Source organism: Dendropsophus ebraccatus, chromosome 5, assembly GCF_027789765.1.
Source record: "Dendropsophus ebraccatus isolate aDenEbr1 chromosome 5, aDenEbr1.pat, whole genome shotgun sequence".
Classification (NCBI taxonomy): domain Eukaryota; kingdom Metazoa; phylum Chordata; class Amphibia; order Anura; family Hylidae; genus Dendropsophus; species Dendropsophus ebraccatus.
In genome coordinates, this window is record NC_091458.1 from 36,363,854 (window position 1) to 36,508,032 (window position 144,179).

Genomic DNA, 144,179 nt, shown 5'->3' on the forward strand with positions numbered 1-144,179 from the left:
ACTCTTAAACCAAAGCAGATTTTCCCATAAGAAATCATAGAAATGCAGACAATTGGTTCCACACCCCAAAAATAATGATTTATTATTCTGATTAACATGTAAAACTAATGAAACAAACATTCAGAAACAGCAGAATATGTGATATTATAAGTTACTGTACAGTAATGGAGAGGATAGGAAACACAAGGGCTGACAGAGACTGCAGGGAGCATGAAGGAATAAGCAGGACATATGTGGGCACATACATGCAGCACTCTCTGTCCGGGGAGAGAGGGGTTACAGCAATGCAAGCCCCAGCTTGAAGTGGATTTGCTATGATTTGGAAGGTGAGGGAGACTTCCTGGGTCATAGTACAGAGCTGTAGACCCTGCTATGCAGGCTATGCCCCTCCCCCCACTCCCCCTCCCACCCAGTACAGGGAGCTCTTAAACCAAAGCAGTGCTCTTAAACCAAGTCACAATTTTGAAAAACTGTGAGCTCTTAAACCAAAACGCTCTTAAACCAAGTTACTCTTAAACCAAGGTACCACTGTACTTGGCTTGTGCCCCCTCCCATCTAATCTATGTTCTTATATATTTACTGGAGACAGAATATCTATATCTGTTTGTCCATGGTTTAGCCCAAACCAGTAGGGTGCTAAGGGCGCTCCCTGTAGAATTATGTACCTGTGTGGGCCTAGAGCTGAAGGTCCGAGAGCTGTGCTTCTTATTAGAGATGAGCGAATTTACAGCAATAACAAAGTGAAGGACTGGATCCAGCTTTTCTCAGCACCCGGGAAGGAGCGGCAGTGACTGATAAAAGGCAGCCGGCTGATGAGCGCTGATAATGAAGCACTTTGCTTCGTTATTACTGTAAATTTGCTTATCTCTACTGCTAATCTTGTCCTGGCCATGGCTATAATTAGTAAAATCAATATAAATAATAAATCAAAGAGTTAAAAAAATGTTAAAACTTTGTTGGTGAATATTAAAATACAAAATTGTGAGATAAGAACATAGTTTTTATCCCCTCTGCTCCTGTCAGTTCAGCCTCTTTTTTTTTTACTTTATCCCCTGACCTCTAACCTGTGTGACACCTCTGCCTGTCAGTGCTGCTGCACAGACCTCCATATACTACTGAGCATTGGAGCTTAATCTTACTAGGTCAGACATAAGAAGTCAACCTTAAAGGGGTTATCCAGCGCTACAAAAACATGGCCACTTTCCCCCTACTGTTGTCTCCATTTTGGGCGGGGTTTTGAAACTCAGTTCCATTAAAGTAAATGGAGCTTAATTGCAAACTACACCTGAACTGGAGACAACAGTAGGGGGAAAAGTGGCCATGTTTTTGTAGCACTGGATAACCCCTTTAAGGGATCCCCACATTTATGGGCCCAGTCACAGCTGCAACCCCTATTATCTATGGCATTATATGTATTATAATGCACACTTAGGCACTATTCTCACTATGTGTATGTGACTGACTAACCCTCAACATCTGTCTCAGGGACACCAAACTATTTTAATGTCAAATCCCCATTTTTCCTATCTTCGCTATGGCTGCTTTTCAACATATCATATTTACCTGTTATTTATATGGCCAATTTTATATGCATTATAGGGGTACATTATAGGGGTACTTTGAGTTATTAGATATCAATGAGAAATATGTAATCCCTAATTTCCCCTGTGGGGGTGCTGCAGGGAAGCTGAACATTAGTTGCTGGCTTCTGTAACTGTTACAGCTGATTATCGTTGCCCCAGCAGTGGTAAATAAATACGTTAAAAAAACAGCTTCATCCCCCAAGTTGTCCTAAAGTTACGTCTTTAGAATAGTACGGGGGCCTAAATTAACACATATGGTGGGCCTTTCCATTAAATTCCCTACAATAGATAACAGCATATGACTAAACCCATAGATAAGCTGTCATGCTCTTTTATGCTGATAGTCAGTGTCCATCCAGGCCTGTGCTCTTCTTACCCCCGTACCCTCAATAACGCAACAGTCTTCCATGTAAATGGTGGCTTTATCCAAACTTCTTTGAAAGTTCCTAGGAACACTCCTAGGAATACACTGTCCCTAAGGGGTCTACATTGGAAAACTCCTTAAAGTTTCTCATCCTCTAAGATAGTTGAATAAGAACATTAAGCTTAGAAGAAACCTAACTGGATATGCTTAACAATACAAGATGCTTCCAACGTCTTAGTCCAAACATTCTTCTATCTATTCATTACCCACAGTTTAGTGGGAAGATCAAATAATGATTCCCACAAAGAGGAAGGCAACAAGATGAACACAGATGACATAATGGGAAACACACACACAGGATGAATTGGACATAGCAAGCCTACGAGACGCTGGCCACTGCCAGGGGTCAAGCCCGGAGTCTTGTGTGGTCGTTCTTTTTAATTGTGAATGTGATCAAACGTGAAATGTTAATGAAACCTCCTAGGCAGTGGAATTCAGCAGCGACCACATCACATACGACTTTCTCTTGAAAAAGTGGGGGGAATGTTTTTTTTTCAATTTTTTTTTTACATTAAGTAGAGGATTTAGAATTCTGGGTTAAAGTTAGAAAAGCATTGCCCCGTAAATATTGTTTTCTCTACAGAGTTATTTTAGCCCTGCGCCCATTCATTATGCACCATAAAAATAATGCATTGTTTTATCTATGGCACAGTAAAGACAAGGGGAAACGGAGAAGCAGACAGTTTCCTTCCTGGCGTAATTCTACAAGATTTCTTTTTCACATCTTATATGAAATGTCATGGTGCGGCAGACTGGCAAGTGGCAGGCGAGGCACACGTACAACAGTGTAGATGGGGCAACGTATAAACAAGCTGGTGAATAGCAGGAGACGTGAAGGATGCTTTGCTATGAATCCACATAACAGATAACACTTTGGAACAATGGTGGCCAGCAGTAAGTCATCCATCTATAATTTATGGGGTAACCCACCATCTATACAGAACATGTGTATAGTCACTTTTATCTGCATTGTAATTTCTTTTGTTATCGTGATATACACAGGATGTATCATCTATATAGTGTGCTAGGATATATGTGTATTATTGTATAAGAAATAGACCCTAGAGGCAAATGATTGACTCCAAAATCAGCTACTACTGGGTTGCTTTCTACTAGACCCTGGGGGCCCATTGTTTCAAAGCGTGAGTCCGCTAGAGACTCTAGTGTGACATTTTCCAGGGTTTAGAGACCAGAGCATGACTATATTGCTCTCCATAGTCAATATTCTGCTGTTGGATGAAGCATGGTTTTGCAGTGGGCCTTAGACAACCTCAACTTGACAATATGATGGTATGGCTACTACCTCTTTGGATAGTACACGTGACAGCATTATTATAAAATACTATCCATAAGCAAATATTTGCTGTGCATGTTAGGACTGGTCCTAGTATGCCATTGTGAGATGGTGAAACAACCAGAGAGATGTAACTGTGTATAGTAATAGGTATGATATATGGTTTTAAACTGACATTCTGCATTTGGCCACAAGATGTCGCTGTTTTGCAGTACACAGCCTGTGTTGTTAAGGGCTGGGCCACAGTAGCGTTTTTACATGAAACTGACGGATCCGTTCATTTTTTGTAAACGGATAGCTAAAGACGGATTTGCTTACGGATGTCAACGGATAGCCAAAAATGTTAGTGTATCCGTTTATTTTAGTAAAATTAGTGGAAGCTTGCCATCCGTTTGCTTCCATTGTCATCCGTTTGTAATTCCGTTCGCGTACGTTTTTCACTGTTTGTTTTTTTTCAGCCCCTCCCCTTCCTTCCCAGAAGAACTTCCTGTCTTCTCTCCCCTTCTGCGCATGCTCAAACTAGAAAACGAAATGGGACAGAAACTTGAACAAAGGACGCAAACGGATTAACCTTCTGTTTCCATCCGTCACCATTGACTATCATTATGAAAAAAAACAGATTGCATCGATCCGTTTGAGTTCCGTTTTTGAAAACGAAAAAAAAACACCGCAAACACAATTTTTTCGTCCGTTCAGTAAAATGAAACTTGAACGGATTGCATGCTAACGGAGCACTATTTGGTCAAACGGAGCACAATAAAATATAATGGAAACCTATGGGGATTATAACGGATCCGACAATTTCTGTTTCACTTTCTCTAAAACGGAAAAGGATGACTGAATGGTGCCGGAAGGACGAACGCTAATGTGAACATAGCCTAAGACTGTGCTGTTGTCAAGGGAGACAAAGCTGACAGAAGATGTGACCTGAGGGAAGAAGAAAGAGGAGCTGAGGTAAGTCTGGAGCAGCCATTTCGAAGAGAGAGCTGACTATAGCAGATGCAGATTGAGAATCCTGATGCCATCCACATGAAGTATCCTTCTTCTAAGACCCCATGACTGCTGAGGAGAGCAGCTATTGTCTGTGACTGGATCCTGTTCAGAGGGGAGAGATTTGCCAAGACAGCATAGGAGCTGTGTCAAATCCAGTTGTGAAGAGAAGCGACCGCCATCTTTACTACAGAACTGTGGCAAGAGGGGCCCCTCACTCAGTAACCGTCTAAAGGAGGCCCAGGTCAGTAAGCGTGCATGCCAAACTTTTGGGCCTGTAGATAGTTTAGTCAGGGCTATTGTGTGTGACAGGTCACATTATATTGTGTGTAAGTAACATCACAGCATACTCGGCCATTTGTCTTGTTATATTGTTATTTGTGGTTTAAGACACAATGTAAATAGTTTATAAGATTGTGAGCTGCTGCGCTACACCGCAAACGCCCCTGAGACGCACCCATACATACTGGTTCCTGTTTGTTCAGGGGATTAATAGGTATATGGCGGCCGGCCTATCTGAGCTTGCTAGCAGGTAAGGCTGGGTTCACACTGCGTTTTTGCAATCCGTTTAACGGATCCGTTTTTTTTAACGGACCAAAACATTGTCTCAGCAACATTTTTGTGTCCGTCAAAAAAAACTGATCTGTTTTGATCCGTTTTTTTTTATAATGGAAGTCAATGGAAAAACGGCTCAAACCGGATGCACAGAACTGCATCCGTTTTTGCAATCCGTTTAAAAAAAAAAAAAAAATGGATGAAAAAAACGGATTGCAAAAACGCAGTGTGAACCCAGCCTAAAGTTACTGGGAGAGATTTATCAAACATGGTGTAAAGTGAAACTGGCTCAGTTGCCCCTAGCAACCAATAAGATTCCACCTTTCATTTTCCAAAGAGTTTGTGAGGAATGAAAGGTGGAATCTGATTGGTTGCTAGGGGCAACTGAGCCAGTTTTACTTTACACCTTGTTTGAAAAATCTCCCTGTGTGTATTTATACAGCAAATTTCCGGGCGACATGTAGCACAGGGTCCTTGATAATTTCATGACCTTGCAATATCCTGGTACACGACTTACACCATCCATCTTCCCTAGTCTGTTAATATTTTGATGGTTGCTGGTAGTAGGGTATTATCCATGCTGGTATTTGTTGTGTCTGTGTTTTTTTTGTATAGGCTTTATTTGGCTCTGCTGCCATGTGCTGCCTGTCCAGTTTATGTTTTTTTTTTATTTTTTTTTATTTACTTTTTCATCTGATTTAGGAAGTTTTTCCAGATCTGGTGTTGTCAGATATTTCCTTCAAAAAAATAGTGGAAGCAGCGCCTATTATGGAGATACTGGTGCCCATTGCCCGCTGGGAAGGGGGGGGAGCTTGGGTCTTCTTACCCCAACAAAGAAGCTGCTGAACTAGATGAAAACAACCAAAGGCAAATGCACAGATAATGCAATGATGATTAGGTAACGTTGCCTCAGCCATGTATTTGTTTTTTCTTGTTTATTGCTTTGACTTATGACCCTGTCCACTGGGGGTGTGCATTGAATGGTGCACTTGTTCATGGCTTGGGTATGCATGACAAAGGCTATGCTGTTCAGCCTAAATCTTGTGAATTGTGAATCAAACATCATTAAAGGTATTCTGGAGTGGTGCAGTCATTGATCTACATCCAGTTCAGATATTTCCTCTGTGTTGTCCTGGTCAAGTGGTTTGCCAAGTTATTTTTACTTGTCCCCTATCCACAGGATTGGGGACAAATATGAGATCACAGGGGGTCTGACCTCTGAGCCCCTCAGGATCCCTAGAATGGTGCTCTGACACCTTTTTTTATGAATAGAGTAACCCGCAGCTCCATTAATTCTCTATGGACCATGGGGAGGGATAAGGAGCACTCTTTAATTTTTGGCCCCACACAAAAGAAAGACCACTTGCCCTCCCTTGTATGTGGGTTCATTCCTAGCGGTATCTAGTCCGCTTCAAATTTTAATTGTTTTGTTTTTCGACCTAACATCATGTTGTAATGATGTTAACAGCTTGATGTTGGTGTACTAATCCTTATCAGGAAGCAGCTAATAGTTTCTCGTTGTAAACAGTCATTACGTTACGAACATGAGTAAACGGGCAGAGATTAAGAGGACTTGAATCTCTGAAGAGCTTTGTGCTGGAGCCAAGTATTTGATGATTAAATGTGCATGTGCCAGATGAATGTATACAGTGTAATTATCACTGATGGTGGGTACGTGTCCTATCAAATGCGTCCCCGACAATGTGCCAAGTGTATCTGCCTTATGTAATAATCATTTATTATTTTAACTACCCTGCTGTATATGCTGCCAGCAGTAATACACAGTGTATGGGCTATATGCCACTCAGCTATGATCTTCAGGAATGTTAATATACAGGAACATACAGAGTGGGACTGGATACGCAGCACCTATAGATTAAAAAGGGTGCCACCACCACTGCCGTTTAAGATTAGTCGGGAAGTAAATGAGAAAGAATCTTTTAAAGGTGTTGTCCAAAAAGTTATGGAAAGAGTTGCAGGGACATTAGTATTCCTTTACTGAACAGTAGGCCAGGAATTTTTTAATAACCAGTCAAATACAAACCAGGCAGTAGCTGCCTAGTATTACCAGGATGGGACAGAGCATGGATTTTGACACTTCCCGCCCTAATAAAAACAGCCTATGGCCTTCCCAGACCCATAGCATCACTTTAGATGCGCCACTGCCCAGCATTAAATATTTAAGGGCTAACAGTAAGCCTCTGCTTAGTAATGGGACTCCATTTATCACATTAGGCAGATAAAAAGAGTTTGTGCTCACAAGATCCTGGTTCCAGTCATTGGGATGGACCTGATCTCTTTTCCCATGGATGGGAGGATCATTCTAGAGAATGTGAAGAGTCCATGTTATGATTTGCATTGGAGTGTTTGCATGAGAGGAAATAAATAATCCCTCGCAATGTTTGTAGACATAAAACAGAGCTGATTGGATGTGACAGCGCTGAGGAAATCTCAGAGTAGCTTGGGAGATGTGGGACCAAAACTTCTGAAAATAGACCACAAACCATTAATGTATTCTTAGTGTAAGGGCTTATACACGTGTCATAGATGAGTGCACGTAGGCCATAGAGTCACTTAGAGTTGTACTGCTGTATCGACTCTGCCGGGGGTCATATGGACAATGTTTTCTATGTGCCACATTTAATGGAATCTGAAAATAGAAAGAAAAGCCATATACCTTCCTATGATATTTGATATATAGAGGTACAGTCTCCTGCACCTCTATGACAATTCTGTATCCAATGGCTGTGTCCATGTTTTCCAGGCAGCCTTAGGGTTGCAGCCAACTTCCTCAGCCACAGATAATCAAATGCAGAGCGCTCAGGATTCATTCGTTTCTAATCCCAACCCATTGATAACCACTGGTCTTTCAAAGGGCTTATGCACTTTTATGGAGCCAGTAGACCTCTATGCCTTCTGCTATGGAAGCATGCAGACTTTTTTTTTAATGATATGGTTGATATTGCTGGCGCTGTAATACATGGAAATTTAGATTAATAAACAAACGTTTGACACCACTGCCATGTTATGAGGCCCTAGAGGACAAACCTCTTTTGACATTATGGCTGGAGGATTTTTTTCAATACAGCAGCAGATTTGGGGGATGGGTGACAAAGAGTAGCCATTGATATGTATTGATATAACTACAAGAAAAACAATATGTAGGTTTTATTTTTTTATACTTTTTTTTTATTTTTCTATCAATAGCCATGGCAGACCTTGTCAAACCCATCAAATCCCTGCATTCACTTTGTGGAGTGATAGGAAGCCTCCTTCTTCTGTAAAATGACCTAGATGCCACAGTTTCTTTTGACTGATGCATCTAAGAGGTTAAGGAGGATTGAGATGTATCCACAGCTATCCATAGGTCATCAGTCATTGATTGGCTTCGTACCTATACCCTGCACCCCTGCTGATCAGCTGTTCATTACCTTTATTACACAGTAAACAGGCCCAGGAGAAGCTGAATCTATCTATTCACTATGTAATGGCCAGAACTGGATACTGCAGCTTATCAACCATTCACTTAAACAGGAGCTCAGCTGCAATTCCATGTCATTAATGCTACACGGTGAACGGAGACAACTGCTTCCAGCCCCATTCACTGTTAAGTGCAGGCATACCATCTGTTTGGTTGGAAAAAAAACCTTTAAGGGGGTGTTGGATATATAAAAAGCTAGTACTCACTATGGACGGCACCAGTACAAATCCTGTGCCCGTGCCTCCATTGAATGTTACAGCATATTTCTTTGCCAGAATGCATTTTATTAAATAGACATACAGTTACATTCATGGTCAGGAAGCTAACAATATTACTATGTATGGTAAACAGGTGCATTGTCTTCATATTTCACCTACAGTAAGTTTCTCATGATCTGGAAAAAGTTCATAGTTTACAAAAGGAAACCACTGTATAAAGTTTGTGTAGAGTGCTAATAGCAATCATATGTTCATACATGACACCCTGCGGACACTGTCCAAACCAAGTTGAAAAAAAAATGTTCTGCTTTACATTTCTGTTAGAATTCTATTAAAATTCTTTGGATACTTTTACAGGGAAAACACAGTCTCCGGCCAGTTCTCATAGCCTGTGCCATGATGTAAGCTTCTGTGGCTCGATACGTGACCAGATGCAGTTACTTAGAATTTTTCTGGTTCCTAAAAATAGGAGACTATGTACACCCAATGTGTGGAGAGGACTGGGGGGGGTTCGTAAGGGTCCATTAATTCCCATACATCTATTATGATTTTTGTCTCTCAAGACGTTTGTTTATTGTAATGTTTTATTTAGAAAGTTATTAAAGTTATTTTTATCAGATAATGGTTTCCGTACCCGATTGGGAACTTGCCTAGCAGCACAAGTCTTGCTTGGTTATCTGTCAGGAATGTGCAGTAAGCCTGGTGTGAACTGGGCCTGTTTTTACTTTTTGTGTTACACACCTGCTTGCTTTTCAGCTTCCTGGCAATGCAGGAGTTACACTGTTCTCTGCTAGCCTTGATTGCTGCAGCTGAGCAGTGTGGTTTGATTGACACATGCCTCTGCCTGTCCGAAACCTTGGGATCAGAGCGCCGCTCCAATGGGGATCCAGACCGGGCTCTTGATCTTTATAAATGAAAGCAGAGCCAGTCTTTCCCTGGTTCATACCCTGATCCCAGCTCCCCCTGTCTACTCCTGCGATCCCCGTTGCTAAGACCTCTGCTTGCTGGACTTATTACATGACCTCCCGCCTGACCTTTGACTATCTGTTTGATCTCCGATTTTGTACTGAGTTGCCTGTTTGGTTCTGACTTCGCTGGTTGACTTCCCTTTATTGTGTTTGTCTGTCTGTCTTGTTCTGTGTTACACTTATTCTGTGTTACACGTGTTATTCTGTGTTATTCTGTGTTACACGTATAGGGAAAGTCTTTGTGGTTGTCCGCGGCTTCCTAGGGCTGACTAAGGCAAGTAGATAGGGACAGTGAGTGGGTTCAGGCTCAGGGTCCCACTGTCTCGTCTTGGCCCTGCCTCCCCGCCCTGACATTATCCTTTTGCATCACAAATTTTCTTAAAGGGAAGTTGTCATGACTTTCCTTCTGGCCGAACTACAAGCCATTGGTGAGGTCCCCAACAGTTTCTTCCTGTCCCACCAGCCTTCATTGATAGATGTCTTTGTTTAGGGGTTCCTACCTCTGGTTGTCTTGGGTGTACTTAAGAAGTAAAGAGGGGCACTTACATTTTGTGAACATTGGAATAGGGCAAAAGCATGCCCGCATGCAATGTCCAATAGCTGCCCAATGTCACTACGTCATTGCTAACATCACCCATAACATGCACCTGTCCCCCACTCATAGTTCCACTGAGGTTCTGCAATACCCAGTTGCAGGGTACAGGCAACACTTAACCAACCCAAAGCCCAACAAGTCCTGGAAAGAAGAAAGGCACATATACAGCTTCCCCTCGCTGACTACTAGATAATATGGCTCTATCAGCCACTGTCACTCCCTTAGGAGAAAAATTAAAAGACCACTTGGATAGAACTGGTGCTCTTGGGTTATCTGCAAGCTCTGCTGGACTGTGGTCTTTTGCAACCCAGGGTTGTTTCAGCAGGCTATGCCTAAGGAGGGAGACCTCCTCCTCCCAACTACTCTACACACCTCCTAGAAGCCTACAGTCGAAAGCCCTGTTCATACAGAGCTAGAATGGCGGAACTGTCCGCCGCAGAATGCCGCCAGCCTCCGTGTCATAATGACACTCTATGGGAGCCGCGCGCGCCGCATCGCTCAGGGTCTCTCCGCGCTGAAGAATAAACATGTTCATTCTTCAGCGCCAAGAGATGCCGTGCTCGCGCCTCCCATAGAGTGTCATTATGACATGGAGGCTGGCGGAATTCCGCTGTTCTTGCTCTGTGTGAACAGGGCCTTCAGGGAATGGAGACTGGACAAGGACTTCCCACTTTCTGGGGCTTTCTATTTGATTGTTGGTGTCTAACACATATTATCTCTTGCTCTAACCATGACACACAATGGCCATAAGATGGCAGCAGAAGATGCAGTGTACAATTGTAAGGCAAATGGGGCTGTAACATGCAAATATAATGAAATGCATTAGCAATGAAGTGCAATATGGAAGTTACTTGTCTGAGAACCATACTGCAGCTAGGTATGACCTAGGCAGCTTACCATGTATAACCTAGCTCTATTTCAACTTTGCTTTAATCCTGTGATTTTATACTTGGTATTTGCTTTTCAACACTCCAGATCCTGAACATAGAAGCCACACTTAGCTGCAGTATATACCCCTCCTCCCAACCCCTCCTTGCCCTGCATGATTGATGTACATGATTCTCTGCTGGAAGCCAAACAAGGAGGCGGAGGAGGAAGTATGCATGCTGCAGCTCAGCTCCATCTCTATGGCACATAGACACCATCTCAAAAGCACTTGAGCTTGAATGTTCATCATAAATTAATAGTGCCTGTGAGGAAGTATCCCTTTCTAGCTGTAGCGCAGGAAGGTGAGTGTGGGAGATATTATTAAAACACATTTTTCCTCTTGTGTTTATTTGGAAAACAGTCCTGAAATTCCACATCAAGGGGATCTACCCTGGTTGACTTTCTGTGATTGCGAATAGTGTACTAAAGTAGTACTCAAAATGGTTGAGCTGCAGTTTCCTTTCATAGGCTAAAGGTTTGAATTGAGATAGGACATTGTAGCCACTGGTCATTGTAGCCACTGGACATTGTAGTACTGGTCACAGGGCCATATTAAAAGCATTATGGGCCCTTGGGCAGAGCTGTAAACTGCCCCCCTGCTGACCAACCCCCCAACCTTGCAACCCCTCCCACCTTCCCATCCACATCTGAAGCCACACTACTCCTTCTCCACCCCCAGTCAATACAATGATTTACAGTAAAAAAAGTTGTCCCCCACCAATGTATATCCATAAACTATACCTTAGCAGGTACCCTTAATCGCATCACAGAGCCTCTTGTGTATGTATGGGGATCGCTGATGCTTAATTTTATTCAAAGCAACCCCCTCAACTGCCCCCAATAAAATACAACACCCCCTGATCACCAGGGGATCCCTAAAACTCAGTGCATCCCAATTCGACAACCCAAGTCCCCCCACTCCATAAGAGTAAGTGCCCCGGGTACCTCTCAGGTGCTCCTGGCTGGCCCTTACCCCGTACTTATCGTCCCCATGGGAAAAGGACATCTGCAGCAGATGGGGTGCACACATAGGCCAGCAAGAGCAGTAGGTGCCCGGGGCGACGCATCCTGGAGAGACAGGCAGTCACTTACCCTGCCCAATGGAAAAGATGGATCTGACTGGTCTCAGCCTGAAGGCCTTTCAGATGTCAGGTTAAAGCAAAGAGGTTTTTGCGTTGCTTCTCCTTTTTAACTGTACAATCACTCCCTCTCGTAGGCAGAAGGAATTACCACTTCTTGGAGATGGTAGAGTAGCTTCTATCCCCTTAGTAAGGACTAGAAGGAGTCCAAGAATTAACCCCATGCACTCCCATATTTTCTTGGGAACTAGCTATGATGAGCTTAGCTAGATTAACTACATGTTATCTGCTGGATGTGCTGGCAGGGACCTGTGCTCAGCCTATCGGCATGCTCTGCACTGGCTTTAATCTGCTCAGCAAGTTGTGATGACACTGAAACCATTTGATAACTAGTAACTGTATAACCTCTTTGTTTTTTCGTTTTTTTACCAGGATACAGCACATGCACAATCTAGGCCGAACTAATCAATCTGGTTCCATTAGTGCATCTCTAAATTAACATAAAGAAAGACTGACATTTTGTAGAAAATACAGGGATTGGATAGCAGGGGACTAGGGAAAGGTTATTTTCTCTGTTAAAGCCCCTTTCAGGCTGTTTGGGACATCTGGAAGAATGATTGTCTGGGGAAGAAAAGTTAAGCACTAAAGCTGAGTCATGCCAACAGTAAAGCTTGCGGAGACCATTCATGTGTGGGGTTGCTTTTCATCCAAGTAAGTGGGCCCACTTACAAGTATGCCTAAGAACATGGACATAAATAAGGAATAGTGATGAGCGAACATGCTCGTCCGAGCTTGGTACTCGTTTGAGTATTAGGGTACTCGATGGTACTCGTTACTCGGACAAGCATCTCGCGATACTCGAGAAAATGTCATCATCCATTTCCTGTAAGTTTGGGTGCTATTTTTCAGCCAATAAACATGCAGGAGACTCTTTGGTACATCCTGCGATGACGTGGGACCCATACATGTCGATAGCAGCGATTGGTTGGCCAGATCAGATGACCCTGCCATATAAAAATCGCGGGCGGTAGTGCTCGCTTCAGACGTATGCTGGAAGAGATTAGGGACAGAGCTGCTGCTGGTCAGGGAGAGCGTTAGGAAGGGAATTAGCGTTCCAGTAGGCGGGGAATACTAGCAAAACAACCAAACAGCCCTTGTAAGGGATTCAAATTGTTTTTAAATTGTATTACTACAGACCGCTGGCTGGGACTTGCAGTGCAGCTACCACGATTTTAGCAGCACACTGTGGTGATCGGCTGCGGGCAGAAAGGGGACATTAGGTGTTGCACACAGACCCCTAAGAAGTGCTCAGTACTATTTTATGGGGCCCTCTACTATATTTTCTGATTTCTGTATTTCTTACACAAGGCATATCTAAGTTCACTACTGCTTCCACAGTGTGAAGGGGGTGACACAGAGTGTATATAGGTGCAGCCACCAACAGATTGTATCTCACAGCCCCCAAAAACTATTGGGACCACTAGTATGTTTCCAGATTTCTGTATTTCTTACAGCCTCCTTCCCCACAGCCTGGTCCCTCCAAGGAAAGAAGGGATTCAGATCCACCACCCCCACCATGCTCCCAAGAACTGTTTTAAGGGACCCTTCCCTGAGTCAGAGCAACCGAAGCAGTCGATCTGTCCCGATGCCCAAACTATGCTGCTCACGCAGTCAGCGGGTGATGAGAGTGGGGACTTGCAAGCTGGTTTGGAAGAGATGTCTGATGATGACGATGAGACTCTGTTGTCAGACAGTGAAGTTGTTGTCATGGATGTAACTCAAAGTGGGGAGCAGAGTGAGGAAATGGAGGAAGAGCTGGTGGATGAGGACGAGGTGACTGACCCAAGCTGGGTGGATAAGCCTAGTGAAGACCGTGCTTCTGAAGGGGAGGCAAATTCACCCGCAGGACCGGTTGGAAGAGAAAGAGGGGTGGGCAGAGGGAGAAGCAGGGGCAGAGCGAGTAGATCAGCAACTGTTTCTAGGAGTAAAACTCTGTGTTCTCTGTGCCCTAAATGCCATGTTTTGTCTGGCCTAATTTTTAGGAGGCTTACTTGCTTCCTCACTCACTTTTAATGGTTCTCCGTGTCCTGACTGCCATGCTCTGAAGTCACGTCCCCGGCAACCAGCCAGCTGTGTTATCTTTTTTTTTTTTTGTGTAGCCACGGCCAGGGCCTCACCACCCCCGTTCGATCGGCATCAGGTGTACCCTTGATGGTGACTGACAGCTGGCCTAGCCAGTTAGCTGTCAGCCCCTAGGTTCGTGTCCACTATAAATCCCAGCCCCTGGCCTCACTCCAATTTTTTGTGAGGCTCACTTGCTTCCTCATTCACTTTTAATGGTTCTCTGTGTGCTCACTGCCATGCTGTGTCTGGCCTAATTTTTGGGAGGCTCACTGGCTACCGCTTCTACCTTAGTCACTCTGTCCTCACCCCCATGCTGTATCAGGCTAAATTTTGGGGTGGTTCATATGCTACTTCTGTTTTTAATGGTTCTCTGTGTATTCACAGCCATGCTGTGTCAGGCAAAGTTTTTGGGTGGTTCATCATATGCTACCTCTGTTTTAATGGTTCCCTGTGTTCTCATTGCCATGCTGTATCAGGCTGAATTTTTGGGTGGTTCATATGCCTACCTCTGTTTTAACCAGGCTGTTGCCCAGAATTTGGCATAATGGTGCGATTAGGCAGCCTCAGAGGCATCCATACATGCTGCCCTTGCTGTTTCCTGTACACTTCCGTTGTGTTTCCATCATTTTCTGAGATTGACAGGTTTTCACACGACCTTCCCTCTACCGAATTAGGGTCCCCTGCAAAAATGCTCCAGTTTCCCATTCAATGGGGTTCGTTACTCGAAACGAGCACTCGAGTATCGGGAGATATTCGTCTCAAGTAACGAGCACCCGAGCATTTTAGTACTCGCTCATCACTAATAAAGAATCACATCTAAACATCCTCCAAGAGCAACTTCTCACAACGATCCAGGAGCAACCTGGTGAAGAACAGGGCTTCAGGGAGCAATATGTCACAAGGCTAAGTGGTTTGGTGAACAAAATGACTGAAATTTCGGGTCCATAATTGGGAATTTAGGCAGATCTCAATTCAATAGAGAAAACACAGAAACTGTGATAAACTCTAAGCATTCATAGGCAAGAATAGGTTGCCATTAGTGTTGAACGGACATGCCAAACCAATTGGGTCTGGCAACGTTCACCAAACCTGATTATTCGGCATTTGGCTCCCCACAGCTGTAGAAGTTGGATGCAGCCTTAGGGTTCAGAGAACATTGCCGAACCCAAACCGTTCAGAATCTCTGCACAACAATAGTTGCTATCGGTCAGGATTTTGCCTAGGAACTGACATTTGGCTGCCAGAATGAATCGCAAAAGTCTTAAAAAATAAGAAGGTTCTTTGAGTCTTTGTATAAACTTGATGTTTTTGACAGTAAAAAAAAATGTAAAAACTTTTTATTCAAAAAGATTTTAAAAAATTATTTACAAGATTTCAAAATGCTAAACAACCAACAAACTTTGTGTCGTTCTCAAAACCTTTTAGTACCTACTATGTTGTAACATTCTACAATTCCCTATAGAAAAAAAAAAGCAGACAGCACTACAGGACATATTACTATATATCAATTGTTGAAATCTACCACATTATTGATTGTTTCCCAACAGATTTACAGAATTTAGAGGAAATGCCATTGTTTACTGGTTACACTTACAATGGCAATTCCCACGTGAAAAAATTAAAAAAAGTTCAGTCGTAGGACCCCAGCCTTGGATCGCGAGGGAGGAAACTGCTTTACAGGTTCCCAACCAGAAGTTGTTGGTCTCATATTGTTGTCTGTCCCTTCAAATACACATATGTTGTCGTGTTGTTACTATTCCTGCTGTGCTAAAAACCACCCGTGGGTACCGATCACTTACATTGTGGCAGACTGACCCCATTGTAGAACAGACAGGTCGCCTATTGTGTGCAGAATAATGGTGACTCAATACCAAAGTAAAACAGGAAAAACACAACTTTTCATAACAATCATTCAAATTTAATCTTTTTTCTTAAGAAATCCAGGTTACAAAAAAAAAAAATGTAAAAATAAAAAAAATAACATATCAAATCCACAGACACGTGCAAAAATAGGAATATTCTATAAATTGTTAATACAATCTTCAATATTAATTAAAATGGCATCTTAAAATATGAAAATATATACAATATACATAAAATAGGTTACCAATGAATAACAGGATATTGTATTGCAATAAAAGACCCTGAAATAAGTACATTTGATGTAGAACAATGTTAAGGTATATATCTTAAAGACGGTTATCGCTCTATAAATAAGTAATTTCTGACATCTGACATTAAATAAGTTATATATTGACCTATGAGTTTATATGGAATGAATATACACAACTGTATTAATTTAATGGAAATTTTCCTTCCAGTTCACAGTGTAAGCTTCCCGGGTCATTATTGTTGCCTTTGACGGTTCATTGTATATGAAAAAAAAAATGGTCACCTTCAATATCAATAGCGATGGAATTCACTGCTGAGAAAGATACTTCAAGTATTTTAAGGACAAAGCCAATATTTGGAAGCAGATCTGCAAAAAGAAGCCATGGTCTTTGACGTTGTTCACACTATCATCCAGGATTAGAAAACAAAACAGCTCTATTGGCTGTGTCTGGTATTGCAGCTCAACTCCATTCACTTAAATAGGCTATAATATCAGACATAGCCTATGGAAAAAGGTGGTGCTGTTTCTCGGAAAAGAGACGTTTTCTAATTCTGGACAATTCCAATGGACTTCCATTTCTTTTATTTCAGAATATTGAAAGAAAAACCTCAGAAACCTAACGGAGACCCTGATACAAGTCAACGGTAGAAATCAGGATCTATTGTACTATAGATGTAGTTATAACAAACTATGCCGTTAGTGTGTACAGAGACTTTAGAAGTTATCCAAGACTTAAAGATATTCCCTATTTATAGGATAGGGGATGACTACTGTTTGGTGGGAATCTGGCTACTTGGACCCCCTAGTGATCACAAGAATGAGGTCAATAGAGATGAATAGGGCAGCATTACAGATGTTCAGTGTGTGTTCCACTCATTGCCTAGTGGACTTCTGGACACAACCATCGAGTACTTGGCAATGTTCAATAGCTCCATAGAGAATGTGCTGCTGCTCCATTCACCCAAGGGACACCATAACCTCCATTGTAGTGATTGTTGGTGGCCCTTGATTGGATCCTAACAAAATCAGCTAGTAATCCTCTTATCTTGGAGATAGCTTTCAAGCTTGGGATATCCTCTTAAAACTACATCAGTTTAGCCCACTTGCGTTCCATCCCTTTAAATGAAACCATCAATATTCCTAGAACTCTTGTACCACTAATTTTTAGCTCCGTCTTGTGTATCAAACTTATGGCTTGACTGCAAGCAGTAATATTAGGCTGGCCAGGCATGAAAACTTAAGGCACTTTCTGCAATTTCACATATTGTAGTCAATCAAACTATCCAATCTTTATGTCTCCAACGACAATTGATAACAATAAAGAAAGCCATGACGTAAATAAAATCTGTTGTTCCATGGTAAACCAGTAAAACCACCAAAAGACTCTTATATCTGTTACAGACAGTCACTGGTCTAAGGACTTGTGGTCTGAAACATGTCAAATTGTACATATAATGTTATTATAATAAAAAAGTGGTTGTTTTTCTAAAATGCTGGACCCCTAGTCTTAGTAGTCATCCTGTCTCATGCAAATTCCTACAAATAACATTGCTGATTGTTACAGTATTTCTGATTATTTGCGCTTTAATTAGGTTTAAAAAAACTTTAAAAAGGTTCAAAAGAATTAGGGTCTCCCCCTATTCAGGACGCAAGGAGCCAAAAGCACCTTTTAAAAGGATCTCCATCTCTGGAGGACCCAACTGTGTAATGCCTTATTTGTCCTGTGGTGGTGCTACAGGCGATTGAAACATTAGCTATCTTGCTTTACCCCAAGTCGAGTGTGGAAGTCCTAATAACAGGACAACCCTGTGATAAGCTTTATAAGAGATAGTAGACAAGCCCTTTAGACATATTTGAAATGTTTACTGCCTGCAATGGACCCAATACATAATCATGTTTAGCCAGCCTAACTGTATTAAGAGTTCTAACATGCTATAGCACCCATCTCAAAAAATTACCAGGCTGTAGTTAAGCAATATCTAATAATATATACAGTACTTCCAATCTGAAAATGCCACAAAAAATTACAAAAAACATCTCTAACTCACCTTCATATACTATACTATCACTATGTTTAATATCCCAATGAGAGTCACCTAGACCTCTCCTTTGATACACCAGACCTCCAGTGTTAGTGGTACAAGCTTTATAAAGCCGTGAACTGCCCGACTCACAGTACAGGGTCTTTCACTCACAATACATACGTGCCCCATATTCCCATCTCCAGCCGATTCTGCACGTTCTCTTTCAGAGCTGGATGACAAAGTCATTTATTTTATTAAACTGGAAAAACATTAAGTCATGCCCCAAGTCTGCAGATTTCTGAAGAATTCATTCCATGGTGTGTGTCTACACTGTTTCTGTTTTCTGTCAATCCCATTCTTCCTGTCCTCTTTTCACAAATATTCTATTTAAGGACTTGTTTATTTTGGATCAGAGCCCTAACTAAATCAATCTGAAAACAAGCGGAGTACGAGGTATTTATAGACTCCCCACCATTCGGAGAGCTAGGAGCCGAAGCGCACTGATAGGAGATATTTCCGATGATATTGGTATAATGATGTCATCATCTTATTTGTTAATAAAAATAAAGAGAGGGAACTAGGGTTGCATGGTGACTGGCAACACTGATAGATCAGTGAATCAGCCTTTTTGTTCCTAAAAAAAAAAATAGCGCCACTCCCTGGGTTGAGAATGTTATTGCAAGTCAGCCCTATTTACATGAAGGGAGCTGAGCTGCAATACGGACACATCCCATGCACAAAAAAGGCAGTGTTTCTGGGATACTCTTTAACTGTATTGGATGGCCCTAGCCCCACTGTAAATGAGTTTACAGAGTTTATTACATGGCTCCATAATTGATGGCTGCACATATCCCCATGTAATAGTCAAATCATGGTAGCGAATGTTCTCCCCATGCTTTGAACAGCCCCTTTTATTCCACATTTGGAAATGGTATCTAATAGCGTGGAGCAAACTTGCCAAAAGTTCAGGTTTGTATAAATCTAAACAACTGATATTTAAATCCAGCAATAGAAGAAGACAATCCGGCACTGCTCGGTGTTTTTATAGGCTGATTCAGGTGTGCGTAAGGAGCCTGGAGAATCAGATCAGGCCAGTAGAAGCGCGTGAAGCACGAAACGGGCCGTCGCCTGTGGAATACCCCTGCTGCCACTGTTTGTACCCACGAATGTGTCGGTGATTTGCACAATAAATGGACTTGATTGCATCTATACGTGAGTGGTTTGTCTGCAAATACTTGATATTTAAAGTGTCACTGTCGTGATTTTTTTTTTTGCAGAAATCAATAGTCCAGGCGATTTTAAGAAACTTTGTAATTGGGTTTATTATCCGAAAAATGCATTTTTATCATGAAAAAGCAGTTTGAAGCTCTCCCCCCTGTCTTCATTGTTCTCCTATGGAGAGAGCTAAAGAAAAGACCAAAACAGGACAACAAAGAGTTAATCTACAAATCCCTCACCCGTTATCTGTTCTGACCATCACCAGTGACCTGTCTGAGCTCAGATTACAGCTGTCACCCAGCTCCGTGCCTGTAATCCTCTGTTATCTGCTTTCTGCTGCCGGCTAACTCCCTCCTTCCTCCTCCCCCCTCCCCTCTCCCTAGAACAGACAGGGGACGTCTCCTGCAACAAGTCACAATTTTCAGATTTTTCAGAGTGGATGAAAAAGAGGAAGGAGGGGGGGACCTGGGAAAAGGCTTTTTACATGCAGATAATGGCAGATTTGGCTAATAAACCCAATTACAAAGTTTCTTAAAATCGCCTGGACTATTGATTTCTGCAAAAAAAAAAAATACGACAGTGACTCTTTAAATCCAGCTGTCTGGAAAAGGTGGATCTAGCTCGAGGATTACCTGAAAAACATGGATACATCCTATGGCAATCCTCTGGCTGCATCCACCTTCTTCAGGCTATGTTCACACGTAGTAAGACACCGGCCGTTTTGTGACCCGGCTGGTGTCAGAAGATCATCCCGGCCAGTACTGCAGTACCAGCCAGTTGATCTTCACTGCTTCTAAATTTGGATGTGGGCGCATAGGTGTACGCTTGCATCTGAATTCCCCGCTGCCCACAATGGAGCGTGCGGCCAGAGCCAGAGACTTGTCAGTTTCTTACGGCGCCGCTAGGGATCCCGGCCGGAGTGTATACCGTGTGTATACACCCTGGCCAGGATTCCTTAGAAGGCAGCACTATGTAAGTTCCGCAGTAATCACGGCTGTTGTTACACTGGCCGTGATTATTACGGAACTAAGCAGCGGGATTTAAATGCTGTGCGAACCCTAACTTTCGTCAAGTTTGCTCATCTCTATTAGATACCGTTTCCACATGTGAAATAAAAGTGGGTGTTTAAAGGATTGAGAGAACATTCTTGGCATTTGAATACCGATGCTGAATACTGAAAAAGTTGGATGCAGCCCTAGGGAGTCCGGCTTATGGCTGTATCCATGTTTTCCTGAACTTCCTAGGGCTGCATCCAACTCCGTCTTGAGCATGCTCGAGATGCACTAATCTCTAGTCGTGCAAAAGGGCCTTTAAAGAGGATGTACAACCAGGTACATCCTGTTTAATCTGAACCCACGGATCGAACAGCGCCGTCACGGGGAAGCCGATGCCGTGGTCCGTTTTTCGGACCGCGGCCCGGTTCCCGTGCATGGTCGCCGTTCTATGCACCGGAACCGGCCGGTGCTCAAGCACTGGAGGTAGACCGGGCCGCCCCCAGTGGGAGGGAATTTCCTGCCCTGTATGACGTGGCTCCATTTATTCTAATGGAGCTGCGTCATACAGGGGAGGGAATTCCCTCCCACTAGGGGCGGCCCGGTCTACCTCCAGTGCTTGAGCACCGGCCGATTCCGGTGCATAGAACAGCGCCGTGCACGGGAACCGGGCCGCGGTCGGAAAAACGGCTTCCCCGTGACGACGCAGTTCGATCCGTGGGTTCAGATTAAAGAGGATGTACCTGGTGGTACATCCTCTTTAAATAGTAGGGATTAAAAAGTTTAGTCTTAAACTGTTCATGGTACAACCTAGTCTGGATGCCCCATAGAATTACATCCCACCACAGAACAGTAAACAGTGTAAATCACGCCTTCTCTTCAGCATATTTCCCAGTGCATTCCCATCCAAATATATATCTTTTTTTAATTAAATTTTATATTAAAATATTAAAGAAATTATGTACAATCATAAAAAAAACGTACAAAAGTATAGGTTATTTTTAAATATATTCTGGCTTTTTACAATATAATAGAGATTTGAGATTCGAGATACGGCTGCAGAGAATGCATATATGTACATTATAGACAAAGGCTTCAATCTGGAAATAACTATTGCTGATGAGGGTTATTAAAAAGTGGTTATCCTCAGGATTAGAAAAAGGACAGCTATTTTCTTGCAAAAACAGCGCCACTCTTTTTCTCAGGTAGTGAGTGGTATTACAATTTACCTCCAATCACTTTAATGGACCTGAGCTGCAAAACCCACACCCAAAGGACTAGAGTGGTGCCATTTCTGAAAGAAAGCAGCCATATTTTTCTAAGCCTGGATAACCCCTTTAAGTAATCTGTTCTACTAAGCAATATCCATCACAGAAACCAGAGAATTTTCATGAATTGATTTGTTCCCTAGACAGCCCAAAATATCCAAACTTCAGAAGAGACTTCACCAATAGCTTGACTAAGTTATTACTAAGCTATTTGGTTACATTGTTTCTTGTTGGCCATTGTTGACGATGGATACAATAAGTTAATACATTAAATAAACGTGGTTTATAGGAATATATCAGTTTCCCTACAACCTATTTACTATATAATTATTTCCAGTATTAAAAGAACTAAAGCTCTGCGAGTTCTACTGTGGAATGGTCTGAGAATAAGCACCATTGACCGAGAGAGAAGTTTTTTACATCAACACCATCCCAATCACTACGTTGCATACAACGAAAACAATGGTGTACCTCTGATGACCCGTAGCTACGTGTGGTCACCAAAAAAGTCACCTACGACCTTCTGATAAATAATCTAAGTTGTCTTCGTTGGTGCTCTTCTGAGTGATTGATCATGTGGCCAACACTCTGTATAGGGTCATAGTACAATGACGTTATAAACAGCTTGGTTAACCAACAACAGATCAATCTAGTGGTCTGGTGCTTCCCAAAGAAAACTCTTAACTTTTGAGGTCATAGAAATATATACTGTGCGGCCAATAATGAGTTATAGCTACATATCCTATATGTATTTGTAAAGAATCCAGAAAGACGACATGAAATATACCATTTATCCCCATACAATACAGTGATCACACCACAGTTCTATCCAGACCATTGCAGTAGGCTCTGATACAAGCCATCCCACCAAGATGTTAAGTGTCTGGACATACAGTATATGCTGCCTTATATTTTTTAAAGCATTAAATAACTTAATAAAATTGCTACAATTGCATAGAAATTTTGGCCAAATCTCTAAGTTAGTCACTGCAACCATTAAGACTCCAAAGAACCAAAGAAGGTGAGAACCAAGCAACCTGATCTCGTTCAGATAGGTATCTGCTCTCAGCTGGAAATGACTCTATAAAAAATATATATTTATATGAATACGTCTCATAGGAGTCTACAGAATTCTTGCAATGGCTTCTGTGAGTGGTTTATGTCACCCCCCAACCCGTCTCCTATACCCAACGCTCTTTATACATGGCAGATCCTCCTCGCTCTGACACCGTAACATATAGCAGCTCAATCAGTAAGGTGCATTATAGCTACCAAGAAAAATGCAAATGCAAATGCAAAAAACCTAAGAAAAGTTATCGGAATGTATATGTGATATCTTCTTATTTGTATATTGTCAATAAATGCACAATAGCAAATACAAATCCTTCCTAATTTTTCCAACCTGAGATCTGAATTCTCCATATATTTTTGACGAAACAGCCTAAAAGTAACCCTAACCCCTTACGAGATGTGCTACAGATCTTGCCTAATCTTCCCTCCATAGCACTATATCCATTATAGGCTTATGTATATTGTTAATACTGGAGAAAATCTGCAGAATAATCTCTGAACGTTATTTCTTCCATCATTGGACTGGTTTATTTCTGGAACATAAATGGCTTCCGATACAGTAAAGAATGATAAGGATGCGGTGTGCCACCACCGCTCCACACATTCGTAGCCATTTCTCCAGTCCTTCCAGGAAGTATATTCAGTACCTTTTGATTTTCAATCACAATCTTTGAGAACGATGCTTTGAGTCACTTCTATTGGCTTGTGCTACTTTCTGTTGTACAATTTTTTCTTCTCTGTTTAGAGGTCCGTGATAAGTGATTTTTTTTATTGCAATGTTCTCCCTTGATGGTAATGTCTTTGCTCTGAGACATGACGTCCCCGGTGAAGGTGTTAGTCGCTCTACACTCGTAGGTTCCTGAATCGGCATGGGTTGCATTCTGGATAACTGCAGTTAAAACGGTGGAATACTCGGTTGTGATTGCATTTCTTTGCTTACTGATGCTGTGGTTGATTGTTCGATTGCCAACTCTCCTGCGTAAAATCCAACTAATGTTTGTGTAAAGGTATTTGTTGATAGAACACGTTAGGGTCATGTTTTCACCTTCTTTCGCCAACCTGTCCATGCTTATGTGGAATCCACTGGGTACATCTGAAAGAGTTAAATAAATATATACATAAAGTGGTGGCCATGTCAATATATTCATCATGACGAGCAGAATATAACATCAGTAGGTATTTAGGAAAAGATGGGCAAATCTTAAAGGGGTTATCCAGCGCTAAAAAAACATGGCTACTTTCCCCCCTCTCTTGTCTCCAGTTCAGGTGCGGTTTTCAATTAAGCTCCATTTACTTCAATGGAAATTATTTCCAAACCCCACCCAATCTGAAGAGAAGAGCGGGTAAAAAGTGGCCATGTTTTTGTAGCACTGGATAACCCCTTTAAACCTATCATATTGTGTTTGATTGGGGTCATTTTTCATAAGTGAATATAGGCCATGGGGGTATTTATTAAATTAGGTTCAGACACCTTTTTTACCCAGCTGGATTCACTAAGAGGTGCACACCGTAAATCCGGCCGGCTGTGCACCTGACCCTGTGCAAAAAATCTACACCTGCTCCCTGCCTTGAAGCACCCCCCCCTTCCCGCCTGCCCATCGCCTGCCTATTAAAAAATATTTTTTAACATTGTGAGACAGTTAAAAAAAGGAATTAAATGTGTGGACATCCCCACGCATAAAGACTTTTTTATAAGATGAGGAATACATTTTTGGATCGTGGGGGAACCCTTGCCCCAATTTCAACAACAGGGCCTCATTCATTTTTATGAATGGAGTGGTAATGCTACTCCATTCATGGTTATGGAGCTGCTAAAGTTAGTCAAGGCCAATGTTTGACAACCTTCGGCAACTCCATTGACAATGAATGGAAGGGAGTCACACATAAGTGACTCACTGCTTCATTCATAACAATCACTCAGGGCCCCAGGGTTTAAAGAGCTCAAACTTCCAGTGATCTGACACTTATCCCCTATGCTAAGTTACTTTAACTCAGAATACCCCCCTTTCAGTGGGTGGCCCCATCATTATCCACACAATAAGGAATAAGTGCATCTCATGTTTGCCACTTCATTCTAATAAGAGTCTCAGGACCCTGTTCTCAACATAGTAGGAGTTCCCAGCAGTCAAAACCCCACAGTCATATACCTATCTCCTCTCCTTTAAACACACAATAGATTAGAACGTTACATAACTTTTCATTTTTATAGAGTTTAACCATTAGAAGACTCATTTAAACACAGTTTAGTTCCAGGGGAGAACTTTCTGGACTCAAGTCAAAGTACATAGAAAAAAGTCTATCTGCTCCAGCTTACTACACCTTAAGCCAGAGATCAATGTGATGCTTAGCTGCACGGCCGCCGCAGTGATATATAATGGTTTTATTTACTTAAGTGATTTGAAACTTCCTGTGGAAATAGCTCCCAGGTTTCCTGATGGAAGATGCTGTTTATCTTTGCCAAGCACCACCAGGAATCTCAAAATAAAATGCAGTTTAGTGACATTGGGAAGCCAAGGAGATAAGACCGCTCTGTTCCTGTTTCACCCTAGGTAATTGCAAACACACCCACAGTCCTGCTGTGTGCCAGCAAATGGACAAGAAAGGACCTTTCACAGGTTACTTCAGTTTGATGTACTTGGATTGCAGCAAATACTTCAGACGGGGAACAATTCGGGGCATGTTTAAAATCCCCGTCCTATTGTGAGTCTCCACTTACGCGACTGTCAGACAGCCTGTTACATGACCACCTACAAAGGCACGTCCTGTAGCACATGCTGAGGTGGAGAAGTGCAGTCAAAACATCAATATCCAGCGGAAAGCAGCAATTTACAGTCAAAGGGAAAACCTTCAACTATTGGTACCGAGTGGGAAAACATAGCAATGTGAGAGACGTGAGGCACGAGAGCAACTCCCTCATGTCCCTAAGCATACAAGTGAAGCATGAAATAACATGGAATGGTTTGATCTTCTATGAAGTTCATGATTTTTTGGGAAGTCTATTCTTAAACAAAAAAAATATATTTTTTTCATAATTTGTATTATTAAAAAGTTCTTACCAGTGACGTAAAAATGGATATCTCTTTTTTCAGTTCCTAATTTATTGGAGGCTGTGCAGGTATAGATACCGGAGACCGATGAATCATCTATGACCACTATCCCGGCGGTCTGAAAAAGAGATGAATTACATTAACATCTAGTTGTTAGATCATCTTGGATTTTTTTTTTGTAATTAATCTTCTACGTTAGAGTACCTGCAAGTCTTTAATTATACCGCACAGTGTAGACAGGGTATGTGCCCCCTAGGGGTATATATGACACAGCTTGAGAATCTAGGATCTACTCTACTATCTGGACTAAAAAATTCATTGTGAAGCCAACTTGAATTAAAAAACGGCTTTCTTAGAATTATTGAAAGGCAAGCCTATGCTGACTTTGGAGGAGCTATCATAAGACATTGTGAGGCAAAAGAGACTGAAGGCTAAAGCTTGTCATTAGTAGGACAAAACAAGATCAAGCAACACATTCCAGTGCCAATAACTTATCCAACTTATCCCCTAACCACAGGCACCCCCCAACCTCTGAGACCCCTATAATCTCCTGAACTGGGACCCAACCCTACTGGCTGAGTTAAGTGGCCAGGTGAGCATGCATACCAATATTGTCTATGGAGCCAGAAGAGATAGCCAAGGATGTCTCTAACAGCTTCATAAAGCATGAGTGGACTGGCATGCTCAAGTCTCTTGTGGAGTGGCAGATCTCATCGCCACATTCAGCCAAGTCAAGTCCCCATTTAGGGTTTGCTGGGGGCGAGGGGGGTCAGAGCTGAAATACCCGTTTAATTCTGTAGTTAAAATGACCTAGGTTCATATGAATATTAAAATGTATTGGATATATTGGATTTACTGATATTTATTCATGTTCTAAAAAAACTAAGAACTGAAATAGTAACAAATGGGCTCAGGGTTTCTATATCGCCTGTATTGGATGGTGTGAAAGCTTGGCATCAAAATTAATAATATTCTTTAAAACTGTTCTAGTGAAAGTAAAGTGACGATTACAAGTTTTCCACATTTCCAGTGACTTTCTTACATAACATTTGTTATTGCCAATATTTTAGATCACTATTTTAAGTAAGGTTTAAAAAAAATAAATAAATAAATAAAGTGGTGATTTGCTTGCAAATCAGGATTTGAATTAGATAATACATCATATGAATGATAATAACAATTATTATTATTGTTATTAATAGTACTACCAATTATTATTAAAAATGTATTATAATTATTATAGGAAATATATTATTATAGGAATTTAAAAGGGTTACTAAATATAAAAAATCTTAAGATAATTATATGTAGACAAACATGGGCCATGGGCTAGTGACATTGGTTGGAGAACAGATTGTGCTTCTCACTAGAGCTGTGACCCTACATCTGTATAGACAAACAATTTTAGTGCTATTTAATATAAAGTTAAACCCACAAAGAAAGTAAAGAATGAGGGGTAGTAGTTTGTCTGTATTACCAACTTTTACCTAAATAGAATAATAACCGACATCAATGTTATTTTTTTTCTACTGCTATTACACTGCCACACTAATAGCGGTAATCTAATAATGACATATGTATTGTATAGTTCATGTCTAAGACCGTGAAATACGTTCATGGATAGATTCCCTTTATGACCCTTCAGACCCCTGGACTCCACAGATGTGGAAGAGCAGAAGGGAAGTACATATGTTCATTCTATGAATGACACACAATACACTTCTCGTCACGTAACCACCGGACGCTAAAATTAGCTGAAGCTAAAAGTGAGAATGTACATCTAAGACGTGAGAATATAAGTGTTTATGGTGTGGGAACACCGTCATGAAAGAAAAGTGGAAGTTGGTATAATACAAGTAAGTACAGCACTTGGGTCATTGACAGTTTCAATGATACACTCCATTTCGCAATGCATGGCCAGAGTGTACTGAGAGGAAATCTCACTAGAACACTATAGATGTCATTCCTGTATGGCCGTAATGGGTTAGTCATAATAAGACACATTTCCTGTCCTGTACCGGTCCACATTTTATTTTGGCACGGTAAACACCAAAAAGGTCAGAAATTCAAAGTACAAATGAATGAGTAAAGTACAGTAGATGCTTTCATCATTCTGGAGGATAGCACCTAGAAAGAGGTCCTGTTTTGATAAATTCTTCTATTACCCCAATAAATAACATTTCTGGAGTCTGACACGGTGCTCTCTGCTGCCGCATGGGTCTATGTCAGGAACTGTCCAGCACAGTAGCAAATCCCCATAAAAAACCTCTCCGGCTCTGGACAGTCCCTGTCAGGTGGCAGCAGAGAGCACTGTATCAGACTAGAAAGAATACAACAATTCCTGTAGGACATACAGCAACTGTTAAGTACTGGAAGGCTTGAGGTTTTTTTTTTTTTTTTTTAAATAGTAGTAATTTACAAATCTGTATAACTTTCTGACATGAGTTGATTTGAAAACATTTTCTCCTCCAGAGTATCCCTTTAATTTTGAAACAATTACTTTAATCTTATTTTAATAACAAGAATCTCTTTATAGAGTTCTAGCATATAGTTTATTACCTTGTTCCTCCCCTCAATCAGACGTGTACGTTCTGTAATACTATAAATTTTATTTCCCATGCTGCTACTGTTTTTACCAACGATTAGAGAAACTGAGCTGTCAGAATGGAAATCGCACCTGGTAGAGAGAAGAAAGAATGGGTTGGAACAGAAGAGGTAATTGTTCACACATTTTTATAGAATAGCTGAGATGTGGATTTCAAAATATGACATAAAATTAAGCTGACGTGAATAAAAAAATGCATTAAACCTCTAATTCACAGAGTCACTTTTCAACAATAGAGGAAAAACCCACTGTGAAGGAAAACTCTAGGGAAGCATGGCTAAAAGATTGCCCTTTACTTGGGCTTAAAAGGGAATGTAACTTAAACATAAAACACTGTTTTCCAAAATATACACGTAAAGGATTTAGTTATAAATAAATCATTTGAAAAAGTATATGCATATAATAAAAAAAATTGCACAATAAAACAAGGTAAAGGTAAGCAGGAGACAAAAGCTTCTTCTATGGTACCTTTCATATATCTGTGCTTTTAGAACATGCAAGAGGCATTTCCCAAACTCCTGAACTGCTGTAGACTGGGATTCCCATCCCTATCCTTCTTAATTGACACTTAGGGTTCACCTTCTAGGTGACTGAAAATCAAGTAGAGAAAGGGATAGGAGGAGGAGTAAGGGGACTTTATAGTTCTTTGCAGTTTAGGGGATTGGAAACATCTATTTAACACTTTGTGGCAGGGATTAAAAGCATTTTTCTACGTTGCTTGCACAAATAGATATATGAAAGGTTCCGTATGGTCTAACAGCTATCTAACAGTGCCTGCAGCTAAAATATTCCCTTTAATTTTTTAAAGTCCACAAATAACTAACCTCAATACAATATAAAAGTCACAATTAAACCCTGAAAATTGTGTCATTTTCTATTAAGAATAACTCCTTAAATGTTATGCAGAATAAACAACATAGATTCAAAGATTTCTTAGTAACTAAATGTACAAAATCAGAGCACGGTAGCAATGGAATCAGAGTAAGTGCAAGCTTTGTGGAAATTTACCAAGTGCCCCCCCCCCAATCCGGTAGTCAGGTGGAAGCACAGTGCAGTTACCAGGAAGGGCTGGTCTGAGGCATGCTTCACGTATGAATGGAACAAGCTGTTCTTTCCAACACTACCACATGAAACCATTAGTCAGCAGTGATCAAACTCAGTTCATTAAGTCAACCACAGATTGCTACAGAAAGTCCTGAAAACTGCCAGATCCCAACACCGAAGAGTATCCAGCAACCCAGAATATTTATAGGCTGAGATCTGAAAAACCATCATATACTGGGGTTCATGATCATTATATATTCCTCACACAATATAGGTAAACAGAGCTCATGGCTTCCTAATGGATACCTTCTGCTATTGAAGTCCCATTTTTAGGGCCCATGTAGGGCTGACCCACAAACACCCATCAAAAGTGCTAGAAATGGGGAACATTTGCATAACATGTTGAGAAGGAACTTTATCTGCCCTGAACCCCTTACTGTATACCAGTTTGTAACAATTCCACTTATATGGCTACAGTTTCCCTCTGCTTGGGTACCCTAATTCACCTACTCATCATCCATGGCTAACACTACTTCATGAGAAGAAATCTTAAAATTCCATGAAGGAAAGTTCACACCTTCTTCTAAGGGCTAGGGGTGAAGAACTCACAGTCTCATTGACTCAAGTTCCAGGTTTAATCCTATGTCCAATAAAGTGCTGAGTGTTGAGTGAAGATGCCAAACTGTTTGGGTTCGGCAACATTCTAAGAAGCAGAACGTGCTGCATCCAACTGGAGCTGCATTCAACTTCTTCAGCTGCAGGAAGTCAAATGCCTTGAGTTTGAGTTTGGAGAATTTAGCCATACCCGAAAAGTTTGATACCTCTGCTTAACAATAATTATGGGTTCATATCATCACCAGGTTGCCTTGTGTCATACTCCCAAGCCTCCCATAAATTTGAATACTCGGTAAGTCTCTACATGCTTACTCCTTCTTTCCCTGAGTTGGGACACCCCCATACACCATATAGGAGGCTGTTCCCAAATAAATGAGTGGGTTAAGTAGATATTTTCCTGATATATATGGGCACCTTGAGATTCCACAATGTCTGGTGCCAAGTATGAAGAATAATTAGAAGAATCTTCCTTAGAGGGATTAATCAACACAGTCTTTATTTTCACATCCTAAACCAGGGAAACACAATAAAATGTTCATGAGAGTCATTGTTTCTCCACGTCCATTACTGCTTTCCCTTCAGAGAAGGTCAAGAAAGTCATAGACCTCATTATACTTACAAGGATGCCCAAGCCACTGAATTCCTTCCTTGCTGCAAAGTCTTTCTGGGTTAAGAGTACTTTGAAGAGGAGGAAAGCGGCTTGGGATTTGAATTATTTATTCTTGACTTTCCGACAGCCTGTCCTTGACCATAGTCTTGTGTTTTTCTTTCTCTTTGCCATGAATGAGGAGGGATAGACTTTAACAGAAGTCATCATTTCTATTTTAATATTATAAACCAAAAAGGAGGTGAGGAGGAGGAAGACAGCCATAAATCTGGCAGTACACAGTAGCAGGAAGCCGAGAGCCCCTGCAATTATTTTTTCAAAGTTCTTAAGAGCAATTCCACACTTCCACCAGGAATTCACGTGTTAACCCTTTGATGATAAGGGCATTGTGAATCTTCAATTATTTGTCCTTTTACCCAAACTATTCCATAAAAAGATGGTTTGGTACTATGAGTTGTATCACTGCACCGTGTTGAGTGCTTACCAAGGAGAGACACTTGACTTAAACTCATTGCATTTCATAGTTACTTCTACCTCTTTGTAGGGGTTAATGGAAGATTGGGGGATATAACGCGACCCTTAAGAATACATAAAGCTTTTAAGGAAGTAAATTGTGCCATGTTTGAAGATGCAAAGATAACAGCAGTGCTGGGAACGGTCTTGTATTGGGGAGGAAGCCAAACAAGAAGAGGAAAGCAGCATACGCTCCTGATTTCGCACAGGAAGCTTAGAACACCTCCTGCCAAAGGGAGATAAGACGGCTCCCATGGCCTATTCTGGACCGGGCCACTGTTATCAACCTTTAGCTGTAACGCTGTCCTCGAGATACTTCACTCAGCTCACTCCCCGTGTTCTCAACCAATTTTTTAAAAGCTACGGCTGCCATTTCTAGACAGCATGCCAAACACAATAGAATGATATAATTATAACTGCTGAATGAAAAGCGTTTCCGGGGCAAGCGTGTACTACATGACACTTGTATACAGGACTCGTGCACCATTATAAATGAGCGTAGTGATCGAGATGTGGCGAACAGTAAACAGTTGCACAATAAAAGGACACACTCAATGTGATCTCTTCTACCATAGGGCTGTTGGATATGACAAACGTTCCACTTATATAATAACTACCAGCGGCTCATAGGACCCAATGCAAAATCTATAATAGGTCCTTTATCGGTTTATATTTCCAGTAATAGCCTCCTCATATGTGGTGGAGGGACCTTGTGGTCTCCTCAGGTTGCAAGACATCTGCATAGCTTATAGTTCTCTCTAGTTCTCTGCTTTATATTTTTGAGAATAGTATATATGGAAAATTAGATATTAAAGAAAATTAAAGGGGCTATCCCAAGATTAAAAGTTATCTCATGATAGGGAATAACTAGTTGGTTGGTGCGGAACAAATCCCTGGGATCCCCATGATCACGTGAACTCGGGTCAAATGTCCCCTGAATGAGTGGAGCAGAAACATGCATGCCCAGCCACAGCTCCTTTTATTGTCTATGGGACTTCTGTAAACTTGGCGATGTTTCGAAGTCTCATAGATAGTGAAAGGAATGGTCGCCAAGTATATGGACTGCTGATTGCTTTATTCTTGTGACATTTGACCTCTGTTTTCTAGGTTGTGTTTGGTACCTTCACCAACTTTAGATAACGCCATTAAGCAACCCTGTTCCCAGAGCAGTATTAAATGTATACAAGAGTATGGGCAAGGTATGTGTCAAGGTAAAGGTGCCAACAAGCTAGTCTACCTTGTCTTAGTTATTTAGATACAGTGCTAGGGATCTATTAGTTAGGTATACACCTTTGCCAATGTATTTTTTATTTAACTCTTTCCTTGTAAACCCTTAAAGGGGAACTATCAGCAGGTGAGACAAATCTAACCTGCACATAGCTCCCTAGAGTACCGGGGACACTGAGGAGGAAGGTTTGTGTGATACCTTCCTCCTCGGCGCCAGTCCTGGGCTGTTAGTAAGGGTAAATTCCTCTCCGGAGCACCCTGTAGAAGCATTCTGGCATCATCTAGCCCAACCCTTCTAATAATAATCAATGGAGGTGGAGGGCCAGATGATGCAGCAGTGCTCGTAATTAAAGATGATCAAACATCGGGAAATCTTAGGTTCGATCAAACTCAAACCTTTCGCATTTGATTCCAGATGCCTTCCCGTTCTGTGGGGAAGGAGGAGACAGCCTGAGTACCGTCGGGAATACAGGGATACAGCCTATTACCTAGGCTGTATCCTTGTATTCCAGGCGGTACTCGGGCTGTCTCCTCCTTTCCCGCGGAACAGGAAGGCATCGGGAATCAAATGCAGAAGGTTTGAGTTCGATCAAACCTAAGATTTCCCGATGTTCGATCATCTCTACTCGTAAAACCCTGAATAGGAGTGCGGGATCGTTGCTGAGGAGGAAAGTAAGACACATCACAATTAGAGATGAGGGCCTACTTGATCGCTCGGTCATTGATTGCTTTAGTCTGCTTCCTGGAAGAGTCCAAGATGATGAGCGGGCAGGTTTGGGTTTGGCTGAACTTACTGTAAGTTTGTTCATCTCTAATCGCAATATGGCTAGAAATAAAAGTGCTATTTCTGAATGTACTTTTAGCACCGTAGACAGCCACCTGCTTTATGAGAATTTACTTCCTTGCTGAACAAAGCCTATCACCATTTGTTTAACATATTAAAATGACAGTAAGTTATTTTTTAGCTAGGAAGAAATGTAGTAATTCCCTACTAGAGCATCGTTACATGAAGATGTATTGTCCACCTCTGAACACCATTTTATTTTTATCTCTATTGATAACACATTCTGTGCTACTGAATGTCTTCTTAATATAACTCTATAGCATATTCTCTGCATAGACATAAAGTGATACCGTCACTCCCCTTACTCTCGCTTCATTTCCTCGGTTAAAAGTGTTGACTAGGTTAGGCTTCACGGCAGTTGGCCCCCATCTCCTGGCTGGGGAAAGGAACCAACTGTTATGAAGCCCCACCTAGGTGACACTGTCTATTTATTAAACAAAGATAATTGTCAGAATGTGGGTGGATCACCTGTGACCCCAAAATTTAATTGGAATAGAGAGGTCAGCCGCACATGTGTAATCTATTCCCCTATGAAGCTGCCAAGGATATCGAGGTGCAGCATTGAGTTATCTCCTTCTACTTCATGAGGTGCAACTGTGCTGCCCATTCCTGAAATCGTGTAGGGTTCCATTGATCAGACTCCCCCCGTGGGTAGAGATAAGTGTTAAGTTAGGGTACCTCTAACTTAAAGAGTTATTTGGTGTACACCAATTTTTTTTATATTGTATTCCGGGTAGAGTAAGATTAAAATATGAACCATACTTACTTGCCCTGATCTCCTGCAGCTAAAGATCAGATTAGACTGGGTCCCCAATGCTCTTTGCGACTTTTCGCTTCTGAGGGAACTGCCTGTTCAGACATCACTGGTTGCAGTAGGGATATGCCTCAACTAGTGATTTGCTAAGCAGGTATTTCTTGCAGGAATTATTAGTCACAGGAAGTGAGGAGTAGTGTGTGTTTGCGGGGGGATGAAAGCTGTTGGAATGGCAGCTGTGGTGAATCAGAGCAGGTGAGTACGGTTTATTTTTTTACAGCACTCAGAGTCCAGTATAAAAAAATGTTGTGCCTGTTCCATTTCAACTTCCTTATGGCATCTTGTATCTTATCTTGCCTATAACAGGCTCTATTACATATGTCCATTCATAGACTATATATTGCTATATGCAGCAGCCTCTTGTCTACTAATAGACTCTTCTGGCACTACATTTGTATTACTAGAATACGTAACACTTGGAAAATAAGCAGATCCAATAATACTACATTAGAGAACAACTATCTTGACTCAGGTTCACCCCCAGTGTAGTTAGGTTCCCTCTGAGGCCTCTGGAAAATTAAATAGCCTTTCCTGTTATTGTGATTTTTGTTTATAGAATATTGGAAAAATGAACAATTATATAATTGCTGGAGTTTAGTAAAAAAAAAAAAGAAAATGTTTTCTCAGTTGTACACATTGAAACCAGATGCTGAATCGTGTAAGGATGTTTTTTGCTTTTTACTCCAGCATTAAATTCCAGCCTGGACTTAAGGGCTTAATATTCCATTATAAGGCTTTGAATGTGAAATGAAAAAACAAACCACAGCGAGTCTCCATCGCAGTCATTTTCAGCATGGAACTGTACAAATATTTATTCAATGCTGCAATTTAATCAATATGTTTGTACGATGGCTAACCTTAAGGCTGGCCGTGCACAACTGATAGCTCTCAGAGCAAAACTCATTCAACTGACAGGTCTACCATCCAATCCCAATATAAATATGCTAGTTTGCTTGGGAAAAGAAAAGTAAGCCTCTGATAGGAGGCTCTGATGGTGGTTTGAATTGGGTAACTTAAATCCAAGTGTCTTACCTTTATCTTCCTGATGTCTGCTTCCAGAAGGAGTCAGAAGACCCCTATACACATTAAGGCTATGTTCACACAATTTTTGAACCAAAAAAATATACGTTGCCTTGTCTTCTATGGAATCCCGGCTGGAGCGTATACACATAGTATACACTCTGGCCGGGATCTCTCGCGGTGCCATCGAAAAATGACATGTCCCTGTCAGTGAACTGGAAACCCTATCAGTGCACACCATGGAGAGAGAGGCTCCGGCCGCACGCTCCATACTGTGCTGTGGGGAGTTCTGATGCGGGCGGGCATGGATGCGCCCGCATCAGAACTCTGCGGCCCTAAAGATCATTCGGCCGGTACTGATCAGAGACCGGTCATTCCGTGACGCGGCCGGGTCACAGAACAGCCGGTCTTATACTGTGCATGAACATCATTTTTTTTACATGAATAATCGGTACTGATGCCGCAGTCTTTTTTTTTTGACCCAGCACCTGGTTCCCGTGCACAGAGCTGATCTATTCCAGGGCACTAGCCAAGCATGAAGCATTGGAGGTCCAGTGCCCAGGAATAGACCAGTGTTGTGCTGGTCTATATGTTCTATGAAGGACTAAACATAGGAATGACGTAAAACAAACCGGTGGAAGTGGTGAAAATGTGAAGCTGTCAACCATAGCAGCTACTTTTATATTCCAATCTGCTCCACAAACATAAGTAGCCATAATGATAATAATCCATATGCTGCTCTTTGAAAAATTATATACCCTGATTAAGCGCAAGTAGCGCGAAACACGTTGGTTTGCTGCTCTCCCTATTGAAACATTTTAACATATAAAGAATCAACTTTTTTAACTTCTCACATATCTTTGAGTGCTGGATTTTCAAACACCTTTCAATTGCTCTTAGCAAAAGCCTACCTTGAGCCAAAGTGGTTTCTCGTGCATGGACGCCAGGTCCATGTTATTCTGGGCGGTGGAACGCCATATACTGTACACGTCAGGGTTTGCCTGCTGCCCAGCATGTATGGTTGTGGTTCTTGGATTGACATGGATTTCTCATAAATCTGGGGCTTCACTGTGGAATAGAAAGAAAAGTAAGATATACATGGTCAGACAAAGAGTGGCCAATAAAAAGAGTGGCACAACATAAGGAGCAACCAACATACCATTAACTGTAAGGGTCATGGTAACATTTTTGATCAGATTCCACTGTTTTAGTTTCAGGGACACAATGTATTCTCCTGCATCTTCTTCAGCCACGTCCTTAATAGTGAGGACACCATTGTGTATTATGTACCGTGCACATTTGTCTGCCGCCAATAAGTTATTTTTCCACCTATGACAGAAAATAATACATTGGATAAGTACAAAACATCTCATAACATTGTCTTCAGAGCAAGGTTGGGCTCTTGTTCCAAAAGACTTTTCTTCTCCGACCATCCTCATTGGACATACTTTCCTGACGTTTTTCAATGTCAAGGTTCACATAGCCTACAGTGCTAATCTTGCCATCACAAACATAGAAGGACCTTACTGGACCCCAATATAATTCTTCATGCTGTTCTACCACGCATCTAAGCCAGATGACTCGATGGATAATGAAATTCCATTGTAAAACATGATTTTTTTCACTGGTTATAAGTAGGCTGCACGTGAAGGTTATAAATTTCCTTATTTGTTTAGTCCTAACATAATGTTTCTCTGCTCCTCTACTAGAAAAAGCTTTATTTATACCAGAGTTCGACCCCTAAGACGACCTGCTGGTGGAACTTCCAATCTTTGAAAGAACATAAAAATAACTCTGGATATTTTTAGAACTTGGAATTTGGAACATTTATGGAAAATAAATTTCTTCTTTTCGCACAAATCCCCTTCCTAACCCCTAATATTATGACCCCTGCATTCATTGCATGGGAAATAACTCATGGGTACGATTATGTACGAGTACAAGTCTTTAGACGTCTATTTTCTTTGGTGGGATCTATATATAACCATATGTAACACATTTTGTTCCTCTGAAAATATCTCAAGGAACAGTTCAAGGAAAATTCAGTTTAAGCTTGGTGAAATTCAAAAATTAGGGTCGCTAACGCAAACCTTGGGAAAATATCCAATTTTCTTCAATAGGTTGTTTGGACAATACTGACAAAACAAGGTGAACAAAGGGCACCCCAATGTTGGAATACCCCATGATAGTCATAGTCTATGAAGGAAGCCAACACCATTATTTTCTTTGCACTGCCATCGCTGGTGAAACAAAGTATTACGTAATTCTTATTGTAATTAATGGGCTGTCCGTGTAAGGTATGGACACGCAAGGTCCTTTAGAATATATGAATATATGAATACACCAAATGTGAGACCCCCAATAATTTAGACTTGTCAGTAATACAGTATTTGGGATCATTGACATAGGACTGCCTAAGGATTCTCTGCTAAAAATAGGATTTTTTATGGCTCACGTGGGATGGATTTCCATGTGCGAAAAGGAAACTCTGTTTCCCAAAGGAACTCCAATTACAAGGACAACCATGGTGAAGGGAGTAGACAGGTAAGTATCAATGAACAAGGAAGTTATTTTACGAGATACTGATCCCCATAGACATCACACTGGGCACAAGAGGGAACTTGATATAAAGCCATTAAATTCCTATTATGAAAACAGCCAGGAAAAACATCATGAATTGTTCAGAGCTAATAGAATGATGAGAACTGGAATACCTTCACTGCGGCAGAACCTTCTGAGAAACACAAGTCCATGACCCTGGAGCACCATTAACAATTGATTGTCTTCCCTTACTATTTTAGGAACTGAAAGTATGGAGGCTATTCCCCTTCACTTTATTTGTTTTCCTAACTGGATCCGTCACGCAAACCTTTGTTTCAGGTTTTAATACATTAGGCCAGTGGCAGCGCTGCTAAGTTGCAGATCTGCCCCATAGATAGCATTGTTTATTAAAGGTGTTTTGCCACTTATTTTTTAATTTTAGAATATTCTGCATTACTGCCAAGAACTGACTACAATAGTTAATTTAGGTGAACCACAAAAAAAGAGCGGGTGCACAATACCAATGACGAAGGTTGAGACGCTATATATAGTAATCCTGATCAGCACTTTATTAATTGGTATCATATTCCAGGCTCCATGGTGTCGTGGGGTCATGTTTCAAATGTGACCTTAAAGTGGTGTTTATGATGTGACCTCAAAGTGGTGTTTCTAACTCAAAAAGGCATCAGATAGGGGGTCAAATCACTAGGATCCACACCGATTTTGAGATTGGAGCAACACTGTCCCCCCATATGCATGGAGACAGAGCGTGTGTGTCCACTCCTCACTAAATTCTGTATGGAGCGTTCAAATATTGCTTATGATTATTGGGAGTCCCAGCAGTTGGACCCCACAGATCAATTTATTTTCCCCTATCATAACTTTCTGAGTTTGAGATACCCCTTTAATTGTTCCCTGTGCAACTTTTGACGAGAATTTTTTTTTGCTATAGTTGCATGCAAACTTTTCTTCCATAGGTAACAACTGAAACGTTGCGTTGCAACCTTAACGTTAGTAGAGGTTTCATGGATGCTCCCACATTCCTCTTCATCACTATTGGCACCATGGTGTGCCCAGCATTTTCATACATTACAGCACCATCCCTTGGGTCCATGCTGCAAGTTTTTGTTTTGTTAGGGAATAAAAAGGAGGTGGGAATGGTGAGTTCTTCTTTGGAAACCCTCACTATTTTATTAGCAAAGACATAAATCAACTACTGATCATTTACTTCTGTTCAGTGCCTAGTTATTGATAGTTCGTCCCCCCAGTACTGCAGAAAAAATGTAATACACATGGACCCAGCATGCTGCCCAGTGATAATTTATCACAAAGCTTTTCCTCACTCCAGACATACACTCAGTTTCTCCTAGACTTTTAGTAAAATACTGCACTCAAATCAGAGTGGCTTATTGCCATCACCCAGGGTCCATCACCCACCCAGTATCTATATCTATGCTTACAACAAGCCTTGCTTAGGTCACACCCCTGCTTAGGACGTGCCCCTACTTAGGACACGCCCTTGCTTAGGACACGCCCCTGCTTAGAACCGTTATCCCTCACAAAATGCAAATTTTGTATATGTTACTGTCCCTTGTGTTGAGGTGCTGTATCCATACTCATAGGCTTTATCTATGTTTTCCAGGACTCCCTAGGGCTGCATCCAACTTTTGCCACTGCGGGGAGTCAAATGCAGAGTTTTTGGGTTTAAAGATTGTTGCCGAACCCCAACAATTTAGCTTCTCCGTTCAACGCTACCCCTCACATAATCAGTAATATCCACTGCTGTGATCACTCCTATGATCTGATTGGCTACTCTGTGCTCTGCCCCGCCTACTTCCCCACACACATCTATATAAGAGGTTGAATTTAGTCTTGTCAACTCTTATAGCAGTTCACAGTCTGATTCATAATAATTCTTCAGTCCCGACTGCCTTATCACGGACATTACATATAAGAATGTGAAAGATTAAATGTGATCCAGAAAAATGTCCGGACCAAACTGTTACTTTGCGTTTTGCAGCTAGAAATAGTTACTTGGCAAAGAAACGCTAGGAAAAATTGTTGAATCAGCATGTCCGACGGCAAAATAAAGGCTTAAGTGTAAATATAGCCTGGCAATCCCTGCTAAAGGACATGACTCATGGAAAGGAAAGCCCAGTGTGGTGACTATTCATAAGCTATACACACCAAATTGCTTAATATTACAGGGAAATAAGGGTAAACCACAATGCCAGTGAAATGATTAGCAAACACCACTTCTAAAGGGGTTATTCATATGAGTGGAGTCTGTATGGTGGGTTAGGGAGTCCTATATGGAGATGTAGACCCTCTATATAAGACATCATTCTGGGGACACATGAAGGTACAGTATGAGTACAAAATTGAAATTTAAGGGATTTTTAATTGATGGTCTCTGGGCCATCAATGTCTGATCTGATGGGTCCAAAACTCAACACACCCTCATCAATCAACTGTTCTCTCATAAAGAGAGAACAGAGCCAAAAGCAGACAGCTCCATACATTGTGTAGTGGCCATACTGGGTTACTGCAACTTATCTTCCTTTTGCCTCAATGGGAGCTGAGCTGTCCTAATACAGCATGGCCACTACACCATGTATGAGCCTTCTGCTTCTGTTCTCTGGAAAACAGCTGATCAGAAGGGTTGCTGGGTGAGAACTCCCATGATCAGATGAAGGGGATAGGCCATGGCTAAAAAAAAGTCTTGAAAAACCCCTTTAAGTAGTTAATTCTGCTCTGATTCAGGTTGTAAAATATAAGAAGGAACACATTGCTTACCATGTAATCTCTGGAGGAGGAAAGGCTCTCACTTTCACAGCGAGCCGATAATGTTTCTGACCAACCACAGCTTCTAATACACCTGTCTTGCGAGGTTTAACATTAATGTAAGGAGCAGCTGCAAAATACGTAAAGGAAAAATAATAATAAAAGTCATTAAATGAAATGTACCAAAAAAGTGACAATGTGACAAAGTAAAAGTAAACCATAAACCCAAGCCTATGGCTGTTTCCATATTTTTCTGAACTTTCTAGGGCTGCATCCAACTTCTTCACCGGTATTCAATTGCCAAATGATGGGACTCGAGCATGCTCGGGTTTTGCCTATCTCTACTACTAATCAGTGATTGACAACTATCTGTGTATAAGTGAAAGCTGTCAATCACTGGTTAGGAAAGCCCACTTGGCTACTTAGTCCAGAATTACCTCAATAGTGTATATATCTTGGAACTTTTCCCACAAAACTATATAGCAATCTGCCCTATAACATGCTGAATGGACAGCACTGTCAATATTACAGGTAAGAAACCCCACCGCTAAGGAGCATCTGTTATAGTTGTGTGTGCTATACATTTGTGGGTAACATATAGTAGTTAGAATTTGACATCCATTAGAAAAGCTTGCCCACCAGCGCAGGAGTCAATGACTATAGAACTTATAAGTATTATAGAAGATCCTACCATGAACATGAACTGTAGTATTGACGGATTTTGTTGATGGTCCATTCTTCGCGGTGCATGTATATAAGCCTTGATCGAAGGTCTTTACTTTGTGAATGAATAGCATACTGTACACCACGGCTTCTGAGTCCGATAAGACGACCCTCTTTATTATGGAGGCCAGTATACCAAATTGCTGTTAAGATATTAAAATTACAGTCATCATTATCATCACATGGATCTGCTTTCATAGGAATATGCCTGTTCCTATGTTACTGTGCCTAGGCTTCTTATGCATGGTAACGGTATACCTATATATATATATAAATATATATATATATATATATATATATATATATATATATATATATATAATTTTTTTTTTTTTTTTTTGGTATATTGCAAAAAAAATTGATGCATTGTTTTAGGAGGGAGGAAATGTCAACAATCCATCGGGTGCACAGTAGTTGGGCCATAGCACCCATGAGATTCTGACCATATTAAATCCAGGATTAGAAAAGAACAGCTACTTTCTTCCAAAGACAGCACAATCTCTGTCCTCAGGTTGTGTGTGGTATTATAATTCAGCTTCATTCACTTCAATGGAATTGAGCTGCAAAACTCACACCCAAACTGAGGGCAAGAGTGGTCCTGTTTCTGGAAGAAAGCGGACATGTTTTTCCAATGTAAGTGATAGATGGGATGCTAGGAACCTTCTTTGGTTAGTTCCAGTATATATCAATCTGCCCTGTTCTTAAGACGACAAAGCTTATTAGGGGCTTTTTACACAGGAAGATGTGTGGTCAATAAAGATACATTTTAAAGCAGGTTCTAAACAGATGATCAGTTAATAATCGAGTGTTTTCCTCGTCCTCGGTCAATCGGTGTCACTTTTACACAGGCCGATTATCGGGCAGGAGTGTCGATAGAAACACTCCTGCAGCTGATAATCAGCCTGTATAAGGGTACAAACACACACACCGTATACGCAGCAGATCTGCAGATTTGATGCTGTGTTCAGTTATTTAGAGCTAATCTTCTGCATATTTGTTGCGTATTCGCTGCATATTTGCTGTGTATCGCAGCAGTAAATAAGGTGCGTATACGGTGTGTGTGTTTATACCCTAAAAGTGACGCTGATCAGCTGATAATATATGTATTTATTGGTGATCCAGCATCTGGTTCTCCAGTCATAGCTGCGCAATGTGCCAGATACCATTCCAGAGGAGACAGACAGAGGAGGCGGAGCCTGAAAATACGACTGGTGGCCGGAAGACTGGAGAAGCGAGATGCTGGATCCCAAGTATAGTATATAGTAAGTATAGATTGCTTGTGATCTAAAAACTGACAGCACAGATATATACTATATTTTCTGGCATATAAGATAAATTTTTAACCCTGAAAAACCTTCTCGTTGTATACGGTGGGGAAGCTTAAAAATGGCCACATCTTCACCGTATGCGGCGACCGCTATAAAAAAACAAACAATTCAACCCACCTGAGACCTGTTCTCGGCAGCTGTGCATCTCCCGTCATGTTTCCAGCTCAGGCAGTGTGATGCAGAGACACTGCCTGTTCCGGAGGTTATCAAAGCTCTCCTGGCAGCCGAGAGTCTCATGGGAGACACTTGGCTGCCGGGAGAGCTTTGGGAGAATAACAGAGGCTCTGGAAGTCTCCGGAGCCTCTGTCATTCTCCCGAAGCTCTACCGGCAGCCAAGCATCTCAGAGCTTTTCCAATGAGACACTTGGCTAGCAGGAGAGATTTAGGGACCTCTGGCACAGGCAGTGCCGGAAACATGACGGGAGACGCGCATCGGCTGGGAAAGGGTGACAGGTGAGTTGATGTTGGTTTTTTTTCGTACTTCAGTTAATTCCTGTCTGACCACAGCAGGGCTCCAGCTAGTAAACCCTGCTGCGATGAGGCAGGGGTTAACATTTTCCAGCGTATAAGACAAACCCCTCAAAGTCTTCTTAAGAGTCAGGAGTCGTCTTATATGCCCAGTCGTCTTATACGCCGGAAAATGCAGTACATATCCTATATGTTCAATATATTCTATATACATATCTGTGCTGTCAGTTTCCTGGGCTGCATGGACAATACAAGGATTTGTGACATGTAAAGGCACGACAAAAAAGCAATGTTCTCGCTGATCGGCAATCGTTGGCACCCGCGGCTGACAAATGTTCATGTCCAAAGGTTTTGTCCTGTAAAGAGCCATGCACCTGTGTGTGCATCACACGACCTGAACAGATTATCTAGTGGAAGTTATCAATGAAGATTATTGCAAGTGAATACTATAACTTTTTAATATGCAGAGTGATTTTTATTTGCTGGAATGTCTGTTTCTTACCAGTCTGGGATAGGTCCACTGTATTTCAGCTCTGGAATTCAGATCCGTGGTGACAGTACAGTTTATGGCTAGGGTGGCATTACGCAGCAGCTTGATGGTATCTGGCACATTAAGCCACACATTATGGATTGCACTGGCTGCAAAAAATATTAAGAAGAGTGTAAAAAATAAGAAAAATTATGCAACAATTCTCCCCCCCCCCCCCCACATAGCATCAATAGCAAGTCCATGGTGCTACAACAGGGTATACATACACCACTGAAATAAAGAATAAGAAAGAAAACAACACCTATATATGTAACTTACATTGCCTGTTGGTGAAGTAGGTAGATGTGTACGTGACACCATTGACTTTAGCTTCACAGCTTAACAGGCCAAAAAACAGGTATGTTGGTTTTCGAATAATGAAGCCTTTCTTATTATCCCACATAACGTTCTTGTCACCGGGGTTGGATATTACGCTTCCATAGCTCTAATGGGAACAAAGAGAAAGATGATGATGTACTGTAAAATATCACATAATTACTCGTACAGTGAAGATCTGAAAGAAGGTTGTCGAGAGATCATCGTTGTATGAATAGCAGGTGTGCCAGTCCATGAAAATCCCATATTGTATGCCAAGCTCATGATTAATCATGGGTATCCAAACATTACTTCAACCCCTACTCCTGGCATCTTAATCAATGCTTTTCTAAAGGAAGCATTGTTTGGAAACTCCAGTCATATTACCGCATACGGTTTAAAGGGGTAGTATGGCATTAGAAAAATATGGCTGTCATTGCTGATTCTGTTAATACAACTTCATTGATTTGAATAAAAATGAACCACAATCTCATCGGCATGACAATATTTTTCAAATTCTTAGGCTCTGTCCACACTACCATCATCACTACCATTACTGTACACAATACCATCATCACTACCACTAATATCTACACTACCATCATCACTACCACTGCTGTCCACACTACCATCATCACTACCACTACTGTACACACTACCATCACCACTACAACTACTGTCCGCACTACCATTAGATATGCTCTTGGGGGCCTCCGTTGGTAATTCTTTCAGATATGATGGAAAGAAAAAGCTTTGCATGCTGCTCTATCCCTCTTCTCAACATGAAGGGCACCAGGCTGGAGCCTGACAGATCAATGAGTCCACTGTGAACAAAGCCTTAAGGAGAGAAACCCTATATTCAAGAAATATCCAGATTTATCAGGAGAAAAATGTTTAGCATGAAGTGCTATTCTTTACGTCAACATAATGGGCACCATGCTAAAACCCAACAGACCCCATTCAACAGGATCCATCGGACACAATTGGTGTCTGTCGTTTGGTGGGTCCAGCATTGTTCTTATGGCTTCCAGTGTAATAGAAGCCATGGCAGCAGTGTGAAGATGGCCTTAAGAAGTGAACCTCTATATGCAGAAGAATATCAAGGTACAGTATGGCCCAACAGAAGTTAGTGGGCACTTAAAAAAAAAAATTGAGAGATGATTCCCAAAATTCCCTGAGCTTAGACTTTGAGGCTGTACTATTAATATTTGCTCAGTTCTTATAGCCAAAATGAGAAGTGGTTCCATAGGGAAAAAAAAAATTATTTCCATTATAGGTGACCAAATTACTACGTGCCTTATTTTTAATCCTTAGAGAATCCTTAGAAAAAAATCTGGCTTTGGCATTAAGGGCTAAATAAAGCAAAACGTTCAACATAACCTAGCAGCCGAGGTACATGAGACCCTGGGCACCCATCTAACCCTATAAATAGGAAGCCGTGATGAGTGACAAGCTTTTATTCCCAACTTTAGACAGTTTCCCGTGCAGTACAGCAGTGCACTAGACAGGGCAAACCAAAGAAGCTGCTTTAAGTTTAGAAAGATTGGAAGTCCTGGACTTCCTTGATCTATAAATACACTGAACATATAAGATATATGGAAACCAAACCTAGTCTCAAGGTCTAATCTCCACAATCATTACGTTTTTCATGCAAACAATTGCTCGTAAACATCCAAAGAAATAACAAATACTATTCCGAGAGCTTTTATCTGGTTATAAATAGAGTCCTGGCTGTTTTTAGCTGAAGGTTCTTTAATGATTTACAAAAAAAAAAAAAGGCTGTAGAGCGTCGGATATCACGTCAGATGCATCATATGGGCTTCACGTGAGAGACTGAAGGTTGTTCTCCTGTGATCTCATATACTATGAAAATCAACAACAAAATCAGAGCATCTGAACAAAACTGAACAATTTATGGTGTGGATGTACACCATCAATATGCCATTCATGTCAGGAAATCCATGTTACATTATACAAAGTTCTGATCTGCTAACTTAAAAGTAGTAACTGAAATTATTTTTATATCAATTTGTTTATAGTGGTCAGAGCTCTTATACAGAGATCTAAATCACCTCTATAGGAAAAAGATATATGAAATTCCGGTTGCTTGCAGACACCTCTAGGGGGAGCTCAGGAGCTTAATGCATACATTTTTATTACATTTAACATATATTAGTGTTAGAACTGCAGCTGTGGCTCATACTGCCAGCAGAGGCTGCTCCCGTACCTCCTGTCCCCCTGGTGCAGCTCCCTGGCCCCTCTACTGTGCTCCCCGGTACCCTGCAGCCTCCTTCTCTACCCTCTGCCTGCTGCCTTCTACAGCATCTCTTTTAAATTTTAAGGTCAGCGCACCAATAATTTGTGCAGGTCATTAGACTCCCATATATATGCCAGCCCCGCCGGATCTTTAGTGCTCACAGCCTACTAAAAAAAGTGTTCCTAGCCTGTTATTCCATTTCAGTGAACCAGTTCCCTTACTTCCATCCCTTGACTCTGTTTTGCCTGCCACCTATCCCCAGGAGTAGTGGTCTGGGGGGTCGCCTGCAACAACAAGCGCATCCTGCCTTGTGCCAGGCTTTGGTGAAGACCAGCGACCCCTTATAGTCCTTTTACATAGAGCGATAATTCGTCCAAGCGAACTATTAACGATTTTGTTGTAAATATGTGTTTTTTTAACGATCCAAGTTTAGACAGAACAATATATAGTTTGAAAAAATCGTTATTGCAATCGTTTTAAGATCGCTTAAGCCCATTTCGCACATAGGGTGAATCGGTGAATGACTGTATAGATGAAGCAATCTGCGAATTTTCAATGAACGACCAACGATGATTTGAGAACATGTTGTAAGACCAAAATGAATGATTTCTCGTTTGTTCGCTGTGTTTACACAAGCCGATTATCGCTGAAATGCGATCGTTATCTTGAAACTTCGAACAATAATTGGTCCGTGTAAATGGACCATTAGACCATTAGACTCCGCTCCCTGGTGCATAACAATTAGTCATATGTGATAATCTACGTTTCCCTCAGTGTTGGCTGCAGTCAGTGATAATTTTATGATTGGCATTTTGACTTGGTAAAAGGAATAAAGGAATCTTAAGAAATTAATCAGCACAGAGTTTTAGTTCTTTTTAGACTTTATTTTGTTTCCTAATTACATAACATAAGCAAAAAGCGAAGGATGTTCTGCGTCTTTGAACTAAGGAGGTGACTTGACAAGTGTGTGACATATAGAAATGTTCTGAATTCCTATCAGCACAAGATCTAACAGCCGTAGACTGATTTGCTGGCTGTGAATAACTTTTCCATCTTACTTCAAAACTCCAAGAACAATGACAGTCGTCCTTGAAGTCAAACCAGGAGGGAACATCTTATACTCTCCCAGTAGTGCTGCAAACTTTTTCTAAGTTTAGCTAAAGAGATCTTATATATCCATTGAGATGCAACATTCCAGCCCTTGGGATAAAGTAAACATTTAACTAGATATGGTTAGAGTTTGTCTGATGTAATAAAAATGTAAAAAAAAAAAAAAAATATATATATATATATATATATATATATATATACCTGATTTGTCTCACTGAACCCTCACCACCGCAGTTCTAGCAGTGCCCGAGTCTCGTTGACCTTCATTTCCTAGTCTCTATTGTGCTGCACTAATATTCCCGCTCACCCAATCACTGCCTGTGGTCAGTGACTGTCTCACCAGGTATTTCCTGTGTATCACAATGGGGACCAAGAGATGGAGACCAGCAGGGACCCGGTAACTTTTACAATAGTAGTATCCGGGAATCGGTCAGGTGACTATGGCTCATGCCAATTCATAATTATTGTGACTACTAACCCTAAGGCCAATCCAATAGGACAAGTCTCCAGCCTTTGGCTCTCCATCTGGTGTAGAATTAGAGTTCCTACCCCACCCTGACAGCTATGAACCTACTAATAGTGTACCATAAGATCCCCAAGGGAGCTGAGTCTCTAACATATCAATGGGTCCCAAAGGTCTAGTGAAGGACAATTATATTGGGGACTATTGTTTATGGGTTTATTGATAACTTATTAGACCTTTTTTATTTTATGTCTCCTGTGTACACTGATATCTGATTGACTTAAAAGTTTATAAGTCCATGTTCTGTATTGATGGAGCTGGGCCAAGGAATTCCAGTCAGATGCAGTGGACACGATTATCCTTACTAGGACACCTCATTCCCATGTTATAGACAAGATCAATGTCTTAGTTTTGTGATACCAAAGAAGCAAACATCTCTGTGTCAAGGTTAAAGAATAACATTCAATTTTCAAAGTTTTTTTTATATATATAAAATAGGAAGTGTCTCCATACTATACAGTACCTGTCTTAATGTGACAGAGATATTTGGAGATGTAACCCGGCAAGGGATAACCAACCTCTCTCCTTCTGTTATGGTGATTATTTTGGGTACATTGTTTTCCATGTCTACGAATGCACTGTTCTCGTCTGTAAAATAATAGAGAAAAAAATCACAATACAAAAAAATGAAATTGTAAACCAATGGTTCTTGAGACTCAATTGTTCTACATTAATGTTAAAGAAATGAACTGAAATGCAATATTGTAATCTTTTTTTACTTATAACCAGTGTCACTATTCCTTCTATATTCTATATATTCCTTTAATACAAGTACAATATATTAAATGCACATCTTAAGATGACAAAGAGTAAAGCAGCTACGTTCTTGGCAAAGGAAATAAGGAATGGCCCCTAATGCAGAGATGACTTCTCAATTGTGAGAATAAAGTCATCAAGTTCAGTCCTATACTTCTGAGAATAGTAGAATGCAGCCGTCCCCTGATTGGTCAATAGGTTGAGGTGATGCGTACACACCCTCTCAAAACCTACTGTGATTGGTGCCTGATATCAGCTCATCCAAACCTAAAGACAAAGACAGGAAATTGCTCTGTAACACCAGTGAGGAAGTTCAGACTAGCTGTTCTATTTTAGTGACTTCTGAAAAATAGTGATTTTTATCCATTACAAAACCAACGACTGTTTCTTTAAAAATTAGCTTTTTTTGATGAGAGTAACTTTGTTAGGATTTCTCCTTTAATTTTTATAATATAGGACAGGTATCACAGATTTATTATTAAAGGGGCAAAGTAACTTAAAAAAAAGTCCTTTAAAGGACAACTCCGCCACAAAGGAAAAAAATAAAAAAACAGCAAACGCCATTTGTATACTCACCCTCACTCCTGGGTCCATCTCTCTTTGAATCTCCCACCGATTGCAGGTCCTACTGCTCTGAGTATGTAAATGCCGGCCCCTTAACCCCCGCTGCCCGGAGCATACTGTACCTGGTCCAAGCTCCGGCTGCATCTGAAGCTCCCGGTCACCATAGGTACTGCCCAGCCAATCAGTATATGACCCCACCACAGTCACTGATTGGCTTGGTGGGACCTCCAGGAGCCTCAGATGCAGCCGAAGATCAGGTACAGTATGCTCCGGGCGGTGGGGGGTTAAGGGGGCCGGCATTTACATACTCGCAGTGGGATGACACCCACCCTAATAGTGATGACACCCACCCTAATAGTGATTCCTGTACTACACTAGAAGGATGTTGTAGTCATAGTATAATTGCATTATTCCTGAACCGCACAGTAACCATGGCATCCCTATTTTCATAATATGTGCCGCATTAGCCGGTGCCAACAATGATTTCCTCCTATTTTAAGGACGATGAAGGACTTGCATAAGGCAATTGAAAAACAAAGTTATTTTCCAGGGCTGGTGGATGTGTGAGGAGGTCAATAGTTCCATACCATCTGTAGGAATGATTGCTACCGATTTCCCAGGGACAAGGTCATTCATGTCACGAATTAAAAAAATAAAAAAAAATCTAAAATGTGCAAGTGTTATAGAGCAATTTCCTGTATTCTAGCATAGCTAACATGAAAAGGTGGACAAAAAGCTCCGCAGACATAATGTCACCACTGGCTGCTGCCAGATCTTTCGGAGGCCGGTCAATGTGTAACTCGCAAAAGTCTGGCTTTGTTTAAGACTAGGTTTTCTCATGAGAGATAAGTTTACAATGTTTCTACTTAGCTTAACCCACCAATAGGAACTGAAAATTAGCTAACGAGGCTAAAGTAGTCAGCTGATCACCAAGAAGTGAGAACAGGTTGCGATCCCTAGTAGATCTTCGCACCGACACCTGCTAACTACATAGCCTAGGTTAGAGAAAACTGTAGCCTTACTTTATATATACCAGCATTCCCCAAGAAAATAACATTCCATGAGAATCCAGTAGAATAAATTTGGTGAGGCTTATTCGAGCAACATAGTTACTGTGTATGTTGCTTGAATAAACCAGATTTATTCTACTGGATGCTGTCGGATTATTGCTCATTTGAAGTCACAGAGACATGTCATAATTTTTGATCGGTCAGGGTTGAGTGTTTAGAACACAACCGATCAGGAGAGCAAGCTGGAAAAAGTCCATGCTTAGTGCGTTGTCTCCTGGCTTTGTGTCATGTGACCTCTATGGCTGCATAATGTAAGCAGTGTATGGAGCCATCCCACTCACACAGACACACAGCAGGGAGAGAAACTTATTGCATCGCGGTTCTACTGATTGGTTGCGATCTGAACACTTAGCAAAACTTTTCACATGTTTCTGTGACATGGTCCAACAGCATCCATGTATGTTAACCTTCAATCTTTATTGGAAAACCAAACATACAAATACAACGTTTCGACCCCTGCAGCATCATACTTGACATAGATTCTGGTAAGGGTCGAAACATTGTATTTGTAAGCTTGGTTTTCCAATAATGATTAAAAATTAACATAGAAGGATGGTATTGAATCTTCTACTCACCAGTCCACTACCTGGGAATTTAAACCTTCCAGCGGCCATTCAACTACTACTACTGCTGACCAGGATATATTGGTGTTGCTGGCCCTCCCTTCAGTTTAACATTGATGTTTCTGTGACATGTCCAAAATATTTTTCTAATGACGGGTGCTCTTTAACTAATAGATTCCTAGTAAAGATAACACAAGAAGAGCCCAATGGTAGAAGAAAAGGAGTTCTTCATAGGCCTTCAGTTAAAATGTTGCTTAGTTTCCCTTCTACACCCTCCTTTTAGTTCACCACAAGAATAGAGACGGATACATCAAGTTAAGAAAATCCTTACTTTATTTCTTGACATCATTAACACCCATATAGAATAAAGTCTAGTTCAAAGTTAAAAAACAAAACAAAACATGTGACAAGGTACTTGGACCAGTACAAGAGATGAGGGCTGAGAAACTGCTTCTCTGCTGGAAGAGAAATCAGCAATCAACAGTAGAAGCAAGGTTGTAAAAGTGAAACTAAGCAAAATTTTTAATAAAAACCTATAGAGAAAATTAGCTTTTTGCACCATACTAAGTATAAAACAATGATAAGAAAAATTTATTTACAGACGTCCATAGCTTTTAAATTGTGTGAAGTATTGATAAAATAATGTCATAGGGATTACAGGGACAGTCTACTGTGACAATTCTAAGGATAGCGGAACAAGCTCATATCTAACCCTGCCTTTCCTAATTAATTAAAGTATAATTTCCTTTGGATACCGACACGGCTAGAAGACCTTGAGATACATTATTATTATTGCAGGAACTGTTGGCGCCATCAAACACGAAGAGGTGAAGACTCTGCATCCTTCCACTCAAACAGCCAAAGTATTGGAGCCAATATTTTTTTCCAGGAATATAGGAATGTATTTTTATCCAGTTTTACCTTAGGTCCATCACACTTTGGGCCTGTATTTAGTTGATATAAGCCATTTGGATAACATCTGACACACTTATCCTCCCCATTTGTTACTTCCTGGTCCAAAGAGACTGTGAAAGGGGTTGTCTGGCCCACAGGAAGTTGGGAGTTCCAGAGGATGAACAAAAGTTCAGCCAAAGACGGTAGTTTAGACATCGACAGGCAAACAAGGAAACAATAGTTTTGAAAAGGGAGGATAGGCATTTTCCATATAAAAATGTGTTTTTTTTATATTTTCCATAATTTTTTCAGGGAATCAGCATTGAGTGGACCTTTACGCAGAATTTAGGCACCAGGTCAACCAGAATTATAATTTTTTATTTTAATATTTGCTATGAATACCCTTTTTTTCTATGTTATGTCTTACATACTGTATATTCAACTTTTCAACTATGTACGAGGAGGAAAAACATAAGGGTCCATTTAAGAAAAAATGGAGAACCAGAAAGAATATTCATGATTTTAAAATAGAAATAAAAACTCAGCTCATATTTACCTGTAATAAATATATAGATACCGGATGGGTTCTTGGGTGAGGTAAAGTATTCGTACTGGCAACTATAGAATCCAGTGTCACTTATCTGAGCTTTGTGCAATGTTAAGTTTCTATGGCACACAGTCTTGGGGCTTCCCTGGCATGTATTATCGGTTATATGGAACCTTTTGCTTTCTTTCCTGGAAGCAGCTGGGAATTTCCAGACAACCGTTTGATCACCTCTGTAAGATGGAAGAGATAGGAAGAAGAGTAAATACACATTTATTAGACTTGTGTTCCAGTATGAGGTCACTATAGTTTTTCCTTATGGGAATGAGAGATGTTTTGTGCATATTGGATTGGTTTTCTTTGGATGGTTGGAATTTTTTCCCATTGCTGTTGCGGTTAAAATAGCTGTCATGGTTAAATACATAACAATAGAATTCTCAGCACTCACCATTCTGTTAGCTTGTAGTATTTATTACATCTCAAAAATAAAACATAAATGGTACAGCACAGACAGCCCTCCCCGGCGTGATCGCTCCTGCCGGGCGCAAGGTCCGGAGAGTGGTCACGCCGGGGAGGGCTCTCTGAGCTGTAACTTTTATGTTTCATTTTTGAGATGCAGTAAATACTGCAAGCTAACAGAATGGTGAGTGCCGAGAATTCTATTGTTATATTCTATGTGGGATCTGCTCCCTTCTGCGTGCACCGACGTTAACAGATTGCCAAACTTGGTTTTGAAATGGTCAAATACATGACTTTGGCCACCTTAGTGGATGGTACTGATCCATCTAATTGGAGAAAAACCAATGTAAACTTTTGTAAGAATAAAATTGAAATGTTGTTGTGGTATAAGATTATAAGAAAGTCCAGATGGGTCCTGATGTGTTCATCAAAGCAATGAAGAAATGAGTGACATCACTGTAGTTATACTCATCTATCTATAACAGTTCTGAAAATTAAGGAAAGTTCTGGAAATTTATGCTATAGTATAGAATAGATGCTAAAATTTGGCAGTAACAGACTGTAATGGGGCAATAGTCGATGTCAGCCCTACTAAATAGGTATAAAGTAATTGTATAACCAAGCTTACCTGCATGTAAGGTGTATTGGCTGCCCAACTCTTACTACTAACTCCTTTCCCTTTATATTTAATACAGGTGCTTTTAACTTGGAGCCAGAACTGTGACCTAAAAGACAAAGAAAATCATACTGAGAAATGAGGATAAAGTACAAGATTCCAGCAGTACAGGTGAACGGCAGCTTCAGAACACTGGGAAACAGATGGCGGTTCTGCCAGTACAATGGCTGACCACTGCAGACTAATGATAGTCATGATTTCTATGGCCAGAAATAAATAGGCATTATTACACATAAATAGTAATTCCTTAAAGGGGTTGTCCAGGCTTACAAAAACATGGCCACTTTCTTTCAGAAACAGCATCTGTAGAGATGAGCGAATACGATTCGATCGAGATGGTATTTGATCGAGTATTGTGGTATTCGAAAGATTCAAATTCAATCGAGTAGTGAGGCGAATACGTGGGAAACATTTGAAAGCCCTCCCATTGCAGTTGGCGCTTTTTTAAATCCAATGACCATGCAGGGAGGCTGTGAGGGGCCCTGGGAGTACGCACGCAGCGCGAAAACGGCGTCTACCCTCATTGGATGGCTGAACCACATGACCTTGAATCTTAAATACTTGGCTCCCACCTCTCAACCGCAGATGAGCTTTCAACCTAGTCAGGGAAAGATCTTGCAGCAGGGAGAGATAGGTTTTAGTAGCGTTTGGTTAGGCAGGCTTAGTACAGAACCCAAAAGTGCTTTTCAGGGCTGAGATCAAGCGAAAAAGTCATCTCTGAATCCAAAGCATTTCTCCGTGCTAAGACATAGATGATATAACAGCAGCATCAGCATCAGCATCTGTATTCATTCCAGTACCCTGTGTGTACAAGTGATTTATAGTGTTTCTGTTTAACACCCCTAAGGGCACGTTATACATACTGTTCCAGTAGCCCAGTAAAAGGCACGTGATACATATTGTTCCAGTAGCCCAGTAAAAGGCACGTGATACATAATGTTCCAGTAGCCCAGTAAGGGCACCTGATATATACTGTTCCAGTAGCCCAGTAAAAGGCACGTGATACATATTGTTCCAGTAGCCCAGTAAAAGGCACGTGATACATATTGTTCCAATAGCCTAGTAAAAGGCACGTGATACATATTGTTCCAGTAGCCCACTAAGGGCACCTGATACATACTGTTCCAGTAGCCCAGTAAAAGGCACGTGATACATATTGTTCCAGTAGCCCAGAAAAAGGCACGTTATACATACTGTTTCAGTAACGTTTGTACAGCATGATGCGTGATACGCGCGAATAACATGATGCTCTGCGGACGCACATTGGAATCATGTGTGTAACACTGCACAAGAAATACGAACGAAATGTGTGAACATTGCCATAAATGTTCGTAAAGCGTTTGCAAATATTTTCCCTTCGCAACTGCAGAAAGTGGCATTATACTAAGATTTTGGGGTGTTGGGTGCACCCAGGCATGCTCCACCTAATGTCCCAGTGTCATTCCGGAGGTGTTGGCATCATTTAAGGAGGTTTCATGGGGGACTTGGTGACCTCCAAGTGGTCGAATTTGGATTTTCAAGTGCAGAGAATTTTTTTCCCCTAGACTATAATGGGATTGAATATTTGTTCGAATAGTCGAATCTTGGTGCCTATTCGATTTGAATTCTCGAAAGTCGAATATTTCACTACTCGCTCATCTCTACTCTCCTGTGCTCACTTTGGGTGTGGGTTTTGCAGCCCAGTTACATTGAATTGAAGAGAGCTGAGTTGCAATACCACATACAACCTGAGGACAGGGGTGGTGCTGTTGTGCAAGAAAGTAGCTGTGTTTATTCTAATCCCAGATAACGCTTAACTTTAAAGGCAAGTACTAGTACAAGTATTACAAACCACAATACATACACTTCATCATGACACTACCACAATAAATCAACTACGTGAAAATAACCAAGCCCTGAACACCATCTTACATGTACATACAGATAGCTCATGCTCCTCCAGAGCTGCATTCACAGTTCTTCTGGCTGGTCACCCTGCCTGTTCAGTGTCTATACAGAGCTTGGCTGTGATTTGGATTCTGAGAAGCATGTGATGCTGTTCTCATGTTTTCCCACTTTAAAGAAACAGTCTGTGACCATATTGGTTAAAAGAAGATTTTTTGATTAAAGAATTTCTTCTTTAACCAACAGCAATCCACTGGTGATGGGTTTTTAACACTTTACAATAAAGACGTGTCTATGAACTCAGAGGTAGATCATTCTGATTTTATAATGCACAGAGACTGTTGCAGTCCATGATTTTTTCCATTACTCTTTAGGGGAGATTTATATAACATGATGTAAAGTGAAACTGGCTCAGCTGCCCCTAGCAACCAATCAGATTCCACCTTTTATTTTCCAAAGAGTCTGTGAGGAATAAAAGGTGGAATCTGATTGGTTGCCGGGGGCAACTGAGCCAGTGTCACTTTACACCATGTTTGATAAATCTTCCCCTTGTGTACAGCTAGTTGTTTCTGAAAGTAATTCCATCATATAGGCCTTGAATACCTAGATTCAATTGTGATCTTGTGAACAGCATCTATTCTATAGAATATATGAGACTGGGCCAGATTGGTTCTCCAAAAGCTGTAAATATTCCTGTACAAGAAATTCCGTATATCATAAAGGTGAACTCAAAAAATTGATCAAAACAATCAGTGCAAGAAAGTTATACAGTAAATGACTGCTTTTAAAAAAAATCGAACCCATCCCGTACTTATCAGCTGCTGTATATCCTGCAGGAAGTGGTGTATTCTTTCCAATCTGACACATTGCTCTCTGCTGCCACCTCTGTCCATGTCAGGAACTGTCCAGAACAGTATAGATTTTCTATGTCCTGGACAGTTCCTGACAGACAGAGGTGGCAGAACAATGGGAAAAATGGTCAAGCAAGATATATTTAGGGCTCAAGTATGTGATGTATCAGTACTTCTGATCATAAGAATCATAATGACTATGAAAAGTCTCTATGGGTTTTCTCCTAAGCAGGTAAATCAGAAAGTTTCTCTTAACTGTCAGTGAGAGACAGTAATGCCATGCTGCATAGCGTTTTAAAGGGGTTATCCAGCGCTACAAAAACATGACCACTTTTTCCCCTCTCTTGTCTCCAGATTGGGTGAGGTTTCAAACTCAGTTCCATTAAAGTAAATGGAGCTTAATTGCAAACAACACCTAAACTGGAGACAAGAGAGGGGGGGGAAAGTGGCCATGTTTTTGTAGCGCTGGATAACCACTTTAGGGATGTTCTTCAGATCTTCATGAATCCACACATCATATGTTCCACCTTCTGTAGTATTAGGACACATAAAAGCCGATCAAAAGGACACGGCCTAGGAGAGCAGTGCCATGTCTTTATATTAAACTTGTCTAGGATGTGAAACGTCTTCTATAAACAACGACATCATCAAAGGGCGCAGCTATAGGGGGTGCAGCGCCAGCAGATGGGGTCTGGGGCCTGAGGGGGCCACAACTCTGAATATTAGAAATAACACATGGTGGGGAGAAGGGGCCCTGTTAGACTTTGTATTGAGGTTTAGGAGCATCACGTTACACCTCGAACTATAGAACTCCTTTAAGAAGCAGAATTAATTCCCCCTGACACGATATTGCATCACCCAAGATGAGGTAAGCCATGCTGTCAAACCAATTGGAAGTCATTGCGGAATCAGGAATGTGACCCACGCCATTTAAATAAACAGAGACGTAACCCGGACCTGTATCCTGGAGCCGTGTCATTTACATGGAGTCTGAGGACTGAAGCTTGTGTGAGTCTGACATCATATCTATAAGGCTCCACAAGACACGAGGATGGTTCCTGCAGTTTCTCCATCAGCGGTGCAGGTTACCACCGGACGTAATTGGCCATTACAAAGAGATTAGCCGGGAATCTGTACTGTATGTTTTGCCGGCTTGTCAAGATCAAAGCGGCCAAAAATCCTAATACCTTACTAAATGAAAACAGTGGATTTGCTGAGTTTTGCTCACATGAATGAAATGTTCACAGAACATCTGGAACCCTGGACTGCCGAGTGCTGAAAACACCAGGGACAGCAGCAGTCACATGGTGCAACGGGGAAATGTCACTTCTACAAAGTACTCTAGTGTGTCAGCAACATCCAGGGCACACCGCCTAAGCTGGATCTATCCAGGGGGACGTATGTAACCTACAGAAAAGTGCAGAAATAACCAACACAATGAACTTTATTCCCATTTATTTATAAGATCTAGGTTATGTTTTCCATATATTGTATTTAGTTTTTATTACATATACATTTTTTTTTATTAATATATGTTCTTTTGGCTCATAGCTCCCTCAGCATCATCACCATATTTTCTTTGGTAGCCTAAAGGGCTTAAAGGGGTATTCAGAATTTCAAGGAATGCTCCAGGGTCATTACACACAGTTATTGAAAGGGGTTGTCCAGCAAAGATCTTTTTCTTTTCAAATCAACTGGTTTCAGAAAGTTATATAGATTTTTAATTTCTTTTACTTTAAAGGGGTAGTGCGGCGCTCAGCAATTATTCACAGAATAACACACATTACAAAGTTATACACCTGGGTAATGTATGTTATGTCTGTGAATCGCCCCCTTCCCGTGTCCCCCCACCCCCGCACGTGTACCCGGAAGTGTGGTGCGATATACATACCTGACGCGTGTTGACCCCCGTCTTCTGTCGATGCAATCTTCGGGAGGCCGGCCGACTCGCTGCAGCCGGCCCGCATGCCGGCCCCACTCTGCAGCGTCATCAGCTGCTCAGCCGCGATTGGCTGAGCCTAACTGAGGGGGGCCGGCAGGAGCAGGTCGGCCGGCCTCCCGAAGATGTACTTATAAGCTCCTAAATGTCATGCAGGAAATGTTGTTTTATTTTCAGTCTGACACAGTGCTCTCTGTTGACATCTCTGGCCGAGACAGGAACTGTCCAGAGAAGGAGAGGTTTTCTATGGGGATTCATATAAAACTGAGAGTTCCTGTCTCGGCCAGAGATGTCAGCAGAGAGCACAGTGCCAGACTGAAAATAAAACAACATTTCCTGCATGACATACAGCAGCTATTAAGTATAGGAAGACCGGAGATTTTTAAACAAAGTAAATTACAAATCTATATAACTTTCTGATATCAGTTGATTTGAAAGAAAAAGATTTTCGCTGGACAACCCCTTTAAATAGAAGTAAATATATACAAATCTATATAACTTTCTGAAACCAGCAGATTTGAAAGAATTTTTTTTTTTTTGCTGGATAACCCCTTTAATCCCACATCCTTAGGCCATGTTCACAAAGATCTCTGCAAAGATCATCCCGGCCGGTACTGCAGTACCGGCTGGATGATCTTTATGGCCGCAGAGTTCTGATGCGGGCACATCTGCGCGTGCCTGCATCTGAACTTCCCATTGCACACTATAAAGCTTGCGGCCACAGCTGCTCGCTCCAGTGTGCGCTGACATGGTTTCCTACGGCCGCTATTCAATGAATAGCAGCCACAGAAAACTGACATGTCAGTTCTTTGTGGCGCCGCTTGGGATCCCAGCTGGAGCGTATACCATGTGTATACGCTCTGGCCGGGATCCTATAGAAGATGCAGTGTAGCTATGCGTACAAAGTACGGCCTTTGTTGCCAATTGCAACAACGGCTGTACTTTTACATTGTGTGAACATAGCCTTTAATATGTATCATCCCCTTTATTTTGCACTGTTGCTCCCTATGTGCTCCTTCTCAGTGCGGCAAGAGTGGACAGGGCTTCAGCAGCCCATGAGGATAGCAGACTACATTTCCCATCATGCTTTGCTGCCACCAACTCCAGGCTGTTCTGCCCTTTTATTTCCTTGGTTGCGACTCACATCCGCATTCATCACAGCTGTCTCCAGCCTCTCACACAGTTCTTATGGCACTCCCTAGCTGCTTAGTCTCTCACCGCATCTTAATCCCCAACATCTGCTGTTTCATAGACAAACAGTTCAGCCTTCTATAACAACGGAGGCTGAAACTGAGCATGTGCGACCAGAAAACTAAAGCCGGTCATAATCCTAGACCACAAGCTATAAAAATTTTATGGGCCAGCAGGTAGTCATTGATTAAGTAGAAAACAACTATTAAAAAGATTTAAAGGGAGTTTTTATATTGAATACCCCCTTTAAGATAGGAATGAACCTTATAATTGTGAAGGTAAATTGTATGTCATGTCAAGGGACAAGCTAGTGGTTTAGTGGTGACTTTGTTTGCCACAATATGCAAAAACCTCTTTGAAGGAGACTAGTGACTATGGCACAACAACAACAACAACAATAATAATAATAATAATAATAATAATAATAATAAAAACATAAAAGAAATTACCACAACCAGCCAGCACGGGGATCTAGTGGTGGCATCTGCTCAAAATAACATACTAAAATAACATACTAAGCTCAATAAATTGCAAAAAAATAAAAAATAAAAAAAATATCTTTCTGTTTGCGGCGTTGCTAGGGATCCCGGCCAGAGAATATACTATGTACACGCTCTGGCCGGGATCCCATAGACAGAAAGGTAATCTACCAGACAACAGATAGCCCAACTTTCCTGGTCTTCTGAATGGGGAGTTAAGATATCGGATAGGATAAGAGATAGACAAGGAGTCTGAGAGAACCACTGTAAGTGCAGGAATTGTGTCTGGATTACTTGCCACCCATTGATTCCAAAACAGGTAAAGGTTATGTTCCCACAGCGTAAGAGACCGGCCGTTCCGTGACCTGGCCAGGTCACGGAACAGCCGGTCTCTGAAAAAATCATCTTTCTGGCCACAGAGTTCTGATGCGGCCACATCCGTGCGTGCCTGCATCAGAAGACTCCACTGCACGCTATGGAGCGAGCGGCCGGGTCCGCTCGCTCCATAGTGTGCACTGACATGGGATTCTGCAACCGCAGAAAACTGACATGTCAGTTGTTTGCGGCGTTGCTAGGGATCCCGGCCGGAGAATATACTATGTACACGCTCTGGCCGGGATCCCATAGACAGAAAGGTAACTTATATTTTCGCAACTTATATAACGGCCATGGTTTTACGAAAATATACGTTGTGTGAACCTAGCCAAAACTAGTAAGATGAATCTCTGGCGACTTGACAGAAAGGGATGATGGTGTGTTTACAACTAGACAATGGCAGGGGCAGCAATATCAGCAGTGACAGCTGGCAGTAATGTAATACTATCATGTTCATGGAATAGCTGGGATCAGAGATAACTCCTATCACACCCATTTAACCTATTAGATACTGATGTCAATAACAACTGCGGTGTCTATGCGGTTAGACAGAGAAGGGGAACTCTCTCTTACTGTATTGGGGTGTAATAAAAGAGCTCCAGACCCGCCATAATTATATGTCTAACTATATTAGGCACTGTCTAATAGATTGTAAGTTTATCAATACTACTTAGTGTACTAAAGAGTTATAAAATGGATCAAACATTTGAATTGTACATGCTCTCAACCGTGTACATGTTATCAGCATGTGGACAATGTAAATCAATGACAGCAAGAATAGATCTTGAAAATTAAAGCTGATTTCAAGGACTTTTGGCCTGTCCTTCTGATCAGTGGAGGTCTGACACCTGGGCACCACTGCAGATCAACTAGTTACCAAAGCATTTTCGTATAGAGTCAACAGAGCAGAAGCAGACAGCGCCATGCATTATGTGGTGGCCATGCTGGGTTACTGCAGCTCAGCTCCATCCTCTTTATGCCCCTTACATACACTCTGTACAGAGCTTTTATATATAGTCCTATGACAAACCTTGACAACCATAGACAAGTAGAGCCCAAATACTGGTCGCTTAATAATACAACTATACGATTCATAAATACAACTTATACATACATGACGGATTGACCGCCTTCAAATATGGCTGATAACAGAAAGCAAATAAACATGAACACACCAAAAAAGGCAGCAACAAAGGAACCAAACATGACAACTAGCTTCAGCGATGCAAACTGTTACAAACAACATGTAAGAACATACGGCCTATAATAAGGGCATGAGAAAGCTTCCAGGAATCTGTTTATTGCTGATAAAGTCCCATCATTAATTACAGGCACAAATGACACAGAGAATTCCACAAATACTGGAGGATGTTTAATTACAACAATAGCAAAGAATTAGCTCATCTCCAAACCATTAAATGAGGAAGGCGCTAGTAAATGGGTAACAGTAACAGGGGTCAGAGGTCAACATCTCCACTCAAACAGGGTTAGTCAATTAGGAAACTGCAAAAGAAAAGCTCTAATTGCTTGTTTACACATTTTCACATTTGAAATATTTGGAGTCATTGATTTGAATTAATTGATAATTAAAGGGCTTGTCCACTTTCAACTATTTATTTTTCTTAGAAGTGTTTGTGGACAGTAAGAGCCCTATTACACGAGACGATTATCGAATGTAAACGATAATCATTCTGTGTAATTGCAGGCAACGATCGAAAAATCGTTTTTAATGTCGTTGATCGTTGATTTAGCTCTGAACCTAAAATTATCGTTAATCATTTGTTAATTGTTTGCTGTAATTCCACATTCTTTCACTCAAGTTCCGCATTTATTCACTAATCGTTCAGTGTAATTGCACATTGTTCATTGTTTTGCTGGGATCAGAAGGAATAAACGATCATAGTAACGATCACAATAACGATCGCAGTAACAATTGTAACTAATGACCATCGTTCTGTGTAATATGGTGAACGATTTCAGGTTAACGATAAACAATTTCGTTTGCGGTCGTTTATCGTTAGTCGTTAATCGTTAAAAATCACTCCGTGTAATAGGACCCTTAGCTGATCCCTAAGCTGGAACCTAGTAAAACGTGTTCAACTTCTCTGCAGCACCTCCTCAGGAAAAACTAAGAATTACAGTGTTGGTCCTCCACAGCAAAATGTATTCTTTGTAGTCCCTGTTCTCTTAAATAGATAACTGTTTCCTATTAAGTGGCAATTAAATTTTTTAACCAGAAAGTAAGAGTAAGACTTAGGTGGTGTAATGGCATGAGGAACTACATTAGTTGGCAGTAATCTTGAAGTGCTGTAAAGATTGGCATTGGCTTGGGTTAGCTTGCCGTCACGGTTGGCTTCCAGCTTAAGGGACACACAGCAGTATTGAGCGAGTGGTACAGAGGTTCAGTGATATGAGGGATGTTCGTCTGCTGCCTAACTGCATAAATTATTACTTCATTTACTTGTATACAACATAAATGTCATCACCTAGCTCATAAACCAGTGGCTGGTTTGGACAAGAGCCCAAGAACATCAATCTACTGAGTTGGCTATTTATATGGTTATGTCACACTGCAGAGTCGCACACTAAAGTCTAAGAATATGCAAGCAGTAATACTACAGTTCGACCCAACATTACCATCCAGGGAGACCAAAGTCAAGCTACGGTCTTGTTATTGAGAGACAACAAATATGTACAGATCACATGACAACACAATGCTATGGAGGTCATTGAAATTCAATAAAGGGGTTCTCCACTTGTCAGAAGGGTCCCTTGACAATAAGCTAATTACAAGTATCCTGATCCCATCTTATAATCTGATGAGAAAACTGGCAGTTTAATTTCCCAGCAGCGCCACCACAGGGGAAATTGAGCATTGCACTGTACTTATTTAAATCACTGGGTAATGGAGGAATAATAAGAATTCCTTTTTTCATATAGTTCCAACATATGCTGCATTTAAAATCTGCCCCCATTGGGGCTTACAATCTAAATACTGTACCAAATTCACCTATCTGAGTGTTGTAGCGGACGTGGGTAGAACATGCAAACTCATTGCTGTCCTTTGTGGGATTTGCATCCAGAAACCCAGCGTGGCAAGACAATGGTGCTAACCACTAAGCCACCGCCACTCGGAAGTCTATCATAGGTTATATAAAGAAGGGTTTCCTACACTTTAGAATCTCTGTAAGTCACACAAAGGTTAGGACACTGTAAAAGGATGGGTCACCACAACCACAATGTTTCACTTAAAGGGGTAGTTCACCCAAATTTTTTTTCTTTCAAATCAACTGCTGCCATGAAGTGCCAGAGATTTGTAATTTACTTCTATTAAAAAATCTCAAGCCTTCCAGTACTTATCAGCTGCTGTATGCCCAACAGGAAGTTGTATTATTTCGAGTCTGGAGAGCAGGAGAGGTTTTCTATGAGGATTTGCTCCTGTTTTGGACAGTTCCTGACATGGTCAAAGGAGGCAACAGAGAGCACTGTGTCAGACAGGAAAGAAAACACCACTTCCTGCTGGACACACAGCAGCTGATAAGTACTCGAAAACTTGAGATTTTTTAATAGAAGTGAATTACAAATCTCTGGCACTTTATGGTACCAGTTGATTTGAAAGAAATTTTTTTTTGGGTGGACTACCCCTTTAAAGGGTGTGTTAACACTGAGGAAAAAAAGGCCGAAATTCTGAGTGGAATCCCCTCCAGGGACTCTGCTCGGAACTCCGCCTGCCTCACTGTCTCAATGTTAAGCATAGGGTGCCTCCACTCTCCGTGGCTCTCAGCTGAAAGAATTGACATGTCATTTTTTTGACAGAGCAGAGAGCGGAGACGCCCTATACATAATATTGAGACAGTGAGGCAGGCAGAGTTCCGAGCAGAGTCCGTGGCAGGGATTCCACTCCACACTCTTTTCCTCAGTGTGAACACACCCAAATGGGAAAAGTGGTGACAATCATAAGAATTCCAAGATGGTTGAGAAACTACTATGAACACCATGCTACAAAAGATCATTGTGGAACACCACTAGCCTAAAAGAAATATCTGACTCCATAATAAAAAAGTTTTCACCAGCATTACCTAAGAAATGGCGCTACTACTGTATATCATATACAGTAACAGACATGATCTTGTAGAGGGCCACCATTATGGCCCATAAAGGTAGATGGCAATCACCCACCCAGGGTTAGGGAACCTTGGCTCTCCAAATGTTGCAAAACTACAACTCCCATCATGCCTGGACAGCCAAAGCTTTAGCTTTGGCTGTCCAGGCTTGATGGGAGTTTTAGTTTTGCGACAGCTGGAGAGCCAAGGTTCCCTATGCCTGGCATATAGGCTACTTTGTCAGTCAAGGATATCATACTAGTTTTGCTATCACTAATATTCTAATAATTACATTTAAACAATCATTTCAGGTTTAGCTTTAAAAAGGAATTTAAATAACATAGCAAAATAAGAAACCGATATCTCTTCTTGGCCTAAACCGGCGACTACTTTATAAGGATACATTTAGTTGAATAACAGAAAATCCATTGCAGAAGTCACAGAGTGTTACCCAGACATTACCCAGACAAACCTGGAGTTTACAAGATAAACAATAACTATTATAGATATGACTAATGGAACAGAGCAAAGGTCTCAAATTCTCCCAGAGATTCCTTAAAATCTTGTTCTGAGCTCTAACCTTCAAGAGCATTTAGATGGTATGGGATCGTAAAAAAAACTCTTCTTTGTGACATTGAAAATTAATGTACAATTGCCACAAAGAACTGACCGCAATTCACACAACACAATACATTTCATAGTCAGTTTAGCCCTTTTGCCACTCAATTCCTTATAATGAGTGACCCTTTGGTTGTCCTATTAAGCTACCCATTGGACTATCTGGGTTACAGCTTTGCCAACACACCCATCAAACAACAATGAGATTTCGCAGCCATTTTACTGCAAAACTGCAAATAATGTTCATGAACATTATTTGTGGTCATAATCATCAAAAGATGGCTGCCTTTTGCCATTAAAATGATGGGCATCCAAAAAGACGTCCATAAAACAGCGAGAAAAAGATGGTGTGTGAACATAGCCTAAACATGTAAAGAAGTGTTAGAATATACAACAAATGCTAATGTTATGGAGCTCCTGAGATCTTACACGTCAAAGTAATTGGGATGAGGACAGTATACCAGTATATCAGTAAATCAGTAATTCTAAATAAGTCTCCATATACTGCTAGAGCTCTTCAATCAGAAACAGTAAGGGAATCTCTGTATCCAACCAATACCTTGTTCTGTGCCGAGGAGGGACAAGAACCTGTAAAACAGATAGGCTGCTCTTGCTTCTGGAGGACATTCTGGTTCAGCTCTTTTAGAGGTATTATTCCTTTTCCCTATGAAGAAGGACTTATCTGTATTCATACTTAACTGAAAATACAGTATGTTGTACTTTTCCTGGGAAAAACCACATCTTATTATAGGATGGGTTCGAAAAAGTTCTCCCTGGTTAGCAACTTTACAGAAAGTTTCATTATGCATATAGAAGTGATAGGTGGACTGGTGTCTATGGAATTAATGACTCATTTCTTTGCGGTTTTGTCACAAACATACTGTTCTGCCTGTGGCTTTCCTATTAGACCACATTTCTTGGTATTGCCGTGTCACATACTGTACTAGAATCGCTCCTACGCCTTCTTGCTGGATTTATAGCAATGTGCTGAAATCATATTCTGCCTCCCCCAAGTTTCCAAGTTCAGTAACTGAGGGGGAAATTTGACAATCGATAACATCACCCACGCTTGTGGAGCTACGTCCGACAATGCCCAGCAATGAGCCACAGTCAGATAATAATGTAAATGTCGCTGCAGAGTCATGACGTAAACTTGGTTAATCCAATGTTTACCATATCAAATGGGGTTACATTAGATTTCATATGATTTAGTTGACTCATTGTTGGGGAAAAACATGGCTTTATTTTAAAAAATAAAATATTCAAGGTCCACCAAGCTTACTAATATTGTATCCATGGTATGTGAATAGAAGTCTCAGTTCTTTATGTTAGAATTAAAATCATTAGGTTTTCCTTGGTAGAGTCAAGTATGAAGGTACCATAGAGATGACTCGGACATCTAGATAGAGGCCTATGACTATGGAGAAGTGGGCTACAGCTGAGGTTTTCCATGGTATAGTCAAGGATGAATGTACGATAGAGATGACTAGGACATTTGGGTAGAGGACTTTGAAGGAGTGGGCTACAGCTGAGGTTTTCCATGGTATAGTCAAGGATGGAGGTACCATAAAGATCACTAGAACATTTGGGTAGAGGACTTTGGAGGAGTGGGCTCCAGATAAGCTTCTTTTGCATGATGGTGTAAACCTGTGGAGGGCTACCCTAGTCCCACATGCATGGAAAAGGAAAAGAATAGAAACAGTATTCCAAAACTGGGTCCAACTTGGATTGGATCCAGGTATTCACGGCATGCAAAAGACACTTCTATGAGGAAGTAAATACTTGATGAAAGGTCTATAAGTCCTCTCCTATCTGGATATAGTAAGCCGCCATGGTATTCAAACAGGATGTTCCTAAATAACCCTGACCACTATCAGGATCATCCATTAAAATGTAGACAGTGGATGCACAATCCAGTCCCGGAAATACATGTCAACTATCTTACTACCATGTTTCTTAATGTGATATACTCATGAGATAATAAGAACTTATGGGGTTTCCAGGATATGTAAAAAACAAAATGGTAGTCAACTATAATACAAAAACGATCAGAAATGGAATTATTCTGATCATGGTTGACCTGTTAATTTTGGTAGGACAGTCTCTTTCTTGTCTTATTACTCAAGTCCAGATAATAGAATGCTGGATACAAAGTATGAGACAACAAAGTGTTTCAATGCATAGTACTATGGGTCCTATTATATGGAATGGTTAACAGCTGAAATGCTGTGTAATAGGGCAGTGGTCAACCATCCGATTTCTTGACTCGCTAAAAAATCTTCATTCATTGGCCACATATCTCCCCATGTAATAGCATGTGCAGCTGATGAATAATGGAAGGCAATGGAAGGATTGTTCATACCATCCCCATGCAATGGTTGAGCCTTATAATGGGCTCTTTAAGCAAACACCCATCTACAAGATCTCACAGTAAGAGTTGGACCGTGTAATAGAGACCATTGAAAGCAACGATTAATATAGCAAGTCAAATGGCACACTTACACTGGGCAATGATCAAGAGGTGAATAGTCAAGGGAACAATCGTTTATAACTCGCCATATTTGCGGTGGGCATTTATTTCTGTTGCTCTTAAAAGGGCAATTAAGGGATAAACGTTCTTAGGAACGTTCATATGGAGGATAAGTGGCTTATATAAAAGGCCTCATATAACGTATAACCTAATTTTAGCTGGTAAGGTATATTAATGATAGCCAAATCATCACTCTTATTGTAGGAGGTAAGATAGCCCTATGTAAAAGGTAAGATAGCCCTATGAATGTCGAATTGAGTATACAGCTGCATTACGGTTTAATCTGTAATACAGTGTTCATAGGAATTTGGGCATGGTCAACTGAGGGTCTTCCTTATGGATTTGCATGAAATGCAGTCTTCTATCGCATGCTGTTTAACAAATGTATTACCAGTCATTGTTTCTATGAGAGGATTATTTGCCTCTAAGATCCACCATTCATCCGTACACACTATGCACAACTCCAACATGCAGTTCGGATTGTCTACTTAGTTAACTGGATTACAGATAGAATAAAAATACTTAAAAAAGGTTACTGCCCACAGACACGTCTTTCAGCAAATTACATGAAAATAGTTAAACCTTTAACGTCATTGACAAGAAACGAAGTTCTGAGGTCCAGAAATGTGCTAGGAATAAGGAAGGTGGGAAGCTCGACTTCCTGCTTCTCCTATCCCAAGGAAGGTGAGCCCAGATATTACATAAAAGACGGCAGGTCAGGCCTGAGTATCATGGAGTGTTAGAGGAAATCAAAGTGGAAACACACAGGGGACAAAGAGCAATGCACTCAGGTAAGAGGAAGGAGATGAGCTATTTATAGGTAGGGGACTGGGAAGAACACAGCCAAGGATATGGGAAAGTCATTTCCTTTTGATATCAGGAAAAAGCCTATTTAAGGTAATTAGGAAAAACAGGGATGTCCACTTACGTAGGAGAGACAGGAACAGAGGAGAAGTCGGGACAGGCTGTGACATGAGAGAGCTGGGGTATAATGACAGGAATCAGAGGTGTGGCTGGAAGACAAGGCTTTTCCATGTTTCATTGAAGACAATTTATTCGAAAATTGGTCAACTGCAAAATGACTTGGCTACATTGTGGTTTTCCACTTCCATATTATTTAGTGGATACATTATCCATCACCCTGGATCTAACATTACCAACACTGTCAGTTTTATGGAAGCCTATGAAGCCATGCATGCTGTTTGCCCATTTATGTGCACGGAACAAAACGGTACCCCAATAGCCAATGTCACACATACAGGGGTCTAGGACAGGAGACATGGGAAGGCCAGGCTTTTACATTGATGAGATGAGACTCTATAGCAGCTGTTGCAAAAGCACAGGGGTATGGAACATTGGCTCTCCAGCTGTTGCAGAACTACAACTCCCATCATGCCTGGACAGCCAAAGCTAAAGCTTTGGCTGTCCAGGCATGATGGGAGTTGTAGTTTTGCAACAGCTGGAGAGCCAAGGTTCCCTACCACTGTCCTAGCGTGATGGGACAATTGTTTCTGACAGTTGTAATAGCTAGTAAGATTGCTAGAGCGAGCGTCCTATAGGCTTTCTATGAACTCTGTCTCCTTCAATGAAGAAAGAGAATGGGAGAGAGGAGCTCTATAGGGTTCTGAACACTCAGACCCCAACCAATCAAAACTTTTGGAATATCTTGGGTCAAAACTTTTTGAAAATTGTATAAAGAATAAATCAAAATAAAAAAATGAAACCGTAGCATAAACTCCTATGTGTGAACAATATCCTAAATCTACAGGGTCACTATTTAACCAGTCAAGAACACAAAATCACTGCTGATTCAATCGATCTGCGAGGGCATGCTGGGAGTTGTAGTTTGGCAATTGGCAAGACTGTATATCCTTAATACAATGCCTGTACACAATACATATATGCTAAGTTTAATTTTATTACATCCCTCTCAGAATCCCTACTTTTCTGCATCTACTTTGCACCTGTAGTACTTTGCCATAGTAAATAACCCACCACAGGGAGATGATCTAATAGCCCCAGCAAAAACGACTGAACTCTATGAACTAATGTCATGGAATGAACCACAATGTTCCCTTTGACTGGGCGGACGGACTGCCGCTAGCATCTCTGATAGAAAAGATGATTTGCGAGATGTTTGCACTGTATGGAACTGGGAAAGTTTTTCCTTTGGGTTACGGAATTAGCACATAGGTTACAATGAGCCAAGAGCTGTAATTAGACTGTAAGCGATGGAATTATAACTGGAAACATCCCTGGGCTTTGTGTCTGGCATTGTGCTGCATGGACAGAGATTGGGTAATTGTAAGGCATGCTTCTGAATAAACACATCCACAGCCGCTCCTATCCAGGCCTCATAAAGATCTGCTTCCAGATAGCTCCGACACGTTGGGTACATTGTTTATATCATATTCTGGCTCTGGCTTCAATGGAAATGTAAACCGACTAATCTATACTGATACACTCGGCTTCCTCTGAATCAAAGCTGCTTATCTGGTCCAGCAGTGACAAAGACTTCTACATAGATGTCAGAAGGAATTCTCTAAGTCAGCTTCATTGTTCTATGGCAAAATGCATTCCTAGAAAAAGGAGTCGGAAGATGGTTTTCCATACATATCAGCTAGCAATACTTATTCGGCAGACGGCTATGTCTCCTGACCTCCCATAAACATTAACACATGGGTTGGTAGAGTGTGGATATGTTTGTAATGGGGAGATAGGGGTAAGTCGCTGGTGGACACCCCCTCCTCTGGTGGCTTTCCATCCTGGGATGGTTGCCTGGTTCCATCATGTATAGCCAGCTTTAGTTTGTTGACCTAGCTTTGTATCTAAATACCTGGCCCAAATCGGAAAGACCCTTACCAACATACCTGGCACACCTACTGTAGTAGCTAGCATGTAGTTAGGTAGCCTATAGCATACAGGTTTCTCAATATGTCAGAAAACCTGTTACAAAGTGAACCTTGTGGATCAACGCCTCCTATAATGGTGGTCTTCAGCCTGAGACTCTCCAGACTACAACTCCCAACATTATGGAAGTAGTAGTTAGATAGATAGATAGTAGTAGTAGATAGATAGATAGATAGATAGATAGATAGATAGATAGACAGACAGACAGACAGACAGACAGACAGATAGATAGATAGATAGATAGATAGATAGATAGGAGATAGATAGATAGATAGATAGATAGATAGACAAATAGACTGATGACTACACAGCATGTATACAGGTTATTCCTAACACATTCCAGTAGTAAAAACACCACACTACCCAACAGTTACCACAATTATAAAGATCATCAATCACAATAATATAAAACATACAATAAAAACAAACAATCCCCACTAGCCTTCCCCTGCCACAAAAAGTAACCTTTGGAATAACATTGCACACCTTATGCCAGGGAATAGACAAAGATCTTCAGACAACCTCACACGCCTCTCTGGTACCTCAAGAAGCACAAGCAAATACTATCAGCTTAACTAAAGCTTAGGATGCACTTACTGTAACTCCAAATAATGCCAAAACTATCAGAGAAGGAAATCATACCATATAATGCAGTGATGCCAAATTTGAGGCTCTCCAGCGTTAACAAAACTACAACTACTACTCTCATCATGCCTGGACAGCAACAGCTGGAGAGACTGTCAGGGGATGATGGCAGCTGGAGCCACAAGATAAGAACAAGATGGGAACACAGATGTTATGTATCCTGAATCATAGTGTGTAATGTATTCTGACTTATGCCATGGGATGTGTCCAAAATATGTATTCTACAATGTATTCCGGAATCATACCATGTCATGTATCCAGAATCATTTCATGTCATATATCCAGGATCTTACCATGTCATGTATCCAGGATCATACCATGTCATGTATCCAGGATCTTACCATGTCATGTATCCAGGATCATACCAAGTCATATATCCAGGATCATACCATGTCATGTATCCAGGATCATACCATGTCATGTATCCAGGATCTTACCATGTCATATATCCAGGATCATACCATGTCATGTATCCAGAATCATTCCATGTCATATATCCAGAATTTTACCATGTCATATATCCAGGATCTTACCATGTCATATATCCAGGATCTTACCATGTCATGTATCCAGGATCATACCATGTCATGTATCCAGAATCATTCCATGTCATATATCCAGGATCATAAAATGTCATATATCCAGGATCTTACCATGTCATGTATCCAGGATCATACCATGTCATGTATCCAGGATCATACCATGTCATGTATCCAGAATCATTCCATGTCATATATCCAGGATCTTACCATGTCATATATCCAGGATCTTACCATGTCATGTATCCAGGATCATACTTTGCCTTGTATCCTGAATCATACTATGTAATACATCCAGAATCATACCATCATTAAATGTATCCAACCGTTCTCCTAGTAACATTAGTCTTCACTATACATTTACCTAACATAAAAATATTTACATTTTATACAACTAGACATTGCAGCTATAGAATCGCACCTGGCATGAAATTTTGGTGCAGGGTATGCTGCTACTAGTAGTACCACATCTGCTGGGTAACTATGTTGTCCACAGCTGCTTTATTACACCTGGTATGAAATATTGGTGCAAGGCATGCTGCGACTAGTAGTCCCACATCTGTTACGTAACTACGTTGCCTTATTACAAGATTTAAACATTCAAATATTGACACCAAAATATGAAATAAATAAGTTTGTGTTTGCTAAATAAAGCATGTCTTCCTTCCCACCAGATGTGCTCATATACATAGAGCTGATCCTACAGCCCAGATGTGGAGGAATGAACCTACCTGTCAGCATCAGGCATCCAAACACCAAGCACAGCATTGCCACAGTAACACAGCTTAACATGTCTATGTGAGCTGTACTAGCTCTGCCCTAGATCCCGCAGCACTAGTAGTAGTAATAATGATCAATGAAAGGATGAGGCTCCAGTAAGAAGTGTCCTCCCTGGTCCCCAGGCTGGGAGTGCTGAAAGTTTCTCCTGCACCAGAGAGCTATCCAGCAATACTGAGAGCTCCTCTCTCCTCACCAGCTTCCTGCAAAATGACTTGTACACAGCAGTGTGTCCTTAGCTGCAGAGTGGGAAGGAATATCCTGAAGGACAAAGTGCTGGAACCCCAGGGAGAGATATCCATTCATTATGTGCAGCCAAATTCTCACACCCCTGATATAACCTCTTTTAAGTGATGGCATCTGCAACCACTCCCTCTGCCCATGTCATCAGTAAAGCCCCAGTATAAAGGCGGCTGGCCCTACCACATGTAGTCACTAACTGGTCACAGCTGCAGGGGCCACATCTCCCCGACAGTTCTGCATCCCAGCAGTAACAGCATTGTTTCATTTACACTTCATTAGGGTCACACGCACAAAACACATTTTATGCAAGATGCCTATAGTCCCCCGCAGGCACCGAGAGCTTACACAATGCCTCGCTACCCCTATGTCCTGCTGCTAGTGGTATAGGATCTGTTCACAACACAGCAGCGATGACAGATGATTTATTCGGAAATAAATAATCTTTTCTGTAAAGTAAAAAAAAAAAGTATACAAACATACAACAGTACTGGTAAAAAATGGGTAAAAAAAATTATGAAAGGAATAAATGACAAGTATTGATGGGAATAGAGAAAAGTAAAATTCTTAGGTTTGTAGGATGATATCTATTCAGTAGGGTGAATATGTAAAAGAAGAGCCCGTGGAGCCTCATTGAAGAGTCTCGAAACACAGGACTAGCCAGATATCCCTCTGGGAAGGACCCAGCCTAGGGGTGGCTCCTGTAAGGAAACCACTAAAACTATCATATTAAGTGGCCCTATAAGTCAATGACAAGGGATAAACCAAGGTGGGTTCCTTACAGGAGCCACCCCTAGGCTGGGTCCTTCCCAGAGGGATATCTGCCTAGTCCTGTGTTTCGAGACTCTTCAATGAGGCTCCATGGGCTCTTCTTTTACATATTCATGTTTTACAGGAGGCAATGCACCTAGGATTTCACTGCATTGAGCGCTTTCACTAGCAGCCAGCAGTGTTATCGTTTGACTGGTCTCCCTGAGATCAGCGATCTGTTTATCTATTCAATAGGCAACGTCTTATTGGTAACCCACAAATTACTAATATAGTCCAGCCCTAAATTTCCTCTATTACCAATAAAGATAGTCCAGCCCTAAATTTCCTTTATGGTCCTCAAAGGAGTATCCCCCCTCCTCCCCCTGTTACCTTCATACGCCTTAATGGGATATAGAAATGGCTGGTCTTCTACTATGATAATTGGAAGGAGGGGATGATACGTGACATTGTGCCAGTCTGAGCCTCAACTTGAATTTACAGGTTCACCTGGAGTTCTATTTGCTGATGTCTATATATATATATATATATATATATATATATATACAGTATATATATATATATATATATATATATATATATATATATATATATATGTGTGTGTGTGTGTGTTTTTGGGATGTAGAGAAAAACCCAGGCAAACACATACTGTATAAACGCCTTGCAGATTTTGCTCCAAATGGAGTTGAACCCAGGGCCCCAATGCAAGGTATCAAGGCAATCCATTGAGCCACCATGCTACATACATTCTGCATCTCACTTGTTCAGCTCAGGGCAGTATACTTGGACAAGGACTGTGATCGGTTCTCATTATGGTGTGAATAAACTGGAATCCCTACAGAACTGGTGAGGATTCAGAGCGAAAATCCCCAACAAACGTAAAATAAATGCAAGTCCGATCTTCTGAAGTGCTGTGAGGGTAAATATCTATATAAAAGAGATTTTTCATAAATTGCAAAAACTAAACGCTAAGCCTATGTTCACACCTATAAAACAGACTACATTTGTGGACTATGTCACCAGGGGAACAAAATGCAGAATACCTGCACCGGATCTATTGATTTCTATGCAATTATTGTAGTCTATTCTATTTTTGATGTGAACGTAGCCTAAGGCCTATGAACTACTAAATGGTGTAAACTACTACAACTATGTGAATGTAAAAGTAAAAGGTTTTGACAGCCGGAATGCTAGAAGATAAAGCAAAAACATTCTTCTGGTACTAAAGGATAGAATTGCCTGCACCCATGTGCCCTATTGAGACATGGATATCCTCTAATATATATATAAAGATAAGTTGTGGTAATTAGAATATAAAGAAGCAATAGAGAAGCGATGAAGCATGAGTGACCCTAAAGACCTTTAACTTTGGCTTCGTCCTGTCCCATATAGACTCATGCCTCTTGCTATATGTTAAGCAGGATAGGGGTTAATTACATAGGAACCAAGTGTCAGCATCCAATTTCCATCCATTACATTGCAGGACAATAGCTAATAAATGGACATATATAGCTTGTGAGCGGCCCCACCTAACTATCTACGGACTTTATTTTTAGTGTCTCCTAAACGCAGTCACTTCTGAAGGCCTTTAAGTCCCGGTTTCCCGGTGTGGATTAGTAATAAAACGGGAAGAGCATGATCCAAGTTAATTTCTAGCCCAGAAAGGAAACGCTGTTTCCTGTATTGTACTAGCTGGTGCCAACAAGACGGACACAGAGCTCTATTGTCCTCCTAACAATCCCATGGTGGGGAGAGATCCTTGAGAAAATCCACCTTCCTTAAGAACAGGCTTTTGAAGTCCATGAAGAGGGTGACATGTGTGATACCTTCTGTGTGACATGAAATACAGGGCCACTGGGCATGGGGAGGAAAGACCCCTGTGGCTAAGATTATCCTTATCGGCTTAAGTGATCAGGGCATTGACAACCATAGCAGGGGGTATGTGGATAACCCTTTGTGTGCTGGGCTTATTCAATTAACTTCCACCCTCTATAGTTCAACGATGTTATATTCCTTCAAAAACAAAGTTTTAATGAGGATATGCAACAGAATATGGATTACTAATGACATCATCTAAATGAAGTTCGGGCTGGGATCTGTGTCTTGTAGTATTTTGCATGCAATAATAATGATGAGCGGGTGTAGAAGGATAGATTAAGACTGAGATCTGGACTGGCCCCCCAGAGTAATGGGGATCCTACAATATTGGGCCACAAAGGTCCAGCAGAAGACAACCTGATTTGGAGGTGACGTTCACTTGTTTCTTGAATCTATATATTATGGGATGTTTTACAATAATAGATGTGTCCAATTGTAACTACAAAGATGATAATACATGGTCCATCCAATGAATGATGCATGATAACGGTGGCCCAGGAGTAATAGTGGCCGTGCATATGTTCTGTATAGATAGAATCTGTTGAGCCTAGAGGCAGCCATGTGCACAATATATATTATCAACTTGTTTGACCAATAGCGATGGAGGATTGAGCTCCCTCTAGTGGCAGGCATGCACCTGTCCACCTGTGTTTATAAGCTCAGCCCACAGGCTGTGGAGTCTTCTGGCATGTTCTCCTGAGTCTATATATAGTCTCCACCACCTGACTTCTTTGCTTAGTTGTTATTGTTTGTCAGTCAGCAACCACGTATGTGCTCCCTGAGTATCCGCCACTTCCTAGCGGTCTTCTAGCTATTTGGATCTTAGTCCATTCCCAGTTCCAGCTCAGCTTCAGTCTGAACTACGTCCTAATGTTGCATCCTGCACTTCTACCACAGAGGAAGAGCACCTAGTCCCAGGTTCCAGCACTCCTTCAGTTCTTCAGTCAGTGGTCGCCGAGGTCCTTCCCTGGGGATAGCTACCAGGGAGTTTCCCACAGTGTAATCTAGCTGGCCTTGTGGTGGGTGCTGGTGAAAATCGGGAGCTTGTTAGTCTCCGCTCCTCGAGAAGGAACTCCAGCACTCATCAGTGATCCAGGGATCTACCTCCTCATGCTTGGACCGTCCATTACATGTTGTATAAGTGATTCATCATAACACTGCATTGGGTAAGTATAAAATGAAGACAATACAGAACAGCACATCACGTCTGATCTAATACTGTACTTTCAGTTATTTTAACTTGCTAAAATATTCCTCCTGACTACATGACTTGACAAAAAAGCTGAAATGGGAAGATGATTTCACTGTTCTGGTGAAGACACTGCCGTCACACTATGCATAACAATGAATGGAAATTATTACTTTTTGGGTGTAGATCTTGATGAGCAATAATACCATATATCTGCTATTATACTGATATAATATTACTGGCATCAGCTGTTTCTGAGCTATCAGAGATGTAATGTTAAGCGATGCAATGCAAAATCTGTTACTGGGCCCTCAACTATTGTGTGCCATCTATAATTATAATATGGTAGGATGTGGTAAATGGGCCTTTGGGTACTTTTATCCTGGGTGCAACTTTTCCCTCTGCACACCCTGATATTTATGTCCCTTGTTACTGGGAACTGCAATAGGTTTTTTCCTTCTGCTGAGTGCGGCCAAGCTGTTGGACCCCCCTCTCTGGCTATCTCTAGAATAGGGCTAACTCCTATGTTTGGAATGAAACATTAGGTCCGCACATGTGCACCCCTCCATTCATTCTCTATCGGAGCTGTTCAGTTCATAGCGAGGATCCTCTCTTTGGACTATATGGACCAGACTCTCTAGGGTTGGCTCCCATATTAAAGGACTCAAGCTATTCTTGTATTATACAGAGGGACATTCATCTGAATGGTTGCCATTGTAACACCACTCTACATATCAACAATGGTACTGGGAGCATAACCTGAGGTGTACAGCTGTTTGCTGTGGTGTCTACATTTGGAGACCACAATACAGAATGATGCTATAAATACTGAAAACAAGGGTTCTTCTTGCAAAAAGATAGGCTAAAATGACTAAAAAAGAATGGGATGAAGATAAATAAGCTTCTTGTAGAGCCTTGTATGAATAACATCCTGAGGCTATGTTCACATGGCATATAACAGCGGCGTTACTATGACCCGGCCGGTGTCAGAGAAGATCATCCCGGTCGGTACCGCAGTACTGGCTGGATGGTCTTCATTCATGTTAAATTGGGATGCAGGCGCACCCATGTGAGCCCGCATCCCAATTCACCGCTGCACACAATGGAGCGTACAGCCTGAGCAGCATGCTCCATTGTGTAAACTGACATGTCTGTGCGGTCACTATTCAATCAATAGCGGCTGCAGAAAACTGACATGTCAGTTTTTCATGTGGCCGGATGGAATACTGGCCGTAGCGTACACTGTGTGTATACGCTATGGCCAGGATTCCATTCATTCAAATACAACGTATGTTTAGCATAAATCACAGCCGTTGTTGCAAATTGCAACAACGGACGTGATTTATGCTAAACATACATTGTGTGAACATGGCCTAAATGTGTATAAGTAATCCTCATGTGAACATAACAGGAGTCATGGACTCATTTATATGTTCATTCCGCGTTCGGCACCATGTACAGTCTGTGCCCCACAGTGCTGAATGATGAAATAATATAACTACACAAACACATTAGACATTATTTATCACAGCTTTAGCAGTGGACTAGCTGAAATAAACCTTAATCTCAGTAAGTTGAAATTTCTTGGTGCAGAAAGTGGACAGAATGAAATCCATGACCTCAGGACTCCAAAACAGCAGCTCTAACCACTGGTCACCAGGTCAGCCAATTATCTCCAAAAATAGAAGACTACACAAAACAATCCAAAAACTTAGTTCTACATGACTTCCTACAGAAAATGTTAGCAGGTGGCAGGGACAGGACTGCAGGTTCATTACGAAGAAGCTTTCAGGAAGAATTATATGTTGAAATTATACCACAGAAATTATATATGCAACAGGCAATATGTGCAATACTAACAGAAATAAATTAGTATGTACCGTGTTTCCCTGAAAATAAGACAGTGTCTTATATTCATTTTTGCTCCCAAAGAGGCACTATGTCTTATTTTCAGCTGATGTCTTCTTACCCCCCCTGCCAAGGAATACCCACCAACGTCCTCAGTCTGTTCTTGATGAAGCAGGAGCAATGCTGAGTGACATCAGCAGCGGGATCAGGAGAGTGCGTTGGGCCTTGCGTCAGGTGACCTCCGGCCTGTGTCTGGATGTGCAGCAGGATGTGGGGGCCATGGACCAGTGTGCCTGCGGTTTCAGCTGTGAAGGTTCACAGTTGGATTAGGTCCTGGATGGCAGCGGTGGGCGGTGGCGAGCGGCCTTACTTTTGGGTTGGGGGTGCTTATGTTCGGGGGGGGGGGATGCCTTAATTTAGGCTAGTTGGGTGTCTTTTCAGGAAAACACGTTATTTGTACAATTGAAACTTTCCCCATCCACTTGTTCCACATTCTTTATTTATAATATTTTCATGATACATCCCACACGCTCAATGATTCAGCCACTTCTTTAACCAAGTCATAGGGGGAAATTTATCATACATGGTGTAAGGTGAAACTGGCTCAGTTGCCCCTAACAACCAATCAGATTTCACCTTTCATTCCTCACAGACTCTTTGGAAAATGAAAGGTGGAATCTGATTGGTTGCTAGGGGCAACTGAGCCAGTGTCACTTTACACCATGTTTGATAAATCTCCCCCATAGTTTATACTTAGACAACTAGTATTATTTAAATATCTAAAAAGTATCCATGAAAGTGTCCAGTGTTTCCCCAACATGACATGCAGCCATATGCTCTTTGAACTGATACATACACAGGGACTGGCTGGGGGCTAGATCATCCACCGCACTGCACTACTCTAAAAATCAAGCACTTTTCTCATTTGTCTCAGTCCTATTTCTTCATATATTGTGAGCAGGGCCCTCACTCCTCTTGTTTGAATTGACAGTCAGTGTGTAACTTTGGATTTTGTCTATGAATCCTGACATATGTTGATGCTATGTGAATAAAGTATATTATTATGAGGACAAGACATACAACCATTGTCAGATAGATGTTGCATAAACATCAAATGTAATGTTAATAGGAATTACTTCCATCATTGTTAGATTGAGACTATCCATCCTACTAGAACAAATGTAGATAGCACCAATGTTATTGTCAGGACTGCAGATCTCCAATAAGCTGCTGCCCTTGCACTCTTTTACACACTTTGCATAGAGCTATGTATGTGACTAACAATGCGCACACATTGATTTGCACTTACGCAGTAGTTATTGTAAATAAAGCAGGAACTCCTGATCTGCTTACAAAACAGTAAGGCAGCAGTGCTTTCTGCATCACTGGCTTACTGTTAGTAGGCCGGGTGCCCTGTGTCTGTGATGAGTCTCTGCACTACAGAGCTCACTAGTAGGTATTCACAGTCCTAAACTTATTCCGCTGGTATTGTGCTCTGATAGCTGGCCCTGCTGTGCAGATAAACTTTTCCTCTGAAGCTGGAGCTTACAGCAGGGCCTCCTCAATACTGACACAGTGCAGTAAAAGACCTTCTCTTTCCAGGACATAAAATCCATAAGGCCTACTCCGGCCAGCAGTGTACATAATATAATATACTACTAAGATAATATCTTAGCGTGCCATGGAAAGTGCACACGTTGCACAAACTGCTGTCAAAGATAGGTTTCCCTGCAAAGTGTTTTACATTGAGACAGATAAAACACACTAACTATAAAGTTGGAGCTGGCTATATCCGTATACGAAATATATCTGCCTGTCCCGTTTCTCATCAAAGATGTAGATTATCTAAGCTGCTAGACTGGGGTGCAGAGTCTAAGGAATCATTTATTATTGCAGATATGGACTTTCCCAATGGATTCCCATGTTGTTGTCCCGAGAACTGTCACCAAATGCTATTAGATGTATGTGTATATGTCAAAGATAGGAACATAGTCAAGGGTCAACAATGGAATATCGATCTGGATTAGGCAAGACTTTACACAATGCCCTACAAAATTTTAAAACAAGCTACAATACATGGTCATTAACAATATGACCTTGAAGACTAATGGAGGTTAAAAGAAAAAAATATCTGCGCCAACCAAGGAGTCTATGGTAAGCCAGACAGAAAATGGATGATTTAGAAGTATGATCCACGACTACCAAAATAAAAGCAAATCTCTCCCTACGCAAGAGGCCAATCTGTAATAAAGTCTTAGTCCAAGGTTCGAGAGCAAAGGTTGGAAGAGGAGACCTTTTGGTGCTTGTCAGATTTAACTTTGCAGAAACATTTGTTTCCAGGATGTCTCAACAACCCCAAAGAGTTGGCCCAGAACAATACCCCATGGAAGAGATCAGGAGGAACATTCAGGTGAAATATTTTGAACAGCCAGGATACAGTTTGGATTGATGATATGTGCCAGATCCTCAGGAAGAAAACTTGATGGTTCAATGGACCTGGAAAGAGCACCCACTGTAATACGTGAGCCAGATAAGTCAAGATGAGATTGAAATGTAAAAAGAATCAAAAGAAAGTAAAGAACACTTAGCTTGGATTTAGTCTCAGGGTAGTCTGGATATACTCCAAGCTTTTGTCAGTAAAGGAAATTTGTGTCTTTCATAGATGTTGCCATTCCTGCCATGTTTCACTACTGATAATTCTGTCTCCAATGGAACAGTTTCTGTTGGCAGAAGAGAAGTGGCCAAGGCTGCATGAACAATCACTAGGATGTATTTCTTGATAACAGTTTGACTCTTAGAACATTTAAGTGTCACTGTCGTTATAAATTTCAACATATGTGATATAAAGTAAGTTTGCAATTTACATTCTTTTTTTAAAAAATTTTTTTTAGTTATCATGGAAAACACGGCACTTCCTGTGTTTAGACTTTTTTCAAGGCGTCTAAACACAGGAAGTCCAGTGTTTTCTAGGTCATCTGCTCTCACAGAGAAGGCAGTCATGTTATTGATGGACACATTGAGCCGTGACTCTCTGTACATGCTGGGACTTCATGTGTTTAGTTTTTTTTTTTTTTAACTAGCACAAGACTAAAAAGCTTCAGGAGACTGGACCTGGATTTCTGGTAAGTTCAGCTTTGTTTTACAGCATGATAACAAAAATAATGAATGTATATTGCAAATTTGCTTTATTTCACATCTGTTGTTGAATAAGACTTTGAAAATTATAACGACAGTGACACTTTAGGCTATGTTCACACAGTGTATTCTTTTTGGACGAAAACGGCCATTGTTTCTGAAAATAACAATGGCCGTTCTTGTAAAAAAAAAGAATAAACTGTGTTAAATCCTATGGGGAACAGAGGCTGCTGTGCACACAATGTATTGCAAAATGGCCGCTGTTCCCCTGACTTTTCAATTATTTTCATCTGGCAGACTGTGTACGACAGATTGATGATTGAGGTCAATGGTTAATTGAATTGCAGGATCACCCAAAGGTACCCGCAATCCAAATAACCATTCAGTAATATTCCTATGGCCGATATCATGTAAAAATGATTCCAGTGCTGCGCTATAATACAGTGGCCGTTGTATTACAGTGTGTGAACATAGCCTGAAGGGGTTATCCATTCTCTGAGTATCCACACTGAACAGCTGCTAGAAGGGGCCATGTATCATCATCATTTTCATACAGTATGTGCTTGTACCAGCAAACACCACACTTTTTGTAGTGGTTGTACTAAGTATTGCAGCTTTGTCCCATTTCTATAATGTAGTTAAGGTGCTATTACACTAAACGATCGGCCTTACTTGGCCGATTACTCATCGATCAGCCAACATGCATGTTGTCAGCTAATCATAGTCTTTCAACATGCTGAAAGATGATTATGTCAGTGATGGCCTGCAGTTTGTTGCTCTGCGCAATAGGAGCAGCAGCAAACCACTGCTGACCTTAATGGGCCGCCCAAACAATCTAAGGATCGTTTGGCCGGCCCCTCAGATTGCTGCCCACTCGCTGTCTATGGCTATGTTCACACTGCGTATGATTCCGTCCGTAGATCGTACGCCGCCGTACATGTGTGGCTGAAACTACGAGCGTGGGAAAAATAGACATGCGGCCAGATGCGTATGAACCGCGAACATACGCCCGCAGTACAGTTGTGCTTCCCTAGCTTGTTTCGAAGCGATCTGAGGCAGGTCATTTACTTGGAAATTTTTGCCCAGCCCTGTAAACCACACAGAACCTTTTGGATCGAAAAATCAAGTTCAATTTGGCTGAAATAAGTACTTCGTACAGGACCGCATGGAAATCCACGGCCGTGAGTTTCAACATTTCCGTCCTCAAACAATGATCGTGTAAATTTTTCACGGCGCCGTACACGATCCGGCCGTAAGCTCATACGTAGTGTGCACTGTGCGGGCGTATATCGTATACTTTCAAGCGAACGCATCAACCTCAAAACGACGTGCGTATATTCACGGTTCGCACTACGGCCGGAATCATACGCAGTGTGAATATAGCCTATGTGTGTAATAGCACAGGCAGTGAGCAGGGAATGAGGGGAAAGCAAGTCCTGAGCTGACAAGTTGGTGCTCGCTTTTGAGAAGCGGAGTGAGTAAACCAGGAATAGGGAACCTTCGCTCTTCAGCTGTTTCAAAAATACATCGCCTATCATGCCTGCACAACCAAAGCTAAAGCTTTGGCTGTCCAGGCATGATGGGAGTCGTTGTTTTCCAACAGCTGGAGAGCCAAGGTTCCCATCCCTGGAGTCAGCTGTTCCCTTACAAGGAATGTGGCCAGGGAAGAACAGAAGAGCAGAGTCTTTGCTGCCTTAGTAGAAAACATATCTGTAAAATCTCAGACCTGAGGTGACAATTTGGAGAGAAAATCAGCAGACTTGAATAGAAATGTCATGTTTTGCTTCAATCCAAGAAGGCATTGCTGAAAACAGAAAGCTCTCTAGTGAGCGGTGTGGTTAGTAGTCAGGTCCATGGCAGGAGCGCGTAATCTCAGCTAGGGTACATGCACAGAACTAGAATAACATTAAAGGACTTGGTAAGATGTCTATGGGGGCCCCACTAGAACCGTCTTCAACTGCAGTGAATCCCCGCCTAGTTGCCACTGTCCACCAATAAAATTAGGTGATTTTAGAACGGAAAGAAGACACAGACAAGTTTTAGGCAGGTATATATCAAATATGCGTGATCTGAACTTGTGGATGGTGCGGAGAACTGCACAAAGAGTAAGGGAGGATATCCTTACAAATAATACTGCCATCCGAAGTAAAAATAATACTGCCACACTAGGTCATAATGGTGATGAAAGTGTACCTGTAAAACTGATCTCTTGGCCTTTCTACAAAGATAGAGGTCTAAGGTGGGCAATGGATTGGCTTAGGTGACCATACATGGCCCAGCAAGTTCCATACGCAGTTTCCATGAATTGGAAATTGATTCCTACATAAAACGTAGTGCACATTAGTGACCCAACTCAAGTAGCAAACATAGGCAACTAAGGACAGGAATGATAATAATTATAATAAAATTACAGAAATTGTATATACATACACAAGAGAGTATAAAAAGTAGCTGTAGGGCAGGACTCAGACAAGGGGGCCATTTATAAGCGCACGCCGCTGGGCAAATATTTGGACGTAAGAGGCTGTTATGCAAATAATTTATATGCAAATGCTTGTTCTGCAAATAAATTACTCACATCACGGCCATCAACACCACTTGCGCCAGAGGTGGCAGAGAGGGCATGTGAGGGGGGTGCAGCCGCACACAGTGGGGGCATGAAATCTGTGTGCACCGCATGTAACATTTTTCCAGGGGAAAAATGTCATTGAAACCTATGCCATCTCTGAGCTGGCCTAGGTTTCATTGTGTATGTACAGAGTGGCGTCGGTGTGCATGGGATTTATGTAGAGGCATTGCACCACTATATAAATCCAGTGAACCTCTGTACTGTGGGGAGAGTTTTAAACCCGGTGCTAAAAATGCCGGACTTATTAAATGTCCCTCTAGTTTTTTCTGAAGAAAATGCCACTAAAAGCCAAAAATTGATGTATTGGGTCAAAAACGCTGTGGCCAGATCTTAGCTGAGAGTCAATGGGGAAAAACAAATTGCACTACCAACATGACTTTTTTTGCTATTGCTTTTTTTTCAGGTAGTTTGGTGTTTTTTCAGCGTGTTTTTCAAAAAGAATGTAGGTGTTTTCCCCCATAGACTTGTATAGGGGGATAAAAACTGTAGGAAAAAAAAATCATGTTTACTGTTTATGCATATTGGTGTTTTTCTTTAGCCCCAAGCTGGAAATAAACAGTCGAAAAATGTATATATTTATTGCCATTTTTTAGAATAGTTACTTATTAGGTATATAAATAACAGACTATGTTGACTGTCACAACATTTGCAGAGCTTTTCTTACATAACCATGTGGATGTCCTTCTTCTCCCTCCCCTCACTCTCCTATTTCCCTCTTACCCTTCATCCTTCCCTTTCCCATAAACTTCTTAAAATGTAAAAACAAACAAGCACAAACAGTGGACTTCAAAGTATTGTAACCATTTTCGTCCACAGCCCTCAGATGTCTTCAGTGATTTAGAGATACGGCAATCGCAATAACAGTAATGGAGTCTATCCACAAATCTGTATACAGCCCCCTAGTTTTATCCTCAAGAACCCTCACTGTTTACATATTGAAGCTCCAATTTCTCTACAATAAAGATGTATTATTTTCTGCAACTAGTATGTGGGTAGTTTTTAATCTGGAACACGTTATGTTAAATTGTACCATGAAGACGTGTCAGCAAAATGACACTTTTTATAAATGTCTCCCATTGTATCACATGAGTATCCTGTTTGTAAGTGCCAAATGTGTATGAGCACCATCATACAAACATTTACAGAATAACACAATGGGGAGAGGAAGGGGGACTTGGTGTGTGACAGCTCCAAAACTGTCACCGAGACATTCAAAAGAAACAGTGATAAATAAATTAGTAAGTATATAGTTACAGTATAAGTATAGTTGAAAATATAGATTTCATTACACTTAAAGCAAATCTGTAGCCGCTCCGACAGTAGCTGTCAGCAATTCATGTTCGGTCTCGGGGTGCTGTCTTTTTCATAGAAATGCTCTAATAATTCGTAGAATCAGGGCCTGGACCTGCAAAGCCTGTGAGTTCTTCTTCCCCGCCTTTCTTCTTCTTTGCCATGCCCTAGGATGAACCCAGTCCTGTGCATGCGCCATTGCAGTGAGGAATCGGACAGCGCCCAGCCCAAGGTTGGGGAGGAAGACTTGAGAGGCATCACAGGCCTAGGGTATGGACAATTTAGGACACACTTCTTTTGACCCTGATAAAAGAGCATCAAAAAATCCTTAAAATACCATGCTAAGCTTTCATCACGCCACCAACGCATTTTGAGGGCTGACATCCTTAATCATGTTTAAGAGTGGTTACACTGGTTGGTGATGTAAGGAAAGATCAGCGTGGTATTTTTTTTAGGACATTTTTAAAAACTAAATGAATGTTGCCTTTTAAATTAAATAAAGTTACGAAGACTTAAGTGCCGTTTGAGCCTACTTTTTTGTATACGATTTTATGTGTCATGAATAATCTTGACAGTTTTTTATACATTAATAAAACTACTCAGAAGGGTGTACTTGTAGATGAGGAGAACCCAAAGCAAGAATTAAAATGGGCCCCAATTCCTTAATTGGTTGGCGTTACCACATCTTTAAAGATAAAAAAATACAGCACCTACAGGAAGTGGTGTATTCTTTCCAGCCTGACACAGTGCTCTCTGCTGCCACCTCTGTCCATTACAGGAACTGTCCAGAGCAAAAGCAAATCCCTATAAAAATCCTCAACTGCTCTGGACATTTCCTGACATGGACAGATGTGGCAGCAGAGAGCACAATGTCAGACTTGAAAGAATACATCACTTCCTGCAGGACATACAGCAGCTGATAAGTACTTCAGATTTTTAAATAAAAGTCATTAGCAAATCTGTATAAGTTTCTGACACTCTCCAGAATACCCCTCTAATCCTCTAGTGACAGAAGAACCCGCTGCTTGTTTATCCCTCATCTCTTCTATGATCGCCTGGCTAATTCTCCACATTCTTATTTGCAGGATATGTAGACATGGAATCCATGCATCCATCTCACCATCTATTAAATTAAGGAATGTAGCCAACCTGGGTTAAGGCCTCTCTCTTCAGGAACCCCATAGCATATCCTTAAGAATATGTATGTTCTAAAATGTGAACCAAATGTTTTACATTTAGACAAATGGATTTATATCATCCTTTGTACATGCATATCCCCCTCTCAATGGGTGGTCAGCTCGTGTATTCTTTGAATCGGTAGGTTTTCTGAATAGTAATATGCCACTGACAACACTGTCCATGAAGCAGCACTAGCGTTTTCCCCCAAGTTACATCTGTTCAATAATACGTGCTTATTCCTACCAATATGTCCAGAATTTCTCCATTGGCAGCCATGACTGTATAGCAGATGTTCTCCCTCTATTCTATAGCCACGACTGATACAGATGTCTACGAGGGTCATGTGAGGCTCTGTTTGGCTAATATGACTTCATTCTCTTTCTACTGGAGGAGAGCTAATTTGCATGCGCATTTCCCATGGAGCATTGCCTGATAAAACGTCTCCAAACACTACTGGGGTCACTTCAATGAGAATCAAGACTCCTTCATCTCCACATTTCATATTTTTGGAGTATGTGTGTTGTGGTGAGTGGGGGGGAGGACAGTCATTTCTGGATAACTTATTTTTTTTATTTTTCCCATATAATTTTTTTTTATCTAATTGAAGGCATTCACTGCCATGTAAGTATTCTACATATTGTTGCAATTATGGTGATTCCAAATTTTGTTTTCCTGTATATTTTGCTACTTTTGCATAAAATTTTCTTTTGAAAAATCTGTATGAGGCTAAACTTTTTTTGCAGGATGACTTGGAATGACTTATGCATTGGTAACTCTGGAGCATTGGGGGATTTATGGACAAGTCACATTTTTTTGGTAATTTATGACACTTTCATCGATTAGAAGTTATCCTAAGATGCTCAGCCATTAGCACCACTTAAATTTGGCATGTGCAGCTTGAAGGGGTGAAGAGGATGGGACGGTGGCCATTGTCAGTGGATACATGCCAGTTTCTTATTCTAATAATATACCGTGACTCTCTGTACTGGCTGGAATTCCTGTGTTTACCTTTTTTTTTTTTTTTTTTTTTTTAGCTTATTTAACCCTTTGAGGACCAGGCCCAAAATGACCCAGTGGACCGCGCAAATTTTGATCTTAGTGTTTCTGTTTTTCCCTCCTCCCCTTCTAAGAGCTCTAGCACTTTCAGTTTTCTATCTACAGGCCATGTAAGGGCTTATTTGTTACAGGAATAGTTGTACTTTGTAATGGCGTCATTCATTTTACCATAACATGTATGACGGAATTCCAAATATATTATTTATGAAGATATAAATTGGTGAAATCGCAAAAAAGAATGCAATATGGTAACGTTTGGGGGGTTCCTGTGTCTACGTAATGCACTATATGGTAAAAGCGACATGATACTATTATTTTATAGGTCAGTACGAACACAACCATATGCAGGTTTACGCAGATTCTCTAATGTTATATATTTTTTTTAAATGAAATCCTTTTTTTTGGCAATTAATTATAAATAAAATGGGACTATTGTGACGCTTATAACGGTTTTATTTTTTCACCTACGGGGCTGTATGGGGTGTCATTTTTTCCGCCATGATCTCTAGTTTTTATTAATACCATATTTGTGAAGATCGGACGTTTTGATCACTTTTTATTAATTATTTTATATATATAATGTAACATAAAATCGGTAATCCGCGCACTTTTTTCCCTCTTTTCGTGTACGCCGTTTACCGTTCGTAATGACGCTTGTTATATTTTAATAGATCGGACAATTACGCACGCTACGGTATATTATATGTTTATCTATTTATTTAGGAAAGGGGGGTGATTTCAACTTTTATTGGGGGAGGGGTTTTGGGGTAGTGTGTTAGTGTTTTTAACGTTTTTTTTTTTACACATTTGAAGTCCCTTTGGGGGACTTTTACATTCACTACTTGGATTTCTACACTGATGATTGCTATGCCATAGGCATAGCATTGATCAGTGTTATCGGCGCTCTGCTCATTGAGCCTGCCTGTGCAGGCTCAGTGACCAGAGCGCCGATCGGACCGCACGGAGGCAGGTGAGAGAGCTCCGGCGGCCCGTTTTACCGATCGGGACCCCCGCAGTCACACTGCAGGGGTCCCGATCGGTAAGTGACAGGGGACTCCCCCTGTCACTTACACTTAAACGCCGCGGTCGCGCCGCGATCGCGGCGTTTAAGGAGTTAATGACACGCGGCAGCGCGTCATTACCGGTGAGGTCCCGGCTGCTGATTGCAGCCGGCCCCCACCTGCTATGAAGCGCGCTCCGCTCCGGAGCACGCTTCATAGCGGGAGAAACACCCAGGGCGTACAGTTACGCCCTAGGTCGTCTGGGGACAGACTTCCATGGCGTAACTATACGCCCTGGGTCGTCTAAGGGTTAACACACACACAGACCCGGTATTTAACCACATTACAAAGTTATATAACTTTGTAATGTGGTTAAATACCCGGTCTGGCCCCCTTCCCCCACTTTTGGACCCCTGACCACCCCCCCGCCCGGAAGTTAAAGAATGTATACATTACCTATTACAATCGTCACGGTCCTCTTCTCCCGGGCGGCATATCTGGTGACGACGACGTCAGAGCCGGGGGGCAGTCCGGGTCTTCTTCCTCCTCGGCGTCTTCATAGAGAGTGAATGGGACGGAAAAGGCTGCTGGTGCACATGTGCACCAGCAGCCTTTTCATTGGCTGGAGCGCATCACATGGCTTCCAGCCTGCTCAGCCCTGATTGGCTGAGGTTGCTGGAAGCCATGTGATGCGCTCCAGCCAATGAAAAGGCTGCCGGTGCGCAAGCGCACTGGCAGCCTTTTCCGTCCCCAGGACCCGGAAGTCAGAGACATCGCTGGACGGCAGACGGCGGTGTCGGTGAGGCGGACGGCGGGCGAATGGAGTGCCGATCGTCACCGGAGGGATGGTGAGTATGGTGTCTGTGTGTGTCTGTGTTTTTTTTTTGGGGGGGGGGGGGTCCCGCCGGAGTTGTCCTTTAAGGAGACTGGACCTGGATTTCTGGTAAGTACAGCTTTGTTTTACAGCATGATAACAAAAAAAAAATAAAATAAATGCAAATTGCAAAGTTGCTTTATATCACATCTACTGTTGATTTAGACTTCGAAAGTTATAATGACAGCGACACTTTAAGTGGTGGATTTTATCCTTACAATCTCTCCTAATGGTGTCAGTATGGAGGTTTGACTATGCTTCTATACTTGGTACATGCACAATAGCATCTTTATGATCAATTGACTAACAGTGGCCAGGGGAATGTCAGACATATAGCAAAGCCCAAGTATATGATACACACACCTCTCAATGTCCTGTCCCTATAGAATTATTCAGACCACGCAGCAGCTCCTTGCACTTTTCCACTATCAAATCCAGTTAAGAGTCGTATGTATAAATCTGCTTCTTCCTAGCTGTGCCAAAAAATATAAGGAATATGTAAGAGAAAAGCTAGCAGTGGCAATAGGAAGAGACGAGAGGAAGTTAAGGAGAAAAACATCTCTCTGTGGGAATGAGAAAGAAAGGGGGTAGGAAATGAGAGCAAGGTGACAGTGGACAGAGGGAAGGATGGAGATAAGGAAGCCAGAAACGTGGGAAAGGATGGCATACTGGTGACAGAACGTGCATTCTGACACCTCGCCATTATGTACCCATGGACAGTGCTGCACATTACTTATGGATAGTGGCAGGAATGGAGCTGATGCCAGGATGGAAGTGATCCATGCCAGAACTACAAATTACATCAGCCTAGTGTCGGGGCAGAATACTAATAAGAGTATGGTCATATTCTTCTATTTTTTCTGTTTCTAGAGGTGTTGTACACCACGAGGGTGCAGAGGCTGAGGTGATACCAGAGCCATGGAGTCTAAGGCTATGTTCACGGAACGGCCGGTCTCTGCCCGGATCATCGCGGCCGGTAGTTAAGTACCAGCCGGATGATCTGTCCGGCCGCAGAGCTCTGATGCAGACGCATCAGCGCGCGCCCGCCCGCATCAAAACTTCCCCCTGCACACTATGAAGCAAGCGGCCGGAGCCGCTCTCTTCATAGTGTGAACTGACAGGGTTTCCTACGGCCGCAATTCATTGAATTGCGGCCGCAGAAAACTGACATGTCAGTTATTTCCGGCCCCGTACGGGATCCCGGCTGGAGCGTATACGATGTGTATACGCTCCGGCCAGGATCCCATTGAAAGTAAGGCTTGGTTCCATGGCGCCAAAAGTACGGCCGTTGTTGCCATCGGTACTTTTACGTAGTGTGAACATAGCCTTAGGTGAATTCTCTACATCAGGGGTGTCCAACTCAAATACACAGTGGGCCAAAATTAAAAAATTGGACAAAGTCACGGGCCAACCATAAATGATATTTATTGAAGATTGCATGCAGCGTTTCTGGCACTGTCAGAGCAGCGTGCAGCGTTCCTGGCAATGCCTATCCTAAAGTAATTTTCCCCACATGAAAGTTACCCATTATATCCCTCAAGCAGTAGGTAATCCCATAATTGTGCCCCATGTAGTAGCCACCGCAAATAGTGCCCCACATACTAGCCAGGCCTTCCATTAAAGATCTACATAGTAGCCAGCCCTCCCGATAGTGACCCATATAGTAACCAGCCCCCAATAGTGTCTTATATAGTAGCCAGCCCTCCTAATAGTGTCCCAATAGTGTCTCATGTAGTAGCCAGCCCTCCTAAGTGCCCAATATAGTAGTCAGCCCTCCCAATAGTGTCTTATATATTAGCCAGCCCTCCCAATAGTGTCTTATATAGTAGCCAGTCCTCCCAATAGTGTCTTATATAGTAGCCAGCCCACCCCAATTGTGTCTTATATAGAAGCCAGTCCCTAAAATAGTCTCTTATATAGTAGCCAGCCCACCCCAATAGTTTTTTTTATAGTAGTCAGCCCTCTCCAGTAGTCTTATATAGTAGCCAGCCCTCCCTAACAGTCTCTTATGTAGAAGCCAGTCCTCAAGAAAAGTCTCTAAAATAGAAGCCAGCCCATACTGTAGTTGCTCATGACTGCCCCCTTAGCAGCTCCAGAGGCTGCAAGAGGCGCCCTTCGGAGGATGCGCGATGACTTCACCACATTGCCAGTGTTGGGGCACTACTGAGACACTTCTAGGCCACGGGCTAAAAACTGCCTGCGGCTTACGAGATTATAATATGGGTGGTCCAAGCAGCTCTACGGACCACCCATATTATAATCTGCTGCAACGTCAGGGGGGCCAAATTTATCACAATAATGAAAAAGCATGGCCGGCCTAAAATAATGGCACCACGGACCAAAGTTTGACAGGACTGCTCTACCTGATATGAGATGATGATTGGGGGGCACTCTTACTGATTTAGTATTGAGACCTATGAAACTGAGAAGGTTCCCAAGATTGGATCCAGCTTTCCCAGCATCCTGGGAGGAGTAGCAGGGAGCGGAGCAGCACTGAAAGGCCGGCGGCTCTAGAACGGAGCGCAGATCAAATAAAACACTTTGCTTCATTTAGATCAGCGATTCGATCATCTCTAATTGTCTACACCAGAAGAGTTTCTCCAGCCGTCCCTGTGTTTTCTATACCAGGAACCTGTCATGTCTATTTGCAGCTTTTGAACCCACTACATCCGTTGTAAAAAATATCTACACCAGGCATGGGGAACCCCTGTCCCTTCAGTTATTGTAAAACTACAATTTCATCATGCCTGGACAGCTAAAGCTTTTAATTTGGCTGTCCGGGCATGATGGGAATTGTAGTTTTGCAACAGCTGGAGAGCCGCAGATTCACACCAAGGTATCTGGAAGTAGGGCATAACCATGGCAACATTATAATAGTATAATACTAGACTTTATCCATATTCTGGATTCCACTTAGCTTCTGTATTGTGCTGGTCTAGTAATGGGTAATGTGTATGCAAAGGTTAATGCACACATAAAGGGCCAGTACATACTAGTCATACCTGACTTTAGCCAGTGCCCAAGTGCTCCAGGCTTCTTTAAGAATCATCTTCCATTACTCCACGCATTGGCAATAAGGCATTTTAGGTGAGCTTCTTCAAGTTCTGTTTGCACGCCCTGACCCTACCTCTCTTCTGCTTACCTATCTGCCTCGACCGATACATTGACTATGGTTCCTATGTGCTGCCTTAGTATATGACTAGGTGACGTCAGCCTACAGTATATACACTACATGCAAGTCAGCACTACCAGAGACTATTCACGGGCACTGTTCCCTCTAAACTGTGCACTCTGGAAATGATAGAGTTAAAAACTCCAATCATTGTGACATGTACCACCGATATTTGGCTTGTTAACTTCATTAGTACAGTGTATGTGGTTTTTATGCTTTTCTTTCCAGAGTTCACAGCTTAGAGGGAACACTGCTCATGTGTAGTGACCTGGAAATCCAATGTGGGAAAGTAAATTAGGATAAATTCACACTTTCTGAGCTTCCCCACTCATCTAAAAGAATTGATTGGTCATCGCTAGAATAGGCCACTCTGGTCAATATAGCTGCATTACATGGGCCGATATTCTGCTGCTGCTCTGTGGTAAGTCTATTTATAAGATGGCTGACATGGAGGAGCATGTGACCATTCCCCACTCCCAAGTGTCCAACACTGAGCCTGTATATACCAATGGAGGACACTGGGGGGCAGTGCATAGTCACATGCTCCTCCATGTCGGCCATCTTATGGACAGACTCGACACAGAGCAGGAGAGCACAGCCTGGAGGAGGGCAGTCTGATTTTAGCTCTATGAGGTACACAGGGAGCTGCTGTCAGTAAGTAATGTGAGTACACTTACTAATACTGTATACTATAAAGTGGCCAACCCCTTTAATGACCTTGAACGATATGAAGGGATCTACAGTGACCCATGGGATGCAGTGTCCCAGCACATAGGTTCTTTTCTTTATAATGGTATTCTGCTTGGTTTAGTGCTGGAAAGTGTAATAGACACTGCAAAAGCTTGTCTTATGTTGCCCCAGTGTTTAGATATGTTATTGCATCTTACTCTGTTATAATCCTGCTATGTATATTGGTTCACTTATTTGTCAGTCATGTAGTGTGGTGATGCAAGAGGCCTAGTATCACGTGATTCCCTGATACCATAGCAACTACAATAGCCACCAAGCTTTTGGCTTGGGTTTAGGTCAGTTCCTCTCTAGTCTTGGAGAGAGAAGGTCCGGTACCACCAGCCTTGTGGTGTGGACGCTCCCGCTACCACTCCTCTACTAGATATATGTATACCCGTTCCGGTCCAGTCAAGACCTGCTGTATTCTCCAAAACTCCTATCCACTTCAAGATCTGGGTTCATCATTCAATTCTCCATATTCTCCTCATCATCGCTAACTGCAAGTATTTTCTTCACCACTACTATACCCAGCATCAGTATCTCAAGGGAACTACTACTCCCATCCTCAGTAAAGATTCTTCCTAACCAAAGAAACACTTATGTATCACAACCTATTGCAACCCCACCTATCTCTCCAGTTATAACTAATTCTGCCTATTGCCAAGTCGATTGTTCCTGGTTGCAACCAGAGACTGTTGCTAATAGAGTTGCTGTCCAAATAAACATACAACTACCGTTGTTTCCGAACCCTGGCATTGGTCTCGTCATTGGTGCCTTGACTAGGGACAACAAAGAATTGGGCCGCGTGTTCAGGCTCCCGTGGACTAGCCACATACCCACGTGCCATAACCGTGACCATACCACCTTGCAAGTGGCAACCCGGGGCCTGTACACCGCAATACTATGGTATTTTGTATGTACTATAATTTACCAGGGGCATGTTGTAAGTCTTCCTCTTAGAGCAAATCTTATGCTTATATTTTTGCAATACACTCTCTATATAACAAAATCCAGCCTCAAGCGTTGATCCCAGAGACTGCAACCATGGTCCATAGGCAAGAACTATATAGATCGATCAATGTACATATCCCTAAGCATTCAAAGGAAAGGCTTTAATAAAATCGAATCATTGTTAACAGCAGAAAGAGGCTTTTGTTGTCCGTACAATGTAAACGTCTATAAGGATATGAGTAATAAGGACACACTTGTGCTCCTAGTAATAGAATTTGTCCCTAACACAATACATCTTCATGGGGTCCAGAGAGCAGCAGCAAGAAAACACAAATGCTGACTGTTGTAGGATACTGTGAGATGCGACATCCTGGATGGAGGATAACAATGCATAATGCATATACATCTGTGATATTACCATCTGTTTAAGTGCTGTGACCTCCATTACGGGGTTACATTGTTGCACATACAAGAATTCTCTTTATAGGAAATTTGGAATTTCTGGTGTTTTGGGCAACCCATCTGTTAAAGCCACATGGACAAACCATTAACATGAATAAGACTATATGTACAGGCAGTAATACAAATGTTACTATTACATGTATTTATTGAGGAGAGTCCATCACCAGCATAGACATGTTTAACTTAGGAAGTGTGACTATGGAAGTTATGTGACCAGTCATACAAGGGCTTAGTCACACTTGTGGACTCATGGCATTACTTTCTGCAAGAGTCTGACTCTCGTATAGTAAAATGATGACAAATGAGTATAATATTTGGTCAGTCAGTAGCAGCATATTTTATTGGTGCCACTCAGGAAGCAGCTAAATGTGTCTCTATGGCCACTAACAATGGCAGCATGATGGCTCAGTGGTTAGCGATTGGGTACTGGGTTTGAATGTAGTAAAGGTTGTGTTTACACTGGGTTAACCTGAAATCTGTTAGGCTTCCTGTCAATAAGGAATGTCATGTATACAATGGCATACCAGAAGTGGACATATTCAGTTTAATGGCCCAAATGTATAAGACTTGTGACTTGGATCAGGCCAGTTCCCCGAAGTAGATGTTCTTTTAGTGGGATTTAAAGCGCAGCAAACGACACCTCTTAGTCCCATTAGATGTCATGACAGTCATGAGGAAAAGAACGTTTACCCTCTATACCACTATACAGACTATACCAGCAGATCAGTCAGGGCAGGTACAGAGGCCATGACAATCTCCCACAATGTGGAAAGGGTTAGAGTAAGGAGGTGTAGTGGAAGGGAGATAGAATTGGTTGAATTCCTGGATAGAGTGTAAACAGGAACAAGGAAGCCTTGTACACCAGACAGGAAGTTGGGTGAACAACAGAGGAAATTGTTTGCATTAGAGAGAACTAATCACTTCCCTGGGGAAGAGTAATTGTGCGTTTACACGGAGCGATTATCATTCAAATTTTCGCAATAACGATCGCATTTGAATGATAATCAAGCGACGAACGAGAAATCTTTCATTTTTCATCTTTCATTTTTCATGTTCTCAAATCATTGTTGGTCGTTCGCTAAAAATTCGCAGATCGCTTTGTGTAAACAGTCTTTCACACATTCATCCTAATGTGTGAGATGGGTATAAGCAATCATAAAACAATCGCAAAAACGATTTTTTTTCTAACAATTTATCTCTTCGTCTAAACGCTGATCGTTATAAAAACCAAATCGTTGCTTTAAAATCGTTAAAATCGCTCCATGTAAACGGACCATAAGTTGGCACCAGAAATTACCGCCCTGCTCTCAGAGAACTGTACCCGGCAGTCCCCAGTGAGGTGGTAATTATCGATCCCATCAACCAGTAAGTAGGCATGAGGGCAGAACCGCAGCTGCAGCTAGTCAAGCTGCCTCTGCCCTCTTCCCAGTCACTTACGATTGGCAGTCTAATATTGGGAAATTAATGCAAAGCCCAGCGCTAAGGCTGCTTATCAAGAGTGAATGGCTGGGAAAAGGGCGGAGGCTGCTGCTCCGGCCTTATGCCTTGTTACCGGGTGCCGGGACAGAAGATTAAAGTTCCACAGAGCTGTACCCGGCAGCTGTAAGATACTGGGGCTAAATTTGTTTCGCGAGGGTCGCGAATATTCAAGCAAATTTGTGAATATTCGTGAAACAAACACAGTTTGTATTAAAACCGGCAAACTATAGTAGCTACAATAGTGGGGCTATTACAGGGTAGCGATTTTTCAACAGCTGTTGCTGTAACAGTGTAAAAAACTGGAAAATGTAAACTTTTTTAAAAATGTCAATCAGCCTGTGAATCATTCAGTTTCCTCCATGGATAGTAGTGGTTGCTGGTGGATCAGTGGTGTAATATCAATGTTCTCCTTGGGCAGCAGTAGACATTGGTAAATGAGCACCCGGTTAGTTATTAAAATGGACACTGTGTTCACTGTAACTTCCTATAATGTACACCCAGCACTCAGTGACTTCCTATAATGCTCACCCAGCACCCAGTGACTTGTTATAATGAACAACAGTCACCCACTTACTTGGTATACTGGACAATGGCTTCACTGTTCCCACGGAAAACCACCCACAATCCACCCTCCTCCCTTCTCTCCGTCCCTATCTCTCTGTATTTCTCTCCCTGCTCTAACTGACTGCAGTAACCTGCTCTCCACTATACACAGCCGACTGGCCGCCTCCAGGAAGCCAATCACCTCATATAAAGAGGGGTTGCTGACATCACAGTGGGGTTTGCAGCTGATTGGAAAGGCGCAAGGGATTATGGATAATCCCTACCTCCCGCACAAAAACAGTTCGGTAAGAAAACATGTGCCACCACCATGTTTAGTAAATTTGCTAAGGGAATCTGGCTACAAAGCAAATTTAATGCCTGATTTCCAGCGAATCGTAATTAATCAGATTTGCTTTGCTCATCTCTAATTGCAAACTTGCTTTATATCACATCTACTGTCAATTTAGATTTTGGAAGTTATAACGACAGATACACTTTAATGTGTGAAATTCCAACGCCCCACTATTTTACTCAAAATATTGAATGGGAATAAAAAAATACGTTTTGCTCCCCCCTTCCTTTGGAACATTGCTATTCTAGTCTATCCGCTGTGTCTAATATTACAGTCCACCTGCAACACCAGATACAGCCATGTACAAGAAAGCCAATGTTTCTTAATACAAAATTAAATAACTCCTTAATCCTTAGAGCATGTGAAACTGAGTGTTCACCTATAATTATTTGGCATCATAGACCTGTAATGTAACCGATAAGCATGTCTACCGTCTATTTCAGAACACAGGCATTGTCTGGCATCAGACATGACACATTGGTGCACTGACTCCGTGTGCAGCGCCAGGTCCTTCTCATTGTGACTGATGGTGTAAGAGCTGGGGTTTAGAGGAAGCTGCTCAGATACGCCTTGTGCAAAGTAAATATACTTGTTCCATGTTGCAGCTCTCATCTGCGTCTTATCATGAACAGAGAACACGAATGGAATGGAAATAGGAAAAGAAGAAAGATGTATGATGACCACGCCATCCTTGAACACCCAAAATAATCTAAAATACACAAGAAACTAGATAAAAGCTTACTATCAAATGAGATACGCTCAAAAAACATGTAGAAAGCAATAATTAGAAAAGTAGACTTATAGTCGGCCCTGGCAACTGGGTCAACATATTAAAAGCAGCTGTCCAGCCAGGACCCCTTTCTTCAGAATGCCTGGGGATTGGGTGGGTAAAACAAAACCGCATACTTACCTCCCGGACTCCTGCCTGTACACCACTGCACCAGTGCCTCATGTGCAGCCACTTCTGGGATCTTTTTACTATTATTTATGCTGGGCTAAATACCCCTCCGGTTTATTGTGACGCATTCTCTAGTTTTCTCTAGTGGGTTGTAGGATACATTTTATGGCCATGTTCACATATTGTAAGAGACCAGCTGTTCCGTGACTCGGCTGGGTTGTGGAACGGCCGGTCTCTGAAAAGATCATCCTGGCAGGTACTGCAGTACCGTCCGGATCATCTTTAGCACCGCAGAGTTCTGATGCGGGTGCATCCGTTCGCGCTTGCACCAGAACTCTCCACTGCACACTATGGAGCGTGCGACCAGAGCCGCTTGCTCCATAGTGTGCACTGACAGGGTTTTCTGCGGCCGCTATTCAATGAATAACGGCTGCAGAAAACTGACATGTCAGTTGTTTGTGGCGCCACTAGAGATCCCGGCTGGAGCGTATACGATGTGTATACGTTCCGGCCAGGATTCCATAGACGGCAAGGTAACGTATATTTTTGTATTAATCACCGCCGTTGTTGCAAGCGGCAACAACAGCTGTACTTTTACGAAAATATACGTTGGGTGAACATGGCCTATATATGTATGGAAAGTGGGTTATTCCTCATTTGTTTAGTATTACTTGATATTTGTTCTAGTCTTGGCCTTCTGATAGTAGACATAGCTGAGTTGGAGAATACAAGTTGCCACAAGGTAGTTTGTATATACCTGATGGTGGAAAGGATGGTATACAGGCATAATGCTATAGGTAAAACATATCAGCTGATATGCTGATAAGATATTTAAAAACTGTATGGTTTTGTTAGATTACCAGATTGGTGAAAAAAAAAACGTTTAGTGTTTGTAGGACTACAAACCCAACCACACATGTACATGTGTTGTAGTCCTGAAATACATACAGTACACACTACAGGTTGGTGGGTGGGGCTTCAGCACTTGTGGGTGGGGTTTAAATGAGCCAGGATTTTGCTATGTGTCTGGAATTTATGAGTACATAAGCTGGTCGGCCCTTTTGGCAGCCATCTTATCCAAGCAGATGCTTTACAATTGTCTCTGGATGCAGCTGGTGCATGTGGTTTGGCACTTTATTTTGTGGTAAATGTTGCGCTGAACAGTGACATGTTTCTTGGGTGACTAACAAGATCACAAAGAATATGGTTTTATTAAAGTTATTTCCAGTAGTATCAACATTCGTGCTTTCAGTAACATATACCAGTAAGAGGATTATTAACCACATTAAAGACGTGTTGTATGTTAATTTCTAACGGGTTTCTGCAATCTTGTCTGCCTTCATCACAGAACTTGTCTCTAACTAAGGCGGCTGAGTCCGCAGAAACACGTAAGAAGTTTGACCCTTATCAGCCACCATACCCACGAAAGGAGTGATGTCACTTGAACCGTGTGGAATGCATGCAACCCGCTGATTGTTGGTTGTTGTGGAGATGCTGACTGGGGCCCGCGCCCAACACACTTCTAACCTACTCTGGATCTGAGGGGACAGAAGGGACATCGTACAAACAAGCCTTTCACTTCATCAAAAATACTAAGGTATCTGAGTACGACCATAGGATACCCTATTGTGTTAGGACTATAGCATTTAGAGCACCGCAGCTCATTGTAGCACTGTATGTTATTACCGTGTTTCTCCCGAAAATAAGACGGTGCCTTATATTTTTCCCCCAAAAAACAGGCACTATGTCTTATTTTTGGGGATGTCTTATTTCCCCTTCCTAGCCGAAATAAGACCTCCTCCCTGGACCTCCCTGGAATACCCATTGGAAGAGCGCATCAGCGCTGGGTCAGTGGCGTGACGTGCGGCGGGGTGACGTATGGTGACGGCAGTGTGCGGCGGGACGTGTGGAGGACGTGGGGGCCATGGACTAGACTGCCTGCAGGGCCTGTTTCGGAGATCCACGAGGGAATTAGGTGAGTTCTGGGTGGCCTTACTTTCGGGGGTGTGCCCTAGTTTAGAGTAGGGGGCGCCTTACTTTAGACTACAGGGTAGAGTATCTGGGGTGTCTAATTTTAGGAGGGTGTTTAGGACTACGTGACTCCTATAGTTATATAGTATCAAGCAACATATCTGCTGTATAGCACAGTGTTATGTGATTTCTTGTTCCTAAAGATACATCACTACTTTCATTAATAAGCATCAATAGTGCATGGGGCACTTTGGATAAAGATAAGTATCTGACTTTTATTCTCTGAGGCATTTTTGTGCTAATAGCAGTTTATACCCTTTACTAATGAGGTATTTTGGTGCACTGGAGGCGGGACTACCACCCCTGGTGCAGCAATCCTTCCCCGGCTGGCCCACCACTCCTAATATTAGCAGGACGGGACTACCACCCCCAGTGCAGCAATCCTTCCCTGGCTGGCCCACCACTACTAATATTAGCAGGGCGGGACTACCACCCCTGGTGCACCAATCCTTCCCCAACTGGCCCACCACTCCTAATATTAGCAGGGCGGGACTACCACCCCCGGTGCACCAATCCTTCCCCAACTGGCCCACCACTACTAATATTAGCAGGGCGGGACTACCACCCCGGTGCACCAATCCTTGCCACCAAGCTTGCCATTAGCAGGGCGGGACGGTCGGGCCCTGCTAATATTAGGAGTGGTGGGCCAGCCGGGGAAGGATTGCTGCACCCACCCTGTTAATATTAGGAGTTAAATACGGTGCACACAGAGGCCACGCCACCTCTGCGTGCAGCAGTCCTCCCCCCCCCCCCCCCCTTTCACCCCCTCCCCAGCCCTTTGGTACAAGTAGCACAGAAGGGCCCAATGCAAAAAATGAATTCTTACAACAAACATGTGCAAATAAATGTATTCATATCTAGTCCTTTTGCTCCATGTTTGCAATTTACGCCACTTCATAAATGTCCCCCTATATGTACCCCAAAATGGCTCGGTTAAAAATACATCTTGTCTTGCAGAAAAAAAAACAAAGCTGTCATATGGCTCACTTTTTTGAAAATCTTAAGATGTTTCTAGAGAGGATTAAAACTTCCCTGGAATATACTTATTGGCAGGTATGATGTGACTTACTCTCTAATGTCCTGAATATTGTAGGATGGGTGAGAAGAGGACAAGTTTACTCTTTTGATTGTTTGAGCCCTGACAATGGTACAATTGTATGTTCTCAGCTTTTCTAGATTCAGTCTCTAAGCTTAGTCAAAACACCGAACAAAATAATTTATTTTACTTAAGGAGTGGCACTTTCACTTATTAACATGAAGCCTGAAAACTGACAGATGACAAAAAACACGCGGTGGACAACGTGACTTTCCCTTCCTGCTTTAAAATATCTTAGCGATCTACTTCATGTTCATCGTGAACCATCTCTGGATGTGTAAGTGGGCTTCTAATCATATACACATGGAACAACGTGTGCTCGTGTAACACTGGACATAGACCAGACCATAATCACTCCAGAATAACATGGTGATTACTTGTTTGTTTTACTCATTCCCATTCGTAGTAACTTTGATGACCAGGTAGGAACATATATTGATGTTCATTACATGGGGGTCTTCAAGGATGAAAGATTAAATTGTCCACATTAAACTGACCCCTTCCTTACTCTATAAGGCTATGTTCACACATTGTATGACACCGGCCATTCCATTTCTTCAAATGCAAATAGGGAAGCTCTAAGCACTGGCGGCAGGCCCGTGGCCTCCAGTGTACTAATATCCCCTCCCCTTGGTGACACAGCCAGACTTGATTCTGGAGGAGGTGCGATTGGCATATGAAGAAAATGGCGCAGATGGAGGGAACCAGGCACTGATTTAAAAAATGGAATGTGCCACCAGGATCTCTGCACCAGCGCCAACCAGGTGAGATAAGAAAAAAAAATCATTCGCATAAGTGGTACATTCGCTTTAAAGTAATCCTGTGACATTTGAATCCTTCTGCAGCTGCACCAACCTTCTCTCTTCTCTAGGTGGTCTTTAGGGGCCCCTTAAGCCTGTGATCCAAGACAAAGCTGTGGTACTACATTGTCCAGCTTGCTTATAGGTGTCTCATTTCACTGCCAAGGCTGTCTAGCTGTCCTGTCCAACAATTACAGGAGGAATAACAAAGGAACAGAAAAATACAGAGTTAGTAAATGTTCCAAAATTTGTATTTCTTGGGGAAAACTTTTTCTTTTCTTTAAAGGTCTTTCCATGAAAGCAGCTTATATTTCTATAGTTTTATATCATCAACAAAGAATAATGCACTTAGGAAGGAGGAATCCTCTATCTAAGTATCATATCGGCAGTTCTGTGTTGGCAAAGACTGCAGAGGAGAAGGGTTTAGGGATAGTGATTTCTTAAAATGAGTCACCAGTGTAAGCAGGAGGTAGGGAAAGCTAATGGTATGCTGGGCTGTATAGCTAGAGGCATAAGCAGTAGGAAGAGGGAGATTGTGATTCCGCTGTATAGAGCTCTGGTGAGGCCACATCTGGAATACTGAGTACAGTTCTGGAGACCTCACCCAAAAAAGAATATTGATAAAATAGAATGGATCCAAAGACGGGCTACAAAATAGTGGAGGGTGTCAGGCATAAAACATATCAGAAAAGACTTAAGGATTTGGATCTGTATAGTAGGAAGTGTTTTTAGAAAAAAAATGAACTCAAGAACAAGAAGACACAGTGAGAGGTTAGTTGGGGAAAAGAACAGAAGTAACATGAGAAAATATTACTTTACTTAAAGAGTAGTAGATGCTTGAAACAAACTTCCAGCAGATGAGGATGGTAAATCTACAATAACAGAATGTAAACCTGCCTGGGATAAATATATATCTATCCTAAGATAATAAGCAGCGAAAATTCTAAAAAGGCGGGCTAGATGGACCCGGTGGTCTTTTTCTGGTGGTCTGTTTCTATGTTCTATGTTTCTATGAGAGACTACAGCAGTTATGCACTGCTGAACCTAACCTTGGGGTCACTGGAGTTACAGGAGTAACCCTTTGCCTACACCGTGGATCTTCACTTCAGGACAGTCACCCCCTAGAGAGAAAATGCAGTGGGACTGATCAGCAGTAGAGCACAGATGCAAGTAAGCCGCTCTATACTGACTACACTCGACTACATAGAAAATTACTACTACTACTACTACTACTACTAGTTAGCTTCATCCAGAGACAAAGACCTGGGACTCGTGATATCTCATAGTGTGGTAACCGATACTGAGAGGCAGAAAGCGGTACGATAACAGAGATTTACCTGAATGTAAGAAGGAGGAGTTTTCCAAGTCAGACTTCACACACTCCGGCAGAATACAAGACTAATTAGGCAAGGGCTCCTATCCGGCCCCTATCTACTGCTACCTATTTTTCTACTTTTCTACTTCACCTCAAACTACTGTTGTGATTACTACTGTTTATTGCACTGTTATATTTTTGTATTGCACTAAAGCCCAGTTTAAGTGGGACTCACCTCTGTCGACGCACCCTGCACCTCACACTAGTCCTACCAAGGGTCCGGTTGTCCGTGTGTTGCCTAAAAACACCAGAACCCACAAGCTTGTTCAACACCACCATCCAGCGCCCCAGGCCTCGGCATATAAACTAAAGCAACTCTCTAGGTATGGGCTTTCATTTATCTCTGTGATATAGTTAAACTGATTCTATTTTCTTGGACACCTTTAAAGGGAAAATAAAGATTTGTATCATCACTAGACTGAAATACTAAACATATTAATCAAATTACAATCTCCCACACTTTGTGCATAGCAATGTCTGGAGGAACAGATGTGGGAAATTCCGCTTTTTCAGCAAGAAAGAAATAACGCTAATTAAGAAAGAGACATCTTTGTTTAGTTTTATATGTCCTGAGTCACCTGTAGAGGCGCAGCCCAGACGTCCTGGCTCATCTAGTTATTCACCAATAGACTTATATCAATGAAAAGCCATATTGTATCTAAATGATTTGTATAGTGGATGAGACCGTCACAAGTGACCTACTCCATGGGAAATAGCTGATCCATGTAATAGCCCAATATACACACCAATCCGTGTCGCTTAGTAAAGTCATGATACTCAGACACCAGAAAGCAGAATGTAAAGGTGATCGGGAGTTCTCTGCGATTTCAATAAATCTATTTGTGTCAGAAACATTGCAGACTGACTAACTCTGGGCTATTTTTTCTCCCATTTGCTTGTGTTCTTTCTAGGTGAGGAGTTCAGTTAAAGGGAAACTGTCACTGTCAGCCCGGGAATAAAGAATGTTTTTTAGGAGTGCTCCAGGTTACAGAGCAGCACGGAGGGTATTTATACACAGCTTGTGTGATCGGCAGCGGAAAATAGGCAGCACGGATATATGCATATCCGTGCTGTCAGCTTTCCTTTAAAGTGTCACTGTCATTAATTTATTTATTTTTTTTGCAGAAATCAATAGTACAGGCGATTTTAAGAAACTTTGTAATTGGGTTTATTAGCCAAAAATGCATTTTTATCATGAAAAAGCAGTTTGAAGCTCTCCCCCCTGTCTTCCATGTTGTCTATGGAGACAGGAGAAATGATGCACCAAAACAGGACAACAAAAAATTAATTTACAGCTACATCACCAGGCTCTCTTCTCTGACCTCAGCACTGACCTCTCTGACCTCTGAATAGGGGCTTTCAGCTGCTCCCTGTGGTGTAATCCTTTGTTCTCTGCTCTCTGCTGCTGACTAATCTCCCTCCTCCCCCCCTCCCCTCTCCATAGCACAGACAGGATCCGACTGATGTAAAACAGTCGAGATTTCCTGATTCTGAGCAGTGGATGACAGAAAGGAGAGAAGGGGGGGGGGGGGGAACCTGGGAAAAGGCTTTTTAAATGCAGATAATGGCATATTTGCCTAATAAACCCAATTACAAAGTTTCTTAAAATCGCCTGGACTATTGATTTCTGCAAAAAAATTTTAACGACAGTGACACTTTAAGCTGCGTAAAGGGACAATACAAGGGTACTTGATGAGACTTTTTTTTATATCATTTCTGTTTTTAGCATAAGTACAAACAATGAAAAACACAAAATATTGTAAATCTGTAAATCCTTAAAGGAGGCAGATAGGTGATTGCAGCATATTACAGAGTTATATAACTTTGTAATGTTTTCTCTGGGAGATAGAGTGGTCGGCACTGCTGTAGGCTATTGTGTCTATAGGAGGTATAATACCGACGTTTAATGAAAGGACTGGTGCAATGTCTATACGGGTGGTGCTCACTCAAAACGAAGGACAGTGTCGTCCAAGTAGAAACCAATCCATGCAAAGAAAGTAGGAAAAAATGAGGGCACTCAACCGTATGCTTGACTTCTTTTATTTCAATTCATATCGTGCATGCAGACGAAGGCATGGTCTGCCCGCTGTAGTGAGGACGCCAACCCCTCCCCCGGTGACACGTGACAGCTGTTTCGCACGTAGATCACGTGCTTTGACTGGTCAGTCTGAAAAGATCGGATGATCTTTAGTGCCACAGAGTTCTGATACGGGTGCATCCGTGTGCGCCCACATCAGAACTCCCCACTGTGCACTATGGAGCGAGTGGCCAGAGCAGCTTGCTCCATAGTGTGCACTGACAGGGTTTTTTGCGGCCGCTATTCACTGAAAAGCAGCCGCAGAAAACTGACATGTCAGTTTTCTACGGCGCTGCTAGGGATCCCGACCAGAGTGTGTACTATGTGTATACGCTCCGGCCGGGATTCCATAGAGGCCAGGTAATGTATATTTTCGTATTAATCACGGCCGTTGTTGCAATCGGCAACAACAAAGTACTTTTACGACAATATACGTTGTGTGAACATGGCCTTAAAAAGCATTTTCATCTGCCGCTGTTCCCTCACTGATGCCATTATCCAAGTGCCAGCTCCTGCTAAACAATTCCTGTTCTCCTCTTGACACAAAGGGAATTTCCTACTCAGTAAATCACTGGCCATAGCAGTGACATCACTGGATATAGCAGTGACATCACTGGCCGTAGCAGTGAGATCACTGGCCATAGCAGTGACACGCTGCAGCCAGTGATTGGCTGAGCAGGCATTTCCTATGTGTTGGGATGGAGAACAGGCAGTGCTGAGCAGCGGGGCTGGCATCAACAGAACAGCACCACTGGGGGGATTAAGTAAGGGCGGTTACATGTTTTTTTTTCTTCTTCATCCCATTCTCTGCCTCTTTAAATTGAAAGGGGAGTTATCGAGACCGGTATATCTGTATGTCGGCCTTAACTAAATCCCAGCGCCTGTGTCCCTCAGGGAGACGTACACCTCTGCTTAATCTGTACAGGAAAAAGAGGTCAGAGTAGACCCATTCCTACCCATTCCTTGTTCCAGCCCCGGTTACTCATTGAGGGGGTTATCCAGCGCTACAAAAACATGGCCACTTTTCCCGATACTGTTGTCTCCAGTTCAGGTGTGGTTTGCAATCAAGCTCCGTTTACTTCAATGGAACTGAGTTTCAAAACCCCACACAAACTGGAAGCAACAATAGGGGAAAGTGGCCATGTTTTTGTAGCACTGGATAACCCCTTTAACCCCTTGCCTCTAAAGCCTGTTTTGGCCTTAATGACCAGGCTCATTTTTCAAAATCTGACCTGTCTCACTTTATTCGCTTATAGCTCAGTGATGCTTTAACGCATGCTAACGATTCTGAGATTGTTTTTTCATCACATATGGCACTTTATATTAGTGGCAAAATTTGGTCACTACTTTGTGTGTTTTTTGTGAAAAACTTAAAAATATCATAAAAAAATTTGAAAATTTTGCATTTTATGAACTTCTGAAATTCTCTGCTTCTAAAAAAGGAAGTCATAGCACATAAATTAGTTACTAAATCACATTACCAATATGTCCTCTTTATTCTGGCATAATTTGGGAAACATATTTTACTTTTTTAGGGTATTATGGCGCTTAGAAATTTATTAGCAAATTATCACATTTTGTGAAAGTTTCCAAAACTGATTTTTTTTTAGGGACCAGTTCTTTTTTTTAAATGGATTTAGAAGGCTTGTATACTGGAAACCCCCATAAGTGACCCCATTTTGGAAACTAGACACCTTAAAGAATTAATCTAGGGGTATAATGAGCATTTTAACCCTACAGGGGCTGGAGGACAGTGTTCACAATTAGGCCGTAAAAAAATCGGAAATGTAAATTTTCAAATAATATATACGTTTAGATTAAAGTTTCTCCTTTCAAAAGAAACATGAGAAAAAAAGCATGCCAAAATTGCCGAATTTTTCCAATAATATGTTTGTTTAGTTTGAAATTTCTCAATTTCACGAGGAACAAGAGAAAAAAAGTACCCCAAAATTTGTAACGCAGGTTCTCCTGAATACAACGGTACCCCATATGTGGGCATAAACCACTGTATGGGCACACAGCCGGGCTCAGAAGGGAAGGAGCGCCAATTAGCTTTTTTAATGCAGATTTTGCTGAAGAAGTTTCTGAGCGCCAGGTGCGTTTGCAGCGCCCCTGTAGTGTCCGCAGAAGAGAAACCCCCCAAAAGTCACCCCATTTTGGAAAGTACACCCCTCAAAGAATTCATCTTGGGGTGTGGTGACCATTTTGACCCCACAGGTATTAGAGGAAAGTATTCAAAATAAGACAGTAAAATTGAAAAACTAGAATTTTTCCAATAAAATGTTCGTTTAGTTTGAAATTTCTCAATTTCACTAGGAACAGGGGAGAAGCTGCATGCCAAAATCTGTAACGCAGGTTCTCCTGAGTAGAACGGTACCCCATATGTGGGCATAAACCACTGTATGGGCACCCAGCCGGGCTCAGAAGGGAAGGAGCGCCAATTAGCATTTTCAGCTCTGATTTTTCCGAAGAAGTTTCTGAGCGCCAGGTGTGTTTGCAGTGCCCCTGTAGTGTCAGCAGAATAGAACCCCCCCAAAAGTCACCCCATTTTGGAAAGTACACCCCTCAAAGAGCTCATCTTGGGGTGCAGTGAGCAGTTTGACCCCACAGTTATTAGAGGAAAGTATTCAAAATAGGACACTAAAAATGAAAAACTCAAATTTTTCCAATAATTTGTTTGTTTAGTTTAAAGTTTCTTAATTTCACGAGGAATGGGAGAAAAAACGTACCCCAAAATCTGTAACGCAGGTTCTTCTGAGTAAATCGGTACCCCATACGTGGGTATAAACCACTGTATGGGCACACAGCAGGGCTCAGAAGGAAGGGAGCGCCAATTTGCAGGAGCAAAACCGCAGCTAGTAATAGTTATTAGAATAGCGCAGTTACTAAAATACAATAAAAAATGAGATTACAGGTAATGTGGGGTGGTCACGGGCAACCTGGGGTGGTCACGGGAAACCTGGGGTGGTTATGGGCAACCTGGTGTGGTTATGGGCAACCTGCGGTGGTTACAGACAATCTGGGGTGGTTACGTGCAACGTGGGGTGGTAACGGGCAACGTGGGGTGGTAACGGGCAACGTGGGGTGGTAACGGGCAACGTGGGGTGGTTACGGATAAACTGAAGTGCTTATAGGTAATCTGGGATGGGTACCTGTAATTTGGGGTCGTTACAGGCAATCTGGCATGGTTACGGGCAATCTGGAGAGGGTCACTGGCAATTTGGGGTGGTTAGAGGCAACGTGCGGTGGTCGGAGGCAACGTGCGGTGGCCAGAGGAAACGTGCGGTGGTCGGAGGCAATGTGCGGTGGTCGGAGGCAACGTGCGGTGGTCAGAGGCAATCTGGGGGGAATTACGTGTGATTAGGGGCAACCTGGGGGGGTTACAGACAATCTGCGATGGTTACAGCAACATGGGGTGGTTACAGACAATCTGCGGTGGTTACGGGCAACATGGGGTGGTTACAGACAATCTGGGGTGGTTACAGATAAACTGAAGTGCTTATAGGTAATCAGGGGTGGGTACATGTAATTTTGGGTGGTTACGGCAATCTGGTGTGGTTACGGGCAATCTGGAGGGGGTCACTGGCAACGTGTGTGAGTTAGAGGCAACGTGCGGTGGTTATAGGCAACGTGCGGTGGTTATAGGCAACGTGCGGTGGTCAGAGGCAACGTGCGGTGGTCAGAGGCAACGTGCGGTGGTTACGTGCAATCTGGGGGGTTACGTGCAATCTGGGGTGATTACGGACCATCTGGAGGGGGTCACTGGCAATTCGGGGTTGTTACGGTCAACATGTGGTGGTTACAGGCAACGTGCGGTGGTTACAGGCAACGTGCGGTGCTTATGGGTAATGTGTGGTGGTTATGGGCAATGTGTGGTGGCTATAGGCAACTTGCGGTGGTTATGGGCAACGTGGGGTGGTTAGAGGCAATGTGCGGTGGTTATAGGCAACGTGCGGTGGTTATGGGCAACGTGCGGTGGTTATGGGCAATGTGTGGTGGTTATAGGCAACTTGCGGTGGTTATGGGCAACGTGCGGTGGTTAGAGGCAACGTGCGGTGGTTATGGGCAACGCACGGTGGTTAGAGGCAACGCGCAGTGGTTATGGGCAACGTGCGGTGGTTATGGGCAATGTGCGGTGGTTATGGGCAACGTGCAGTGATTACATGCAATCTGGCTTGATTACGGGCAACCTGGGGCGGAGACGGGCAACCTGCGGTGGTTACGGGCAACCTGCGGTGGTTACGGGTAATCTGGGGGGGTTAGGAGTAATTTGGGAGTAAACTGCAATTATTACTATAATAAAAAGTGTGTGTTTTTTTTTTGCATGTTTTTCACTTTTTGTACTTTTACACATTCATTTTCACTATATTACTATGATTACTGTGATATTTTCTATCACAGTAATCATAGTTCAGTGACAGAGACCAAATTGGTCTCTGTCACTTTAAATTTTCAGAGTTGGCTGGTTGTGGAGCACATGCGCACTTCACAACCAGCCAGGACGTCGAGGAGGAAGGAGCTCCAGGATCAGGTAACGTATATGGGGAAGGGGGGTGACTGGGGGACGGGGGTGACAGGGGGGGGCGACTTGGGGGGCGACACACTGACACTTTTTATCCCGTCACCAATCATTTATGGTGACAGGGGATAAAAAGTGCTTCTTTGCACTGGGAACAGGCGATCAGCGGTATATAGTATATACCGCCGATGGCCTGCTCCAGGACCACACGTGGGGGGGGGCCCTGATCACTGCCCCATGCTCTCCGCTACCTCCGGTGGCGGAGAGCATGGGGCTTTGATCATTTATTCATTTCCATCCCTGCGAACAAACATCGTTTGTTCGCAGGGATGGGGCGGCCATCTTGGATCTGATGGTCGCCCGTGGAGGGAAGCGGGATAGTGATCGCCCACTAGGGGGGCTGATCTGGGGTCTGATTTATACATTTTCATGTCGGTGGCGCCGGTAATGCCCGGTAACGGCGGATCGCCGCTGTAACGGTAATAGCGGCAATCCGCCGGTATCGGGGGACTGGGGAAGGGGGCCGGGGAACATAGAAGAAGTGGCGGCGGGAGGAGGCAACGTGCTGCAGCCTCCTCCCGTCGCCCGATCGCCGGGAGGATACCTAGTCTCCCCATAGACGCTGCAGTCGCATTGACCGCGGCATTTATGGGGTTAACTGCCCACGGGGAGCGCAGCACCCCTCCAGGGAGAGGCAGCGAGAGGATGCTGTGTGACATAGCCTCCTCCCGCTGCCCGATCACCGTTAGGGACAGCGGGGGGAGGCAGGGAAAGCATGACGTTTCGGGAACGTCATGTTGCGGGAACTACTTGTTTTACATGACGTTCCCCAAACGTCATTTTGCGGCAAGGGGTTAACATGGTAGTAACGCTAATTAAAACCTACAAATATTTTTATGCAATGTCGTCATTCTTTATCATCTACATCATCTCTATGCTGAGAAATATACCCAGCTGATTCTGAGAAATTGTCATGTACAAATTACTCATGACTTACAGTCCTCACCTACGTTTCCTTGCCTCATTCGGATTGTTACTGGGGACGAGCAAAACAAGATGGGGTGACAGCGCAGTTCCCCTTGGTAACACTGACAGCTTATCTATGTATTTATATAACACCCATAAACTTAGGACTGACCATCTGCTTCTCAGCACTGTATAATGCTAACATCAGTAGTTAGTTACAATTTGATAAAAGTGCATAAGCCCACACACTGCCTCAAGGTTCCTGATTCATGTCGGTCCCCAATTTAAAAATGGCGCAGCCCCACATGGTGACCACCACCGCCACAACAATAGCACCACAGGAGGGAGTGGTCTAGTTGTCCAGCAACCTCAATGCTGCCAGACATAGCCCCCCTGGGCTCTGGGCCACACCACCTGCAGACACAGTGCCACCACAGCAATGGCCACCGCACGGAACAAACACCACACAAGGAAAAGCAGATGGAAAAAATACATCTTACCCTGTGCTATCAGCCACAAGACTGAGTGAAGCCACTTACTAATAAAAACCGCCTGGGGGGGGGGGGGGGGGGTAGTGCGGAACCAAGATAGAATATACAAAGTAATTCTATTCTAATTCTTTTCAATACAATATACTACTAACATCAGGAGTTAGTTACAATTTGATCAAAGTGCATAAGCCCACACACCTTTTCGTGTTAAACCGTTTCGTGTTTGCCAATAGGCAACAACGGACGTAGTTTTTCGGAAATACATGTAGTGTGAACATAGCGTAAAGCCCAGCCTAAAAGCGGCAGGTCAGCTGCTTGGCCTATGATGGAATTCCTCTGATTATATAACCCTGCTCATACTGCAAATACATTGAAGACACTAAGTAGAGAAAACGAGTGACTGGCTCACAAATAGCCACTAAATCTACTGTCCCATCACTGTGCATACCAGTCGTAAGATTATCCAATAAGACCAATGACTTGGAATGATAAGAGAATTTCCCAGACGCTGTAATACAGACACTAAAATTTCATGCTGATTCAGACAACTCATGCATCAAATAGCAGGGGACACAAGTTTAACTTAATTGTATAATTTGAGTAGGAAAAAGAGGCTTGCCTTGATGACTACCAGATGGGGTAACAGTAAAAGAAACAACATTACATTGTTATTATAAGAGACATAGAAGAATTGTACAGACAATTGTCATGGAAGCTAATGCGCCCCTCTCACGAAGACAACACCTTTCCATATGGACATCATAGAAGGGATACTTTACTTTCATCCTCTAGTCCAGTGATGGGCAACCTTTTGAGCTTGGTGTGTCAGTTTTCGGCAAAAAAACGAGTATAACTCAGTTGGTGTGTCACTTCGCGAAAAAACACCATAATTTTGTGTTATTTGTAGTTTAAATAACTATTAGTATTAATAGTTAGTAACTACTATTATAATAATTACTGTGTTAAGTACACTAAAAACCACAAACACATACTACCCCACCTGACCCCCATCCCTCCCCATACACTAGCCCACCTGACCCTCATCCCTCCCCATACACTACCCCACCTGACCCTCATCCCTCCCCATACACTACCCCACCTGACCCCCATCCCTCCCCATACACTACCCCACCTGACCCTCATCCCTCCCCATACACTACCCCACCTGACCCTCATCCCTCCCCATACACTACCCCACCTGACCCTCATTCCTCCCCATACACTACCCTACCTGACCCCCATCCCTCCCCACTCATACACACAATACCCCACCTGGCCCCATCCCTTCCCACACACACACAATACCCCACCTGGCTCCATCCCTTCCCACACACAATACCCCACCTGGCTCCATCCCTTCCCACACACAATACCCCACCTGGCTCCATCTTTTCCCACACACAATACCCCACCTGGCTCCATCTTTTCCCACACACAATACCCCACCTGGCTCCATCCCTTCCCACACACAATACCTCACCTGGCCCTATCCCTTCCCACACACAATACCTCACCTGGCCCCACCCCTTCCCACACACACACACACACACACACACAATACCCCACCTGGATCCATTCCTCCCCCACACACACAATACCCCACCTGGCCCCATCCCTTCCCACACACACACACAATACCCCACCTGGCCCCATCCCTTCCCACACACACACACACTCAATACCCCACCTGGCCCCATCCCTTCCCACACACACACACAATACCCCACCTGGCCCCATCCCTTCCCACACACACACTCAATACCCCACCTGGCCCCATCCCGCCCCACGCGAACACAAACTTTACTTATCACCTGACCCATCCCCTGACCCCCATCCCTCCCCACACACACTTACAATCCTGCTGCCGTCCAGGATCATGCTGTGGCACCAGGAGACGACACTGCAGGCAGGAGCAGGCGGGGCTGGAAGCAGGAGCAGGTGGAGCTGGAGCGCTGCACCGCTCCGGCCGGCTGTACGCAGCTATTGTGCCGGGTGACGTCACAGTAGCTGCGTCCGGGCGGTACGTGGGGCGGGGAGTACGTGGGGTCAGGGTGCACTGTAAGGACGCTGAACTGCCTTGGAGCTTGTATGCGGCTGCATACAAGCTCTAAGGCAGTTCAGCACACTTTTCTCTATGCAGCCGCGTGTCCGCATCTATGGCTACGCATGTCAGTGCTGACACGCGTGTCATAGGTTCGCCATCAGGGCTCTAGTCAATAAGTCAGAGCAGAGAGTTATCCACAAAAATCTGCTCTCATTGTGGTAGATCCATGGATTTAAGGTTGGCCATTTGTATAAATGTGCATGCAATACAGTATATTCAATGCCAAAAGATCAACCCTTAAAGAGACTCTGTCAGTAGGTTTATGCTGTCCTATCTCAGGGTAGCATAAACTAGTGCAGAAAAGCGGAACAGAATGATATATCACTTACATTGTTCTGTGCAGCTGATCCAGAGCTATCCTCCTGAATAACATGGACAATAAGTAGTCCTCTCCATTATGTGCATGAGCCCAGTAGTCCTGGATATTCATGAGAAGCAGAAAACTCCGCCCACCAGCTGCTGATTGGCAGTTATCTATATATGCTGTGTATAAGCAGTCAACTGTCAATCAGCAGCTGGTGGGTGGGGGGAGGGGTGTGTCAGGAATCCTATTCTCCTTTATATTAGGAGTACGGATGAACAGAATGATCTAAGTAATATATTGTTTTGTTCAGCATTTCTGTCACTGGTTTATGATGCCCTCACTTAAAGGGGTTATCAAGTGCTACAAAAACATGGCCACTTTCTTTCAGAGACAACACGACTCATGTCTCCAGTTCAGGTGAGGTTTGCAATTAAGCTCCATTCACTTCAATGGAACTAAGCAGCAAAACCCCGCCCCAAGCTGGAGACAAGAGTGGTGCTGTCACTGGAAGAAAGTGGCCATGTTTTTGTAGCGCTGGATAACCCTGAAAAAACCTAGTGACAGATTCCCTTTAACTAGGTTGTAGCATTAGATACATTCAAATCTGGCAATCCTTCCAGTAAGTATCCATTGCCAAGTAATTGTACCTAGTCGGCAATGTCCCCACTATGGGATCATAGCAAGGAAAGGTGGCTGTCTTTAATAATGACAGCCACAAATAATAGTCATGTTCATCATTTGCGGCTGCCTAATGATAATGAGCCTTTCTCTGATAAATGTCGATACGTTCCCATAGTGTGAACACAGCCTGATGCAGAAAAACACCGGAAATAAGCGTAAATGACATTATGTGTAATTCAGTCTGTAAAGACCATATTGGTGCAATGAACATATAACAAAACATAAATTATTCTACGCTAAGTAGATCTCCTCCAGAAGAAGGAAGTTGGAAAATTAGGTTCTACTTTGGTTACTGGATACCAAAGTACATCACAGTAACTCTTCCTCTTGGGGGAGAATAGGACCCCCAGTCATGTTTAAAGGGAACCTGTCATTACTTTCATGTTATGTGATCCATAAGTGATTGGGGTGACAATAGTAAAAAAACAATAAAATACAGCATAGTCAGGTATTATCACGCAAGCAATACAAAGCGTGACATGATAAAGTACTCCAAAATATACTAAAAGGCATACATCATAGTTACCAGCATTAAAACAGTAGCCACCTATTCCCATGTGTGTCCAGCAATCAGGGCCGGACTGGCCATAGGGCACTTCTGGCAAATGCCAGAAGGGCCAGTGGCCTCCAGGGGCCGGTCCTATGCTCCTCCTGACCCGGCGACTCCTTTCCCCTACCGTAGGGAAAAGGAGTCACCGGGCCAGGAGGAAGACAGGACCGGCCCACAGCACTCCGTCTGGCCCCCGCATGATGCGCGGCTGCCTGGGGTGACGCGTCCTATCCGCGGCAGCGCACGCATCAGAGAGTTCTCTGGCCCAGCGCACAGGGAGCTCTATGATGAGCATGCTGCCAGAGAGAGGGGGCCATCTGTAAGGGGCGGGAGAGAGGGGTCTATCTATAAGGGGGGGAGAGAGGGGGCCATCTATAAAGGGGAGGGGGAGAGGGGGCCATCTATAAGAGGGGGGAGGGGACCATCTATAAGAGGGGGGAGGGGACCATCTATAAAGGGGGGGAGAAGGGGCCATCTATAAGGGGGGCAACATAGAGGGAGAGGGGGCCATCTATAAGGGGACAACATAGGGGGAGAGGGGGCCTATAAGGGGACAACATAGGGGAGAGGGGGCCATCTATAAGAGAGATGAGCGAACCTTGAGCATGCTCGAGTCCATCCGAACCCGATCGTTCGGCATTTGATTAGCTGGGGCTGCTGAAGTTGGATAAAGCTCTAAGGTTGTCTGGAAAACATGGATACAGCCAATGACTATATCCATGTTTTCCACATAGCCTTAGGGCTTTATCCAAGTTTAGCAGCCCCCGCTAATCAAATGCCGAAAGTTCGGGTTCGGATGGACTCGAGCATGCTCGAGGTTCGCTCATCTCTAGGGGGCAACATAGGGAGGCCATCTATAAGGGGACAACATAGGGGGGGCATCTATAAGGGGACAACATGGGGGGGACAACATAGGTGGCCATATATAAGGGGGACAACACAGGAGGGCCTTCTATAAGGGGGACAACACAGGGGGGGCATCTATAAGGGGGACAACACGAGGAGACATCTATAGGGTTGGCATGTATAAGGGGGACTACATGGGGGGTATATAATAGGGCATGCATAGAGGGGGGCATCTACTATAGTGGACTACACAGAGGGGCTATCTATAAGGAGGGGCTACAGAGAGGAGGGCCATATACTATAATGGATGCAAAGAGGGTGTCATCTACTATAGGGGGACTACACAGAGGGGGGGGGGCTCTGAAGTATTAGTCAGTATGCAGTGGTATTAGTCAGTATGCGGTGGTATTAATCAGTATGTGGTGGTATTAGTCAGTGTTAAACTCAGCACAGTGGCCAGGGCCGGAAGCAGACTGTCTCTGTACACTGTGTAGTGATGACGACCTGTAACTGCAGCACCGCTACACAGTACAGAGACAGAAGCTTCTGACCCCATATACTGTGTTATTATCTGTAATTCCAGTCATGGCCGTGATGATACAACATGTAGCCATGTTGCACTCTCAACATCGTGCCATAACTTTTCACCGCACGGCAAGTGGGCCTGGGTGCTCTGAAATGCCAGGGCTGATTTTCAGGTTTAGTAATCTGTACTTTATAACAATTCTTACCCGGCTATATTGGAAATCATCTTGCCATGCAATGGCTTTCTGGTGAGCTTGTGATAGACAATCAGAAACGGTAGAGCTGCAGGGGGAGGGAAAGATTCCTGTATGCATTGCAGGTAAACTGTAGTCACAGATAACAGTCCTGATGGAAGTAACCTAAAACATTGCCAAGCCGCTAATTATTCCCTGTAACTGCTGACTTGAATGTAATTCTTTTTAACTCAGCTGGACACTGGTTAAAAAAAAAACCTTAAAGGTTTTCCAGCTCAATTTCATTGAAGTGGATAGAAATTAAAGGGGAACTATCAGCAGGTTAGACAAATCTATTGCACACAGGAGAAGCAGAGGAGGAAGGCCTGACTCTTACATTCCTCCTCTGTGCCGCTTCGGTGCAGTTAGCCGTGTAATCCATGATTTGGTAAGACCATTGGAAGCACTGGGGGACCCGCTAGTAACACTTCCCAGCCCCATATCGCAGATCCGGCCCAACCCTGACTGGCCTGCTCTGTTGATTATAATTAGAAAGGGGCAGGGCGGTGGGGAATCAGCACTGTGGGGGAGGGCAATGCTCCTAAAGGTGCCCCAGTGCTCTAAACAGTCTCACCAGACCATGGAGTAAACTACTAACGGCACCAAAATGGCGCTGAGAAGGAAGGTAAGAGACATACCTTCATCCTCAGCGTCTCCTGTGCAATAGAGACATATCAGCAGGTTAGATTTATCTAATATGCTGATAGTTTCCCTTTAACTGTAATACCACACAAATAAAAACCCCAAAAAACTGAAGACAGAAGTGGCACTGTTTCTGCAAGAAAGTAGCCTTGTTTTCTCTAATCCTGGGTAACCCTTATAAAGCGAACAAAAACACAATTACTTAGTAACAGGCTCCGGCACTACCTTAGAGGGACATGGACAACAGGGTTAAAGTCTTTTTGCTGGGAGTGTAGGTGCACAGTATTTGCGAAGTCACTGGTTGGTGCTCACTTTCCCAAGAAAAGCAAGTGTATATAGAATTATTAAAGAAGAAGAAGTAGGAGAGGGCACTCACCATAAATCCTGATCTTCTTTATTTCGGTGTACGGTAAAAAACACAGGACATACTGGGCTGAATCAACAAGACGCCAGCAGTAGAACGTAATCAGGCAACAGCTGGTTCGCGCGCATGTGCGCTTCTTCAGACCATTTTAAAGGGAATATATCAGCCCCATACCACATACCTTTTTGGTATGGTGTGAATGCCGCTGCGACCCTAAACAAATTCATATTCCAATCTGTTGTTCCATTTTGGAGATATGCATTAAAAACTTTACATGTACATTACTTTGGTGCACCGAGGGTGTTTCCAAGCCCTGATGCATAGAGATGTGCGCAACCTGAGCATGCTTGAGTCCGATCGTTCTGCATTTGATTACAGGTGGCTGACGAGGTTGGATGCAGCCCTAGGAAGACCTGGAAAATATTGATACAACCTATGGCCTATGGTATGTATCCATGTTTTCCAGGAATCCACTATGGCTGCATTCAACTTCTTCAGCCACCAGTATTCAAAATGATCAGACTCCAGTATGCTCCTCCCTACTGATGTACCATGACTGCAGCCCACTGGGCACAACTCCTGATCAATATTCATCATGGTCTCTGCTACTGACATAGGTTCTGTCCTGGCGAAATCCCACCATGTGCACTGAGCACTGTGCTGTGCACCCAGAGGATTCTGCAGGCTACTCCAAAGTATTTCATTTCCATTCCACAGTGATGACCTTCATTTACCTGCTCTGTGCATCTGCGAATAAAGACAACAAGAGCTAGCGTATGTGCGGAGGGAAATTCGTGCCTTCTCGTGACAATAATAGCGCTGCACCAGCGAGGTGTTGATGTAGGACTGTATTCTTGCCAAACTTTCCTGGCATCTCTCCCCTGTAAATCTCGGCCGGCTGACACTGAGTGATGCTGTCAGTCACCATCTCCTGTTCTTCGAAGCCTTAGCATATTTTCCTCTTCCTTCTGGCACTTCAGGCTTCAGCTCGGCAGCTCTTATGAATGGTTAGTGATGAAAAACCCGACCATTCTTACTTCCGTATATTGTATCCAATGCATAGTGTCCAGGCTTTTTTAGGCTAAAATCTGTGCAATAGGAAAAGCAGAAATCCTAGAAATGTCTAAAAGTAAATACAGAAGTAAATGCTTTGCCTAATGTTATGTCTTGTTTGCTTAGTTTTCTGTGAAAAGCAATGGAGAGCTGTTCTGATCGGAAACACAGGGGTCTAATGTGTAGCCCATTTATTTTAGAGATCATGGGGGGAGTGTCAGCTCCCAGAGCCTCAGCCTGCCAGTTAAAGAGGTTATCCAGCAAATATATTTTTCTTTCAAATCAACCAGTGTTAGAAAGTTATATAGATTTGTAATTTACTTCTATCTAAAAATCTTAAGTCTTCCCATATACCAGCTGCTGTATGCCCTGCAAAATGGTGTTTTCTTTTCAGTCTGACACAGTGATCTATGCTGCCATCTCCTGTTCAGAGCAGGAGAGGTTTTCTATGGAGATTTGCTGCTGCTCTGGGCAGTTACTGTCTCGGACAGAGGTGGCAGCAGAGAGCAATGTGTCATAATGGAAAGAATACAACACTTCCTGCAGGACATTCAGCAGCTGATGAGTATGAGATTTTTAAATAAAAGTAAATTAGGACCTATCATTTACAGGTAAGTTACCAGCTATGTTGCTTTCATATGTAGAGTGGCATTATGCCACTCTTCAGTTCAGTTCAACTTCAGTTTATTCTTGAAAATGCCCCGTGTAACTATAAATCAATGAAGATATGGCAGTTGTAGTGAAAAATATAGAGCTTGTTCTCTAGTGCCACCTATTGGATGAACCCCTTGAACCACGGATGGGAATAATTATCCAAGCCAGGAGCCCTTCCAGAAGGAAGAGTTACCAAGAGTTACCAACTGTAGACAGTTGTTGTGGGGTTCTTGACCCTTGTCAGTACAGATCAGGGTGTTGGCTGGCTAGCAAAGAGACCTCTGATGTGGGATTAAGGCTATGTTCACACTACGTATATGTCCGGCCGCATATTTTCGCGGCCGGACATATACGTGTTAAACTCCGGTCGGGAATTTACGCAAGTTGCGGCCGGCTACGTACGGACCACAAACTTACGCCCGTAGTCTACTTACGCTTCCCGAGCGCCCTAAGTAGCGATCTGACAGCGGTCTTTTACTTGGAAATCTTCGCCTAGCCCCGGACACCCCACAGAACCTTTTGGATCGGTACAAAAAGCTTGCAAAATGAAGAAATCACCACTACGTACGGGACCGCATGTTACGCTACGGGCGTAAGTTAAAGCATTTTCGTCCTCAAACAATGGTCTGGCTCATTTTTTACGGCGCCGCGTACGATCCGGGCGTAAGTTCGTACTGTGCAGCCGTACATCGTATACTTTCCATTGTACGCTAACTACGTAAGTCTCCGTCCGCTTATTTACGGAACGCGCTACGTCCGGAGACTTACGTAGTGTGAACATAGCCTAAAGCTGTAAAGTGTCATATTGAGCAGAGCACTAAAAGGCTTGTGGAGTATTATGGGCCATGCAATGCTCACTGGGAAAAACATGCAAAGTAGCTCTTCTCTAAAAGGAAAAGGGCTTGCACTCTGGTGCCACCTACTGGATGTAACATCCCTGCAAGTTAATGCCCAGCCCCCTTAAAAGGATACTCTGGAGAAAAAAAAAATAGTCAACCAGTGTCAGAAAGTTATACAGATTTGTGAATTACTTATCAGCTGCTGTATGTTCTATAGGAAGTGTAGAACAAAGAAAACCTCTCCTGCTCTAGACAGTTCTTGTCACGGACAGAGGTGGCAGCAGAGAGCACTATGTCAGACTGGAAAGAATATGCCACTTCCCACAGGGCATATAGCAGCTGATACTGATAAGTATAGGAAGACTTGAGATTTTTAAATAGAAGTAAATTACAAATCTATATAACTTTCTGAAATCAGTTGATCTGAAAGCAAAAGATTCTCGCTGGATAACCCCTTTGGACAAGCTGTCATTTTGATACCAGAAGATGGAATACTTGAGATTTTTAAATAGAAGTAATTTACAAATCAGTATAACTTTCTGACACCAGTTGATTTAAATTTTATTTCCCTGGAGTACCCCACAATTTTATTCCTTCCCTGGGGGACTCCACAATTTTATTCCTTCTGAAGGAGGGCTACTTTGCATTTTTTTCCCCAGTGGAGCATTGCATGGCCTATAAGACTTCAGATTTCTTTTGGCGCTCGCCTAAAGGAGAAACATTACCCTTCAGTTAAAGTGACTCTGTACCCACAATCTGCCCCCCCCCCCCCCCGCCTTAAAATCACTTGTACCTTCGGGTAGCTGCTTTAAATCCAAGATCTGTCCTGGCGTCCGTTTGGCAGGTGATTCAGTTATTGTCCTAAAAAACAACTTTTAAACTTGCAGCCCAGTGCCCAATAGCCATGGCCTAGAGTGTCTGTGCATTAACTCTCTGGCACAAACTCTCTGTCCCTCCTCCCCGCCCTCTTCACCATTAGGAATGCTCCAGGCAGGTATTCTCCTATTCATCACCTGTGTGAGCACGGCACATGGGCTGGATCGTTAAGGAACCTGTGCAGTGTTCACTGCAGAGGAATAGGAAATATCCTGCCAGTGGCATTCCTAATGATGAAGAGGGTGGGGAGGAGGGACGGAGGGGTGGTGCAAGGTTAGGGCACAGATACTCTAGGCCACGGCAGTTTGGCACAGGGCTGCAAGTTTAAAAGTAGTTTTTTAAGACAATAACTGCATCACCTGCCGAACAGACCCCAGGACAGATCTTGGAGTAAAAGCAGCTATCCAAAGGTACAAGCGGTTTTAGGGGGGGGGGGAAGGGGGGTCAGATTGCGGGTACAGAGTCGCTTTAAAGGATAAGGTAGAATCCAAATAATGTAACTTCCTATGGAAACTCTTTATATGGGCTTGTGTGCCAGCTTGGAATGTACTTGGTAGTGGCACATGCACATTATGCCATTACTGGCCATTACTACAAGGTCAGAGCACAAAGACGCTAAGAAACATACAATAAGATTATTAGTGCATGAGAATACACAATACACTTAACAAAGGAAAGTGGCAGGGAAACCTTTCCCACACGGGTTCTCCACATTTTTCTCAACCATGTCCTCCGCAGCAACCCCCAGGGAACTTAAAACAGTACATTTTCCAGAGCTATTTCACGCTGTTGTGGGGCATACTCTCTCATTGAAGTCACACGCTATTCTGGCTCATTGACAGCACCTTGTCTAACCTGAGCTGGGATTGTCATGCTATGGGTGTGTAGTAAGAGAATTGTGAGTCGTGTTATGAAACCCCTTCACTTGATGTGGCTCCAACATTATCTCATTTGTATTCAAATGTTTGTTCCTTGATAGAAAAAAAAGCACAGTTCACAGTAGGGACTCACTCAGTGTGAAACTGTATTTGTTTAATGAAAGTCCATTTTACAATAGCTTGGCAAAAAGCTGAGAATTAAATTATCCAAACATATGAAATAAAAGAGAAGGAGTCGCAGAAATCTGGTGTCTTCCTGAAACACAAAGTACCAAAACCAACGGGTTTGCTGTTAGTGAATATTGAGTCCAAGTCAAGTCTACGTTATACCTTGTCAAGTAACTAGGACATAAAGTCTTCCTTACTATTTCAGAGACATTAAAGAACTTTGTATGCTCATGCATATGGAAAGTATTTTTTTGTATATTATTGAATTCTTTTAAAATCTTAAATCTCACCACCAGGTGGCGCTCCTTGCAGGTGTAAGATGGTGTCTAGAGAGTCTTGGTGCAAGACAAATGCATCTTTCTAAAATGTTCAGATAGTGATGGTATATTGCTAGGATATGTCATTCCTTTTTCATTGGTAGACCTTGAGATCATTGGTTGGGTCTCCCACTGGCTATAAGATTGCAGCAGTATACAGTGGTACCTTGGTTTAAGAGTAACTTGGATTGAGAGCGTTTTTGCAAAATTTTAACTTAGTTTAAGAGCATTGCTTTGGTGTAAAAGCTCCCTGTACTGGGTGGGAGGGAAAGTCGGAGAGGGGCATGGTCTGCATAGCGGGGTCTACAGCACTGTACTCTGACCCAGGAGATCTCCCTCACCTTCCAAATCATAGCAGATCCAATTCAGGCTGGGGCTTACATCAGGGGACAGGACTGTGGAGGTAATCTCTCCATAGCTGTAACCCCTCTCTCCCCCGACAGATAGTGCTGCATGTATGTGCCCCCATCTGTCCTGCTCATTCCTTCATGCTCCCTGCAGTCTCTGTCAGCCCTTGTGTTTTCTATTCTCTCAATTCCTGCTATAATGTGCCTGCACTTACACCCAGCAATACACACTGCTGCTTTAATATGCCTGCACTCACACTCAGCTATACACACTGCTGCTATAATGTGCTTGCACTTACACTCAGCTATACACACTGCTGCTATAATCTACCTGCACTTACACTCAGCCACTCACACTGCTGTATAGAAAGGTTTCTGTCATTGTCCTCCTGTACAGCTCTGTAATTCTCACTTCCTGTTTGGTCCATGCTGAACATACACCCCTTCCCCATTGTGATCATGTGACCACACAGAACTCTGGCAACCCTGCTTCTCTATTCTAGCCTGTTTTACTACGCTCCTGTATTATGGGGATCTGCAGCTCCATCCTGTAGCTACAAACTGCTGCTGTTTTTCATTCTTATACACTTACTATACATTATACTCCACATCTACAGTAACTAATGATATATCCATCATTCTAAATGATTGTTTTACCTGTTATTCAGATTATAAAATCATTTTTGGGGTGTGGAACCAATTGTCTGCATTTCAATGAGTGGATTTGGATAAGAGTGGATTTGGATTACAAGCACAGTCCCGGAACAAATTATACTCGTAATCCAAGGCACCACTGTACATGGGCAGCATAGCGGTGGTAGCTAGTAGGCTCAACAGAAGAATCACAGTCGAAGGGAGTTACTGCAGGGGACAACAAGATCAAAAGTTCTAAAAAACTAAAAAAGAGAAAAAATTCTTGTTTATCCTAAGGCTTAAAGGGAGTGTAGCTCATAATAAAAAGAGATGGATTAAAGCCAACAAACCCTTTCCAGGATGCTAACATATGGAATTTATGAGCATTAAAGGGGTTGTCCAGTGAAAATCTTTTTCTTTCAAATCAACTGGTGTCAGAAAGTTATATAAATTTGTAATTTACTTCTACAAAAAAATCTCAAATCTTCCCATACTTATTAGCTGCTGTATGTCCTGCAGGAAACGTTGTTTTATTTTCAGTCTGACACAGTGCTCTCTGCTGCCATCTCTGGTCAAGACAGGAACTCTGTCTCGTTTTTCTATGAATCCCCATAGAAAACCTCTCCTGCCAGGAGAAAACCCCTTTAAAAAAGTTTCTTCCCTCTGCAGACCCAAAAGATACAGCTGGGAGTGGTAATCTTCTTATTTGCCTGTTTCCATAACTCCTATGGTCTTCGATGGAGAAGATCATACACAAGTGTGGCCTCTCTTAACCCATTCCAGATTATGGGTATGGCAGAAGGGGATGGATGTAGCAGGCTCAGATATTAAGCCCATACACATACAAATGACACTCTGCTGCAATGGCTATCATGCAATGGCTATCAGGGTATGTCATTGGATTGAATTTCCATGGCAGCCTAGTGTGTAATCTAGCACTCTGGAATCAATGGCGCTTTAAAAAAAAAAATGATAATAAAATTAATAATAATAATAATAATAATAATAATATATATACAGAGGCCCCCCCAGGTCTTTCTTCATAGCACCTCTTTTAGGCTAGCGGAATGAACCAATAGGCGGATGGGATTAGAAACAATATACTGCAAAACATATCTTTTGCAGAAGATCATACACATGAGTAAAAAAAAAATCACATGGTTAACTTTAATTAAATATTAAACATTTTTTTTGGACTATCATGGTGTAAAACAAAGCTATACTTACCAGAAATCCAGGTCCAGTCTCTAGAAGCTTTTTAGTCTTGTGTCGGTTAATAAAAAGAAACCAAACACAGTAAGTCCAGGCCAGTACAAAGAGTCACGGCTCAATGTGTCCATCAATCACATGATTGCCATCTCTATGCGCGTGCGGATGACCAGGAGTTCCTGTATTTAGTCTCTTTTTTTTTTCTTCGAACCAGCACAAGACTAAAAAGCTGCCTTGAGGAGACTGGACTGGATTTCAGGTAAGTATAGCTTTGTTTTAAAGTGTCATAGAGACATGTCAAAAGTGTTCAGACTCTGACCGATCGCGAGAACAGGTGGGGGAGAAAACCGTGCTGTCCACTCCCATCTCTGTGTCAGTAAAAAGAAGTCATCAGCAGTCCGTTTTATCACGTGACACAGAGCTGGGAGAGAACTGCGCTGAGTACAGACTTCTCTGACTCATTCTCACGATCCGTATGGGTCTGAACACTCAGATCAGGACCGATCAAAATCTTTGACACGTCAAAACTTTTTGGAACAACAGTGGCATTTTAAAGCAGGATCACTAAAAAAAAAAAATAATAATTTAAATTGCAAACTTGCTTTATTTCTTATCCCCTGTTGATTTAGATTTTGATAGTGACACTTTATTCCAACTATGAACTAACTTGTAAGAGATTGCGAGGGTACTTGGCTCTTTCTGGCGGCTCCATAGAAAATGAATAGAGCTGCGGGTAACTTGCCATACCTGCGGTTGTATCCATAACAAAGGAGCCGGGGGTATGGAGGTCGAAACAAGTTAGTTTTAAGTTGGAATGCCTTTTTAAGGCTCTTGGAAATCCAGAATGACAAAATGAAAATGTTTCCACTAAAACTAGTAGTGTTGGTAAAGGGGGTTAAAACAAATAAAGAGTGGGGGCGTGACCGGAAGGGGGATGTGAGCGGTCGCATGAGCTGAGAGCTCCGCTTTATGGTGACCCAAACCACCCGACATGAGCAAAAAGGGGCCCAAGAAGACGGTGGTGAAAAATCTCAGGCCAGCCAGCCTGGCTATCGCCACCCTGGACATGTACCTGTGGCCCACGGCCTCCCAATCGGGATCCAAGATGGCGGCGACGCCTCTGAGACGGATGTGCCGTGCTTCCGATCCGGGCTCCCCCTCCACAGAACTGCTCCTGCAGTCCCAGGTGAGGGGATCGGAGGATGATTCTCCTCACGCCACCCTGACAAGGTCCCCAGTGGAGACGGAGGCCCCGAGGAATGGCGGATTGCGCCCATCTGCGGCCCCGTTCGTACCGGCGGACCACGTGACAGACGGAAACCGTGAGGGGAGCCCGGAAAGAGCCGCAGCAGGTCAGTTGTCCCACGACCCTAAGGGGACCCAAGATGGAGGGCATGTGCTTGAAGGGGCTGCTTTGCCACCTCTACCCCAGCATCCTCAGACACAAAAATCAGGCGGCTCTGCGGGCCTCACGTCTATAGCCCAGACCTCAGCTGTACATAAAATGGCCACCCAGCGTTTTCACCAGCCACCTAGAGCTACAACCTCTGAGGATAGCGGGGACTGGTGGTCTTCCCAATCTACCACCTCAGACAGAGAGGACACTGCTATTTTGCCTGCAGCCCCATGGTCCCAACTATTGCAGAATCTTCCTACTAAAGAGGACTTTCGGGCGCTTATCACTGAGGTGAGAGAGACTTGTAAGGCCGAAATTGCCATGGTCCGCCAAGATATACAATCCATGCGGCAGAGAATTGAAATTGTTGAGGAAGAACATGATCATACACGCAAATACATAAGCGAACTCCATACTACTATTTCTACTCAGCAAACGATTATGAGAGAATATCAGCGGCATCTAGAGGACCTGGATAACAGGGGCCGCAGGCACAATATACGTATTAGGGGCCTCCCTGAAGCTACCAGGGATGTAGATATAAAATGCACAGTAGAAGCCATCTTCAACCAGATTCTGGGTGCCCCTGCAGGCCATAAAATACAGCTGGACAGAGCCCACCGGGCCTTGCGACCCAGAGATACATCCTCCCTGCCACGTGACATTATATGTTGTGTTACAGATTATAATACCAAAGAGGCTATTATGGCGAAAGCGAGAGAACTGAGGGATATAGATTTTGATGGAGCCCCCCTACAGATCCTCCCAGACCTCTCCTGGGTTACCTTGCAGAAAAGGAAGAGACTTCGCCCGCTGTTACAGATTCTGCAAAACCTGAAAATCCCATACAGATGGGGCTTTCCGTTTAGCCTCACAGCTAGGAGAGATGGAAGGTCAGCAACCTTGAGAACGGCGAACGACCTGGAGAAATTCTGTGACATTCTGGATATCTCCCCTCCACCTTTGATGAACTGGGAGCTTACCCCGCCATCACCTCCACCCCCTCCGGTGTGGACACCAGCACAATCCCGGAGAAAGCACACGGCACAGAGGTCCCCACAGCAGCACCCACGATCTTCAGGGCAGACGAGCCCGGACTGACTTCTCTGATTGCTCCATAGATGACCCCCTACTAGATCCCATATGGAGGATCTTAATTGTTGACCACTTGTAGTTTTGGGTCTTATTACTTTGAATACCGCTTTAGTTGATGATACAGTGCTTAGGCAGTGTTTTGCAGTGAGGGCCTAGCTCAGTTTAGGGTTAGATACCATGATTACTACCTTTATGCATGGTTCCTTCTCCCCCCTAGATTAGTTACTTGTTACAGGGTCCAGTTACATACGTTACATACCCTCCTTCTGATCATATCCCCCCTAGATCCGCTGAGAGCTGATGAGCCCTTACCCTCTTACTATCCTTCCCGTGATGGGTCTGGTCCCCGGACCTTTCTGGTGTGGGCTGTCTTCTCTCATTGGACACCGAGGAGTTGCAGGTTATTTCCTTGGTACACTTGTTCGTTTATTTTAGTTTTTTGTTCTAACAGATTTGTGTATGTTTTTGGTGTTGTGTCTTGTCAATTCCCTGGTCTTGTCCTTGGTTTGTCTCCCTTCTTGTTTCCACAGGATTTGTTGCTAGAAGCATTTGTGTGGCCCAGAGGGAACGGAACATATGCTCGATCGTTTCTTGATTGGATACTATACTCTTCGCAGCAGGTGAGGGCTCGCTGGGACCCTGGCCTGTCACATTTCATGCCCTGCTACGTAGGGCTCAGATACAGTAAGATCTTTTTGGATGTTGTTCGCTTGGGCCATGGTGCGATTACTTAGTTTTAATGTGAAAGGTCTCAACTCTGACATCAAGAGGAGACTGCTTCTGAAAGAATTATCCACACTGCGTGCAGATATAGTATTCCTTCAGGAGACGCACCATGACCAGGCTAGCAACTTTAAGTTTGCCTACTTTAAATACCCCACAGTCTTCTCGGCGCCAAAGGACAAAAAGAGAGCGGGAGTGGCTATACTTATTGGTACCAATTGTCCATTCCAAGTTTTTACTAGTGAACTTGACCCTCATGGCCGATATGTTATACTGACAGGGACTCTGGGGGGGACTCCAGTGACACTATGTAATGTCTATTCCCCTAATGATGGGCAGATGAGGTTTCTTGCAAAGGTCCTTGCTAAACTCTCCCGTCTCCCTCCGGCGCTACTTTTGATGGGAGGGGACTTTAATGTTGTTCCTTCTGAGACTTGGGATAGGCAGGCCGTCTCTCACACTCAGCCCCTGCGAGGGACTACCCAACTATCCCTGGCCTTCCGTAGGCTGATCAGACAGCATCAGTTGTATGATCTATGGCGGGTCTGCCACCCTATGGAAAAAACGTTCACTTTCTTTTCTCATCCTCATTCCACTCACACTCGTATAGATCTCTGGGCCTGAGAGCTACTACATCCTCAGAGATTCACTCCATTACATGGTCGGATCATGCTCCAGTGACCCTCGATCTGTCCCTCTTCTCGCAACCCACTAAGGTATGCCATTGGCGACTTAACGAGGGCCTGCTGAAACATCGTCCGCACAAAGAAAACCTAGCAGCGGGGCTGAAGGAATACTTCCGCCTGAATGAGGGTAGTGTTAGTTCCCTGGCCACACTGTGGGATGCCCACAAGACAGTATTTTGGGGCAACTCCATCTCTCTCTCCTCCCATATAAAAAAGGACGCGCGGCTGCGTACCTCTGAATTGACTCAGCTCCTACGTACAAAAGAGGCCCGTATGCTTCGGCTCCCATCTATCCCTTTACTCCGTGATATAGTGGCAATACGCAATGAATTGAAATAGCCATGTCTAAAGCCAGTCGCCTTCTTTCTTTCACCCACATGACCGCAATTAGCAGGAGACACTTGAGTGCTCATGGTTTTAAACCCTCCTGTCTTTCCCATTCTATCTTTGATAGCTATAGTGAGTGCAATACCTTATCCAGACTTGTGCTTTTTGGGGGCAGCTTCCTCCGCCGGTGGTGCTGGCTGGGTTTTGGTGTGGCATTTTTGGGACTGGTCCTGTGGCATGGGGGTTACAGGGCCGTTCCATGGCCTCCCTTCCCTGACTGTGCACGCCTGCGGGGGTGGTGGTCACTGACCGGCACAGTGTGGACTTCGTGTAGGGACCCATGTGTATCAGATACCTGCACGAGGTACATGGGGCAGTGCGGCTTGATCAATTCACATACAGAATTCTGATGTTTTTTATGCAGCCGAGAGGTACTAGTATCAGCCATAGGTCTGAGGTGCAGCACTCTTTTTCTTCCCTGAACCGTATTTTGTTTCTCTCTTTTCTCCGTGTTTTGCACTCCTCCTGGTGAGACCCACATGACCGCAATTAGCAGGAGACACCTGAGTGCTCATGGTTTTAATCCCTCCTGTCTGTCCCATTCTATCTTTGATAGCTATGGTGAGTGCAATACCTTATCCAGACTTGTGCTGTTTGGGGGCAGCTTCCTCCGCCGGTGGTGCTGGCTCGGTTTTGGTGTGGCATTTTTGGGACTGGTCCTGTGGCATGGGGGTTACAGGGCCGTTCCATGGCCTCCCTTCCCTGACTGTGCACGCCTGCGGGGGTGGTGGTCACTGACCGGCACAGTGTGGACTTAGTGTAGGGACCCATGTGTATCAGATACCTGCACGAGGTACATGGGGCAGTGTGGCTTGATCAATTCACAAACAGAATTCTGATGTTTTTTATGCAGCCGAGAGGTACTAGTATCAGCCATAGGTGTGAGGTGCAGCACTCTTTTTCTTCCCTGAACCGTATTTTGTTTCCCTCTTTTCTCCGTGTTTTGCACTCCTCCTGGTGAGACCCACATGACCGCAATTAGCAGGAGACACCTGAGTGCTCATGGTTTTAATCCCTCCTGTCTGTCCCATTCTATCTTTGATAGCTATGGTGAGTGCAATACCTTATCCAGACTTGTGCTGTTTGGGGGCAGCTTCCTCCGCCGGTGGTGCTGGCTGGGTTTTGGTGTGGCATTTTTGGGACTGGTCCTGTGGCATGGGGGTTACAGGGCCGTTCCATGGCCTCCCTTCCCTGACTGTGCACGCCTGCGGGGGTGGTGGTCACTGACCGGCACAGTGTGGACTTAGTGTAGGGACCCATGTGTATCAGATACCTGCAAGAGGTACATGGGGCAGTGTGGCTTGATCAATTCACATACAGAATTCTGATGTTTTTTATGCAGCCGAGAGGTACTAGTATCAGCCATAGGTGTGAGGTGCAGCACTCTTTTTCTTCCCTGAACCGTATTTTGTTTCCCTCTTTTCTCCGTGTTTTGCACTCCTCCTGGTGAGACCCACATGACCGCAATTAGCAGGAGACACCTGAGTGCTCATGGTTTTAATCCCTCCTGTCTGTCCCATTCTATCTTTGACAGCTATGGTGAGTGCAATACCTTATCCAGACTTGTGCTGTTTGGGGGCAGCTTCCTCCGCCGGTGGTGCTGGCTGGGTTTTGGTGTGGCATTTTTGGGACTGGTCCTGTGGCATGGGGGTTACAGGGCCGTTCCATGGCCTCCCTTCCCTGACTGTGCACGCCTGCGGGGGTGGTGGTCACTGACTGGCACAGTGTGGACTTAGTGTAGGGACCCATGTGTATCAGATACCTGCACGAGGTACATGGGGCAGTGTGGCTTGATCAATTCACATACAGAATTCAGATGTTTTTTATGCAGCCGAGAGGTACTAGTATCAGCCATAGGTGTGAGGTGCAGCACTCTTTTTCTTCTCTGAACCGTATTTTGTTTCTCTCTTTTCTCCGTGTTTTGCACTCCTCCTGGTGAGACCCACATGACCGCAATTAGCAGGAGACACCTGAGTGCTCATGGTTTTAATCCCTCCTGTCTGTCCCATTCTATCTTTGATAGCTATGGTGAGTGCAATACCTTATCCAGACTTGTGCTGTTTGGGGGCAGCTTCCTCCGCCGGTGGTGCTGGCTGGGTTTTGGTGTGGCATTTTTGGGACTGGTCCTGTGGCATGGGGGTTACAGGGCCGTTCCATGGCCTCCCTTCCCTGACTGTGCACGCCTGCGGGGGTGGTGGTCACTGACCGGCACAGTGTGGACTTAGTGTAGGGACCCATGTGTATCAGATACCTGCACGAGGTACATGGGGCAGTGTGGCTTGATCAATTCACATACAGAATTCTGATGTTTTTTATGCAGCCGAGAGGTACTAGTATCAGCCATAGGTGTGAGGTGCAGCACTCTTTTTCTTCCCTGAACCGTATTTTGTTTCCCTCTTTTCTCCGTGTTTTGCACTCCTCCTGGTGAGACCCACATGACCGCAATTAGCAGGAGACACCTGAGTGCTCATGGTTTTAATCTCTCCTGTCTGTCCCATTCTATCTTTGACAGCTATGGTGAGTGCAATACCTTATCCAGACTTGTGCTGTTTGGGGGCAGCTTCCTCCGCCGGTGGTGCTGGCTGGGTTTTGGTGTGGCATTTTTGGGACTGGTCCTGTGGCATGGGGGTTACAGGGCCGTTCCATGGCCTCCCTTCCCTGACTGTGCACGCCTGCGGGGGTGGTGGTCACTGACTGGCACAGTGTGGACTTAGTGTAGGGACCCATGTGTATCAGATACCTGCACGAGGTACATGGGGCAGTGTGGCTTGATCAATTCACATACAGAATTCAGATGTTTTTTATGCAGCCGAGAGGTACTAGTATCAGCCATAGGTGTGAGGTGCAGCACTCTTTTTCTTCCCTGAACCGTGGCTATACTTATTGGTACCAATTGTCCATTCCAAGTTTCTACTAGTGAACTTGACCCTCATGGCCGATATGTTATACTGACAGGGACTCTGGGGGGGACTCCAGTGACACTATGTAATGTCTATTCCCCTAATGATGGGCAGATGAGGTTTCTTGCAAAGGTCCTTGCTAAACTCTCCCGTCTCCCTCCGGCGCTACTTTTGATGGGAGGGGACTTTAATGTTGTTCCTTCTGAGACTTGGGATAGGCAGGCCGTCTCTCACACTCAGCCCCTGCGAGGGACTACCCAACTATCCCTGGCCTTCCGTAGGCTGATCAGACAGCATCAGTTGTATGATCTATGGCGGGTCTGCCACCCTATGGAAAAAACGTTCACTTTCTTTTCTCATCCTCATTCCACTCACACTCGTATAGATCTCTTCCTCGGCAACATTCTGGGCCTGAGAGCTACTACATCCTCAGAGATTCACTCCATTACATGGTTGGATCATGCTCCAGTGACCCTTGATCTGTCCCTCTTCTCGCAACCCACTAAGGTATGCCATTGGCGACTTAACGAGGGCCTGCTGAAACATCGTCCGCACAAAGAAAACCTAGCAGCGGGGCTGAAGGAATACTTCCGCCTGAATGAGGGTAGTGTTAGTTCCCTGGCCACACTGTGGGATGCCCACAAGACAGTATTTTGGGGCAACTCCATCTCTCTCTCCTCCCATATCAAAAAGGACGCGCGGCTGCGTACCTCTGAATTGACTCAGCTCCTACGTACAAAAGAGGCCCGTATGCTTCGGCTCCCATCTATCCCTTTACTCCGTGATATAGTGGCAATACGCAATGAATTGAAATAGCCATGTCTAAAGCCAGTCGCCTTCTTTCATTCACAAAGCATAAGTACTATGATATGGCGAACAAGGCCCATACATTGTTGGCGTCCAAACTGCGAGACCAAACTGTTAAAAAAGCCCCATATGCTATGAAAGATGGCTGGGGTAATCTCCATTATGACCCTTCTGGTATTGCCACTATTTTTGCGGACTATTACACATCTTTATATTCTCTTCCTACTACCCTCCCCGGTGACCCCCATGACAGATCTACCCTCCTCCAATCTTACCTTGACTCTTGTAGCCTGCCAAGACTCTCCTCCTCTGACTTAGACTCCCTCAATACACCCATCACCGCAGAGGAACTAGAAGAGGTAGTTAAGAACCTTCCATCTGGTAAGTTCCCTGGCACAGATGGCCTGCCATATGCCTACTATAAATCATTTAGTGATATCCTACAACCTCACATGCTCTCCCTCTTCAATTCCTTCTTGAGTGGTGACGAGCAAATCCCCTCTGTAATGTTGAGCTCATTCATCACGGTCATCCCTAAACAGACCCTACAGACCCCGCCAGCTACAGACCTATCTCTCTGCTTAATGCCGACTTAAAAATTTTCACCAAACTATTGGCGGTGCGTTTGGGGGCCCTCTTGCCGAGTCTGGTGCATGCCGACCAGGTCGGATTTGTGTTGAACGGCAGGCCGGTGATAACACTAGACGCACTATAGATTTAATTGACGTATTGAACAAGACACACTCTCAGGGCCTTCTCCTAAGTCTTGACGCGGAGAAGGCCTTTGATAGGCTGAGTTGGCCCTTCCTATTCGCAGCCTTGCAGTCCTATGGGATCTCAGGGGCCTTCCTCCAAGCCATTCAGGCCCTCTATTCCTCACCTACGGTTAAAATGCCCCATGCAATTTCCACCTCTATACCAATCTATAATGGGACTCGGCAGGGGTGCCCCCTCTCGCCGCTTTTATTTATTTTAAGTATAGAACCGTTGGCTGCACGGATTCACCTGTCTCCCGACATTCAGGGGGTGCTGGTCAGAGATAGGGAGTTCAAATTATCCTTATTTGCAGACGACATTCTATTAACCTTACGGAACCCTTTGGTTTCCCTACCCAAGCTCCATACCTTGTTAGAGGAATATAGTGCTTTGTCGGGCTACAAGATCAATTCTCATAAGACTGAGGCCCTCCCGGTAAATTTGCCCACCTATTTAACCCAAACGCTCCAACATTCCTATCCTTTCTGTTGGGTAGGTACAACTTTAAAATATTTGGGGGTAACATTACCCAATCATTTTCCACACTTTATAAACACAATTTTTCGCAGTTTTTCCGAGACGTCTCCTCACAATTTACTAAATGGTCCACTTTACCGCTGTCCTGGATTGGGAAAATTAATGCAATAAAAATGAATATTCTTCCCCGATTCCTATATTTGCTGGAAACTCTTCCCGTCCCTATACCGAGTGCTATGCTATGTAGATTTTAGGGATTATTGCTACATTTCATCTGGGGTGGACGTCGTCACCGTATAGCCAAAACAGTATTATGTGCGAGACGGTCCTCTGGGGGCCTCCTGGTACCGAATGTGTCTCTTTACTATCTAGCTGTCCACTTGCGTAGGATAGCTTCATGGACCTCTCTGTCGGCCTACAATAAATGGACCGAAATTGAAAAATTGTGGATGGCTCCGATCCACCCCAGTGAACTGATTTGGTCCCCGCAGTACTCGGGAACTACAACTTGGCTCTTGGGCCCTATGCGGCACACTAGAGATATTTGGTTGAAAGGAGACAGAGATCACTCTCTCAGGGCTCGGCCGTCTTTACTTACCCCTTTTCTGTATACTGATCTTTTGCAGAATAGTTATGATCGGGCCACTATACTCTCATGGCAGACGGCCCGACTGTTCAATTTTGCGGATATTGTTTGTCCCATCAAGAGGCAGGTTTTGCCTTTCCGAACCCTCAGAGAGAGATTCGAGCTACCCCCAGAGGCTGCACTTTACCACGAACAGGTGTCTTACTTTGCCTCGGAAATTACAAATAATAGGCCATTCCCAAAACCCACAGGGTTTGAGCTCCTCTGTAAGAAAACCTCCTCCACTAGGGGCCTTATCTCTGAGATCTATACTATTCTTACTACCCCCCCAGCTGATAACCCGATACGTCACTCCTATATGGCTAAATGGGAACAGTATTTATGTAGACATGCCCCCTTAAACTGTGGCAGGTGATCTGGTCCCAAGCGGCTAAATCCTCCTCCTGTATAGCCTATAAAGAGAACCAATACAAAATCCTAATGCATTGGTACCATACCCCTGACCTCCTTCATCGCTTGTTCCCTACTATCTCCTCCAGCTGCTGGCGTTGCAACACGGAGGTGGGTACCATCCCGCATGTTTTTTGGGATTGCCTCGTTCTCAGGCCCTACTGGTTGGGAATCCAGGGTCTATTGCATCCAGTCGGGGTCATTTGTTATAACTTCTATCATCCAACATTATCTTATGTGCTTCCCATGTCCGGCCCTCAACAATCTGTCTTCTAGTATCACATGGGTGGGACTATACATGTTATTGTTTTACTTTTTACCTTGTTGGCTGATGATTGATGTAACTGTATTCAATGTTTATATGGAAAAAATTCTTATAAATAAACAACTTATTAAAAAAAAATAAAGAGTTTGGTAGCCCACCATTGTTCTCTTGATAGATGGGGGTCCCATCAGGTCCCATCAGATCAGAGCCCTATCAGGCATTTATGGCATATTCTGTGGTCCTGGTATCCGCATAGTGGAGATCTAACAGATTAGTCTACAATGTGTGTGAATTAAAAAAAAAAAAGTTTGTGTATCTATTACAAAAGTTCAGCCTGAAGACAACCTTGACTTCTGTCGTCTGCAGTTTATACGTTTCTGTGGTTGCAAATATTCTCTGTATAATTACATTGCCAAGTTCAGGAAATGGCTTAAAATGTTGTTGTGGAAAAGGGAATTTGGGTGAGCCCTAATTAGGATGTACTATTGTCTGTGCTGTCGTTTCCTTGTTATTTATATGATTGTTTTATTGTTTGTTTTTGGTCAAATTCTATTCCGCGTCCTGGGGTGTCTGGATTCAGAGCGCTTTAAACCCGCCACAAATAAATAAATAGCACTAAGCGTAATGACGCAAATATCGGACCATGCCTTCAGCGGACCAATGGTTGGGATTGGGGGGCTATATTTTGAGCTTGGTTTTAGGTGATGAAGCACGGAGGTGATAGATTATTTTTAAATCACTCTTCCATTCTATGAATTCCTGCTCATTTGGATGAATTGCTTTCCTATTTATATCATGTATAAAAAGTAGAATGTAACCACAGAAGTTAAAGGGGTTGTACAATTCATGTAGACTACAAGTATTGCTGCACCCAACGCAGATCCCTCAGGCGTCTTTTGGGTGTGCACCTTTTTTTCTTTTAATTTTATTCCATTTTCACTCCCGTAGGAGCCTACGTGATTTATTTTGGAGACCTCTAATTTTCAATTACTTTTATGTCTGCCCCGAGGGAAAAAAAATTGTAGTTTATCAAGTTTAAATCTCTGGGAAATCCTTCTGTTACTGATCCAATTTGGAAGAAATGGAGCACTGCATCCACTTTTTATGTTACTTATACAGAACAGACCATTCATTCCTCGCATTGCCATCATTCTGCGCAGCATATGGTTGCATTTAGGGTCTTAATCTAACGGCTTTATCAAATTGGATTTAGCTAGAGAAATTCATTGGACATTGGACACCACTTGGCGCCAATACACACAACGCAGTTTGCTGCAGTTTTCAGAATTTATTAGAAAATGTAATAAAAATTCATGAAAAGAGGTCTCTTTCCAGGTTAGATGGTGCTTAGATAGATCTAAACAGAAAGAGAAAGAAAAACCGGGCACGGGCGCCTCGTGTGATACCTCAATATATAGGGAATAGGATAAGGTGAAAAGAGGCTCTCCTGAAAGCCACTTGGGCTTTGTGCATATCACCCCTTCCAAACTGTGGGGTACAAGTCCAAGTCCAGAATGTGATCCAACTGATTGTGAAACTAATTACTCTTGGGTACAGTCCAAAACAGGATACTCCCAAAAATGTATGGGGCCCATGGAGGTAATACATGAAAAATAAAAAAAAGCATATGGTACTCTAGGTCAGCGCTGTCCCAAAAGCGAGTTTTCGATGGTTAAATAATGTTAAAAGAACTTATTAAATAAATAAAATAAGCACAAAATATTACGCGTTTCGAAGACATGTGTCCTCTTTATCAGATACAAGAAAGTGCACTTTCTTGTATCTGATGTATTGAGTGCTTTAACCAGCAGCTGACATTGTTTTGCCAGTGTCTGCCATATTGGTCTACTATGCCTTGCTCCCACCTAGCCAGAATCCTGCTCCACACTGATGAGAGGCAACACCCCGAAACAGCTGTCTGTGGATGGATACCTGGCTTTGTTATTTTCCTGGTCATATCATCAGACTCGTAATGTAGTTGGATATTAGATAAAGGGGTCACTTAATATGGTGGTTTTATCGGTTTCCATACATGAGCCACCCCTTTGCTAGGTACTTCCCTGGAGAGATATCTGGCTAGTCCTGCGTTTTGAGACTCGTAACTGTGGCTCCACGGACTTTTTGCATATTGATCTTTCCAGGTTAGATGGTGCTTGGATAGATCTGACATTTAAAAGGATTGTCATGTCAAGATAACAACTATGCATATGTCATATTATAGGATATGAATGTCAACATCATTTTATAATGCTCTACTATATAATTTTTTAATTAATTCAATTCTAGCTGCTTTCAGCCACCACTAGGGGGAGCCAACTCTATGGAGATTTATAGAGGCATGAGGCACTTTTTTTCTTCAAATAGGATGTGACCCATGTTTATTATATCTTGGGAATAACCTTCTCAGTTTCTTACCAAACTATATAAACTCATGTGTGTGATGTAGTGGTTAAGGGGGTACTCTGGGCAAAGGTTAAAATCCAGAGAGGGCAGGGAGTTGTGGTAGCATAATAATGAAGTGATATATAACCGTCCCTGTGCCCCCACAGTGCAGTGTCTTCGCCAACTGTCAGCCTCTGGTCTCCTGAATCTCCTGGGTTCCTGTATCATCGCAACTTGGTATGACATCACAGAATAGGGAGGTTCAGGAAACCAACAGGTGACTGTGAACGCTGACTCTGTACTTTGGGGGCACAGGGACAGGTAAGTATCACTTTATTATTATGTTCCCACCACCAGCTGCCCTCCCTGGACTTGTACATTTGCCTGAAGCAAACGTACAACTTTGACTACAACTTGACATAGGAATATTAATAAATTCAAATGTTTGTACTTGTTGGCCGGACAACAAATGAATCACAATGAATATATATTATTTATAAACCAGTATTGACATGTATTATGTCAATAAGTATTAATCTGATTTAAAGGCTATGGAAACTTGCTTTGATTTCTTTTTTTATTGCTAATTTGTACTTAAATGTAAAATTAAACAAGTTAATAGGAAATAGTTTTCCTTACAAATGTCCTATCATTTAGCTGCTACTCAGAGAAAGACAACATAAATCAGTCAGACAAACTCTCTACTCTCTCTCTGTGTTAGCATTAGCAGCAGGGGGAGTGTGTTACATACCAGCTTAGATTGTGGACAGAAGGTAGAGAATTCTTGGAGTGCAGCTCACACAGGCTGTAAATAGAGAGGAAAGTACACAAAAAAGTAATTTGCAAGGCAGAATCACATGGGCTGTGTACAGTTTACAGTTTATAAGCTGGATTAACATATGGCACAGTTGAGGCCACCTACACTTTAGACAAAGGTCAGCAGGTCCAGTCAACTTTTGTCTTAAAGGGGTATTCCCCCCAAGAGCTAAAAAAAATAAAATGCTCCCAAACCTACCTGGTCTTACTCACCAAGTCCCCCTCAGAATTTGGAGCCGTCTCCCGTCTTTCTAGCTGCTTCCGTTCCATAGTTATGAGTTTTTTTAAAGGCCAAACTATATCCAACATGGTGCCGGCCAGAAAACTACATCTCCCATCATGCAATGCTTATATCTGATTGGTCCATGATATAGCAGAGCTGATATCCACCAGATATATCAGAGTTGAGGTAGCTACATAGTTGAATGAGTGACATAGCAGAGTTGAATGAGTGACATAGCAGAGGTGAGTGAGCTGTATAGCACAGTTGAATTAGTTACTGTACATAGCAGAGGTGAGTGAGTTGTATAGCGGAGTTAAATGAGTTGAATAGCACAGTTGCATGAGTTGCATAGCAGAGTTCAATGGGTTGCATAGCAGAGTTGAATGGGTGGCATAGCAGAGTTGAATGGGCTGCATAGCAGAGTTGAATGAGTGGCATAGCAGAGTTGAATGGGTGGCATAGCAGAGTTGAATGGGTGGCATAGCAGAATTGAGTGACATAGTTGCATAGCAAAGTTGAGTGAGTGAGCGAGAATGTGAGGTCTTACCGCTTGAGATGTGGGGTGGGTGGGGGGCGCGATTCAAGATGTGATTGGGGGTGTGGGCGCCCATCGGGAGAGATGCAAAGAAGGGCGGGAGGGTCGTTGTTACAGGCCACGGCCATCTGGCGAGATGCGGGGCTGGCGGAGGAAGAGAGCCCGCACTGCTTCCTGCAAGTACCTGGGAACTCTAGTGGCGGAGGAAGGGAGCCCGCATGTACCTGGGAGCTGTCATCGGGAGTCGCGGGGGATCGGTGAGTGCGTGCCGTGGGCGGGCATCGGCTGAGATTCCGGTGGCTGATATGGCCACCGGATGAGATGGGGGGGAGTCGGGGGGGCTTTGCGGGCGCCCGATCGGGGGTGTGTGTGTGTGTGGGGGGGGGCTGCATTCGCAGGAGCGGCCGCTGGGGAGGATACAGGGTGCGGGGCGGGTGAGCTCCGGGGCGAGGGGGAGCACACAGTGGGGGTGGGGGGAATGGGGTTACACAGCGGGGGGGGGCTGCTGTGAGAGAGGTAGGGAGACAGTGAACAGCAGCAGCAGCAGCTGTCACTGTCTCACTGTCCTCCCTCACTTTAATGAGCCGGGTTAGAAGCGCTAACCCAGCCCATTGAAGAGAGGGAGGACACGTGATGCCGTCTCTGAGGGTGGGTGCCAGGAGCAGGGAGTGTGTCGGGTTGGACTGAGATTTGATGATTCTATGCAATCCGTGGGGGTGAATGCAACTAGATAACAGCAAAACTGTGCAGAATCCGTAATAACTTTATATTGGAAAGATGGAAAGCTACAGGTGGACAATGCATTAATGCAAAAATAATTTTTGGGGGAATACCCCTTTAAGTGTATGAGCATCTTAAAAACCATTGATATAAAACAATTGTAGCAGTTACACCTGGTCCCTGAGAAGTCTCAAAGGTCCCTCTGCACACAGGAACTCAGTATTTTAAATGGAACATGGTAGGTGGGGAGCCTGTTACAGGCCCAAACTGTCCATCTGCATAAAACCTAAAGACCCTTATGAATAAAAGATAAGTAGTGGAGTGAAAAGATTAAATATTTTTTACATCTGAAAAAACTAAGATCAGGACAATAGGAAAAAGCTAACTTTAGAGTTAATGGTGGAGACGTGGAAGTAGTAAATCGTTCTCCCTAGTGGCATCAATCATCTACAAAGGAGCTAGAAGTCAATAAATAGAAGCAGGAACTTGGTAGAGAAAAGAAAAAGGCCTCTAAGTATGTGAGGTGCTAACTCTTATTCCACGAATAAGAGTATTTCTCCTGTTATCCCCTTTGTATTTGTCCCTCTCCTGGCGTGCGCCCATCTGTTGAAAATTGTATTTTTCAGTCTACTGATGTCTAGTACATTACTTAGCAGAAGGTGACGGAGGTACAGTGTGGAGCCTAACTAAATTGTGGGGGCACAGTGTGGGCCTAACTAAATTGTGAGGGCACAGTGTGAAACCTTAATAACTTTTGGCGCAACAGTGTAGAACCTCACTAAATTGTGGGGGCTCAGTGTTGGTTTAACTAAATTGTGGGGCCACACTGTGGGACCTAACTAAATTGTGGGGGCACAATTACTAAATTGTGGGGACAGAGTGTGGGGCCTAACTAAATTGTGGGTGCACAGTGTGGGGCCTAACTAAATTGTGGGTGCACAGTGTGGGGCCTAACTAAATTGTGGGGGCACAGTGTGGGTTTAACTAAATTGTGAGGGCACAGTGTGGGGCCTAAATAAATTGTGGGGGCACTGTGTGGAACCTTACTAAATTTTGGCGCAACAGTGTAGAACCTTACTAAATTGTGGGGGCTCAGTGTGGGTTTAACTAAATTGTGGGGGCACACTGTGGGACCTAACTAAATTGTGGGGGCACAGTGTGGAACCTCACTTAATTGTGGGGACAGACTGTGGGGCCTAACTAAATTGTGGGGGCACAGTGTGGGGCCTAACTAAAATGTGGGTGCACAGTGTGGGGCCTAAGTAAATTGTGGGAGCACAGTGTGGGGCCTAACTAAATTTTGGCACCACAGTGCAGAACCTAACTAAATTGTAGGGGCACAGTGTGGGTTTAACTAAATTGCGAGGGAACACTGTGGGGTCTAACTAAATTGTGGGGGAACAGTGTGAAACCTAACTAAATTTTGGCGCAACAGTGTAGAACCTTACTACATTGTGGGGGCTCAGTGTGGGTTTAACTAAATTGTGGGGGCACACTGTGGGACCTAACTAAATTGTGGGAGCACAGTGTGGAACCTTACTAAATTGTGGGGACAGAGTGTGGGCCTAACTAAATTGTGGGGGCACAGTGTGGGGCCTAACTAAATTGTGGGTGCACAGTGTGGGGCCTAACTAAATTGTGGGGGCACAGTGTGGGGCCTAACTAAATTTTGGCGCCACAGTGCAGAACCTAACTAAATTGTGGGGGCACAGTGTGGGTTTAACTAAATTGTGGGGGCACAGCGTGGCACCTAACAAAATTGTGGGGGCACAGTGTGGGCCTAACTAAATTGTGGGGGCACAGTGTGGGGCCTAACTAAATTGTGGGGGCACAGTGTGGAACCTAATTAAATTTTGTTGCCACAGTGTAGAACCTAGTGGGGGAGTAACTAAATTGTGGGGGCACAGTGTGGGGCCTAACTAAATTGTGGGGGCAAATTGTGGAACCTAACTAAATTGTGGGGGCACAGTGTGGGGCCTAACTAAATTGTGGGTGCACAGTGTGGGGCCTAACTAAATTGTGGGTGCACAGTGTGGGGCCTAACTAAATTGTGAGGGCAGAGAGCAGTATGGGAAGTGTAGGAAAACAAAATAATGGATAACTACATTGTGTGAACTAAATGAGACTAAAAGAGTTTGGGGCATAATTATCATCTAGGGCAGGATTAATGGGGACTTTGTATAGAGGCGGTAAAGGTGCTGGAGTCTACGATGCTTGTCTGGCATACTCTGCACAGATGAGTTGTGGTTGGGAGAAGTCATCACTGTGGTTTGAAACAGATGGAAAAGAAAAGAGAACCACTGTAAGAAGCTAAAACCATGTGAGGCAGATGCCAAGGGATTGGATGTCCAAACCCCACTTTGGAGATGTCTTTAAAATGACCAGTTACCTCACTGAATAAGATTGCCTTGGTAAAGTGATATTCAATAGAACTATAAAAAGGGATGTAACCACCAACCACGGTGCCCCCTTTTGGCCAATTTCATGACTAGTCGTTGCACTTTCCAAGGAGATAGTTCTACCCAAACATCCTGTATTATATGCATATAACAAACTGACCTGCAAAACAGCGTGGATGTGGATTTTGCAGTAGAAAGTGCAGACCTGCGACAAAATCTGCAACTGCACATCACAAACTATGCATTTTTTACTCTTCTATAACAGTAACAAAATCTACACTATCTGGAGTGTAAACGCTGCAAATCCTTCCTGTATGAAGATTGGTAATTATATGCCAGGCAAGAGAGTCTCCAAAGAGTCCCAGTCAATGAGTACCATTGACTTCTATATATAGTGCGCCCCTGCTGGACACTCCATTGGAATTACAATGGATGTGTATGTAAATGTAATAGACAGTATGTTTTTTAAATGAAAAAGTCATGTTTTAAGACACTTTAGGGGTCGAACAAAGACTTTAAGCCAAGGTAAGCTAGCTCCACTAGGTGGCACTAAAGAGCAAGTTAGTTCCCTTCTACAAATTAGCTTCTTTGTATACCTCATTCCCATGGAGCATTGCATGACTTGTAAGAATCCATACACCAGTTTGGCGGTCTCCCAAAGGAAACACACTTGTCACGTAGAACCCAGATCTATAAATTGCCAACACTTCAACCACTGGGGCTGGATAAGGTAACTGAAAAGATTATGCTTTATTCCGAGCCACCTATATTGTTTCTTTTTATATTTAGGTATTTTTCTATAACATTAGGTTATATTTGGATTTACTTTTAGGCTAATTATCAAATTATCAAAAATTATCAAAAGACGGCCATCTTCTGGCATCAAAATGACAGCCACCCAAAAAGATGGCGGCAAAACAAATACTGTGGGAACACAGCTTTAGGATCTAGTTTTCAGTCTATTTCTTAATGAACTGTATAAATACAGTGTATAGTAACATATATAGTAACATGTGAGTGTCATTGGCTTTCACGTGTTTATTAAAGGGGTACTCCAGCGAAAATCTTTTTCTTTCAGATCAACTGATTTCAGAGAGTTGTATAGATTTGTGATTTATTTTTATTTTAAAATCTCAAGTCTTCCCATACTTATCAACCGCTGTATGTCCTGCAGGAAGTGGTGTATTCTTTTCAGTCTCACACAGTGTTCTTTGCTGTCACCTCTGTCTGAGACAGGAAATGTCCAGAGCAGTAGAGGTTTTATATGGGGATTTGCTACTGCTCTGGACAGTTCCTGACCTGGACAGAGGTGGCAGCAGAGAGCACTTTGTCAGACTGGAAAGAATATACCACTTCCTGCAGGATATGCAGCAGCTGATAAGTACTGAAAGACTGGCGATTTTTAAATAGAAGTAAATGACAAATCTATATAACTTTCTGAAACCAGTTGATTTGAAAGAAAAAGATTTTTGCTGGAGTACCCCTTTAAGCGTCATTCAAAAAGATACTGGTATATAGAGTGTGGGTCCTGTATATAATTGCTGCACATCGTTCTTAGCATCTAAAACAAACATGCGTCTGTAAGCCTATCATTTACGAGCTCGATTTTTTCTTGCATTAAACTTGTAAGTCTTATCTTATTAAGTCTTATCCCACTTTTATATAGCAACAATAGGTTGTATTAGCTTACAACACAAAGATTTTTGGAGCAGGATACACTTACCTCCTCCTGTCATGGTCTCCCGTGTTCTTCTTTTAGGCATTGCCTAAAAGAAGTCCGGCCAAAACTATTTTTTAATATGTTATTACTTATGGAAAGTTAGACAATTTTCTAATGTACATTAATTATGGGAAATGCACATATAGGGCTATTTCCCTTAAATTAGTAGATCAGGGAGACTCTAAAAGACATTCTCTAAAAAAAAGTGACGTCACAAACCGGGGGTGTAGTTACAATGGAGTGTCCAGTAGGGGGCGCACTATATATATAGAAGTCAATGAGTACCATTGACTTCTATATATAGTGCGCCCCTGCTGGACACTCCATTGGAATTACAATGGATGTGTATGTAAATGTAATAGACAGTATGTTTTTTAATGAAAAAGTGTCCTTACTCCCC

The 144,179-nt window shown here is 42.9% G+C and overlaps 1 protein-coding gene across 1 annotated transcript; it reads right to left on the reverse strand.

Annotated features, from left to right (window-relative positions):
- Positions 1-23,158: 23,158 nt before the first annotated feature.
- FLT1 (fms related receptor tyrosine kinase 1) lies at positions 23,159-72,490 on the reverse strand. The gene is made up of 13 exons (XM_069969871.1): positions 72,160-72,490; positions 53,317-53,413; positions 52,242-52,462; positions 48,302-48,426; positions 43,913-44,078; positions 43,607-43,743; positions 41,277-41,451; positions 40,598-40,715; positions 36,420-36,589; positions 36,172-36,328; positions 28,531-28,648; positions 25,981-26,089; positions 23,159-24,017 (listed from the first exon to the last, which is right to left on the reverse strand). Exons 1-13 carry the CDS (start codon positions 72,218-72,220, stop codon positions 23,620-23,622), a joined length of 2,052 nt encoding a protein of 683 aa, XP_069825972.1. The 5' UTR covers positions 72,221-72,490; the 3' UTR covers positions 23,159-23,619.
- Positions 72,491-144,179: the final 71,689 nt, after the last annotated feature.

Coding starts and splice junctions, on each gene's coding strand:
- FLT1 (XM_069969871.1), bottom strand. CDS start 72,220: ATGTTAAGCTGTGTTACTGTGGCAATGCTGTGCTTGGTGTTTGGATGC. Junction 53,414..72,159: donor TGGATGCCTGATGCTGACAG/GTAGGTTCATTC, acceptor TTTGTCTTTTAG/GTCACAGTTCTGGCTCCAAG. Junction 48,427..52,241: donor TATCTATATATTTATTACAG/GTAAATATGAGC, acceptor ATTATTTTACAG/ACGAGAACAGTGCATTCGTA.